This window comes from Bos javanicus, chromosome 1 (assembly GCF_032452875.1).
Source record: "Bos javanicus breed banteng chromosome 1, ARS-OSU_banteng_1.0, whole genome shotgun sequence".
In the NCBI taxonomy this organism is placed as follows: domain Eukaryota; kingdom Metazoa; phylum Chordata; class Mammalia; order Artiodactyla; family Bovidae; genus Bos; species Bos javanicus.
The window spans coordinates 115,544,808-115,688,986 of record NC_083868.1 but is presented as its reverse complement, the minus strand read 5'-3'; the positions used below and the strand labels follow the sequence as shown (position 1 = coordinate 115,688,986).

Here is a 144,179-nt window from a genome sequence, read left to right as displayed (position 1 = left end):
AATCCACTTGCCAATGCAAGAGACACAAGAGGCATGGGTTCAATCCCTGGGTTGGGAAGATTCTCTGGAAAAAGAAATGGCAACATGCTCAACCATTCTTGGCTGGAAAATTCCATGAACAGAGGAGCCTGGTGGGCTACAGTCCATGGGGTCGCAAAGAGTCAGACTCAACTGAGCACATGCAGACACACACACACACAAAGCAATGGGAGAAATGTCTCTGAACAGTTTGTGCATTGTATTTAAGAGGGAGCATACTATGGATGAACAACACTTTGGTTGGGCTTTGTGGCTTTATGTCTCACACTTTTTTGTCTCATAGTGATTTTAAAAATCTAAGTAAGATATAGCCTAGGGAGGTGAGGCATTACTAAGTTTGAAAGTTTTAAAAGCTTTCTTTTGATTTTCAATATCTTCTTTGATCTTTTATTTGAGGATATGCAGCCTATTTTGCATATAGGTGTTACAACATTATTTCATAAGTAATACAATAAATTACATTGTTACAAATAATTTCAATATATTAAATCCCCCTGATCAATTGAAATAAAGAATTTTCTTTTCTAAAATGTGATATTACTTTAAACCTGGCTGAAACAAAATATCCAGCAGCATAAATATTTGTCTTTTTAGTGAGACCAGTTATCCATTACATCCAGTATTCCATCTCAGACATAGACATTGTATTTGTTTTACAACCAACCATTTCATTGCTCTCTATGAACCATAATTCAAGGTAAAATATGTGGAGAGGGTGTTAACAATATCTCCATTCCACCTGCTCTTCTGACCATGTGACTTTGACACTCCTCCCATTAACAGGTAAGGTAGATGTGTGTCTTGAATCTGGGCAAGCTCGTGAATACAGTGGAAGCAAGGCTATATGCTTTCTGAGCTAGATTTTTAAAAACCATACAGTCTGTGCCTCTTTCTTTTGAGATACTCACTCTTGGAATGAGATTACCATACTGTGAGGAAGCCTGAGCAGCCACATCAAGAGGTCCAGCTGAGGTTTCAGCTGACATTTAGCCTCCATACACCAGTCATGTGGATAAATGAGCTCTCAGACAATTTTTACTACTCTTAAGTCATTTCCAGCCTTGGAGCTTCCTAACTGAAAACTCAGACATGTAACAAGATGAAGTCATTCCAACCCAACCCATTAAAAATGTTCCTGACCCACAGAAATCATGAGCGTAATAAAATTTTTGTTTTATGCCACTAAATTTGAAATTGTTTTTTATGTGCAGTCATAGTAATTGGAACAATATATTGTTTCTAAAATCCTAATTTCCTTTACTAACTCATGACCAATCAATCGGTATTATTGTGCATTAACACTTTTTCAATATTTGAATTTTTGGCTTATATGACATATACTAAAAGATATTGCTTTTTTTTTTTTTTTTCATTTGACCTAAATTCCTTTTCATAGTCATGGCCAATTTTGGAGTAACCCTAAGTAAGAACATTCAGAACAGAAAGAACTGCAAGTACAGAAACCTGAACTTTTGGAGAGTTTGAGGAACTGAAAACAGATATGTCTGGAGTGAGGGGAGTGAAGAAAAGAATAGCAACTTGATGTCAGAGACAACTCATCTCGGAAATCAAGATGCTGTGCATGCATGCCTGCTCAGTTGTTGTCCAACTCTTTGTGATCCCATAGTCTGTAGTCCACCAATATCCTCTGTCCATGAAATTTTCCAGGCAAGAATACTGGAGTAGGTTGCCATTTCCTCCTCCAGGAGATCTTCCCGACCAAGGGATTGAACACACATCTCTTGTGTCTCCTGAATTGGCAGGCAGATTCCTTACCACTAGTGCTACCTGGGAAGAGGATGCAAGATGAGGAGCTTGCATTTTATTCTAAACTCTAGGTTTTACATGTGCCCTGATTCACATTTTATAAGATCACGGATGCAACAGGGAGTGGCTTTTAGCCTTCAGCAGAAGCAGAGTGACCAATAAGGGAGCTGAGGCAGGAGTTCAGGCAAGAGATGAGGACCTGAGGAAGGTTAGTAGCAGCAGAGCTGGAGTAAAGGACACATGTTTGGGTAGATTTTGGAGATAGAAATGACCAGAATATTATAACCAAAAGTGGTGTTCGACCACTCACCATTCAAAAGCCATTAAAGAGGCCATGTTGGTGGAAAGGAAAGTTTGCTTTATTTTGGATGCTGGCAACATGGGGGAAGGACAGTCAAGGGCAACAGTTTTTATAGGCTGAGGGAGGGGGGCTACAAGCAGAAATAGCACAGTCAGCTCTGACCATTACCTTGAACTTGGTCATCAGTGATCTGACCAGCATCATCTTGATTGTTTTAAGGACAGTTAGTTTCAGTTCCAGAGTCAGCTTGTTCCCATTTCCTTGAAGCCAGTTCTCAGAATTGCAGCAGCTTATGTCATGACTCCAGTGTGGTCATCATGTAGTTAACATCTTCCACCTGGTGGGGGTTTCAGCAGCTGTAAGACAGCTCACAGCATATGGCTCAGAATATTATCTAGAGTCCTTGAGAAGGAACTAAAAGTCCATGACTCTGCTTAATGACTACATTATTATTATTATTTGGTTTCCTTTGACTGTTTTCCTTTGTTTCTGTATGTTCTCACTTCTCTGATTAAACTTATTCTTTGACTAAAGTATTTCCACAGACAAAGGCAGGCTGAGATCATGGAGCGGGGTGGGGGGCGGGTGGCAAGGATCATAAGTTCCTGCTCTGTCTCAATGTTGTATTTCATGACTGAGTTTGAGACAAGGAAATGAATTAAGGATTACACCTAGTTACATGGCTAGAAAAATTGAATGGACTGGGAGGAAAGAAATGAAATTTGGGAAAGCATATCACAAAGGAAGAACTTTGAGGTAGGTGTAATCAGTAGTTGTTTCAACTCTTCTTCTCAGTTCTGCATTTAAGTCCTAATGAAAAACAAGCAAGCAAACAGACAAGCTTTATGATACAAGCTAGTGGGTTGATCTGATCAAAGACCAGTCCATGAAAAAATGAAGAAAACTTACTTTTTAATCTAATAATCATTTTAGAACCTGTGGCATTTTTCCAAACAGGCTTTATTTATTTTTCTCGTTTCTCTGTCTGACATATATAGGCTTGATGAGTAGACCAAGTTTTAATTCAAAATGGTTTTGTTCCAGTATTATCTGTTTTATGGCTCAGTTTTCAACTGGACTTCCTCTCTCTACCACAAATGGTAGAATGAATAAAATGTGTATAACGTACAATATTCTTAGAAAAAATAGAAATACAAATTTGTCAAGGCTGATTACCTATCCAAAGTCTTTGACAGATTTGGAACAGTCTTGAAAAGGAGTGTTTGAAGTTGCTGAGGTCAGAAACTCTGGCCAGGTAATAAAGTTATAAACAGTGAGGAGCTATTTTTCAGTATCAGTGAATAGAATATGGGTAACTCATAAACAGGAGCCTCCCCTCTAAAGAATTTTATTCTTGGCATTCTTTGCTTGGAAAAACTAGACACTTAGGGGTGTGTCCTTAAAAATACTAAAATCTTCCATTTGTGGAAGGTTTCATAGTTTTAGCTGCAAATAATTATTGTAAGTGGAGGGGAAAATATGTGCATGTGTAGTTCTCATTGATGTTTAAAAAATAAAGCAAAATAAAACCAATTAAAACTAGTAATACTGGTGAGATCTAAGTGTTTCTTTCTCTTTCTACAAACAATATTGACACACTTTGTCTAAAAGGAAGATAATTTAAGGCTACTCTTTCCTTACATGGTTCAATTGTAAGAAAAAGAATTCACTCTTAACAGTTGATCAGGAAACAGTGCCCTCAGCTTGTTAGTGGATTAGGACTGACCAGGGTAGTCAGTTGACAAATGCATTCAAGCAAGCGATTATAGTGTTGATTGTTTTACAAACAAACTATTTCAACTTTGACCCTACGTGGTGTGTATGTGTGCATTTGTGTTTGTACTCACATATATGCAGGCAAATGCACAGGCACATAAAATTGATATGAGTTTTAGACGTCAATACAACATGGCCACATAACTATTGGGGAATTGAAAGCATTTTTCCCTAGCCTTGTCTCTCTTCCCACTTTGGATTATGCGTTTCCACCACTAGACTATAAACTGCTGCAGGCCAAAACTTACTTACCTTAACACTTAGCTTAGGTTAATACCTAACACACACTGGTAAACATTTCTCAAAATGAATGTAATTGCTTTTTCCATCCACTGCCTTTATTTTATATTCTTTCACACATCTTGCAACAACAGTCTTCTCTCATTCATTATTTATCCCTGCTTTTGGTCAACATCCTTCTCATTCTACTCAAGCTGTCTACATCTAAAAAAAAGTGAACAGTAATCATTTGTTTGCTTAATTCAATAGCTTCTTATTAGTCCTCATCCTGTTTGGCCTCTCTGCAATACTTAGCAGAGCTATCCACACCTCATATTTGAAATTCCTTTGGCTTTTACGGACCTACTTCTCCTTTTCCTCTTCCTATCTACAAAATCTCTCCCTCTGTGTTTACTATTAATTTGAGTAGTTAGGCAGTTTTTGCCATCAGGCCTATTCTCTTTTCAGTCCACCTGCTCTTTCCTGACATCTTCATCCACTCCTAGGGCTTCAGCTTCCAAATCTCTTTCGATGATGTCTAAATCTATGTGCAGTTCTTGACATTATGTTCTGAATATTTTTCTTTGCATACTGAATGACTCCATTCAGACTTAGTATAATTCAACTTTAGCTTAAAAGCAAGTAACAATGACAACAACGACAGAAATGGACTCTGGCCAGCTTAGTCAAGAACAAAGACAGGGAGGCTTACTAGAGTGATAGAATTCCAGGTGCCTAAGAGATGGAATGCATGACTGCCACAGGAGACCAAAGGCCTGAGGGGAAGTCAAGAACATTCTCCTCTCCCTTGTACCACTCTCTGAGTGTCTATTCATGGCTTCTCTCACATTGGCAACTAACTTACTGTATTTTTTTACTTGTTGGAATGTGATAACTAATAGTCACCAAATTTACATATCCTTATTTTCAGACATTCAGAGAGGGACCAACTTTGCTTTTTCTGTTTCAATTTAGTAACTGAAGGAAGGAGTCTTAGTGGCCCATTCTTGGAAGGTGTTATCCTCCAACCAGTTCATTCTAGTCACAGGAAATGCCACTTGTACAAATGATGGTGCTTCAAACCCATGTGAATGGACATGAGACAAGACTGAAGAACAGGAGTTGAGTGAAGAGAAAAGATATGCTTGGCTCGAATAAATAATGGGTTTCCATTACATTGTCCCATGGGCACATTAAACTCTTGGGCCAAACTCATGGTTATCCACCAACCCAGCCTCACTTCCTGAAAGAGAGAGACCTCCATATCCTCTCTGCCTATATTCAAGCATTTTCTAGTCTGACACCCAGCTGTCTCATGGCTTCATATTTCCCAGCATTACTATCACTGTCCTCTCACAGCTTCTCATCACCTACCTCCTCTTTGGTCTCCGTGACTCTATCATTTGCTTCTCCAATATTTTTTCCATTCTAGACTAGCAAACTATGCTATGTCACTTCCATATTTAAAAATCATCACAGCCTGTAGAATAAAACACAAATAGCCCAGATTAATGCCTGGTCCCTCTTCATTCATAGAATCCCATCACTATTCATAGGTGTCCTTTACTCAGTCTCATAAACTATGTTATTTACTCCATCTTTTAGACTTTTGTATATGACAATTTCTGACCCTGAAATTGCCTTACTTTCTTGTTTATTTGGCAAAATCTTTCTCATCCTTCTGGATTTACCTCAAGACCCAATTCAAATATCATCCTCTCTGAGAAGGCTGTATTGACATTTCACATTACCAAGGAAATAATCTTACCCACCTGAACTTAGTACAGTATTTTTAGCATCTCTTAGTTTTTCAATGATTTATTGGTTTTATGCATTAGCATTTGGACAATCTAATGTATTTTATATTTTCCTCTCTCCTTTAGAACTTCCATAGAGTCTAGTGTGGGAAAAGAATAAATGAATATTCATGAGTAAAAAATAAGAATATTTTCATTACCAACCATGCATTTTAAATGGGCTCCTCTTTGGTATGTAAATTTTTAAATTGTGAGGAATCTGTTTTCAGTAGTATATCTTATACAAAATTATTCAACTTAAAAATTGCTACTGAATTCTCCCTGTGTGATCTATGGCACTGCTGAAATAATGCCACCACCAAGCAATTTACTGTGTACAGCTGAGAATGACACTTAAAAAACAATATTACAAGTCAGATTATATGTGCTAGAGGTACAGAAAAGTGACTATAGGAAAGAAAAAGAGAAAGAAAAGATTAATTTTGGGTGGAAACTAGCTTTACAAATGAAACCAGAGGGCACATAGTCTCAAATGGCACCCAAAATAGTCAATTAAATGAACACTATGTTGTTTTTTTAAAAAATCTCCATAAATGTGGTACATAGTGTACAAATTCTCTTTTCTAACTACTAAATTATTTTTGTTAATTTACAACCACAGTCATGATTTATAATGCCCATAAAAACCAACATAAAACAAACATTCTCAAACACACAAACACTCACACATACGTGATTGCCAAAGGTGGTAATTTCATTGGCTGAGCTTTCAGCTCTACATTTGAGTTAAAGGCAAAGATTAACATGTGCTAACGTGAGGGTTTGCTAAGGCTTAACTATGGGTGTTAGATTTCCTATATAAAGCAGTAAGTCAAATACTAAGCCAAGACAAAAGTGTTTGTTCTTCACTTAAGCTTCCAACCCCAGGCATCTTGTATTTAAGAGCAAGCTTAAAGGCAAGCCTTTGGAGAATACAGCATAATGTTGGCAGGCAAGTCATTCCCAATTAAGCAAACTAAATCTTGAGAACAAAACTATAATAAATGGTCAGAGAATTTAAGGGAACAAAGCTCAATGTGTGATGATGTCTTGTTTTTCTCAGTTCATCGCTTTCTTCCCTGTCCCTCTCATTAAGAATTGGCATTAAATGCTCTGATTAGATGAGAAGTGCACAGAGGATTTAGGTCTGTTCTAAGAGCACTTGCCTCCTTGGTTTTGGTAAGAGCTGTCCGAATGAGCAGTCCTTGTGATTTTAGGAAAGATTAAGGAAAGTCTAGTGATGACTTCAACTACCCAAGGCCTAACACACATATCAATTGATGTGAATACTTCAGAATAGAGAAAATAGGATCTTCACATTTATCCCACAGGTTAGTTGGCTTGACTTGAAAATTTTTTAATTTTACTTTAAAAGAACAAAAAAATGCACCTTTTCAGGCTGTCACAATTGGCTACCAAAATAAATAATTCCACTAGATGATTGATTTTTCTCTCAAACATTTGCTAAATGCCACTTCAATTTCTTATTCAAATTCCCGATTGTTGGGGTCTATTATTTTCATTTGTATTATTTTGAAAACGCATTTTTAGTTCCTGCATAATGAATGAGTGACTAATAATATACAGATATATTCCAAAATGTTTTTATTCTCAATTATTCATGACATCTATTTCCTATGCATCTGGCGGCATAAAGAGCTCTGGGGAACAAAATGACCTTTTCATCCATGACCAGTAAAAGACAGAAAAGCATTTCTATAAGTAATCTCTCTATTGATCAGGGATCTCTCAAGGATTATCTGAGATGAATGATTGTTATTTAGCCAGTACATATTAGTACAGCATAGTGTTCAGTATCGGTTTTGATTACTCAGTGCCCCACTGGGTAATCTAATAGATCTAGATAGGTATACATTTATGCCAGTTATTTGTCTCACATTATATTGTACCTTTTCATTTTTTTAAATAAATTCAGTTTCAAGGCTAACTGAAAGAACATTTGGAAGTAATACCCTTTTCACTATGGGCACAGGAGCTTTCATATTTTGTACCTGCTTCTCTACTCTGCCCCATGGTGTCAGCCACCCTATCGTTCTGATATGCACTCTTCCCCCATCAATTCTCAGAAGCAGACTTCTATTGTCATTTGTTTTACTTAATCTGTTTAAAAACCTTAGTACACTTTTTATATTTCCCATTTGAAAAAATTATACACCTGCTACCTTCAAAGAAGAAGATCCAAGTGCCAGGCAAGGCCGTATGTTTGGTTACTTATTCAATACATGTATGTTGAGGGTCTGCTCTGAGCCAGGAGCAACTAGAAATATGATAGGTTGAAAGAAACATGTTGAGACCTACCAGCTGGATTATGGCAGAATCTTGAGTTATTAAGCTCACACTCTTCCTCTAATAGGAGATCTGACTGGCCTATTTTGGGAAATCAGGAAATGGCGACTATAATCCTGCCAGCATAATTTTCAAGTTTAAGATATATATTTTTCCCCTTCCCTTTTATATCTCTTCATAGGATGGTAAGTCTGACAGCAGCCTATTACATCATTTCTCAATGCAGTGCTTTATCTGATGCTAACCCTTACTTAGATACAAAACCATTCTGCAATTCATTAATAAAAAGCACCCATAATATGAATTCTCACAGTAGAATCATCAATATCATCCCTACTTTATAGATGAAGTCACTCACAACCCAAAGTCTTATAACCTTAACAGGATCTTACATCTGTTAGCAGCAGATGTGACTTTCCTATACTAATTCTGTCAAAGACTTGAATTCATCAGAATTAATATTCAAGCATCATTTTTCTGGTATTTTAATTCACATTAATTAAGCTTTTATTAATTGATTGATTAAAGTGACACTGATTAGTTTACCTTTTCATTGTTAGCATAAGTTTCATTCATTTGTATAAATTTATCCCATTCCTAGGACTGCATGGTCACCATGCTCTAATATTCAAGGGAATGATATTTATTTCCTTTGTATACTCCATGTTCATAATACTTCTAATCTATATATAAACAGATATGTGCACTTCTATATGATGGGGCTCAGAGAAAACAAGATTGAATGAAAACTTGATAAATAAAAATTCTGTATCCATTCTCCAAAATTTTGATCTTAATAATCTCTATTTTAAACAATGATAAGCAAAATGACTGATGTCAAATATTTAATTTTCTTCCAGAACTAGAATTTTAAAACTTGCATGCTATTTCTGGATGAATGCTGGTTCCTGTTGCTTACCTGACTACTTGAATGTATTCTTTATGCCACCTACTTTTGTTTTATTAATGACTTACTATCCTTTTGCCAGAAAATGTAATGCTTTATATTAGAGGAACAAACAGAAGAGGAACTAGTTTCAACAACCATTTATTATTGCTCAAACGTTATAATTAACCATACTCCATTTGTTCTCATACATAAACATAATAGAAAGAACAGCTAATGACACCTCAAATGAACAAATAATTCAAAACAGCACCTAATAATTTATGGGTACAAGTAGCTTAACTAAAAGGCAAACAGCATCTAGTGCTCACTCAAAAACATTTAGCCTCTGGATTGTACAGAAGGAGCGCTAACGGAAAGAGGAAATACAAGCAATTATATTGTAGGTGTCTGGTTTTGTTTTCAATAGGCTTTAATTTTTAGAGCAGTTTTTAGGTTCCTAGCAAACTTGAGCAGAAGATAGAAAGATTTCCTGTGTACTCCTTGCCTCATAACTGCATAGTCTCCCACCATCTCCTACATTTGTTACAATTAATGAACCTACATTGACATATCTTTTGCATACTAGGTTGCTTCAGTCATGACTGACTCTTTGCAACCCTATAGACCATAGCCTGCCAGTTTCCTTTGTCCATGGGATTCTCCAGGCATGAATACTGGAATGGGTTACCATGCCCTCCTCCAGGGGATCTTCCTGATCCAGGGATCGAACCTGAGTCTCTTATGTCTCCTGCATTAGCAGGCAGGTTCGTTACCACTAGCGCCACCTGGGAAGCCCACACTGACATATGATTATCCCTCAAAGTTTGTAATTTACATTAGGGCTCATTCTTTGTGTTGTACATTCTATTGGTTCAGCCTAATGTATGATGACCTGTATCTATCTTTATAGTATTATCAGAGTATTTTCACTGCCCTAAAAATCATGTTCAACCCATCTATCCCTCCCCACATAGCATGAAACTTTTCATAATGGCTTCTTTCACTTCACAAGTATGCAATTAAGTTTACTTCATGTCTTTTCATATCTTGACAGGGCATCTCTGTTTTGCACCAAATGTATTCCACTATCTGGGCGCACTATGGGTTTATTTATCCATTTACCAACTAAAGAACATCTTTGTTGCTTCCAAGAACAATTACCAATAAAGCTTCTGTGAAACATTCCCGTGCAGGTTTTTACATGGACATAAGTTTTCATAACCCTTGGGTGAATATTAAAGAGCATAATTTCTGGGTAGGATTGTTTTCTAATCAATGGGATTAAGATGCTAAGTAGGAAAAAGACTCAGTATTCAAAAGCATCCTTCTTCATTGATAATAAAATTTGGGGGGAAATGTGTTGTCTTTCAATTCTCAAGTCATCTGCCTGAAAGTCATAAGTACTGATCATAGCTAAGACTATCTGCCGGAGTTCGCCACCTGCTATTTTTCTATAGAGCTCTGCACACAGCCCACAAGTCATACTTCTGGTATGGCACTTCCTGAAAACTCTACTTGTTGAGGATTACATTCTATGTTTCTTCCCTTTCCCATGTCATCTATGTATGTAACAAGGAGACCAAAATGTGCACTTTTAGAATTACTAGAGCAGTAAACACTGTTCTTCTCCAATACAATTATCACTATGTTAAACCCCTAAAGAAATACTTTAATTTGTGTTTTAAAGATAGAAAAATAAAACTGTTCTTGCACCAAAAAAATTTAATTATATAACCTTTTAATTTATAATAAAATCAAATAATTATTAACTAAATGATTATTTAATTTATAATAAAAATAGTGACATGTTTGCAAATATAAAATTTATGTACCTACAAAATGCAGTTTTTAGTTTGTATGAGATTCTGCCTATTTGATGAAATGATTAAGGAGAAATAAAACAGGAAGTTTTAAAAAACTTCTCTAGGGTAATAGAGATGATTATATTTATATTTTGCCTTTTAATTTGAGACTATTTACATCTGAATTGGAGTTGTTGTTGTTCAGTCATTTAGTCATGTCCGACTCTTTGCCACCCCAACGGCTGTGGCATGACAGGCCTCCCTTTCCTTCACTATCTCCGGAGTTTGCTCAATTCATATCCATTGAGTCAAGGATGCCAGCCAACCATTTCATTCTCTGTCACACCCTTCGCCACCTGCCTTCAATCTGTTCCAATGAGTTGTCTCTTCATACCAGGTGCCCAAAGTATTGGGGCTTCAACTTCAGCATCAGTCCTTCCAATGAACATTCAGGATTGATTTCCCTTAGGATTTATTGGTTTGATCTCCTTGCAATCCAAGGGAATTTCAAGATTCTTCAACACAACAGTTCGAAAGCATCAATTCTTTGGCACTCAGCCTTCTTTATGGTCCAACTCTCACATCTGTACAGGACTACTGGAAAAACCATAGCTTTGACTATACAGACGTTTGTTGGAAAAATGATGCCTCTGCCTTTTAAAACCCTGCCTAGGTTTGTAATTGCTTTTCTTCCAAGGAGCAAGCATCTTTTAATTTCATGGTTGCAGTCACCATCCACAGAGATTTTGGAGCTCAAGGAAATAAAATCTGTGACTATTTCCATTTTTCCCCATCTATTTGCCATGAAGTGATGGAACCAGATGCCATGATCTTAGTTTTCTGAATGTTTAGTTTTAAGTCAGTTTTTTCACTCTTCTCTTTTACCTTCATCAAGAAGCTCTTTAGTTCCTCTTTGTTTTCAGTCATTAGGGTGGTATCATCTGCATATCTGAGGTTGCTGATATTTCTCCCAGCCATCTTAATTCCAGCTTGTGATTCATCCAGCCCAGCATTTCACATGATATACTCTGCATACAAATTAAACAAGCAGGGTGCCAATATACAGCTTTGATGTACTCATTTTCCAATTTTGAACTAGTCCCTTGTTCCATATCCAGTTCTAACTGTTGCTTCTTGACCTGCATATAGGTTTCTCAGAAGGCAGGTAAGGTGGTCTGGTATTCCCATCTCTTAAAGAATTTGTTGTGATCCACACAGAGGCTTTAGTGTAGTCAATGAAGCAGAAGTAGATGTTTTTCTGGCATTCTCTTGCTTTCTTGATGATCCAACAGATGTTGGCAATTTCATCTCTGGTACTTCTGCCTTTTCTAAACCCAGCTTGAACATCTGGATGTTCTCAGTGCATATACTGTTGAGGCCTAGCTTGAACGATTTTGAGCATTGCCTTGCTAGCTCATTAAATGAGTGCAATTGTGCACAGTCTGAACATTCTTTGTCACTGCCTTTATTTGGGATGGGAATGAAAACTGATCTTTTCCAGTCCTATGGCCTCTGCTGAGTTTTCCAAATTTGTTGACATATTGAGTGCAGCACTTAAACAGCATTGTCTTTGGGGATTTCAAATAGCTCAGCTGGAATTCTATCACCTCCACTAGCTTTGCTTGTAGTAATGCTTCTTAAAGCCCAATTAACTTCACACTCCATGATGTCTGGCTCTGGGTGAGTGACCACTCCATTATGATTATCCAGGTCATTAAAATCTGGTTTGCATAGTTCTTCTGTGTTTTATTGTCATCTGTTCTTAATCTCTTGTGCTTCTGTTAGGTCCTTGCTGTTTCTATCCTTTATTGTTCTCATCTTTGTATAAAATATTCTCTTATATCTCTAATTTTCTTGAAGAGATCTCTCATCTTTCCCATTCTATTGTTTTTATTACCTTAAAATTCAGCTGACTTTGGCTCAATGATGCAAAGTCAAAGTTAAAAACATATTTTTTTCTGAGTCATGTATTTAAAGATTACCCCAAAAGATATTTTAGTAGAAACACAATTAAATCTCATAAGGAATTAATACAAATTTATCTATTCTGACATTATAATTTAGTGGGGCAGGAGGAGAAGGAAACGACAGAGGATGAGATGGCTGGATGGCATCACCAACTCGATGGACATGAGTTTGAGTGAACTCCGGGTGTTGGTGATGGACAGGGAGGCCTGGTGTGCTGCGATTCATGGTGTCGCAAAGAGTCAGAAACGGCTGAGCAACTGAACTGAACTGAAGGTCATAAACTAACACTTCTTTAAATTATTATTTAAATTACTTAATTATCTTTTCCTTTAAGGATCTATTTAAATGTATCCTTCTCACTGCAACAGATGAAGCCACATAATTCTTATTCCCAAAAATGTTATTTCACTGCACAACAGAAGTGAAATGCCAAAAAGACTCCTCCCCCCAACACATACACATACAAATAGTTAAATATTGTACAACTTTTTAAATGTAGTTATGCATCTAATGGCAAAGTGATAGGTGATGGTGATCAAGATGACATATGTAGAAAAAGTTTAAAATTGTGAAATAACAATTAATGAGCTTTATTATTCAACTCTTGAAAGAATGTTGAAATTTTTAACAGCAAAGAGAAATCTACTTGAAAAAATCTTGTTTTCTTTTTAGCATTGACTTTGACTGTGAAAAATTGTCAATTACTTTAATGTCTTCAAGGAACACTGTTCAAAACATTAAATTATCAAATATATCATTAAATAAGAAATTTTTAGAGAGAAAAATTCTACCCATCTTGTTGCAGTCCTTTAATGGACCAGAACCTGGTGGTCTGGAGTCGACGATAAGAAAGTGAAAGAGAAAAAGAAGCTAGTATTTCCTGGTTTACAAACAGAACCAATAAAACCCTAGAACAGGGCTTGCACTGCTCACTAAGGTACAGGGCGTTCTCTCAAGGAAGTCTTGAAAGCCCAGGCAGGAGAGTGAGCTTGGCGGGTTTCCACTATCCAGAGAATTAGGCAGAGGGGGAGAGAGAGAAAGACATGGGGACCCAAGTCTCTGGTGGAGCAAGGATGCTTTAATGATCTTTCTGTGGGTATATATAGGCTGTGATACAAGGAATTTCTTTCAACAATGATAAAGATTAGAAAACCAAACGTACAGCAACTGTTATCAAGGAAACAAGGAATTAGCAATGGTCATAAGGTCAGAAGACTATCCATATCTCAAGAAAGAGGGTCATGACTAAGCAGTTTTGTCATAAGGAGAGTGTTTACTGAAGGAAATCCATGCATGTGTTTCATCCCATGACCTCAGTCCTGGGAGCAGCGTGCCACTCCACTCGTTCCTGATACCAGGAACTGAGAAGGAACAGAGTATTTATGAGAGACAGAAAACAGCACACAGGAATCCTCCTGTTAAACATTCCCTGACACGATCTAAACACTGTATATATTCAATTTCAATTTGCATAGTGAAATACACTGAAATTCTAACCTTCAGTATGATGTATTAGAAAGATGGCTTATGGAAAGTAATTAGGTCATGAGGGTAGAACTTTCATGAATGGAATAGTATCCTTATAAATGAGACATCAGAAAGTTCTTACCCCTTTTTCACTATGTGAGAATTCAACCCTCTGCAACCTTCTTAAAGAGAACCCTCACCAAAATTTGACCATGCTGGCACCTTGATCTCAGACTTCCAGCCCCAGAAATTTAAGAAATAAATTATGTTGTTTAAAAGCTACCCAGTCTACAATTATTTGTTATTGCAACCCAAATTAACTAAGACATCGTGATATGTTATTTCTACTTCATAAAAAGAAAAGCTATTGCTTATTGAAATCACCTATCCCACTAAATTCTCTTATTTTGTCTTACAGTTTACCAGGTATTTTTCTTAGAGATTCTAGCTATGTAATCATACTTCCTGCAAATAATTTTAATTATATTATATTTTCTCCTTTCCACTTTTATACTACTCTTCTCTTTTCTAATTAAGTTGAACATTCTACCAGAACAACATTAAATTTCTTGGTGATATTGATGTAAGTACCTTTTAACAATTAAGCATGACTCAATATTTCTTATACATTTTTGCTATTTTAAGAAAATAGTAATTTTTGTTAATTAAAAGTTTATACCAACAAGATGGTTGAATTTTATCAAATTCCTTTTTAGTTGCTAACTTTGATGGGAGATACTGAAGAAAATTAATCAATTTCTAAATATTCTCCCCCAGGAGCAAAGCCAACTGCCATGTTCTGCCCACCGTCTGCCACAAGAGTGGGGTGCTGCTCCAGGACCTTGCTTTGGATTTCTGTTTGCTCCAGTGTTGTGCTGAGACTTCTCCACTGAATTCCTGGATTCCTACAATGAGATCAAGCCTTGAGCCTTTGGAGTAGGAGCACTGTCTCCAAGACCCTAGATTACCAGAGAACTAACCCTCAGATCAGATCAGTCACTCAGTCATGTCCAATTCTTTGTGACCCCATAAATAGCAGCACGCCAGGTCTCCCTGTACATCACCAACTCCCGGAGTTCACTCAGACTCACATCCATCGAGTCAGTGATACCATCCAGCCATCTCATCCTCTGTCGTCCCCTCCTCTTCTTGCCCCCAATCCCTCCCAGCATCAGAGTCTTTTCCAATGAGTCAACTCTTCCCATGAGGTGGCCAAAGTACTGGAGTTTCAGCTTTAGCATCATTCCTTCCAAAGAAATCCCAGGGCTGATCTCCTTCAAAATGGACTGGTTGGATCTCCTTGCAGTCCATGGGACTCTCAAGAGTCTTGTCCAACACCACAGTTCAAAAGCATCAATTCTTCGGCGCTCAGCTTTCTTCATAGTCCAACTCTCACATCCATACATGACTACTGGAAAAACCATAGCCTTGACTAGACAAACCTTTGTTGGCAAAGTAATGTCTCTGCTTTTGAATATGCTATCTAGGTTGGTCATAACTCTCCTTCCAAGGAGTAAGCGTCTTTTAATTTCATGGCTGCAGTCACCATCTGCAGTGATTTTGGAGCCCAGAAAAATAAAGTCAGCCACTGTTTCCACTATTTCCCCATCTATTTCCCATGAAGTGATGGGACCAGATGCCATGATCTTCGTTTTCTGAATGTTGAGCTTTAAGCCAACTTTTTCATTCTCCACTTTCACTTTCATCAAGAGGCTCTTTAGTTCCTCTTCACTTTCTGCCATAATGGTGGTGTCATCTACATATCTGAGGTTATTGATATTTCTCCCGACAATCTTGATTCCAACTTGTGTTTCTTCCAGTCCAGCGTTTCTCATGATGTACTCTGCATATAAGTTAAATAAACAGGGTGGCAATATACAGCCTTGATGAACTCCTTTTCCTATTTAATGCTAGGGAGTATCAAATAGTGAGAATTCACATAAAGGAAACCACTTGAATACAAGACCCAGCACCACCTAACCACCAGTAGCACCCTGTTCAGGACGCCTCATCTAAACAACAAACAAAACAAAAATACAAACCCAATTATCAGCAGACAGGATTACCACCTCACTCAGCCTTGCCCATTAGAGGAAAAACAAACAAACTAACAGTCAGTACAAATCTCACCCTATAGGAAGCTTACACAAACCACTGGACCAACCTTAGAAGGGCAGAAACCAAAAAGAAGAAAGAATTCAACCTTGAAGCCTGGTAAATGCTATGCTATGCTATGCTATGCCATGCTAAGTCGCTTCAGTCATGTCTGACTCTGTGCGACCCCATAGACGGCAGCCCACCAGGCTCCCCCATCCCTGGGATTCTCCAGGCAAGAACACTGGAATGGGTTGCCATTTCCTTCTCCAATGCATGAAAGTGAAAAGTGGAAGTGAAGTTACTCAGTCGTGTCTGACTCCTAGCGACCCCATGGACTGCAGCCTACCAGGCTCCTCCATCCATGGGATTCTCCAGGCAAGAGTACTGGAGTGGGGTGCCATTGCGTTCTCTGTGAAGCCCGGTAAAAGGAGACCTCAAACACAATAAGTAAAAAAAAAAAGAAAAGAAAAGGCATAGAAATACTACACAAATGAAGGAACAAACTAGAAACACAGAAGTCCAAATAAATGAAGAGGAAATAGGCACACTACCTGAAAAACTACCTGAAAAAGAATTCAGAATAAAAATGGTAAAGATGATCAAAAACCTTGAAAACAAAAAGGAGAAAATGCAAGAATCAATCAACAAAGACCTAGAAGAATTAAAGAATAAATATACAGAGACAAAGAACACAATTACTGAAATTAAAAATACTCTAGAAGGAATCAATAGCAAAATATCTGAAGCAGAAGAACAAATCGGTGGGCTGGAAGATAAAATGGTGGAAATAACTTCTAAAGGGCAGAATAAAGTAAGAAGAATGAAAAGAACTGAGGATAGTCTCAGAGACCTCTGGGGCAATATCAAATGCACCAACATTTGAACTATAGGGGTCCCAGAAGAAGAGAAAAAGAAAGGACGTGAGAAATTTTTTGAAGAGATTATAGTTGAAAATTCCCCCAACATGCAAAAGGAAATAGTCAATCAAGTCCAAGAGGCACAGAGTCCCAAACAGGATAAACCCAAGGGGAAACACGCCAAGACACATAATAATCAAACTAACAAAGACTAAACACAAAGAAAGAATATTAAAAGCAGCAAGGGAGGAGCAACAAATAATATACAAGGGAAACCCCATAGGCTTAACCACTGATCTCTCAGCAGAAACTCTGCAAGCCAGAAGGGAATAGCAGGATATATTTAAAGTACTGAAAGGGAAAAAATCTACAACCAAGATTCCTGTACCTGGCAAGGATCTCATTCAAAATTGATGGAAAAATAAAAAACTTTTCATACAAGCAAAAGTTAAGATAATTCAGTACCACCAAACCAGCTTTACAACAAATGTTATAGGGACTTATATAGTCAAGAAATACAAGAGAAGAAAAAAGATCTACAAAATCAACCTCAAACAATTAAGAAAATGGCAATAGGAACATATATATCAATAATTACTTTAAATGTAACTGGATTAAATGCTCCAACCAAAAGACACAGACTGGCTGAATGGATACAAAAACAAGACCCATATATAGGCTATCCACAAGAAACCCACTTCAGGCCTAAAGACACATATAGACTGAAAATGAGAAGATGGAAAAATATATTCCCATGAATATGAGAAGCAAAAGAAAGCTGTTGTGGCAATCCTCATATCAGACAAAATAGACCTTAAAATAAAGAAGATTATAGAGATAAAAAAGGACACTACATAATGATCAAGGGATCAATCCAAGGGGAAGACTATTGTAAATATCTTTGCATGCAACACAGGAGCACCTCAATACATAAGACAAATACTAACAGACATAAAAGGAGAAATTGACAGTAACACAATAATAGTAGGAGACTTTAACACCCTAGTCACACCAATGGACAGATCCTCAAAACAGAAAATTAAAAAAGAAACACAAGTCTTAAATGATACATTAGATGAGATGAATCTCATTGATATCTTCAGGACATTCCACCCAAGTGAAGAGCAATACATCTTATCAAGTGCACATGGAAGATTCTCCATGATAGACTGCATCTTGGGTCACAAATCAAACCTCAGTAAATTTAAGAAAACTGAAATCATATCAAGCATCATCTCCAACCACAATGCTGAGACTAGTTATCAATTACAAAAAAAAAAATGTAAGAAACACAAGAGATTAAGCAACAGGTTTCTAAATAACCAATAGGTTGCTGAAGAAATCAAAAGGGAGCTCAAAAAATTTCTAGAAACAAAATGACAATGAAAACACAACAACTCAAAACCTATGGGATGCAGCAAAAGCAGTTTTAAAATTGTATTATAGCAATACAATCCTATCTCAAGAAACAAGAAAACCATCGGATAGACAATCTAACTTTACACCTAAGCCAAGTGGAAAAAGAAGAAAGAGAACAACAACAACAAAATTAGTAGAAGGAAAAAAATCATAAAGATCCAAGCAGAAATAAATGAAAAAGAAATGAAAGAAACAATAGTAAAGACAAATAAAAGTAAAAGCTGGTCCTTTGAGAAGATAAACAAAACTGACAAATCTTTAGCCAGACTCATCAAGAAAAAAAAAAAAGAAAGAAGAATCACATCAACAAAATTAGAGATGAAAAAGTAGAAGTTACAGCAGACAATGCAGAAATAAAAAGGATTATAAGAAATTATTATGAACAACTATATGGCAATAAAATGGATAACCTGGAAGAAATGGAAAAATTCTTAGAAAAGTTCAATCTTTGATCTGAACCAGAAAGAAATAGAAATTATGAACAACCCAAATATAAGCACAGAAGTTGAAGCTGTAATCAAAAAACTCCCAAAAATGAAAAGCCCAGGACCAGATGGCTTCACAGGAGAATTCTCTCAAACATTTAGAGAAGAGCTAATGCCTATCCTCCTAAAACTCTTTCAAAAAATTGCAGAGGAAGGAACACTTCTGACTCATTCTATGAGGCTATCATCACCCTGATACAAAAACCAGACAAAGACATCACAAAAAAAGAAATGTGATAGATAGAGTGGCTGAGCCAGACATTCTGGAATGTAAAGTCAACTGGGCCTTAGAAAGCATCACTATAAACAAAGCTAGTGGAGGTGATGGAATTCCAGTTGAGCTCTTCCAAATCCTGAAAGATGATGCTATGAAAGTGCTGCACTCAATAAGCCAGCAAATTTGGAAAACTCAGCAGTGGCCACAGGACTGGAAAAGGTCAGTTTTCATTCCAATCCCAAAGAAAGGCAATGCCAAAGAATGCTCAAACTACCACACAATTGCAATCATCTCACACACTAGTAAAGTAATGCTCAAAATTCTCCAAGCCAGGTTTCAGCAATATGTAAACCGTGAACTTCCTGATGTTCAAGCTGGTTTTAGAAAAGGCAGAGGAACCAGAGATCAAATTGCCAACATCTGCTGGATCATGGAAAAAGCAATTCACTAGACCACCTGACCTGCTTCTTGAGAAATTTGTATGCAGGTCAGGAGCAACTGTTAGAACTGGACATGGAACAACAGACTGGTTCCAAACAGGAAAAGGAGTACGTCAAGGCTGTATATTGCCACCCTGTTTATTTAACTTCTATGCAGAGTACATCATGAGAAACGCTGGACTGGAAGAAACACAAGCTGGAATCAAGATTGCCGGGAGAAATATCAATAACCTAAGATATGCAGATGACACCACCCTTATGGCAGAAAGTGAAGAGGAACTAAAAAGCCTCTTGATGAAAGTGAAAGTGGAGAGTGAGAAAGTTGGCTTGAGGCTCAACATTCAGAAAACGAAGATCATGGCATCCAGTCCCATCACTTCAACAAAAGCAGAGACATTACTTTGCAAACAAAGGTCCATCTAGTCAAGGCTATGGTTTTTCCAGTGGTCATGTATGGATGTGATGTTGGAGAAGATTTGAGAGTCCTTGGACTGCAAGGAATCAACCAGTCCATTCTAAAGGAGATCAGCCTGGGATTTCTTGGAAGGAATGATGCTAAAGCTGAAACTCAGTACTTTGGCCACCTCATGTGAAGAGTTGACTCATTGGAAAAGACTCTGATGCTGGGAGGATTGGGGGCAGGAGGAGAAGGGGATGACAGAGGATGAGATGGCTGGATGGCATCACTGACTCAATGGATGTGAGTCTCAGTGAACTCCGGGAGTTGGTGATGGACAGGGAGGCCTGGCATGCTGTGATTCATGGGGTCGCAGAGTCGGACACGACTGAGCGACTGATCTGATCTGATCTGATGAACTATAGACAGAGGTTCCTGACATTGTACAGGAGACAGGGTTCAAGACCATCTCCATGGAAAGAAATGCAAAAAAGCAAAATGGCTGTCTGGGGAGGCCTTACAATAGCTGACATCTGAATGCAGAGTTCCAAAGAATGGCAAGGAGAGATAAGAAAGCCTTCCTCAGTGATCAATGCAAAGAAATAGAGGAAAACAACAGAATGGGAAAGACTAGAGATGTCTTCAAGAAAATTAGAAATATCAAGGGAACATTTCATGCAAAGATGGGCTCAATAAAGGACAGAAATGGTATGGACCTAACAGAAGCAGTAGATATTAAGAAGAGGTGGCAAGAATACACAGAAGAACTGTACAAAAAAGATCTTCACAACCCAGATAATCATGATGGTGTGATCACTCACCTAGAGCCAGACATCCTGGAATGTAAGTCAAGTGGGCCTTAGAAAGCATCACTATAAACAAAGCTGGTGGAGGTGATGGAATTCCAGTGGAGCTATTTCAAATCCTGAAAGATGATGCTGTGAAAGTGCTGCCCCCAATATGCCAGCAAATCTGGAAAACTCAGCAGTGGCCACAGGACTGGAAAAGATCAGTTTTCATTTCAATCTCAAACAAAAGCAATGCAAAAGAACCCTCAAACTACCCAAAATTGCACTCATCTCACACACTAGTAAAGTAATGCTCAAAATTCTCCGAGCCAGGCTTTAGCAATATGTGAACCATGAACTTCCAGATGTTCAAGCTGGTTTTAGAAAGGTCAGAGGAACCAGAGATCAAATTGTCAACATCCACTGGATCATCAAAAAAGCAAGAGAGTTTCAAAAAACATCTATTTCTGCTTTATTGACTATGCCAAAGCCTTTGACTATGTGGATCACAATGAACTGTGGAAAATTCTGAAAGAGATGGGAATATCAGACCACCTGACCTGCCTCTTGATGAACCTATATGCAGGTCAGGAAGCAACAGTTAGAACTGGACATGGAACAACAGACTGGTCCAAATAGGAAAAGGAGTACGTCAAGGCTGTATATTGCCAGCCTGCTTATTTAACTTCTATGTAGAGTACATCATGAGAAACGCTGGGCTGGAGGAAGCACAAGCTGGAATCAAGATTGCTGGGAGAAATATCAATAACCTCAGATATGCAGATGACACCACCCTTGTGGCAGAAAGTGAAGAAGAACTAAAAAGCCTCTTGATGAAAGTGAAAGACGAGAGTGAAAAACTTGGCTTAAATCTCAACATTCAGAAAACTAAGATCATGGCATCTGGTCCCATCACTTCATGGGAAATAGATGGGGAAGAGTGGCAACAGTGACTGACTTTATTTTGGGGGGCTCATAAATCACTGCAGATGGTGATTGCAGCCATTAAATTAAAAGATGCCTACTCCTTGGAAGGAAAGTGATGACCAACCTAGATGGCATATTCAAAACCAGAGACATTACTTTGCCAACAAAGATCCGTCTAGTCAAGGTTGTGGTTTTTTCAGTGGTCATGTATGGATGTGAGAGTTGGACTGTGAAGAAAGCTGAGCCCCGAAGAACTGGCACTTTTGAACTGTGGTGTTGGAGAAGACTCTTGAGAGTCCCTTGGACTGCAAGGAGATCCAACCAGTCCATTCTGAAGGAGATCAGCCCTGGGATTTCTTTGGAAGGAATGATGCTAAAGCTGAAACTCCAGTACTTTGGCCACCTCATGTGAAGATTTGAGTCATTGGAAAAGACTCTGATGCTGGGAGGGATTGGGGGCAGGAGGAGAAGGGGACGACAGAGGATGAGATGGCTGAATGGCATCACCGACTCGATGGATGTAAGTTTGAGTGAACTCCGGGAGTTGGTGATGGACAGGGAGACCTGGCGTGCTGCAATTCATGGGGTCGCAAAGAGTCGGACAGGACTGAGTGACTGATCTGAACTGAACTGAACTGAACAGGCCAATATCACTGATGAACATAGATGCAAACATCCTTAACAACATTTTAGCAAATAGAATTCAGCAACACATCAAAAAGCTCATACACCATTATCTGTTCAGTTCAGTTCAGTCACTCAGTCATGTCCAACTCTTTACAACCCCATGGACTGCAGCACACCAGACTTCCCTGTCCATCACCAACTCCAGGAGTTTACACAAACTCATGTCCATTGAGTCGATGATGCCATCCAACCATCTCATCCTCTGTCATCCCCTTCTCTTCCCACCTTCAATCTTTTGCAGCATCAGGGTCTTTTCAAATGAGTCAGTTCTTTGCATCAGGTGGCCACAGTATTGGAGTTTCAACTTCAACATCAGTCCTTTCGTGAATATTCAATATTGATTTCCTTTAGGATGGACTGGATGAATCTCCTTGCAGTCCAAGGGACTCCATGCAGTTCAAGGGACACCATAATCAAGCTGGGTTTATTCCAGGAATGCAAGGATTTTCAATATATGCAAATAAATCAATGTGATACACCATGTTAACAAACTGAAAGATAAAAACCATATGATAATCTCAATAGATGCACAAAAAGCTTTTGACAAAACTCAAAATCCATTTATGATTAAAACTCTTCAAAAAATGGGCATAGAAGGAACCTACCTCAACTTACTAAAGGCCATGTATGATAAGCCCACAGCAAACATTATTCTTAATGGTGAAAAACTGAAAGCATTCCCCCTAAGATCAAGAACAAGACAAGGGGGTCCACTTTCACCACTGTTATTCAGCATAGATTTGGAAGTCCTAGCTGCAGCAATCAGAGAAGAAGAAGAAATAAAAGGAATCCAGATCAGAAAAGAAGAAGTAAAACTGTCAATGTTTGTAGATGACATGATACTGTACATTGAAAATCCTAAAGATAATATCAGAAAATTACTAGAGTTAATTAGTGAATTTAGCAAAGTTGCAGGATACAAAATCAACACACAGAAATTATTTGCATTTCTACATACTAACAATGAAAAATCAGAAAGAGAAATTATGGAATCAATCCCAGTCACCATTGCAACAAAAAGAATTAAATATCTAGGAATAAACTTACCTAAGGAGACAAAAGAACTATGCATAGATAATTATACGGCAGTCATGGAAAAAATCAGAGATGACATAAACAGATGGAGAGATATTCCATGTTCCTGGGTAGGAAGAATAAATATTGTGAAAATGACTATACTACCAAATGCAATCTACAGATTCAATGTGATCCCTATCAAATCACCAATAGCATTTTTCACAGAAATAGAACAAAAATTTCTCAATTAATCTGTAAACACAAAAGACCCCAAATAGCCAAAGCAGTCTTAAGAAAGAAGAATGAAGCTGGAGGAATCAACCTTTGTGACTTCAAATTATACTACAAAGCTACAGTCATCAAGACAGCATTGTACTGGTGCAAAAGCAGACATATAGACCAATGGAACAAGATAGAAAGCCCAGAAATAAACCCATGCACCTATGGGTACCTTATTTTTGAGACAGGAGGCAAGAACATACAATGAGGCAAAGACAGCCTCTTCAATAAATGGTGCTGGGAAAACTGGACAGCTACATCTGAAAGAATGAAATTAGAACACTTCCTAACACCATACACAAAGATAAACTCAACAAGGATTAAAGACCTAAATGTAAGACCAGAAACTATAAAACTCTTAGAGGAAAACATAGGCAGAACACTCGACATAAATCAAATCAAGATCCTCTATGACCCTCCTCCTAGAGTAATGGAAATACAAACAAAAGTAAACAAGTGGGACCTGATTAAATTTAAAAGCTTTTGCACAGCAAAGGAAACTATAAGCATGGTGAAAAGACAATCCTCAGAATGGGAGAAAATAATAGCAAATGAAACAACTGACAAAGGAGTAATTTCCAAAATATACAAGCAGCTCATATAACTCAATGCCAGAAAAACAAACAACCCAATCAAAAATTGGGAAAAGAACCTAAACAGACATTTCTCTGAAGCAGACCTACAGATGGTTAACACATGAAAAGATGCTCAAAATCACTCATTATTCAGTTAAGTCAGTCACTCAGTAGTGTCCGACTCTGCGAAACCATGGACTGCAGCTTGCCAGGCCTCCCTGTCCATCACCAATTCCCAGAGTTTACTCAAACTCATGTCCGTTGAGTGAGTGATGCCATTCAACCATCTCATCCTCTATTGTCCCCTTCTCCTCCTGCCCTCAATCTTTCCCAGCATCAGAGTCTTTTCAAATGAGTCAGTTATTCGTATCAGGTGGCCAAAGTATTGGAGTTTCAGCTTCAACATCAGTGCTTCCAATGAATATTCAAGACTGATTTGCTTTAGGATTGACTGGTTTGATCTCCTTACAGTCCAAGGGACTCTCAGAAGTCTTTTTCAACACCACAGTTCAAAAACATCAATTCTTTGTTGCCAGGGGCGGAGCTCCCGGCACTTCGTCACTCAGCTTTCTTTATAGTCCAACTCTCACATCCGTACATGACTCCTTGAGAAACCATAGCCTTAACCAGATGGATCTTCGTTGGCAAAGTAATGTCTCTGATTTTTAATATGGTGTCTTGGTTGGTCATAACTTTTCTTCCAAGGAGTAAGCATCTTTTAATTTCATAGCTACAGTCACAATCTGCAGTGATCTGGGGGCCCCAAAAAATAAAGTCTGCCATTATTTCCACTGTTTCTCCATCTATTTGCCATGAAGTGATGGGACTGGATGCCATCTTTGTTTTCTGAATATTGCTCATTATTAGAGAAATGCAAATCAAAACTACAAGGAGATATCACCTCACACCGATCAGAAGGATCATCAGAAAGTCTACAAACAATAAATGCTGCAGCCGGTAAGGAGAAAAGGGAACACTCTTGCAGTGTTGGTGGGAATGGAAACTGATACAGCCACTATGGAAGACGGTATGGAGATTCTTTTAAAAAACAAGGAACAAAACATATGACCCAGCAATCATATGACTCCTAGGCATATACTCTGAGGAAACCAAAATTGAAAAAGACATATGTATCCCATTGTTCATTGCAACACTATTTACAATAGCTAGAACATGGAAAGAACCTAGATGTCCATCTACAGATGAATGGATAAATAAGTTGTGGTATGTATACACAATGGAATATTACTCAGCCATAAAAAGGACTGCATTTGAGTCAGTTCTGATGAGGTGGATGAACCTAGAATCTATTATATAGAGTGAAGTGAGTCAGAAAGAGAAAGATTAATATTGTATTCTGACACATATACATGAAATCTAAAAGAATGATACTGAAGAACTGATTTACAGGGCAGCAATGGAGAAACAGACATAGAGAATAGACTTATGGACATGGGGAGAGGGGAGGAGAGGGTGAGATGTATGGAAGGAGTAACACGGAAACTTACATTACCATATGTAAAATAGATAGCCGATGGGAATTTGCTATATGGTTCAGGAAACTCAAACAGGGGCTCTGTATCAACCTAGAGGGGTGGAATGGGAAGGGAGAGGGGAGGGAGGCTCAAAAGAGAGGGAATATATGTATACCTATGGCTAACTCATGCTGAGGTTTGACAAAAAACAATAAAATTCTGTAAAGCAATTATCCTTCAATAAAAAAATGAATTAAAATAAAAAACAAAATGCAAATTAAAGTTACTAGGCAATCATAATTTTTATCAATAAAGGATTTTTAATTCTAAGAAAAAAAATTCTCAATATTAGCCATTCTTGCATTCCTGAGACCAAATACAATCTGGGATATGTAACTCAATTAATATGCTGCTGCATTCTATCTGGGATTAATTTATTTAACATTTCTGTTACTATATGTAAGAAGAACTACATTGAAATTTTTCAGTATCTAACAGAATGTTAAAATTGACATTTTTGACAGCACAATGAGATAAAGTATAATATGCCAGACATTACTCCAAAGTAACTGTTATACCTCTTGTAAGATTTACAATGAAAATGTCTCCAAACTGGCAACACAAATCCTAAAGCCCTACATCTCCTTGAAGAAATGATTGAGAGTTGGTATTAGAGAGAAGGCTCTATTAAAAGTGATTTTGAGAGCATCACCAATATGCTAGGGATCTCAGTCCCATAGCAGAGAAGTGTCTGGGCAGTGTCTGGTTCTAACTTCAAGTGTGGTGAAAGAAGTTTTGAAGGGTCTATTTAATAAGCTTTATTTGTGTTCCCCTAAAATTTGTGACTCATGCCTGAAAAAATTCAAGTGATCTTTGAATGAAGGCTGGAACTGGGAAGTTCTCTCTTTCCAAAAAGGAGTCAGATGCAGGTTAATCATGGTAACCAATTATGATTTCTAAGTAGAAATGTCATCTTGGGATTGTTTTAAATATGATCCACCCAAGGAGAGTTGTCATTTAGGTGAGGAATATCAGCTGGAAAAGGACGCAGGATATCCATGCAGAAAAAAATCTTTGTGTGGAGATAGACCTGACAAAGTAAAGACTCTGCCCAGGTCTCAGGAGTTTTGGAACAAGGCACTCCACAGAGAATTTTTCCAAAAACCCACCAAAGTGCCCAACAAGTTAAAAAGTTGGCTTTAAGTATCTGTAATATTAAAAAATCATGAAGATTTCTGAGATAAGTAGAAAAAGCCAAATATAAGCTTTTCTATTTGCCTTACCTTTTCTCTCACACTTAATTTGTCTCTCAGTGGTACCCCCCACCTCAGCTTTGATGGTGTTGGATTAAAAGATATCAAGTGGAACAAGAGGTTACAAAAAGAAGAGAAAAAGAAGTAGTATTCTATAGTTTCCTGCAAGTAGTCAGCCCAAAGAAAACTCCAGATGGAAGGAAAAGAAGAGAATTTAATTCAACTTCAAAAATTTTGATCATTACACAGGACTGGATGTTTTAAAGGCTGAGATTTAAAGGACAGAAAGTAATGGCAATTAGTTCTATTTCATCCATACGCAGAGAAATGACAATGCTCACTAAACAGGTTTAAAATGATGAGGATTATGAGAGTCAAAAATACATTTGCTTTCATAATTACATAACAAGAGTTCTTGTTCAATGTACAGCTAGATATTATTTTTGTGAGATTTTTGTATCCATAATTACCAGCTTCAAGGAAACATTTAGAAACTTCCCTTCTTTCTTACAGAATATAACAGTTTTGATAGATAACTAAACCACTTTAGTGACTGGTCATAGAAAATGACTGGTTAATTTTCGTCTCTCCTTAGAAACCAATTTTAGTATAAATCACTTTTTAAGAAAGCTCAGCACATAAGATCTATTTATATTTGGGGGTCCTCAGTCTTCTTAATTTTTATTGTAGTACTTTAATTTTGTTATTAATATTCCCAAAGACCACCAGAATAGCATAGTGGTCAAGCAAAATTAAGTTAATTATACCTTCTGTGGCAAAGGAGAATTTACCTTGACTGAGTCTTAAAACTGTCTGAAAGGGGAAGATCAAGAAAAGGATATGGTTTTAAGTCATCATCAAGATCACTGTAATTTGCACCTTAAAAAGTAAAAAAACAGATAGAGTTAGGTAAAGTTTATGACATAATGACCTTGTATTGGTGGGCACAGCAAACTGATGGAAAGAGATTTTTTAAGCATCTTGATGAGCAAGCTCTGAGTCTAATTAGTACGCTAATTTAGTTGTTTCATACTCTTGTTTATCAAGAATAATTTTTTCCTGAAGTAGTAGCTAAGCATTTTTTGCTTCCTCCTCAGTTCAGTTCAGTTCAGTTCAGTCACTCAGTAGTGTCCGACTCTTTGAGACCCTATGAACCACAGCACACCAGGCCTCCCTATCCATCATCAACTCCTGGAGTCCACCCAAACCCATGTCCATCGAGTCGGTGATGCCATCCAACCATCTCATCCTCTGTCCTCCCCTTCTCCTCCTGCCCCCAATACCTCCCAGCATCAGGGTCTTTTCCAATGAGTCAGCTGTTCACATCAGGTGGCCAAAGTATTAGAGTCTCAGCTTCAACATTAGACCTTCCAATGAACACCCAGGACTGATCTCCTTTAGGATGGACTGGTTGGATCTCCTTGCAGTCCAAGGGACTCTCAAGAGTCTTCTCCAACACCATAGTTCAAAAGCACCAATTCTTCAGTGCTCAGCTTTCTTTATAGTCCAACTGTCACATACATACATGACCACAGGAAAAACCATAGCCTTGACTAGATGGATCTTTGTTGGCAAAGTGATGTTTCTACCTTTCAATATACTGTCTAGGTTGGTCATAACTTTCCTTCCAAGGAGTAGGCGTCTTTTAATTTTGTGGCTGCAATCACCATCTGCAGTGATTTTGGAGTCCAGAAAAATAAAGTCAGCCACTGTTTCCACTGTTTCCCCATCTATTTGCCATGAAGTGATGGGAACAGATGCCATGATCTTTGTTTTCTGAATGTTGAGCTTTAAGCCAACTTTTTCACTCTCCTCTTTCACTTTCATCAAGAGGTCCTTTAGTTCTTCTTCACTTTCTGCCACAAGGGTGGTGTCATCTGCATATCTGAGGTTCTTGATATTTCTCCCGGCAATCTTGATTCCAGCTTGTGCTTCCTCCAGCCCACTTTTTCTCATGATGTACTCTGCATAGAAGTTAAATAAGCAGGGTGACAATATACAGCCTTGATGTACTCCTTTTCCTATTTGGAACCAGTCTGTTGTTCCATGTCCAGTTCTAACTGTTGCTTCCTGACCTGCATATAGGTTTCTCAAGAAGCAGGTCAGGTGGTCTGGTGTTCCCATCTCTTTCAGAATTTTCCACAGTTGATTGTGATCCACACAGTCAAAGGCTTTGGCATAGTCCATAAAACAAAAATAGATGTTTTTCTGGAACTCTCTTGCTTTTTTGATGATCTAGCAGATGTTGGCAATTTGATCTCTGGTTCCTCTGCCTTTTCTAAAACCAGCTTGAACATCTGGAAGTTCACGGTTCACATACTGCCAAAGCCTGGCTTGGGGAATTTTGAGCATTATTTTACTAGTACGTGGGATGAGTGAAATTGTGCAGTAGTTTGAGCATTCCTTGGCATTGCCTTTCTTTGTGATTGGAATGAAAACTGACCTTTTCCAGTCCTGTGGCCACTGCTGAGTTTTCCAAATTTGCTGGCATATTGAGCGCAGCACTTTCACAGCATCATCTTTCAGGATTTGAAATAGCTCAACTGGAATTCCATCACCTCCACTAGCTTTGTTCATAGTGATGTTTCCTAAGGCCCACTTGACTTCACATTCCAGGATGTCTGGCTCTAGGTGAGTGATCACATCATCATGATTATCTGGGTCATGAAGATCTTTTTTGTACACAGAATTCTTCTGTGTATTCTTGCCACCTCTTCTTAATATCTTCTGCTTCTGTTAGGTCCATACCATTTCTGTCCTTTATTGAGCCCATCTTTACATGAAATGTTCCCTTGGTATCTATAATTTCCTTGCAGAGATCTCTAGTCTTTCCAATTCTATTATTTTCCTCTATTTCTTTGCATTAATCACTGAGGAAGGCTTTCTTATCCCTCCTTGCTATTGTTTCGAACTCTGCACTCAAATGGTTCTTCTTGCTGCTGCTGCTGCTGCTGCTAAGTCGCTTCAGTCATGTCTGACTCTGTGGGACCCCATAGACGGTAGCCCACCAGGTTCCCCCATCCCTGGGATTCTCCAGGCAAGAATACTGGAGTGGGTTGCCATTTCCTTCTCCAATGCATGAAAGTGAAAAGCGAAAGTGAAGTCACTCAGTTGTGTCTGACTCCCAGTGACCCCATGGACTGCAGCCCACCAGGCAACTCCATCCATGGGATTTTCCAGGCAAGAGTACTGGAGTGGGGTGCCATTGCCTTCTCCATGGTTCTTCTTAGTATTGTTTAAGTATGACTAGGCAAGTGTGCTCAATCACAGACATTTTTAAGTTGGGTACAGAAAAATAAGTTTTGTCCCAGTGTTGTTTAATGAAGGAAAGGACTTACTTATGTTGGTTCTAGTGCTCAAATCCAGTCCCATAGATTTGAGTCATAAAAGGAAAGGGGAACTTTCAGAGTTACAAGATGGAGCTGTATACGCTTAAAGTTTATGCCTCATTGAAAGAACACACAGAAACCTAAGGTGGCTTTTGATTTGTCTGATTGACTTCAGATTCCTGGGTGTCTTAAATGACTTTAGAAATAGTTTATCACAGCCAAAGACAATACGCTAGGCCTAAATAAAATTTTTCTTTGACTGAAACTTTATCCTTCTTACAAAAAGAATTTAATTGTCAGTTGCCTCCGTTGCTTCCATGAAGGGCATTTATTGAGAACAAACTGCTGAAAATGAAAAAATAGAATTAAGAGAAAAAAATAATTCCTCAAATGCATAATGAAATCAGCTGATTAAATTATGAAATATAAATCACAATTCAGTGTTTCTGGAAAGAAATGAATAAAAATCACAAACTTTTGTATTAAGATGAAAACAGAAAGCTACCACCACTGAGTATATCACATAAACTATCACCTTTGACATTTTGGTCATACTGTGCCTATGGTACATGTCCCTATTTCTGATCCAAGTGGCTGTGGTCAAGGGAGTTCACCTATAGGGCCGAAGCTGGAGCCACAACAATTAATGAAGGGTCATTTGGCACCATTTTCTAAAGAAAGTTTCAGGGAAACTGAGGTTTCAGAACCCAATCTGTTAAGTATACAAGTTTTCAAAAGAATTTATGTATCTATTCTGGATTGCAAACATGCCATTCTGGAAATTTGCCTTGAGGTGTACAGTAAGACATTGTCCACAAAGACTGAATGAAGAGAAACATAATTTATATGAGACCCAGATGCTAAATTCTACTCAAAACTCTGCAAATTAATAATGCTGAATTATCCTACCTTTAAAAAACAGGCTTCCCTGATGGCTCAGATGGTAAGGAATCCACCTGCAATGCAGGAGACCTGGGTTTGATTCCCTGGGTTGGGAATATCCCCTGAAGGAGGGCATGGCAACCCACTCCAGTATTCTTGCCTGGAGAATCCCCATGGACAGAGGGGCCTGGTGGGCTACAGTCCATGAGGTTTCAAACACTCGGACACAACTAAGCACACAGCCCATAAAAACATAACTATTTATCCAAGCAACACGAATCAACATGAACTTACCATTCATTACTAGTATCATTTAAAGCAATTTAGAGGTATAATTTTAAGAACAATTTAATATTTGCCTCAAGTCATGTTTTTCTTCTTAATTATCTCACCCTAAATCATAAGTCATATTACAAAGATATACCTGATAATTTGTCCATTCATCCGTCACAGGATTTCATAATAGTAATGCTGACATTTGGGGTTGGGTAATTGTATGTTGTAGAGGGCTGCCCTGTGTGTTTTAGGATGTTTAGCAACCCAGTAGATGTCTATGGCAACTGACTCCCCTGTGACACACACACACACACCAGTTGTTACAGTCAAAGTTTTCTGAAGAGATTACCAGACATACTGAGGTGGAGAGTGGCTGGGGGAAGGACCACTTCCGGCTGAAACCACCTTGGTAGCAAAACATTAAGGCTTCCCAGTTTGCATGCTTGCAGCAGTTGTTATCTCAGTCCTTCTTCCCCTTAGAATCAGTTATGAGTTCTACATTATAGTTTCTTGTCAGTTTCCAATTGCAAGATCCTACTAACCAAGTGCAATCTGCATAAAACGCTATTTTCAGTGACAAGTTTCATCAGTCTAATAAGCCGTGTCTTATACAAAACAAACCACTCTGAGTACCATAAAAGCATTATTTTTGAATAGAAATTTATCTTAGTTTCGTGAGGAGGTGTTTTTGGAAAATCATGACTGCTGTTTCACTCTAGGCTGAACTGTTGGGAAGAGTCACGAATTTCCCATTTTTCATTCTCTGAGCATTTCCCTCACTCCCATGGGGGTGATTTTTACTGCTGCAGAGTGAGTCTGATTTTCCTCCTGTTTCGCCTTCAAATTGCTGCATGAATAATATTATCAGATCTTGATTGGTGGCTCATGAAATGTTTAGCTTTTTAAACAAATCTTTGCACGACTTCACATTTTCAGCTTCTTAAGTAGTACTTGTGTACATTTGGAGAGAGAGGGGAATTAGAATAGAAATAGGTAGCAACCAAACACATAAGCCTTCAATGGACTAGATGTCTCTCTGTCCACCACTAACACTAAAATCTATAGTGTAATTTCTCTGAGATATTTTTCACATAAATTAGTGTGATGTGATAGGAAGAGGAGTAACTGTGATAAACTTGGCTTCACCCCCTTAAGATATTTAGTGTCCCCTTGTTTGCTCTATTCATAAAGGTAAGTAATTTTCATTTCTATACAATAAAAATTTATTAAATACCTAAAATGTGGCAAACATTATATTTTGTGCTTAGAATACAAAGTAAATGTGAAAGACTTCTAGGTTGTCTACATTAATATTAATATGCTAATTTTTAGAAAGAATTCATTTGATAAGCAAAATATTATGCAAATAAAACTTGGAACACAGAATATAAATCAAAACATGAGAGTTTAGCAATTAATGATGATATTCCGTGAATATAAATTGTATAGGATCATGCAAATTTATGTGCCCTATTCCTACACATAAAACTTGCCAAAAGAACATAAAAGATAACCTGAATAAACAATGAGAAATATCATCTCCTTCCACAGAAAGGCTTAATATTATATAGCCCCACATCAATTTACACAACTGAAGTAAATAAAAATACCTAAGGAATTGATGAGAGGTTTCTAATGTTTTGGCTGTATTCAGGGCAATACTAATTCAAGCATATTTTAGAAATTTTTATTAAATCTAAACTGATCATATTCTTAACAATATTTTTCACTTCTGGGTATTTATCTTTGAGAAATAAGTACCAAGGTATAATAATCTGTGTGTATAAGAATATTCACTCTGCTTTGCTTTGATAGTTAAGAACTCAAGTATCCATTGATGGGGAAAAATCATAATAGACCCATTTCATGGAGTAGCATGAAGCTATTAAAAGTTAGATGCAGCTAAATTTAGCATTATGAAAAAAGGTTCGAAATACATTGCTAAATGAAAAAAGTTAAATTTCAGATCAGTATGTATCATGTGACATTTTTCTATAAAAATAGGACAATAACAGTATTAGCAAATGTACAGAAAAAAGAAAAAAAGCAGAAGGACTATGTAGCCAGCAACTAAAGCTATGGCACTACAGAGAATTTTTATTTACTTTATTCATTTCCTTAATATTTGAATTTTAATTTATTCTTACTTTTATAATTAGAAAAAATTAAGACAATATGAAAATGTATGTTAATAACATTGTCATTATCTTTGGCATTAGAAAAATTATGGATCAACTTTGCTTAGTGTTTATATCACTTAAAACTTCTAAACCGAGTAGCATTAACACTGCTAAGCATTGCTATCCCAAGTCATTCCTTAAATACTTTTTAATTAGTCTTTCCTTGGAGAAAACATGAGCTGCTACACAGAGAATTTGTCTTTAAAAAAGTGATTTAAGAACTTGCATCATAAAGCTTTCATTCAAGGAGTATTTGACATCTTTCTCTGCAAATTTACCAGGATTAACATTTTTCAGTTTCATTTTTTTAATGACTGTATTTATGTATAATTGCATTATAAATGACACTGATGAACTGCTGAAAAAATTTCCTCAGCTTCTTCTGTATTTATTTTTCCGCTGAAATTGGATCTCTTTGGATTCAATAGGTTGAGGAAAGAACCCACGAAATCCTAATCTATTGAGGTAGTTGCTCTACCAATTACAGAATGAAAAATGTGAATTGTAAGAACTTCACCTCAGAGAGTATCAGGGCTCCCCTGATAGCTCAGTTGGTAAAGAATCATCTGCAATGCAAGAGACCCTGGTTCAATTCCTAGGTCAGAAAGATCACCTGGAGAAGGGGCTACCCACTTCACTATTCTTGGGCTTCCCCTGTGGCTCAGCTGGTAAAGAATCTGCTCGCAATGCGAGAGACCTGGATTCGATCCCTGTGTTGGGAAGACTCCCTGGAGAAGAGGAAAGGCTACCCACTCCAGTATTCTGGCCTGGAAAAATTCATGGGCTGTATAGTCCATAGGGTCGCAAAGAGTCAGACATAACTGAGTGCCTTTCACTTCACCTCAGAAAGTGCTAAAAATGAGACATTCCTATAATCAGCCAAAGCAACTGGTTCAGAAATATTTTAGAAATGTTTATACATTATTGTCACCCTGCTTATTTAACTTCTATGCAGAGTACATCGTGAGAAATGCTGGGCTGGAGGAAGCACAAGCTGGAATCAAGATTGCCAGGAGAAATAGCAGTAACATCAGATATACAGATGATACCACATTTATGGCAGAAAGTGAAGAAGAACTAAAGAGCCTCTTGATGAAAGTGAAAGACGAGAGTGAAAAACTTGGCTTAAAGCTCAACATTCAGAAAACGAAGATCATGGCATCCGGTCCCATCACTTCATGGCAAATAGATGGGGAAACAGTGGAAACAATAGCTGACTTTATTTGGGGGGGCTCCAAAATCACTGCAGATGGTGACTGCAGCCATGAAATTAAAAGATGCTTCCTCCTTGGAAGGAAAGTTATGACAAACCTAGATAACATATTAAAAAGCAGAGACATTATTTTACCAACAAAGGTCTGTCTAGTCAAGGCTATGGTTTTTCCAGTGCTCATGTATGGATGTGGAGTTGGACTATAAAGAAAGCTGAGCTCTGAAGAATTGATGCTTTTGAACTGTGGTGTTGGAGAAGACTCTTGAGAGTCCCTTGGACTGCAAGGAGATCCAACCAGTCCATCCTAAAGGAGATCAGTCCTGGGTGTTCATTGGAAAGATTGATGTTGAAGCTGAAGCTCCAATACTTTGGCCACCTCATGCAAGGAGCTGATTCATTGGAAAAGACCCTGATGCTGGGAAAGATTGAGAGCAGGAAGAGAAGAGGACAACAGAGGATGAGATGGTTGGATGGCATCACCAACTCGATGGACATGGGTTTGGGTGAACTCCGGGAGTTGGTGGTGGATAGGGAGGCCTGGCGCGCTGCAGTTCATGGGGTCTCAGAGAGTCGGACACAACTAAGTGACTAAACTGAACTGACCCGATACATCTCCAAAATGTCAGCCAAGGTGTATTTCCAGATAGAATACATGGTAACATCAACATTTCTTTACCCTTTATTGCAAGTGCTTTGTTTATTTCATGTTAACATGGGACACAGACTTCAGGAAACTTGTTGTTAAAGTCTAAGACTAATAAGTTAAAATCTAAGACTACTAAGTTTCACTATAGAAAGTCACATGTAGGATTTCCTATGAATATAGTAATTTTGGTGCATTAAGCTCTAGTATAATGATATGCTGAGGAAAAAAGCACATGAAAGTCACGTTTCGAATCGACAGAGTAAATCTGAATTATGCAGGCTTAATTGAGCAAGCTCAGCAGTGCTTTGTGATGCTCTTTACAAGCTCATGCCATTATTGTCTTTAGCACCATTAATGTAAACTCCATCCTTTAGTCAGTTAAGTATTTAGGAGAAACTTAAATATTACAAGATAAACAATAAAATGTCATATAGGCAATTAGTCATTGGAATAAAATAGTTATGCATTTATAAGGAGCATCACCAATTTTACCATCATGGTGGCCAGGTCCAAATCAAAATTCAAATTTATGCACCAATGTCATTATGTCTGTCACTATATTTGTAAATAAAATAAAGGCAAAGTTGAATTTTAGTAAAATTCTACTCCTCGGCTAAAGCATGCATGGGTGCTGTCACTTCAGGCATGTCCGACTCTTTGAGATCCTATGGAGTGTAGCCTACCAGGGTCCTCTGTCCGAAGGATTCTCTAGGCGAGAATACTGGAGTGGGTTGTCATGCCCTCCTCCAAGGGATCTTCCAGACCCAGGGATCAAACCCAATCTCCCGTGACTCCTGCATTGCAGGCAGATTCTTTACTGCTGAGCCACTGGGGAAGCCCTTTTGGCTAAAGCAACCACACTTAAAAATTTAAATGCATTATTCTTAGATACCTTACCTATTCAATGGCCATTTCTTAGTTCACACATCCCTATGATAAACCAAGTTTCTTATTGAAATTTATTGGTAGCATAAACTTAGCTTTATAAGCCTGTTATTTGACCATAGAGAACATATTGCAAGCCTATAATTGGAGTTTAAAGATGGTTTTTCAGAGTAGATGTCATCGTGGCATCTCACTCCAGTACTCTTGCCTGGAAAATCCCATGGACGGAAGGGCCTGGTGGGCTGCAGTCCATGGGGTCGCGAAGAGTCAGACACGACTGAGCGACTTCACTTTCACTTTTCACTTTCATGCATTGAAGAAGGAAATGGCAACCCACTCCAGTGTTCTTGCCTGGAGAATCCCAGGGACGGGGGAGCCTGGTGGGCTGCCATCTATGGGGTTGCACAGAGTTGGACATGACTGAAGCGACGCAGCAGCAGCAGCAGCAGCAGCAGCAGGCAAAAGAAGGATAAAAAAGAAAGATAGAAGGGGATATAGTATGTACAAAGATTTAGAATGAAGAGAAAGAAGTTCAGAATGGATTGGATACAACATTCTGTTTTTAAATGATTAACTTGTTTTTCTGTAAGGTAAAAATAAAATTATAAATTTATATTTTCATTTTCTGGTCATAAGGCTCTTAATATTAAATATTTTCCCTTATGGGTTGAGCTATTATTATAATTGTTTTTAGGAAAACAGTAGCAAAATAACATGTTGATAATTAGTTTCTTTCAGGAAGGAGTCACAGAAAGCAGTGATTACATTTAAACACTGCTTCCCCTAGAGAATAGGTGGGTCCATCTAGTCAAAGCTGTGGTTTTTCCAGTAGTGCTGTATGGATGTGAGAGTTGGACTGTAAAGAAAGCTGAGCGCTGAAGAATTGATGCTTTTGAACTGTGGTGTTGGAGAGGACTCTTGAGCGTCCCTTGGACTGCAAGGAGATCAAACCAGTCAATCATAAAGGAAATCAGTCCTGAATATTCATTGGAAGGACTGATGTTGAAGCTGAAACACCAATACTTTGGCCACCTGATGCGAAGAGCTGACTCATTTGAAAAGACCCTGATGCTGGGAATGATTGAGGGCAGGAGGAGAAGGGGACAATAGAGGATGAGATGGTTGGATGGCATCACTGAGTCAATGGGCATGAGTAAATGCCCATTGAGTAAACTCTAGGAGTTGGTGATGGACAGGGAGGCCTCGTGTGCTGCAGTCTGCAGGGTTGCAAAGAGTTGGACAAGACTGAGTGACTGAACTGAACTGAACTGAACAGTTCAGTTAGAGATAAGAGTATGTATTAATTTTCTAGGGCAGCTGTAACAAACTACCATAAATTGGATAGTTTAAAACAATAACTTATTCTTTCAAATTTCTGCAGGTTGGAAGTCCAAAATCAAGATGTCTACAGGGTTGGTTTCTTCTGGGGCCTATAAGGGAAAATCTTTTCCATGCCTCTTCCCTGGTTTCTGATAATGGCCAACAATCCTTTCAGATATATCACCTCAATCCCCACATGTCTTTCTCCCTGTTTGTATCTCCATTGAGCAGTCTTCTTATAACTAAGCACATGAATCATATTGGATTAGTGGTTCACCCTGCTCCCGTATGACCTCATTTTAATTCACTATTTATACCTGCATTGACCTTATTTTAGAATAAGGTCACATTCTGAGGTACTGGGGGTTACAACTTCAAAGTATGTTTTTTGAGCAACACAGTTCAACCTATAACAGTTCAACATAAAATGGTGCATACGCTTAAATCCATTCAAGACATTTCAGTAAAATGTTGTGATTGGAATTTCAGGTGAGAGACCAGAAATGAACAAGTTAAGCAAGGCATGGGTCAGACCATTAGGGTTTGGGATACAACAATGATGGTCATGAGCTTGATGGGCTTGATGACAGGGAGTCATCAAAATTCTGCTTGTTAAAAATCAAGCAGGTTCTTTGTAGTCTGTGTTCACTTCTGCAGACATGGTCTTGGGGAAAGAGATCAGAGAAGATTCTATTTATTTTTATTTTAAGTTTCTTTAAAGTCAAGGCCTTTCTACAAGCCTCTTTTTAACTTTTTTAAGTTCTATATTTTCAATAATATTAAGCCTTCCTCAGAGATCAATGCAAAGAAATAGAGGAAAACAACAGAATGGGAAAGACTAGAGATCTCTTCAAGAAAATTGGAGATACTAAGGGAACATTTCATGCAAAGATGGGCTCAATAAAGGACAGAAATGGTAAGGACCTAACAGAAGCAGAAGATATTAAGAAGAGGTAGCAAGAACACACAGAAGAACTGTACAAAAAAGATCTTCACGACCAAGATAATCACAATAGTGTGATCACTCACCTACAGCCAGACATCCTGGAATGTGAAGACAAGTGGGCCTTAGGAAGCATCACTACAAACAAAGCTAGTGGAGGTGATGGAATTCCAGTTGAGCTATTTCAAATCCTGAAAGATGATGCTGTGAAAGTGCTGCACTCAATATGCCAGCAAATTTGGAAAACTCAGCAGTGGCCACAGGACTGGAAAAGGTCAGTTTTCATTCCAATCATAAAGAAAGGCAACACCAAAGAATGCTCAAACTACCACACAATTGTACTCATCTCACACGCTAGTAAAGTAATGCTCAAAATTCTCCAAGCCAGGCTTCAACAATACATGAACTGTGAACTTCCAGATGTTCAAGCTGGTTTTAGAAAAGGCAGAGGAACCAGAGATCAAATTGCCAACATCTGATGGATCATCGAAAAAGCAAGAGAGTTCCAAAAAACATCTATTTCTGCTTTATTGTCTATGCCAAAGCCTTTGACTGTATGGATCACAATAAACTGTGGAAAATTCTGAAAGAGATGGGAACACCAGACCACCTGACCTTTCTCTTGAGAAACCTATATGCAGTCAGGAACCAACAGTTAGAACTGGACATGGAACAACAGACTGGTTGCAAATAGGAAAAGGAGTACGTCTAGGCTGTACATTATCACCCTGCTTATTTAACTTCTATGCAGAGTACATCATGAGAAAAAGTGGGCTGGAGGAAGCACAAGCTGGAATCAAGATTGCCGGGAGAAATATCAAGAACCTCAGATATGCAGATGACACCACCCTTGTGGCAGAAAGTGAAGAAGAACTAAAGGGCCTCTTGAAGAAAGTGAAAGAGGAGAGTGAAAAAGTTGGCTTAAAGCTCAACATTCAGAAAACGAAGATCATGGTATCTGGTCCCATCATTTCATGGCAAATAGATGGGGAAACAGTGGAAACAGTGTCAGACTTTATTTTTCTGGGCTCCAAAATCAAGGCAGAAGGTGACTGCAGCCATGAAATTAAAAGATGCTTCCTCCTTGGAAGGAAAGTTATGACCAACCTAGATAGCATATTCAAAAGCAGAGATGTTACTTTGCCAACAAAGGTTCATCTAGTCAAGAATATGGTTTTTCCAGTGGTCATGTATGGATGTTAGAGTTGGACTATAAAGAAAGCTGAGCACTGAAGAATTGATGCTTTTGAACTGTGGTGTTGGAGAAGACTCTTGAGCGTCCCTTGAACTGCAAGGAGATCCAATCAGTCCATTTTGAAGAAGATCAGTCCCGGGTGTTCATTGGAAGGACTGATGTTGAAGCTGAAACACCAATATTTTGGCCATCTGGTGCAAAGAGCTGACTTACTGGGAAAGAGCTTGATGCTGGGAAAGATTGAGGGCAGGAGGAGAAGGGGACGACGGAGGATGAGATGGTTGGATGGCATCATCGACTCGATAGACATGGGTTTGGATGGACTCTGGGAGTTGGTGTTGGACAGGGACGCCTGGCGTGCTGTGATTCATGGGGTCGCAAAGGGTCGGACATGACTGAGCAAGTGAACTGAACTGAACTGAATGTTTAAACATACATATTTTTTGTACTCCTGTTTTAGAGTCCTAGATTTCTTTTTATATAAAAATAATGAAAAATGTCAGTGCTGCTTCCATGTTTCTGTTTTTATACATCAAGTTCAGCAACGCAAAGAAAGAAAAATGATACGAAAGTACTATAGCTTCTGTTGAAATTTCTGTATCTTTACTCGACTGTTTTGAATACATAGAAAATCAATATACTGATTACTTAAAATCATATATACAGTATGTAAACAAATTTAAGTCATAATGCAAATGTCATATATTATTAATAGTGCTATTTTATATTGTATTATAGCATTTTTTTACCTTTAAAGCTATAAAAGTTTTTAAAATGTAAACTTTATAATCTTGGAACAAAAGCATGAAAACTAAAAAAATAACCTAAGAAATATCCATAGAACATGTTCCTACTCCAAATTAATTTCAGTGGGTAGACATGTGGTGATTGATTCCAAGTACCTTGAGTATCCGAAGAGTGACAGTTTGTGCTCACAACTTCCTGGAAACTGGTCTGTGACTTAAAAGACAGGAAAATATGATCAAACTTGGGTTAATTGGTATCTTGGAGAGGACCCGACTCTCCTGAGCTTTGATGTCTCTCCTCTCTTAGGCTCTCCTAAGTCAGTCAGCTCAGTTGGAAAGAGGAGTGTCTGATGTCTAGGCAGGGTCTGCTTTACAAATACTAACAATAAAAGCAAAGAAATGGACTTGGTGTTCAAAAGGCTAATCCGCATGTGAGCTTGGCTTGCACAGTAAAGAAGGAGCCATTTCCATATCATCACAGGACCAGGAACAGCCAGCCTTTGACAGGGCATGGAAAATGTAGGGTGTCTTCCTGGTACCTATTCTAATCATGTTACAGACCTTGACACCAGTGGATTTGGGTAAATACAAAACTGGGCCTCATGTGGTGCTCCTCCACTATACTCGTGTCAGTATGTAGAAATTTCTGCCTAAGAGGAAATCATGAAAAATGAAAATTCTACATATGGTCAATAAGGGCTGCAAAAGCCATGGATAGGAACCGCTGCACTCCTGAGGCTTCCGGTGGCACTCTTAGGTAATTGCTTAATTGAAATTTTATTCCTTTCATTGAACCTCACAGCAGGAGTGAATCTACAATCATAAAGCAAGTTTTGATATTTCACTCCTGCCCTTTACAGCAATGTTGGTGAAGAATGAGCATTAATTAAGCAATAGCAACCAAACAAATTGCCCTGGAGGAGATGGTGTGAGAGTGTATGAATGTAATTAAAAGGGAAGAGATCAGAAGCACATAGAGCAATTTTCTTTTTCCATGGTATTGGTAACAGCAACGTAGGAAAATAATTTTACTAAAAAAGCATTTATCCTTTATGGGTAGATAAGAGGGGCAATAATTATAGTGAGAAAAATATTTTTAAAATTAATTATAATCCATATTTCATTATTTACAGGCCAAGTGACTTCAACAATTCACTGTATACCTAAGAGCCTCAAGTAGCTATAAAACAGGAATAATAACTGCAAATTGTTTATTTTATAGGACAATTGTGAGAATAAAGTGAGTTATTACATGGGAAAGTGTGTTGTAAATCGTAAAGCTCCTGTTCCCAGGAAATTGAATAATTAATTCAGAAAATGAGTTAACAATTTATTTCCTCATAGTGTAACACAGAGAAAATAAGAGCTGGAAAGCAATCGATATATTCCTTATTAATACTCTAACAGAGTTTAACTTTAAAAAAGTAGTTTGTAAGAGAAACTCATACTTTTACTACCAGTAATCAGCCACAGGAAAGAATTATAATGGAATTGAAACTTTCAGGTGCTTTTGGAGTTTATTTACATATAACCTTAGTATGAATAACTGAAATAGGAATATGAATAACTGATAGGATTGAGTGGGTAGGGTCTCATGCCAACTCTCTGGCTCTTAGACTATTGAGAACATAAATGTGTTACTTTTATTTTTGAATAATCCTATGAGATAATTGTCCAGCTCTTATTAGTCTCTTAAATGTCCAAACGCAATATCTGTAAGTAGTTCTACAAATGAAATTAAGAGTTTAAATAATTTTCCCAGTCCCATATTAAAAAGTAGGCTTTTACAGAATGTAGCAAAATAAATGTGGCTCTGCTGCTGCTGCTGCTAAGTCGTTTCAGTCGTGTCCGACTCTGTGCAACCCCATAGACGGCAGCCCACCAGGCTCCCCCGTCCCTGGGATTCTCCAGGCAAGAACACTGGAGTGGGTTGCCATTTCCTTCTCCAATGCATGAAAGTGAAAAGTGAAAGTGAAGTTGCTCAGTCGTACCTGACTCTTTGCGACCCCATGGACTGCAGCCTACCAGGCTCCTCCGTCCATGGGATTTTCCAGGCAAGAATACTGGAGTGGGTTGCCATTGCCTTTTCCAAAATGTGGCTTTAAATGAACAATAACAGATAAGGCCAGCTAGGAGAAAATAGATTTTCTCAGCCAACCTGGATCTGTTTATTTTTCACAACATTATATATAGAGCCATGGTTTGAAGACCATAAGAAGCAAATAATTATAAAATAACAAGACAACACTGGGTTAATTACAATTCCACTGACATGCTGAGTAACATTTTATTAAAATAACCATAATCATATCTTATATACATGGCAAAGCCAATTGGATCCCTAAGTACTCTCCATCTTCCCCTTCTGCTTTAGGAACAACCAAAGCAATGTTATTTGGAGCAGCGATATGCCTGATAAAAATTTCTTATTCCCCAATCTTCCTTTTAGCGGCAGGTTTCATATGACTAAGTCCTGACCTATGAGTTATGAGTGGAAGTTTTGGAAAAAGACTCCTAGAGAGATTTAAGGGTTAATAGTTCCCTTTTATTTTTTTACCCCTCCCTTTTCTTGCTCTCTGGTAATGGATGTGAAGGCTGGTGCCCCAGTAGATGTTTTGAACAGCGTTTTGCTTTGAGGATTTTGTTGTTCATTTGCTAATTGGTGTCTAACTCTTCACGACATTGACTGCATCATGCCAAGTTCCTCGGTCCATTATCTCTCAAAGTTTGCTCAAATTCATGTCCATTGAGTCAGTGATGCTATCTAACCATCTCATCCTCTTTGAAGCTATTTACTATGTGAGAATTCCATGGACAGTGGAGCCTGCCAGGCTAGAGTCTATGCGGTTGCAAAGAGTTGGACACAACTAAGCAATTACCGCTAACAAGTGATTGTGGAGAAAAAATATAGATGGAGAATGAACACAGTGATTCTGAAATCACCGTATCAGGACTAAGTTATATTCTGTTTTGTTTTATGTTTTATGTTAGAGAGGAAACTGATTTTTCTCATCTTTTTAAACATTTTTTTAATGCAGACAACCTAATCTTAATTGATATATAACTACTAGAATATAAGTTCCTTGAAAGCAGAAATTTTCTCCATTTTGTTTAGAGTCTAAGATATAGGCAGGCCCATAATAGAGGCTGACGATATTTGTTAAGTCTGAACACCTAAATCTAACTCTTTTCTTTGTAAACTGTTTAAACAACTCTCCTCTCTACCTGTTCTTCTCTTTTCTGCTTTTCCTACATAATTTTCCAAATCACTTCCTCTATTGTCTTTTTATTTACTCTTGCACAAATCTTTGTTCCTAAAATTGACCACTGTAGTTATCTTGCCCCTTCTTATTTAGGTAATGATTTGTCCAATAAGAAATGAGCAAAATATAAATCCAAAGGACATGGCAATTCTTCTTGGTTATTTTCTTTCAAATTGGTTTAAATAGAGATCAGGAGGATGAGCCCCTATATCATTTTTAAGAATGTTCTCACTCAAAAACATTATAGCTCTATCTTCCCAGAGTAAAATAATTATTCTCTAACTCTTGTAAATATTTTATAATGGAACTGTGACCTAAAAACAAAGATTCAAGTTTCATAGTCACTATGAATTGAATTTGAAAACATCAAAGTTTGTATATTGAATGGATCAGTGGGGGACATATGTGCAAGAAAGTCTGAATAGCTCATGGGAAAATGACAAATCAAGTTAGAAAATTAGTCTCAAATATTAAAATTCCCAGTAAATCAAGCAACAAAGAGTCACCTCCTAATTTCCAAGTAAAATTATAAATGGGAAAATAATTCATGCTACAAAAGGGAAATAAAACAAGTAATCTGAACAGATTTTTAAAGAAACATGATCTTCTATCATTCAAATTTCCCAGCCCTATGCATTTGTTTTTGTGTTTTACAAGTTCCTAGAATAAAGGATGATAGGATGAATTAAATTAGAGAAATACATCACTATAAAGGTGTAAGAAAATAAAAAAATGAGAATTACTTCAAGTCTGAAAACCCAATGTGTTTTTTTTTTCTTTACTTGGGCTGCTTTTAAGATTTTCTCTTAATTTTTTTACTGGTTTTAATACAGCATACCTAGATGTAATTTTTAAATTAATTTTTATTGGAGTAAGTTGCCTTATAATGTTGTGTTATTTTCTGTTGTGTAACAAGTGAAGCAGTTATACATAAACATTCCCATTTAGGTCACCACAGATCACTTGAGTAGGGTTCCCTGTGCTATGTAGTAAGTTTTCATTAGTTATCTATCTTATACATAGGAGTGTACATGTGGGCTTCCCTATGGCTCAGTGGTAAAAGAATCCACCTGCAATGCAGGAGATGTGAGTTCAATCCCTGGGTCAGGAAGATTCCCCTGGAGAAGGAAATGGGAACCCAGTTGCCTGGAATTCTTACCTGGAAAATCTTGCCTGGAAAATCCCATGGACAGATGAGCTTGGTGGGCTAACGACCAGGAGATTGCAAGAGTCAAATACAACATAGCAACTAAACCATCACTACTATGAGTGTACGTATGTCAATCCCAGTCTCCCAATTCATCCCACCACCTTACTCCCCTTGGTAACTATAAGTGAAATCAGAAAGAGGAAAACAAATATTGTATAATATTGCTTGTATGTGGAATCTAGAAAAATGGTACAGATGAACTTAATGGTAAAGCAGAAATGGAGTCACAGATGTAGAGAATAAACTTACAGACATGATATTTTTGATATTCATAATTTTAGGAAGTAATGTGTGTGTGTCCATGCTCAGTCGTTCAGTCACGTCCAACTCTTTTTGACCCCATGAATTGTAGCTCACCAGGCTCCTCTGTCCATGGGATTTCCCAGGTGAGAATACCAGAGTGGGTTTCCATTTCCTACTCCAAGGGATCTTCCTGATCCAGGGATCAAGCCTAAGTCTATTGAGTCTCCTGCATTAGCAGGCAGATTCTTTACCACTGTGCCACCTGGGAAGTAGTAAGGCTTTGCAAAGCTGTGTCGATACCTTTTTTCAGCTTTAAAAAATGTTTTGCCAGTTTCTATTCATCTACTGTTTCAATCCCATTCTCCCTCTCCTCTTTTTCTCTTCTACAAATGTTACATAATTTCCAATATCCTTTCAGTCTTCTAATCTGTTTCGTATTTTCCTTCCTTCTTTTCTCTTTGTATTTATTCTGGCTATTTTCTACTGACCTACATCTCTGTTTTCCTGTATCTAATTTGCTGGCAATTTAATCACCAAGTGCTGAATTTCAGTTATTTTATCCTTCAGTTCTAGAACTTTGATTAATATATATATATATATATATACATATATATATATTAATGTATATATATTGAATATTTGAATATATATATATACTTGAATATATTCATATTTATATGAATGAATATATATTCATTCCAGTGCTTTCTGAAACTCTCCATCTTGACATTTTATTGAACTTATTTTTTCTTGGCCATGCCATGCAGCATGTGGGATCTTAGTTCTCCAATCAGGGATCAAATCCATGCCCCCTTGATTGAAAGTATGTATTCTTAACCTCTGGACCACCAGGGAAGTCCCTAAACATTAAAAGACACTTACTCCTTGGAAGGAAAGTTATGACCAACCTAGATAGCATATTGAAAAGCAGAGACATTACTTTGCCAACAAACGTCAGTCTAGTCAAGGCTATGGATGGTTTTTCGAGTGGTCATGATGGATGTGATAGTTGGACTGTAAAGAAAGCTGAGCGCCGAAGAATTGATGCTTTTGAACTGTGGTGTTACAGAAGACTCTTGAGAGTCCCTTGGACTGCAAGGAGATCCAACCAGTCCATCCTAAAGGAGATCAGTCCTGGGTGTTCTTTGGAAGGACTAATGCTAAAGCTGAAACTCCAGTACTTTGGCCACCTCATGCGAAGAGTTGACTCATTGGAAAAGACTCTGATGCTGGGAGGGATTGGGAGCAGGAGAAGGGGACGACAGAGGATGAGATGGCTGGATGGCATCACTGCCTCGATGGACATGAGTCTGAATGAACTCCGGGAGTTGGTGATGGACAGGGAGGCCTGGCGTGGCAAAGAGCCGGACACGACTGAGCGACTGAACTGAACTGAACTGAACAGTTAAAGTCTATGTTTTGTTATGTCAATAACTAGATCATCTCTGGGTCTGTTTCTGGCACCTAGTCTTTCTCTTGTGTTTTTGATTATTTGGTACTCTTCTCTTTCAGGCTTATTTCTGTTGTTGCTATTGTTATTGTTGTTGTTGGTTTAATTGAATGTTGAGCTGCCCAGGTAAGAAGTTCTGTGTGTGTGTTAGTCGCTCAGTCATGTCTGACTCTAGGCAACCCCATGGACTGTAGCCCACCAGGCTTCTCTGTCCATGGGATTCTCCGGGCAAGAATTGCCATGCTCTCCTCCAGGGTATCTTACCAACCCAGGGATCTAACCCAGGTCTCCTGCATTGCAGGCAGACACTTTACCATCTGAGACACAATGCTATATTGTCAAGAAGCTCTGGATGATATTATCTTCCTCAAAGATGTAATTATTCTAGCCAGTAGCTAGGGTAGGGGCAGGTTCTCTGGTCTAATTAGGGATAGATACAATTTGAGAATAGGTTTCAAACTCTGTGAGAGGTAAAACATTTTCAACTTGCCTGTATTCTTGGAAATATGTAGTATTATCATTGCATCTACTCCTCAGCAGACTCTAATTTCCAATTTGTGTTCCTCCAATGTTAAGAGACTGTTAAAAGTTTTCCTTAGCCTCGTTACCTGCTCCCCTCCTAGTTTCTCAATCTCTTGCACTCTGGAAGTGTAATGTTAACAAATGCCTCAGGGATAAGAATGTTGTCCTTGCATCGCTACAAGCCCATTTTCTTGAGATCTTTGTCCTTTGGGTTTAGCCTGCTTTATATATCATTACATTTTTATCTCCTCATTCCAAGAGCTTGACAAAAATTCTGAGCAGACACTTTCTACTTAAACTCTGTGGAAAATAATATCAAATTCCTCAATAGAAAAAAAATTGCTAAGCAACTATAGCTTCTTTCAGTGTATTTTCCTTGTCTTTTGGATCCACAGTCCTTGCTGCCTTAATTGATGTCTAATGCCAAAATAAGCTAAAAACATTTTAACTGACTAGCTTTAAATTGAGGATTTGTGTAATACAAGAGTTGGAAGATATTTGGAACCAATGTTTGACCTTTGGGTTTCCCTCTAGTCCTGACTTTTTGTTATGTGGATAATGTGGTGCCAATTTGAAGGTTTTTCTTAATGTACTAAGTAACATCTTAATGTACGAAGTAACATTTTAATGTACTAAGTAACATTTTCTTATATAACATTTTAGAAATCTTGGAAATTTTATATAAAAAATGTTGACTTAGTTGCTTAATCTCTAATCAAGAAATGAAGAAGTTGGGGAGGAGGACATGAATTTATCCACAGAGGATAAATTGTTTTTATTATTTACATGCCTAGGGAGGAGTACATAAGAGAATTTGTTAAAACTGATCATTTTTGTTTTTTTTTTTTCCTTAAATAGCAATCCCAAAGGAATTAAATTATATTTTGGCCAGCTTCTTACATTTATTTGCCAGTGGACAAATCCAAATATGAAGGAATTTTCTCTTTATTTTGGACTGATATAATTAGCCTGTCTACAAATAGATTATTTATACAAGCATACCTCAGAGATATTGCGGGTTTGGTTCCAGACCACCGCAATAAAGCAAAAATCACAGTATAGTGAGTCACACAAATTCCTGTTTTCCCAGTGTATATAAAAGTTATGTTATACTACACTGTAGTCTATGGAGTGTGCAATAGCATTGCGTCTGACAAAACAGTACATATAACTTAATTTTAAAATACTTTATTGCTAAAAAAGAACGCTAACCATCATCCAAGCCTCAACGAGTCATAATCATTTTACTGGTTGAGGATCTTGTCTTAATACTGATGGCCGCTGAATGATCCCAGTGGTGGCTGCTGAAGGTTGGAATGGTGCTGGCAATTTCTTAAAATAAGACAACAATGAAGCCTGCCATATTAACTGGCTCTTCTTTACATGAAAGATTTCTCTGTAGCATGCAAAGCTGTTGGAAAGTATTTTACCCCCAGTAGAACTTCTTTCAAAATTGGAGTTCATCCTCTTAAACCCTGCTGCTTCCTTACCAACTAAGTTTATGTGATAGTCTAAATCCTTTGTTCTCATTTCAATAGTCATCACAATATCTTCATCAGGAGTAGATTCCATCTCAAGAAATCATTTTCTTTGATCATCCATAAGAAGCATCCTTATGCTCCTCATCCCTTAAAATTTGATAATGAAATTGGAGCAATGCAGTGACATGTTCAGGCTGCACTTCTAAATCTAGTTCTCATGCTAGCTCTGCACATCTGCAGTTAATTACTTCACTGAAATCTTGAACCCCTCCAAGTCATCCATGAGGGTTGGAATCAATTTCTTCCAAACTCCTTTTAATAAATTGAACTCCAATAATGACCTCTTCCTGTGAATCATGAAAGTTTGTGGCATCTAGAATAGTAATGCCTTTCCAGAAGGTTTTCAATTGACTTTACCGAGACCCATCAAAGGAATCACTATCTATGGCAGCTGTATATAGCCTTACAAATTGTATTTCTTAAATAATAAGACCGGAAAATTGAAACTATTCCTTGATCTACTGGCTGCAGAATAGATGTTGAGTTAGGAGGCATGAAAACATCATTAATCTCATTGCATATCTCCATCAGAGTTCAGTAATGTTATAAAAAGAATCTTTTTCTCTGAGCAGTAGGTCTCAACAGTGGGTTTAAAATATTCAATAAACCATGTCATAAGCAGATGTGTTATCATCCAGGCTTTGTTGTTTCATTTCTAAATCATGGGCAATGTAGATTTAGCATTCTTAAATGAATTCTTAAATGAATTCTTAAAGGGCTATGATTTTCATAATGGTAAATGAGCAACTTAGAGGTCACTGGCTGATTACCGCCTACCAATATAGCTAGCATATGTTTTGAAGCTTTGAAGCCAAGCACCGACTTTTCTCTAGCTAAGAAAGCCTTAGATGGCATCCTCTTCCAGTTTAAGACTCTCTTCTCTACATTGAAAATCTGTTGTTTAGTGTGTGTGTGAGTGTGTGTGTGTGTGTGTGTCCATGCGCTTAGTCGCTTAGTCGTATCTGACTCTTTGTGACCCTATGGACTGTAGTTTGCCAGACTTCTCTGTTCATGGAATTCTCCAGGCCAGAATACTGTAGTGGGTAGCCTTTCCCTCCTCCAGGAGATCTTCCCACCCAAGGATCAAACCCAGGTCTCCCACATTGCAGGCGGATTCTTATTTAAGCCACCAGGGAAGCCCAAGAATACTGGAGTGGGTAGCCTAACCTTTCTTCAGGGGATCTTCCCAACCCAGGAATTGAACCAGGGTCTCCTGTATTGCAGGCAGATTCTTTACCAGCTACTAGGAAAGCCCCATTGTTTAGTGTAGCCACCCTCATTATTTACCTTAACTAGAGCGTCTGGATAATTTGCTGCCACGTCTACATCAGTACATCAAGGTGTTTCTTCACCTTGCACTTTTATGTGATGAAGATGGCTTATTCTCTTAAACCTCATGAACTTCTGCTAGCTTCATATTTGCCCCCTGCAGCTTCCTCACCTGTCTCACACATCACAAAATTTAAGAGAATTAGGGCCCTGCTCTGAATTAGGCATTGTCTTAAGGGATTATTGTGGCTGGTTTGATCTTCTAATCAGACTAGTAAAACTTTCTTCATAACAGTAATAAAACTGTTTTGATTTCCTGCCATCCATTTGTTCACTGTAATAGCACTTTTAATTTTCTTTAAGACCTTTTCCTTTTCTCTGATAGCTTAGCTAATTATTGGTGCAAGAGGTCTAGTTTTCAGCTTTCAACATGCCTTCTTCACTAAGCTTAATCATTTCTAACTTTTGATTTAAAGTGAGAGACATGTGACTCTTCACTTAAGCACTTAGAGGGGATTGTAGGGTTAGTCATCGGCTCAATTTTAGTACTGTTGTGTCTCAGGGCATAGGGAGGTTCAAGGAGAGGGTGAGAGATGGGGGGAAGCTGCCAGTTGGTACAGCTGTCAGAACACACACATTTATCAATTAAGTTTGCTGTTTCGTGTGAGCACAGTTCATCATGCCCCAAACAATTACCACAATAACATCAAAGATCACTGATCACAGATTACCATAACAAACAGTCATGTCAGACTCTTTGTGACCACATAGACTATAAAGTCAATGGAACTCTCTAGGCCAGAATACTGGAGTGGGTAACCTTTCCCTTCTCCAGGAGATCTTCCTAACCCAGGGATCAAACCCAGGTCTCCTGCATTGCAGGCAGATTCTTTGCCAGCTGATCCACAAGGGAAGCCCTAATAAATATAGTAATAATGAAAAAGTTATGAGAATTACTGAACTGTGACACAGAGAGACACAAAGTGAGGAAATGCTGTTGGAAAAATGGTGCTGGTAGACTTGTCACAAACCTTAAATTTGTAAGACTTGCATTATCTTTTGAGCACAATAAAACAAAACATTAAAACATGAGTAATGATTTGTCTTATAGAAGATAAGTCCTTATTTCGAAAGGCCCAGAGTATTGAAGAGAAGACCCAAAGGAAGCAAAACTTGTTTCTGCTAAAGTAGTGCATACAATAGTAGGAAGAAGTGAGGGAGAGTAGAGAGAATGCATATACAGTGTGATCTCAGAACTGACATGCATTACCAAAAGAGTAATCATGAAACACATATTCCAACAAAAATCATTCAAAGACATAAGAGAACTATGGATGAAGAATATACAGCAAAATAAACTATTCACTAGAATTTTAGAAGTTTCATGGAGCTTTAAAATCTTGGTTGATTTTAACTTAGATATGAGAATATAGTTTCATAATGTTTATGAAACTAATGTATTGATTACTTTAGTCCTATGCAACCCAACTGAAATGACATATCTGATATTTTGTGGCTTCATTGAATAACATAATTCCCATTTTATAGTTCCTGCAGAAACCCTTTAATATTTTATGTTGTGATAACAACTCTGAGGTACTTATCTCAAAGAACTGTATTTTTATATATTTATTGACTTTCCTTCAATAATTTTAAATGGATATATATAGATATGAAAGTCTCTTCTCTGTTCTCACGTGATAACTGTTAAGGTATATTTGAAACATATGGTATTAGTGATACATGAAGAAAGTAATGCCTATCTTCATGGCAGCAATCAAATTTTAATTAAACTTGCTTTAATTAAAAATGTCATATGGAGTAGTTTGAAATAAAACATCTAGCCTTGCTACATTCTTTCAGCATTAAAAAAAATATGTTGGAGGGATTCTTTTTTTAAGCTTCAGAAAATTCTAGAGACTGTTCCCTCATAATTTACCTAAGGATACCTGAAAGGTAACTTATTCATGGTCACCTACAAGGTCAGGAATGTGGCTCAAGTTGTAATTTATAATCTACTGTCTTCTTCCTAAACTCTACACAATTTATTAATTGATAATGGAAAGCCAAACAAAACAGATTTTATCTTAAATATTCCTACTGCTGCTGCTGCTGCTGCTAAGTCACCTCAGTTGTGTCCGACTCTGTGTGACGCCATAGACAGCAGCCCACCAGGCTCCCCCATCCCTGGGATTCTCCAGGCAAGAACACTGGAGTGAGTTGCCATTTCCTTCTCCAATTCATGAAAGTGAAAAGTGAAAGTGAAGTCGCTCAGTCGTGCCCGACTCTTAGCGACCCCATGCACTGCAGCCTACCAGGCTCCTCCGGCCATGGGATTTTCCAGGCAAGAGTACTAGAATGGGGTGCCATTGCCTTCTCCGAATATTCCTACTGTTTAGTCAAAATTACTCTAAAATGAAAAGATCAATGAAAATCATAAGATTTCATTTTTGCTCATTGTCTATTGATGAATTATAGTGTGATTTGTGATCCATAAGAATATTTGTCTTGTTTTGGCTTCTGTGAACTGTAAAGCAAACTAGTGGTACAGAGTCAATGGTTATCCACTGTAATAGCAGTATCTCATCTACATAGTAGTGTTTATGTATTCTTCAAAGACTCTCTTGAGGATATATACACCTAAATGGATAAGAAACTGATTGTTAAAGGAGAAAATATGGGAAACTGCAAAATACAAAATGATGACATATGACTGAGGTAGATGTGAAAAAAATACAAAGAATGTTCCATTTCATTTTCAACCAGTCAAGAAGGCTGTATAGAACAGGTTGCATTCCCTACAGAAGAAAAATAAGTATTTTGATCATCTAGCAAAGAGAAGGCATTTTAAAAGCAATTTTGATTTATTCATCAATTTATCCTAATTTTAGACTCTCTTTGTATTTTTCAATTTGCTGGTAAAGTACATTATAATTAGAAACAAATGTAAGTTTTCTCCTCCACTTGAAGAACTTTGACATTTAGCATTTCACTTTAACAATACCTTTCTTACAGTGTCATTACAAAAAAAAATTTTTTCCACTTTCACAGAAAAAAAATTAAAAACAGTATTATAATAACTGACAACTCAAAGGCACCAAAGTGGCCTCAAGTTGAAGATAACTAAATAAACATAAAAGGAAAGTTACATATTGCTCCCAAGAAAGATTAAATTATAGCTGTAAAAATACAAACAGCTCAGTCTGTATTATCTTTTGTTGATCCAACAGCTTGTTGCTATAAAAATACTGACAATTATAAATATAGTCCTTTCCCTTCTGCCAATGAAGCTATCATATCTTCCTATGAAAGTCACAAGCAAGAGATGAATTGACATCCTGTGTAGGAAATTGAATAGAAGAAAGAAATCAAGTAGAAATTCAAATCTCTTCCCTGACTCTCCCAGGAACATATGAAAGTGACTTCCATAATGGTAAGATTTTCTGAGAACATTAAATTAGAATTTTAAGGACATGTTTATTTCAAATCAATATAACTCAAGAGATTTAAAAAAATCATGCCTTTTGAGAATAATGCATAGTGTCATTCTGAATAGGCAAGCCATACTTATGAAATGTCCTAAAGAACAAAGAATAGAACAGGGGGAAATATTAAATTTACTTTTATTATGAAATCTTCCCAGAATTTAACATAATTTAAAATTAAATTAACTTCATCTTAAAATTAAAATAACTTCATCTTCATTATATTTTTATAATCATTGCAGAATGTTTATTGAGTGCCTTCCAAATACAGAATAGAGAATTAAGTGTTGCTAGCCCAAAGACATATGATAGTCTCTACCTGCAGGGGCATACTATTTGGTTGGAAAAGAGAATGTTGAGTTTCAGTCAACAGATGTTCTCATTACTTACATGACTCTGTTGCCCTCTTTGGAGCCAAACAATCCTAATAATTCTTTGGGGTTTCATTTAACACAGACTCATTTCTTCTTCTTAGGACAAGTCAAGACAATAAAAATCTTTGGAAAATCTGCCTCAAATCTCAGTGCACCAAACCCCACTATGTCCTCAGCAAGGATTCCAGGTATGAGTAACTCTACTGAAATCAGAAATTAATGGCCAGTATGTTTTATTTAAATTTGTGCAGTAGTATTAGAAGTTCCCTATCTAGAGGCATTACAGAAAATGAGAAAACACTTTAAATAAAACATAACTTACTTTTTAAAAGCTATATCATTTGCAGAATATGAGTAACATTATGTAGTTATGTAGCAACTTTTACTTGATAAGGGATTTTAACCTAGAATGGATATTTTTCCCTTGAATAAATTCTATTTCAAGTCTATCATGTCTAACTAATTTCCACATGGATTTCCTGATAGAAATCATAATAACTTAAACTAGATCAGGCAGGAGGCAGGTTCACTCATAGCATAAACTGCAGAGGGGACCGTAGCACCAGATGCTGAATTGTACTAGCTGACTCTGGACGTGATAAAGATATTATTTCATTCTCATGTTCAGAATGAGGAGAAAATCTATGGGAAATTTTACTGGACTAGTGAGAGGAAAACTTGATATGTCTTTCTTTGTCCTTTACTTTTCTGGACACACCACTGTAATGATCTTTTGTGGTTTTTTTCCTACCCAACTGAAATGTAGACTTGTTAAGTGAGCAGTGATTGTATTATTTATCAAGAGGTAGACAAAGAGCTTAGATCATGGTAGATCTCAAAAATGCTTAAATGGGTGAATGAGATAAGAATCTAAGATAGTATGACAGCTATGAGAGAAATAATGAGTGAGTGGTAAATAATGTCACAGGATCTTGAGACCCATGATTTTATACAGCCTGGCATAATTAAGGAAGAAGTGTAGAAGCTTGGTGTTCATCTAGCACTGGAAAATTACTAGCCATGATCCTGTAATTTGTTGAATAAATATGTTATAAATGATGAAAGAATAAATGAACAATTCCCACAAAACCCTGACATTCATGATTTGGAGTTATGAAGATTTTGCTCCATCACAAATTATCTCATGTTCTGAGTAAATGGGTGAGACAATTAGCTGATGATGGAACCTAGCTTGAACATCCCAGCCAAAGCTTTGTCATAGCTGTGAGTCCTGAGATTTTGGCCCTTTCAGCTCTCAGGCTGTATAATTCGATATGCCCCCAAGACCTAAGAGAGAAAACACCAGCTTAGTCAATCATTCACTATCTACCTCTTAGAGCAACTTTGATTTTTCTCTGCACATACTTACAGGGTAACCCTTACAAAGGGATTAAAAACTTCCTTCAGTGTGAAAATTGAATTGGAGGAAAACTTTTCTTTGAAAATTTAAAAGGTTGTGAAATGATAAGAGGAAACATATCATGCTCTGGAAATGGCATTTAGGTGAAAGCTAGGAGCCTGAGCAAACATTGTGGTATACACAAGTTTCAGGTTTCAAGAAAATTTTAAGACTATATTTTTCAAGAATTTCACAAGCTTAATGTTTTTGAAAGAATACAGAAAAGAATACTTGGGAAACAGAGGAAATGCATTTGTTGAACACACATCAAAGTCTCCTGTGAAGTACTTGTCTTGCAAAGGAAGTGTAAATTTAACAAAGTTCAGAAAAATCTGACTCTTTTCCACAGGTAAAATAAGCAAGAGGTCTCTTTCAGTTGAGATAAAATCAGACAATGAAATGAAACATTGAATAAAGTGACACCACAATTTCTAAACATAGAAAAGTGAAATAAGACAAAGAAGATAAATATTCAGAGGTAAAACCAAAAGCAGTGAAAGTTTATATGGAAATTAGAATGTCTTACTTGTTAGAACTATTACACTAGTACAAATTATATCAGAAATTGTCATTGGATTTGAAGACAATACAGACCCAATCAAGTAACAAGATTATATGTAATTTCCTCAAAAATATGACCATTATACTTGTGCTGCTCATCAGTAATATTTAGAGCTCTCCTATATACTTGTCAAATTGTGCTTTATTTAAATGTATAATGACAATTTTCTCAGTAGAAAATTTCAAAAGGTGAAGACCATGCCTGACTTGTTCACTATGCCTAATACATAGTGTGACATGGAGTAAGCACTTTAAAAAATTACTTTATTGAACTTGTGATCTTGCATTGGTTCTGTGAGGATTCAAGTATAAACAGTGCCATCTTGGACTATCCTTGATTGATTGCTCAGCCATATCCAAGTCTTTGCCACCCCGTGGACTGTAGCTCCCAGGGTCCTCTGCCCATTGCATTTTCCAGGCAATAATACTGGAGTGGGGTGTCATTTCTTCCTCTGGGGGATCTTCTCTACCCAGGGATCAAGCTCTGGGTTTGATTAGTTTTGATTCGTTTGATTAGTTTTCACATATGTGCACACCATGAACCCCTGCTACAATCAAAATAATGAATATATCAGTAACTTCTAAGGGTCCTTGTAATCATTCCCATCCAGCTTTCCTTGTCCTTCTCCCATTTCCAGGCAACCAGTAGTATGTTTTCTGTCTCTATAGATTAGTTTTTAAGCTCTAGAGTTTGAGTAATTCATAACTTGAATCATACAATATATTTTCTTTTCTTGAATCTACCACTCAGCATAATGATTTTGAAATTTATCCATTTTGTTGCATGTTTCAATATTTCATTCCTTTTTATTGCTGAGAAGTTTTCCACTATGTGAACATACCCAGCTTGCTAGGCTATTTACCTAACAATAGATATTTTGGTTATTTTTAGTTTGGGATATTAAAATTGCTACTGGAATTTGTGTACAGTTCTTTGTATGGACATATACTGTCATTTTTTTGAGAAACTATCTCTTGAAGTAGCTATATCATTTAACATTCCCACAAGCAGTTTATGAAATTTCCAATTTCTCTCCTTCGTTGCCAACGTTTGGTATGGTCAATTTTTAAATTTCAGCCTTTCTAGAAGTATCTCTTTGTAGTTTTAATTTCATTTCTCTGTTGATTAAGTGATGTTGAACTTCTTTTCGAGGACTTAGTAGCTGTAAGTATATCTTATTTGGTCAAGTACCAGTTCAAATCTTTTGCCTATATTTTATTTTTACTGTTTTATCTCTTGTTATTGAATATTGAGAGTTCTTAATAAATACAGAATATAAGTCCTTTACCAGATAGGTAACTTTCTAATATTTTCATGATTTTATGGTTCATTTTTACATTCTCAGTGTCCTTTGAAGAAAAGATTTTAATTTTGATGAAGTCCAACTTATTTATGAAATACAATTTTGGTGTGATATATACTCAATATCACCTAACCAAGTTCACAAATACTTTCTTCTACATATATTTCCAGAAGCTTTATAATTTTAGGTTTTACCTTTGGTACATTGCCCAAGGGTACTAATTTTTATATAGTATGAGGTATAGATTATAGTACTTTTTTTACATATGGATATCCAATTGTTTCAGCAGCAATTTGGGTAGTTGTTGAAAAACTATCCTATCTGCATTGAATTGCCTCAGCTGTTGTCAAAACCAATGGTCCTTACACATATTAGTCTATTTCTACATTATCTATTCTATTTTATTTTATTGTATTTCTTTTAAAAAATCAATATTTATATTGATCAATGGAATAAAATAGAAAGCCCAGAGATAAATCCACGCACATATGGACACCTTATCTTTGACAAAGGAGGCAAGAATATACAATGGATTAAAGACAATCTCTTTAACAAGTGGTGCTGGGAAATCTGGTCAACCACTTGTAAAAGAATGAAACTGGACCACTTTCTAACACCATACACAAAAATAAACTCAAAATGGATTAAAGATCTCAACATAAGACCAGAAACTATAAAACTCCTAGAGGAGAACATAGGCAAAACACTCTCCGACATACATCACAGCAGGATCCTCTATGACCTACCTCCCAGAATATTGGAAATAAAAGCAAAAATAAACAAATGGGACCTAATTAACCTTAAAAGCTTCTGCACATCAAAGGAAACTATTAGCAAGGTGAAAAGACAGCCTTCAGAATGGGAGAAAATAATAGCAAATGAAGCAACCGACAAACAACTAATCTCAAAAATATACAAGCAACTCCTACAGCTCAACTCCAGAAAAATAAATAACCCAATCAAAAAATGGGCCAAAGAACTAAATAGACATTTCTCCAAAGAAGACATACAGATGGCTAACAAACACATGAAAAGATGCTCAACATCACTCATTATCAGAGAAATGCAAATCAAAACCACTATGAGGTACCATTTCACACCAGTCAGAATGGCTGCGATCCAAAAGTCTACAAATAATAAATGCTGGAGAGGGTGTGGAGAAAAGGGAACCCTCTTACACTGTTGGTGGGAATGCAAACTAGTACAGCCACTATGGAGAACAGTGTGGAGATTCCTTCAAAAACTGGAAATAGAACTGCCTTATGATCCAGCAACCCCACTGCTGGGCATACACACTGAGGAAACCAGAAGGGAAAGAGACACGTGTACCCCAATGTTCATCGCAGCACTGTTTATAATAGCCAGGGCATGGAAGCAAACTAGATGTCCATCAGCAGATGAATGGATAAGAAAGCAGTGGTACATATACACAATGGAGTATTACTCAGCCATTAAAAAGAATACATTTGAATCAGTTCTAATGAGGTGGATGAAACTGGAGCCTATTATACAGAGTGAAGTAAGCCAGAAGGAAAAACATAAATACAGTATACTAGCGCATATATATGGAATTTAGAAAGATGGTAACAATAACCCGGTGTACGAGACAGCAAAAGAGACACTGATGTATAGAACAGTCTTATGGACTCTGTGGGAGAGGGAGAGGGAGAGGGTGGGAAGATCTGGAAGAATGGCAATGAAACATGTAAAATATCATGTAGGAAACGAGTTGCCAATCCAGGTTCGATGCATGATGCTGGATGCTTGGGGCTGGTGCACTGGGACAACCCAGAGGGATGGTATGGGGAGGGAGGAGGGAGGAGGGTTCGGGATGGGGAACACATGTATACCTGTGGCGGATTCATTTTGATATTTGGCAAAACTAATACAATTATGTAAAGTTTAAAAATAAAATAAAATTAGAAAAAAAAAATCAATATTTATGACAATGACTCCCATTTTTTATTTTTAGCTTTCTAATAAATATTAAAACCAGGTAGTATTAGTTCTCCAAATTTTCTCTTCTTCAAAGTCATTTTTCTTGTTCTTGCTTCTTTGCATTTCATGATGAGTTTCAAAATTAATTTGTTAGTTTTTATTCAAGAAAATGTCTGTTGGAATTTTTATTGAGATTGCATTGAGTGACTATGTATGTCTATTAGCATATATATGCATATATGCATTCACATATGTATTAATTAGAATTGACATCTTAACAAAATCAAGGCTTTAAACCCATGAATATAGTTTATCATTTATTTACACATTCTTTCATTTCTCTCAGCAATGAACAAAGAGCTATATTCAGTATTTTATAATAACCTATGAGAGAAAAGAATCTGAAGAAATATATATATATATATATATATGTCTCTTTTTCTGCTCTTTTTTGAATTAGTTAAATGTTACTTTATGAGTCCATATTATATCCTTTCTTTGCATACTAGCTACAATTATTTTGTTATTTCAGTGATTTCTGGAGAATTTAGAGTGAACATCTTATTTATCACTAATTTCAAATTATATTAAACCTGTTCTCTTCACCTGTGATTTAAGAACTTTACAATATTTTCATTTCTCTTCCTCTTCACCTTTGTGCAATTATTGTCACGTATTTTATTTTTATAAAGCCCACAATATATAGATATTATTTTTATTTAGATAGTTATTTTTAAGTTGTAAATAATTTTTACAAATCATAAATACCCAAGAATTTACTATTTTCAAAACTTTTCATTCATTGTGTAAATTCATATTTCCATCTGATATCATTCCTTATGTTTGAGACTGTTTTTAACATTTCCTATAGTGCAGGTCTGTTTGTCATGATTTCTCTCATTTTATATATGTTAGACAGGTATTGTTTTACCTTTCTTTTGAAAGATACTTGCTGGGTATAAATTTCAGTTTGAAAGTATTTTGTTCTTTTAATATTTAAAGACAGAGTTCTCATTTGCATTGTTTTTATTGTTGTTATTGCAGAGAAATCTTTTGTCATTCTTATTTTTGTTCCTCTTTATGTAATGTGTTTTTCTCTGGCTGTTTTAAGGTTGTTATTTTCTTTATCACTGGTTTTGAACAATTTGATTGCAGTGTGCCATGGTATAGTTTTCTTCATGTTTCTTGTACTTTGGGGTTCACTGAACTGAGATTTCTGAAAAAATTTAGCCACTTTCTTCCTTAAAGAGTTGAAACTTCTTCAGAGATTCCAGTTACATTTTAGTAGACCCTCATAAATTGTCCCAAGGATCACTGACTCCTTGTAATTTATTATTATTTTTATATTTTTTCTTAGTGTCTCATTTTGAATAGTTTCTACTGCTTGTCTTCAAGTTCTATTTTTTTTTTTTTTTAATTTGTAATTTGGTTAATCTCATCCAGGGTTTTATATTTAGAAGCTCAGATTGGAAGGTGTTTATATGTTCCATATCTCTCCTAATGTCCTCATTTAGTCATTTTAATTTCTATATCAATCCTAAATCAGTTTCAGTTTATAGCTTTTCTCCTTAAAATGGCTCATGTTTCTTACCTCTTTGCAAGTCTGTAATTCTTTAGTTTTTGTTATTTTCCTCATCATTGTGAATTTTGTCCTATTGAGTTCTTGATAGTTTGGCTTTTATATAAGTATTTGTGATCTTTGTTCCATGATGCATGCAGATAAGTTACCTACAAACAGTTTGTTCCTTTCAGTTCTCACTTTTACATTTGTTAAGCAGAATCAGAGCAGTATTTAATCAAGACCAAATATTCCCAATACATAGGCAAGTTTCTTTTGCGCACTCTAATGCCCATTGAATCATGAGGCTTTTCCAATTTGGTTGGTGGTCCTCGGTGGCTCAGATGGTAAACAATCTGCCTGCAATGCAGGAGACCCTGGTTTAAACCCTAGGTTGGGAAGATCCCCTGGAGACGGGAATGGCACCCCACTCCAGTATTCTTGCCTGGAGAATTCCAGAGGAGTCTGATGGGCTACAGTCCATGGGATCGCAAAGAGTAGGACCCGACTGAGCAACTAACACACCCACACACACACACACAAAACAGGCGTTAGTCCCAGTCTCATGTGAGTGCTTGGTTGGCACTGTTACTCATAATAATTCTGTTATGTGGTTCTTTCAATCCAGGGTATAGTCTCATAGCATGCATCATGCATGTGTTAGTAGTATCCAACTGCATACTGAAAAGGAATCTTTGCCAGATTTCTGGAGCTCTCTCTTTGTACTGCTGTCTTCCTTATGATACTGAGTACTGTAGACTCTAACTGCCTCAGTCTACCCACACTCATAGCTTCATCTCCTCACACAAAGAATCTGCTCAGCTCCTACTGAGTCTTTCTCCCTTAGCTTGGGAAGTCTGATGGAAGTAGGTGGCAGTGTTCACTGGGCTCATGTTTTTTGCTTCCTATTTCTCAGGTATCACTGTCTTCCATTGTCTGATGTCTAGTGTCTTGAAAACTCTTGGCTTTTTAAATATATATTGCACTTTTGTGGGGTAAATAATTTCAGTTGGGAGGGAAGTTCAGTCCCGACTACTCTATTTTAACTGAAAATGGAAATATCTTTTCATGTATTGAAGTCACATTTGGACTACATGATTTTTAAAGATCAACCCAGCTATAAAAATCAGCAGTTGTTTCATAGGACAGGGTATCCATAACTGTGTTGATTCACTAGATTCGTTTATGCACTGCCCAATAGGCTCCTTTGATCCCCACTCTCTAGACCTCAACTACTTGCCTTTGTTCTTGGTCTGAGCAGCCCTAGCCTGACTAACACAACTTCAGGAGATTCCAACTATGGCCATGATCACTATAGATCTAGAAGTCCCCAACTGATAAGTAGAGACCCTGAGGATAACCACTGGCCAGATGGAGCTGTAAGGCTCTGACTTCTCCATCGATTGTGCGGAAGACCTGTGTGGTACAATCAGAGTGTGGGGAATTCACATCCCCTGAAGTGGACTTGACCAATGAAAGACAGTGGAACCATAAGAAGAAATACTCATTCTTTTACCCAAACTATAGCTCCCAAATAAAGTGATTGCATTAAACTTGTCCAGAGATACCCCATATAACTCAACAACTGACTGCATTTTCTTGTGAAATCACAGGCAACTGGATTCATTTCCACTCCCTTTTCTTGTCTCATTTCCCTTTTTCATTTTTTTCCTTCATTCTCACTTTGCACATAGACATCCCACCCCTGCCAAAGAATATTTGTGTATATATTTTTGTTCAGACTCTGTTTCCTAAGGTCCTCAGTCTAAGAGAGTGGGGAAATAAAAGAATATAAGAAAAAAATAATCATTCCATTATGTAATATCTACTTGTTTTCCATTTTTATACAAAAAAACTTTTAAATCTGCTCTGGATATTTTAAATGAAAAAAATAAAATATTTTCATTTAACACACAGAAAATATAACCCAAGTTTACAGAGTTGGGAGAAATATTATCAAGAACTATTGGTCTTGCTGAAGAAAAATAACAGGACATGAATCTTCAGTGCTAAACCAGCTGCCAACCAGTGTAGGAGAGAATTCCATATGCAGATGCAAATGTCACTGTGAAAGCTGGAATTTTCAGGGCTCTTATCCGGAGTATGATTTAGAGGGTTTGTGGGAGAATGATGTTGAAGCAACCGGTAGTTTGCCTGCATTTGTAAATATCAGCCTGACTTTAAATGGAAAAAAGCTTAAAATGTTTTTGTCTCAGTGCTCTGTCCTGTGTCACAGCATCGTGATTTGTTTAAACAGGTTTCTTCAGCACAGTGGAGTGATATTAAGCATGTAACACCTAACCCAAGTCCCAGACAGTATATTAGTAGAAGAAAAGATCAGCTAATAAATATGAATTCAAAAGTGAGTAAATAAATTTTAACACTTGATATATAGATAGTACATTTCTAGTAAGAAACTCTTGATGAGGAGAGATATATTCAAGAAAATCTGGATAGGCACAGTGTGTGTCCAAACCAAACTATACTTTTTTTAACCTTCCTTTTATAAATTAATCTTGTTTATTCAGAGGAATCAATAAAGTGAAATCCTGGTAGCTGGAAGAAAGTTCTCCGTGTTTTTAATGCAATTTTTGAAGAATTCTAAGACCTAGTTTTATCAGTTGAATTACGTTGCCCAACATGATATGCTGAAATTCTAGCCCAGTTCCTTATGCATGTGACCTTATTTGGAAATAGAGTCTTTGCAGATCTAATGAAGTTAAAGTGAGTTTATACTAGATTCAAGTGGGCTCCAGTCCAGTGACTTATGTCCATATAAAACAAGAGTAATTTGGATATTGTGTCCCTATATGATGAGGGAAATTTGGATGATGACATGAAGAGAGAACACCATATATGGGGTATAATAGAAGATTTTATTGTTTATAAACCCAGTGTATGGTGTTTATTTTAACAAACCAACAGATATGAGCATTAAAATGATAGTTATAATCTCTTCTGATTACAACAATATGCTCTCATTATAAAAGAAAAAATGGAAAGTACCAAAAAGGATTTCTGAAATCAATCATGCTTCTAATACTCAGAAATAGTTTATTACAATTTGATGTATGTATCTATAATCTTTCTAAAGAAATACTGCATACATTCATTGAAATATATTTGGGATTATACCAAAGATATAACAACAAAGATCTAATATACAAAGATAGAACAACAGACTGGTTCCAAATAGGCAAAGGAGTACGTCAAGGCTGTATATGGTCACCCTGCTTATATAACATATATGCAGAGTACATCATGAGAAACGCTGGGCTGGAGGAAGCACAAGCTGGAATCAAGACTGCTGGGAGAAATATCAATAACCTCAGATATGCAGATGACACCACCGTTATTGAAGAAAGTGAAGAGGAACTAAAAAGAATCTTGATGAAAGTGAAAGAAGAGAGTGAAAAAGTTGGCTTAAAGCTCAACAGTCAGAAAACTAAGATCATGGCATATGGTCCCATCACTTCATGGCAAATAGATGGGGAAACAGTGGAAACAATGGCTGACTTCATTTTTCTGGGCTCCAAAATCAAGGCAGATGGTGATTGCAGCCATGAAATTAAAAGACACTCATTGGAAGAAAAGTTATGACCAACCTAGATAGCATATTCAAAAGCAGAGACATTACTCTGCCAACAAAGGTCTGTCTAGTCAAGGCTATGATTTTTCCAGTGGTCATGTATGGATGTGAGAGTTGGACTATAAAGAAAGCTGAAGAAAGAGCAGAAGAATTGATGCTTTTGAACTGTGGTGTTGGAGAAGACTCTTGAGAGTTCCTTGGACAGAAAAGAGATCCAACCAGTCCATTCTAAAGGAGATCAGTCCTGGGTGTTCATTGGAAGGTCTGATGTTGAAGCTGAAACTCCAATATTTTGGCCACCTGATGCGAAGAGCTGACTCATTTGAAAAGACCCTAATGCTGGAAAATATAGAGGGCAGGAGGAGAAGGGGACAACAGAGTATGAGATGGTTGGATGGTATCACCAACTCAATGGACATGAGTTTGGTTGGGCTCCGGGAGTTGGTGCTGGACAGGGAGGCCTGGCATGCTGCAGCTCATGGGGTCACAAAGAGTTGGACACGATTGAGTGACTGAAATGAACTGAACTAATGGCACCCCACTCCAGTACTCTTGCCTGGAAAATCCCATGGATGGAGGAGCCTGGTAGGCTGCAGTCCATGGGGTCACTAAAAGTCAGACACAACTGAGCGACTTCACTTTCACTTTTCACTTTTATGCATTGGAGAAGGAAATGGCAACCCACTCCAGTGTTCTTGCCTGGAGAATCCCAGGGACGGGGGAGCCTGATGGGCTGCCGTCTATGGCGTCGCACAGAGTCTGACATGACTGAAGATACTTAGCAACAGCAGCAGCATACCAAAGACATAATTTTGTGTGAATACCACTTTTTTATTTAACTGTAATATAAGGTTAAAAACACAGTCTAATTTTTGGTATGTCATTAGTGTATACAAGTATATGCTGGGTACTGCAAAATTCTAAAACGTATTCACTTGGACAATGACGTTGTGTAATGTGACAGTCTATATTAAGTATTCTTAGAGAACATTTGAAATGGCCACACAATTGCTTATTCTTTATTAAATACTAGTCTACTTCTGGATTTTAACTTTTCATTCTTGCTGTTATATATAATGTTGTATGAAATTGTGCAAAAATGTTTGTATTAACTTTTCATTAATTTAAGGAATATCCTTAAAGTAGAAAAAAAAATATATATATATGTATGTCAAAGGATAGGCACATTTTAAAGGTTCTCTATACATACTGAAATGCATATCAAATGCTTTAGATTAATTTCTGTGAACACCTTCCTTTAGCTTAACCCTGCATGTCCATGACCATTCCCCTAGTTTCAAGTAAAATAAATTTATATCTATCTACAGATGTGTTTGAAAAATACAAGAAAATATCACAGAACCCAAGGCACTCATGTCTCATGAAGAAACTAGCAACTCAAAAGCCATTAGGAGATTAAGGAGTTCTGAAATCTCACCTGTCTCTGTATTTGCTTATTATTCTCCTTTCTTTCTTCCTTTCTCCTCTCCATGGTCAAAAATACTCACATCATGGCTCATTCGGTATCTCCACTCAATTGGTCAGTCTAGATCAAAGTAGCTTCTTTGACCTATGTTACATGTTTCCAGGAGGTAAACCTGACTGGCTTTTCTTAGGCTAATTGTTTCTTCTTTCAACTGACAACAATATACATTGAAGAGCCACATAGCACAAAGATGATTATGATAGCCTACCACAGGAAGGAATTCTAAAAGAAAGGCAAGCACTATGATATGAGCAGACGTTGTAAAATATGACTACACCACCAGAATGAATAATCTGATTGACAGAATTGTGGGCTCTAATCTGATAGAACACTCAGTAAAGTGGCTTCAAAGTATCTTCAATTCAGCTCTTAGGTTTCCATGGAAGAAGCATAGATGCTAATAAGCGAGAGGATAAGTGGAGACTGGCTAAATTAGCTCTGGGTCTGGAACCGTCGTTTCAGCTACAGCTATCCACTTGCATATGTCATATATTGGCCTTGCCAGCTTTCAGAGAAAGAGAGAGTGGGAGAAAGGAAAGGGCAAAGGGGAGAGAAGGAAAGGAAAGGGAATTCTGTGACTAAGACTCATATGATATAACTTACTTAGTCCATCCTCTTTGTTTTATCCAAACTGGATATTTTCCTTAAAATGTAAGTGGTTCTAGCATATGAATGTATGGATACCCAGTATTACATTTGTTTCATTATAGGGTGCCAACTCTCACAGTTTCTTGAATTTCCATTGATCTTACCTTAAAGTCTTTCTATGAAGAGTTCCTTTGGGAAACATTTTTTGGATACTCTTTCCTAAGACTAACACTCATTTATGAAATACCCAATAATAATTCTGAAACTACCTAGGAGCTCTAATGAGCGATATATTGTTGTGGCAGCTAATGTGGGAATTATTCTGCTTCTCATTGAACTATCATGGTCCCTTGTTTCAGTAACCTGATGGCCCCACCTTTTCTTTTCTTCTCTTCCTGAAGCAACTACCAACTACCTTGTAACCAGTCACCGTTAATCTCTTCTGTTGTCTTGCACATTTCACAGCACAGGCATTAAATAGCACTGGCTTACCACCTTCATGTAGGGCATAGTCCCATGTGTTTTTACCTTAGAAATTAGTGGAGTAACTGCTGGTTCCCTGGGTAGATGAAACAAGAATTAGATAGACAGTGGGATTTTCCATTTTGTGCTGTATTTAATATTCTCTTGTAATATCTAAAATCAAATATAAAATTTCTTTGAATCCATCCATCCCCAAGAAAAATATGTATTTTCCATTATCTTAATGTTGACTATTTAATGTAAGCTAATATCTGAGCTTATTAAAGATTATTTATCCATTGCTGCAATCTCTGAGTTACTTAAGAAAGTATCTTCCATTAACTTGACAATAAAAACCATTGTCAAATAAATTATTTCTCTCTAGTCTAGGAGGCTAAATATTATTTTGCTTCCTCATCCTGGGATAATTTATATGCTTAAAATAGGGATAAAACACATTTAATCAACATTGAATTGGCACCACAATTTCTTTTCTAAAAATAAAGGAAAAGATTTTGATTAGAACTTTATCTTAAAAAATGAAACCAAAATTGCAAAAATATGATAAAATATTATCAAATGTTTTACTAAATTTAATTTATAATTGCAAACCAGGTTCAATTCTCAGAGAAACTAAAACACGTTGTTTTCTTCTTGGTATCATTAACTGACAAACTTGTACTATTGCATGATACTGTATTTTGCACAAAACATTTTATATTTTCAGTGCAATAATAAGGAGGTATTTTGTAAATGTGTATGTGCTTAATCAATTTTTTCAAAGATCTATCTTAAGTCTCTGATTTTTAAATCATTCTCTTTGAAATGCTTGTCCTTATCCCCGTTAATTTTTCTTCTTATCCCATTGTTAACTACTAATTTGCCACTGGCTTTAAATGAGATCTAAGTATTTATCTAATAACCCATTATGGTTTCCATGGAATTCTGTACCTTTTGCAAAGCTTGAAGTTTCATTTTGCAGTAAATTTGCACTATATTTGCCTTGAGAATATCCAAGAATAGAGGCAGGCCAAACCACAAAGAGAGGGAAGTTGCAAGAGAGGGCTAGAAAGATTCTATACAACTATAAAAGTAAGATGGAGGTTAAAAGATTTTTTAGAGGAAACTAAATTTCCATATTGTTTGTTTATTCATGAAAATTTTTTGATTCTCTATGTAATCTAATAGTGCAAGCCCTTGGAAAACAAATACACAAATAAAAAGCTATGGTGTATATAAGAAAAATGTGGTACCATTCAATTCAATCTACCACCCAAGATTCCTTAGAGAATTAAGAAAAAACTACCAGCTCCATATTTCTTAGTTTAACTTAACTTTACAGAACTTAATAGATTTGTGTAGATTATGCAGCCAAAAGTCTAGTGAAATCATTTATAAAATGATAGTCCAAGCAGTTGAATATGTCTGAATACATCATTTGGGCTGGTTCCAGGCAAAGCTGTGATGTAAAATGAGAAGATATTGGTGCTTATCATCATCTGGTTTCCATTAAGTTATTCTCTTAGGTGTTTCAGTGCTTGCTCTCTTTCTTTCTTACCCCTCCAATCTTGCTTTTCTGATTATCAGTGTTTGCATAACAAACCACACAACAACTTAGCAGCTTAAGACAATAATGCATTATTAATATTATCTCTCATGATTCTATAGGTTTATTGGGTCCTGCTGGGTGGGTCTCCTTTCCAGTCTTATATGTGGTTAAGGGCAGAGGTCCGCTAGGGCTGCAGTCATCTAAGTCTCTACTAGCTGGACCTCCAAAGTGACTCATCACACAGTTGAGAATTAATGCTGGCTGTCAGCTGGGAGCTCAGCTAGGACTGAATAAAGCACCTACTCTTACCTTCTCTGTGTTCAGTTCAGTCAGTTCAGTTCAGTCACTCAGTCATGTTTGACTGCTTGTGACCCTCTCTGTGTTGCTTGTGCCTAAAACCATCCTTTTGTCTAGGAAACTGAAAAGTAATGTCAGTTAACCTGTTAACAGCTACTGGAGTGTTGCATAACATTGACAAAATATTTGTCTTTCAATAGCTGGGAAAGATTGAAGGCAGGAGGAGAAGGGGATGACAGAGGATGAGATGGTTGGATGGCATCAGCAACTTGATAGACATGAGTTGGAGCAAGCTCTAGGAGTTGGTGATGGACAGGGAAGCCTGGCATGCTGCAATCCATGGGGTCACAGAGAGTTAGACATGACTAAGCACCTGAAGTGAACTGAGCTTTCTCATGGCAAATGTTTTCTTTAAATATTGTATTTATGTGGCTGCATCAGGTCTTAGTTGCAGTATACAGAATCTTTTAAATTGCGGCATTTGTTGATGTTCAGTCACTAAGTTGTTTCTGATGCTTTGTGACTCCATGAACCACAGCATGCCAGGCTTCTCTGTCCATCACTATCTTCCTGAGTTTGCTCAAACTTGTGCCCATTGAGTCAGTGATGCCATCCAGCCATCTCATCCTACGTCACCCCTTCTCCTCTTGCCCTCATTTTTCCAGCATCAGGGTCTTTTTCAATGAGTTGGCTCTTTTCATCAGGTGGCCAAAGTATTGGAGCTTCAGCTTCAGCATCAGCCCTTTCAATGAATATTCAGGGTTGATTTCTTTTAGGATTTACTAGTTTGATCTCCTTGCTGTCCAAGGGACTCTCAAGAGTCTTCTCCAGCACCATGGTTCAAAAGTGTCAATTCTTCACTGCTCATCTTCTTAATGGTCCAGCTCTCACATCCATACATGACTACTGGAAAAACCATAACTTTGACTAGATGGACCTTTGTTGGCAAAGTGGTTGTCTCTGCTTTTTAAAGCACAGTCTAGGTTTGACATAGCTATTTTTCCAAGGAGCAAGAGTCTTTTAATTTTGTGGCTACAATCACCATCCGCATTGATTTTGGATTCCAAGAAAATGAAATCTGACACTGTTTCCACATTTTCCTCATCTATTTGCCATGAAGTGATAGGACCCGATGCCATGATCTTAGTTTTTTGAATGTTGACTTTTAAGCCAGCTTTTTCACTCTCTATCTTTCACCTTCATCAAGAGGTTCTTCATTTATCTTCACTTTCTGCCATTAAAGTGGCATCATCTGCATATCTGAGACTGTTGATATTTCTCCTGACAGTCTTGATTCCAACTTGTGATTCATCCATCAGGGCATTTCGGATGATGTACTCTGCATATAAGTTAAGTAAGCAGAGTGACAATATACAGCCTTGACTTACTCCTTTCCCAATTTTGAACCTGTCCAATGTTCCATCTCCGGTTCTAACTGTTGCCTCTTGTCCTGCATACAGGTTTCTCAGGAGGCAGGTAATGTGATCTTATATTCCCATCTCTTTAAGAATATTCCACAGTTTGTTGTGATTCACACAGTCAAAGGCTTTAGCATAGTCAATGAAACAGAAGTAGATGCCTTTTTGGAATTCCCTTGCTTTTTCTATGATCCAGCATATGTTGGCAATTTGATCTCTGGCTCCTCTGCCTTTTCTAAATCCACCTTGTACATCTGGAAGTTCTTGGTTCATGTACTGCTGAAGCCTAGCTTGAAGGATTTTGAGCAAACTCTTGCTGGCATGTGAGATGAGTGCAACTGGGCAGCATGAGAACTCTTAATTGCAGCATGTGGGATCTAGTTGCCTGACCAGGGATTGAACACAGCCACCTCTGCATTAGGAGCATGGAATTGCAGCCACTGGACCAACAATGAAGTCCCATGGCAAATGATTTAACTCAAAATAATAGTCCAACCAGTCCAACCTAAAGGAACTCTGTCCTGAATATTCATTGGAAGGACTGATACTGAAGCTGAAACTCCAATACTTTGGCCACCTTATGTGAAGAGCTAACTCACTTGAAAACACCCTGATGCTGGGAAAGATTGAAGGCGGGAGGAGAAGGGGACAACAGAAGATGAGATGGTTGGATGGCATCACCAACTCAATGGGCATGAGTTTGAATAAACTCCGGGAGTTGGTGATGGACAGGGAGGCCTGGCATGCTGCAGTCCATGGGGTCACAAAGAGTCGGACATGACTGAATGACTGAACTGAACTTTATGAAAAGAGAAATTTGGGGAAGTTTCAAAAAGCTACAAATAATAAATGGCTTCTTAAGAGTCATATAGTAAACTCAGTGATATACACTTAGCAATCCAATGAATTGCATATTATTTGTATATCCATTTTACAGGTAAGGAAATTAATGCTTGGAATCAGTAAAGAATTTAGCAAATATTTCATGACTACTAAGAACTTCTTGGATTTCTACCCAAATGTATATGATATACAGTAGTTGTTCTCAACCTCAAAGAATGCTGCTTCCCAGGCTTACAAAAGCTGTCTCCATTCCCAAGAGTAGAGAAACATTCTGAATTTCTTGTTCTTCTAGTGTTTCACGAGCCATTAAACTTTCATCCTTTTATGAGATTATGAAATAAAATACAAAACATAATTGACCTTAACCCTTCTTATCCCTCACCATAGACACAATGGTATGTATAAGAGTGGGATGGAAAAAAATAGTGAAGTAGGTTGATTAGATCTATTATGTGGTCAACACATGAATATATGAACAAACACACCACACATACACACACTTTCCAAAAAAAAAAAAACAAGCAGAAAGTTTAAATATGGAGTCTGTCAAATTATTCTGCTTTGGTAGAGCAGAAGTGGCTATCTCTGTTTTACTCAAATTATGTACCTAGTACATTTTGTAACCAGGGCTCAATATTAGACTCAAGTTGAACTATAAAGTGGTCCCATTTGTGATATCTTCCTGCTAAGAAGTACAAGAGAAAAATAAAAGAAATACAACCAAAGATTTCAAATATGTCCAGAGACTTCTCTTACCTTACAGGAAATTCTCTGTCTGTTGATACTGCATGTATTTATTACTGTCTGGAAATGTCTCCTGAGGTTTAGTCTCCTCTCAGTCTGTATGGCTTAGGTGCAGCTGACCCCATTTAGTTCTAGGGGTAAAACTGACCTGGAACTTTCCCAGAGAATGTTTCCATGGCTCCAGTAACCAATTCAGAGGCAAGCATGTGACAAAGCCCCAATAATCAGAGTCCTCAGAAGGATGTTTGCCAGAATGCTGAGATTGACAGCACTCCTCCTTTGCTCTGAAAAAGCTAATTATGAGAAGACGTAAGCCATGGCTTGCCCTGGGCAATCACTAAGCAGTGGCAAATTGTCTTCATTAGCTCCTCCCATCCCTGCATGCATGCCCTTTGCAGTGTGACTTTGCACTACTTCTATCAAGAAATAAAGTCTTTAAAAATTATGTAGAAATCAACCGACTCCAGTGTTCTTGCCTGGAGAATCCCAGGGATGGGGGAGCGTGGTGGGCTTCCGTCTATGGGGTCGCACAGAGTCGGACACGACTGAAGCAACTTAGCAGCAGTAGCAGCAGCAGTCTGCCTGTGAAGAAATCCATTAAGAGCAAAGCAGAAAGGGACAAGGAGGAAAGGTAGACCGAGAAAGTAAGAGAACTAACAGTTTCATTTACGGTCCTGTATATAGCCATGCATCCCTGCATTTTGTAGATTCATGAGAAGATAAAATCTATTTTCACTTCAACTATTTGAAATGAGGTATCTGTCATATGTGCCCCAATAGATCTTGGCTTGTTGTTGTTGTTCAGTCTCTAAGTTATGTCTGACTCTTTGCCACCCTATGGACTGCAGCACACAAGGTTTCCCTGTCCTTCACTATCTCCTAGAGTTTGCTCAAACTCCTGTCTGTTGGGTCAGTGATACCATCCAACCATCTCATCCTCTATCACCTCCTTTCCTCTTGCCCTCAATCTTTCCCAGCATCAGGGTCTTTTCCAGTGACTCAGCTCTTCGCATCAGGTAGTCAAAGTATTGAAACTTCAGCTTCAGCATCAGTCCTTTCAATGAATATTCAGGATTGACTTCCTTTAAGATTGATTGGTTTGAGCACCACAGTTCGAAAGCATCAGTTGTCCAATGCTCACCCTTCTTTATGGTCCAGTTCTCACATCCATACATGACTACTAAAAAAACCATAGCTTTAATTATACAGACCTTTGTTGGCAAATGATGTCTCTGCTTTTTAAGACACTGTCTAGGTTTGTCATAGCTTTAGACTTGGCTTACTCTCCAAATTGTGTTCTTAACAACCTCAACTTAAAATTGCATAAGTATGATATAGAAATAATGAAATATTTGAGATAAGCTTCAATCAGCAATTACTATTGATACATGCATTAACTATTAAATGTAATATTTAATATTTATATATAATATATGAATAACTAAAAAATTATATAGATTAATATAAATATAGAGATATGATTCTCTGTTACTTTCTCCTGATATTAGCAGATGTATTAATATACTAATAATGAAAACATCTGAAATTTGTTTTATTTATATGTATGTCGGTGGACAAAGGAGCCTGGTGGCTGCAAAGAGACAGACATGACTAAGCACACACACTATGTATATATGTATGAGTCTGTATTACTTTTCCTGATATTAGCAGATCTATTAATACACATTATAGCTTGTATCCTCAAATTGCAAACTCATATTGTTTGCGGTTACTGCCTGACTTCTTGACCGATCCTTAACTATTGAAATACACCTTAATTGTGAAAATTCATACTTTGCCTACTTCACATATATGAAATACAACTTTTTACAGTTTTTTGATTCTTCACTGCCTTCATGCAGTTTTATTCCCTCAACAAACATTTATTGAATGCATTTTTTTAATGTTTATTGAATATAAATCATGTGCCAGACACAGTTTGAGGTACTAGAAACATCTTAATGAATAAGATATATAAAGCTAATTTTCTCACAAAACAAGTTTTATTGTAGATGAGAAACAATAAGCAAATAAGTGGTTAAATGATATAATTCATACAATTTGATAGGTGTTAAGAAGAAGCACAAGCTGTAATCAAGATTGCCAGGAGAAATATCAATAACCTCAGATATGCAGATGACGCCACCCTTATGGCAGAAAGTGAAGAGGAACTAAAAAGCCTCTTGATATAAGTGAAAGAGGAGAGTGAAAAAGTTGACTTAAGCTCAACATTCAGCAAATGAAGATCATGGCATCTGGTCCCATCACTTCATGGGAAATAGATGGAGAAACAGTGGAAACAGTGTCAGACTTTATTTTTCTGGGCTCCAAAATCAAGGCAGATGGTGATTGCAGCCATGAAATTAAAAGATGCTTCCTCCTTGGAAGGAAAGTTATGACTAACCTAGATAGCATATTCAAAAGCAGAGATATTACTTTGCCAACAAATGTCCATCTAGTCAAGGCTATGGTTTTTCCTGTGGTCATGTATGGATGTGAGAGTTGGACTGTGAAGAAAGCTGAGCACTGAAGAATTGATTTTTTGAACTGTGGTGTTGGAGAAGACTCTTGAGAGTCCCTTGGACTGCAAGGAGATCCAACCAGTCCATTCTAAAGGAAATCAGTCCTGGCGTTCTTTGGAAGGACTGATGCTGAAGCTGAAACCCCAATACTTTGGCCACCTCATGCGAAGAGTTGACTCATTGGAAAAGACCTGATGCTGGGAGGGATTGGGGGCAGGAAGAGAAGGGGACAACAGAGGATGAGATGGCTGGATGGCATCACCGACTCGATGGACATGAGTTTGAGTGAACTCCAGGAGTTGGTGATGGACAGGGAGGCCTGGCGTGCTGCAATTCATGGGGTCACAAAGAGTCGGACATGACTGAGCGACTGAACTGAACTGAAGAAAAACAAGGGAATAAAGTGACAGAAAGAGAGATGGTATTCTGAGTGGCCAATAAAGACCTCTCTGAAGTGATGACAGTTAGCAACATAGACCTGAGTGAATTATGAGAAAAAACAAACAATAAAAATATCTGTTTAAAAGTGTTTCCAGAAAAGGGACAGCAAGCTGTCATTTAAATTAAAATAGAGAAAATGTACATAGAAAGATTCTGCATATAGATATACATGGATTTTTCATCATTTTTGTCTTTTTTAAAAGCTTTATTATTTTAAACATATACAATGTGGAGAATGACATAATTAGATAGCAGTCTAAGATACTACCACTAAGTTTAGCAACATTATATAGGAAGTTTCATGGCACTATGGAAATGAAAGATCTGTTTTAACAGGATTCCAAGCAGGAAGTGAGTCTTCCTATTAACAGAATTTGCATAAATCCTCCCCTTCATGATCATCACAGGAGCCATATCCATTAAGAATTCTGATGCCTCAGGGAGAAACAGGTATCAAAGGGATTGCAAGAAAAATTATGCATTTTAAAGTGAATTTCTTCCCTTTCTTCCTTTCCCTTCCTAAACAATTTTGTAGAAAATCCATTAGGTAGCCCCAGGCCAGGAGAACATAAGGCCCATAGTGTCAGAGCCCAAGAATATTTAGAAGAGCATTTATGAAGAAGGGAGAGGGTGATTCAAGCCTGACCGAGGTAAGGAGGTGTATTACTCTGCTCCGGCCCCTATACCAAAATACCCTATCAGTTCAGTTCAGTTTAGTCACTCAGTGGTATCTGACTCTTTGCGACCCCATGAATCGCAGCACGCCAGGCCTCCCTGTCCATCACCAACTCCTGGAGTTCACCCAAACTCATGTCCATTGAGTGGTGATGCCATCCAGCCATCTCATCCTCTTTTATCCCCTTCTCCTCCTGCCCCCAATCCCTCCCAGCATCAGAGTCTTTTCCAATGAGTCAACTCTTTGCATGAGGTGGCCAAAGTATTGGCGTTTCAGCCTCAGCATCAATCCTTCCAATGAAGACCCAGGACTGGTCTCTATACTGAGTGGTTTAAACAAAGGACTTTTATTGATCACAGTTCTCAAAACCAAGTAGTCTAAGATCAAGGCGTCAGACCACTTGGTTCTAATGAAGACACTATTTCTGGCTGCAGATGGCTATCTTACCACTATGTCTTCACATGGCAGAGAGAAAGTGATCTCTTTCTTCGTCTTTTTATAAAGTCACTAATATGATCCTGAGGGCCCCACCTTCATGACCTCATCTAACCATAGGCAGTCAGTTCAGTCACTCAGTCATGTTCGACTCTTTGCAACCCATGGACTGCAGTACACCAGGCTTCCCTGTCCATCACCAACTCCCAGAGCTTGTCCACCCAAACTCATGTATGCCCATCTAGTTGGTGTAACTACCTCCCAAAGGTCCCATCCCCAAATACCATCACATTGAGAGGTTAGAGCTTCAACACGGGAATTTAAAGAGGACACAATTCAGTTCATAGCAAAGGGATACCCACAAAGGGGTGAGGTTCAGGTGAGAAGGTGGCCCACCTTAGGGTAACAAAGCCCCAAAATGTTAAGCAGCATTTCCTCACATGGGTCAGGGGCCTCTATGGGCTGTTAGCATACAAGCAGAATTAGGAGTGTGCTTCCCATGGGAAGGGAGGACATCTGACTGCTGATTGTCCACGCTCAAGAAGGATGGGAAGGGTATACCATTAGGAGACAGTCCTAACAGGTATGTCTGAAGACAGTTTGAGGAGAGCATCTGTCCAAGGATGGTGGTGGCTTAATACAAAATTATTAAGCTTTATTTATCACTCTTAAAAGCCAAACTTATCATAAATGTAAACTCCCCATAATCAACCATTCATTTACAAGTAGAAATATATTCACTCTATGAACATAGATTGAAATAAAATATAAGAGTCCAGTAACCCCCCAGAAGATAGCAGCAGTTAGAATCAGTGATCAAGAAAAACATATATAGGGACAAACTACAGTCCCTAGTAAATTGTTTTAGCTAGAAATACTATATACATTGCAAAATACACCAAAATCTATCAGCTTAGCAGCATCCTCATTTTATACTTATATAATATTACTATTCCATAAATATAGATTGATACTTAATCTAAACACAGCTTATTCAAGCTCCCAAAGCTTATATCAATTAATAGAATATTCCTTTTAAATGGAATTTGTGCTTTATTTTAATTTTTTACATTTATTTGAAGACATTGAGGGAAATTATATCTACATACTAGAACGTCCAAAAATAATCTTTAAATATTGCTCCTAGGTAGTATTTTTCTTGGTCTACCATGACAATGGATAAAATTCCACTTTGAATCATGAACCATGGTTGCTTTTGGATTAGTGTTAAACACATTTGTCAAAGAAGCAGGCCAACACTATTTAAAGTAGCCATGTGATGCCTCTTATTTTATTTTAGATGTTCAGAGGACTGTGTAAACTAAATGACAATTTGTTTTATTTAAGACCAAACTGAATTCTTGGCTCCTTACAGTGGAATTACATACGATATTTGAATATATCAGCTGACTCACAAACCAGTCATACAAATGTTTATTGAATGTCTTTCATAATCTCAACTCACTGATAGATGTTGGGCAGGAGAGAAGAGAATTTTAAGCACACCATCATTTTCCAAAAAAGATTCAAAATGCTTTACACAGATACATTAAAAAGAAGCACATTAAGATGAAATAAAAATGAATAAAAATAAGAAATAGTAACAAGGTTAGAAACATAAGATGTCATATAATCAAGTGGCAAAATGTAAACTTCCTCCCCAACCTCATCCCATAGACTCATTCTCTAATTTACTCACTCCAGTCACACCAAACTCAATTCAGACTTTTCAGCTTACCAACTCTTGGAACTTGCTCTTCTCTCTACTGCGTTCCTCCCTCATGGAATGTTGACTGCCTCAACTACAACAGTGCTCTACATTTATCCTATTTATTATCCTCCATTACTGTCTTCAAAGCACCTATCACTTTAGAAAATTAACATTTGATAGCCTGTGTGTTTACTGTTTGGGGAACCCACTAAAATGTTAACTCCATAATGACAGAAACTCCCCTATTACTGTATGCTTAGCACAATGTCTAACACATCAAAGGTGCTTGGTAAATTTTGTTGAATGAATGCACTAAATATAGAACTCTGCTAGCCTGTCATTCTTCTATTCAACAGCCCTTAATATAAACAGTAACAAGTTCAAATCTCTTCAAAATTGCCACCAACAATGCCTCCATAATATGATTCCATTCCACCCTCTGTATTTACCATTTGACCTTTCTCTGCCATCATTTTTCATATTTGATCAACACCACCTTTCCCCAGGTAGTGTTGGTCAACACTTTAGTCAACACACCTTCCCAAGTGGTGCTAGTGGTAAAGAACCCTCCTGCCAATGCAGGAGACATAAAGAGATGCGAGTTCAATCCCTAGGTTGGAATAGATCCCTGGAGAAGGGAATGGCTACCCATTCCAGTATTCTTGCCTGGAGAATCCCATGGGCAAAGGAGCCTGGGAGGCTATTATAGTCCATAGGGTCACAGAGTTGGACACGACTGAAGTGACTTAGGATGCATGCACACACTTTTCCCCAGGAATATCCCACACACCCTTTATTTTCCCACAACAGGACGTTAGCCCACATTTTTCCTCTTTCCATCTCTACTCACTAATATCACAACCATTCTTCCAGGCAGGGTGACAATATGATTTTTATGAACCTAGGTCACTTTGTCTTCAGGGGTCCCTTCCACCATAAAATATCAAAAAACTATTGTGTTGGTATAAAGACATATATAATCCTGGTTAAGTTCATTTTATGTATCTGTTACTATTATATTTGATTTTCAAATTTAAAAAGAAATTAGAATTAAACATTTTGTTTACAGGCCCATGAAAAGATCATGGGTGTTAGGCACTATGCGTTATTGTGCATTTTGTGTTAGTTGACTCTTCTTCCAAGCACAACTTAAATATCAGCTCATCCTGGAAATCTTCTCCAAGGGCACTCACCAAGACACACACACACACAATGTGCATTACTCTTTTCTCTCCTCCATCTTCATAGTATTTTCTGTGGGTCCCATTAAACTTAGTAACAGGTTGGAGGTAAAACTATGACTAATTCATCTTTATGTGCCTCAACGTTTCCATCATAGAGCTTGACCCCTTCTAAGCAACAGAAAGTGTGTTTGATTTGATATTCAATTTATACACTAATAATGCAGATTCTAATAGTTAAGGCAGTTTTCAGTAAAAAGGATGGCTTTAGATATCCCCAGACACATTGATGTGTCAGGTCCTAGGCCACACACTATTAAATGTGTATGATAGAAGGACTTTATGGATCACATCTGCTAGTAGTAGTAGGTGATGAATTTGGCGAGATAAGTCGGACCAGATTACAGACAACTTTGAATTTCAGGCAGAGAATCAGGGTCTTGATGCTATAGGATATGTAGAGGTCCTGCACATCCTAAACCAGGAAGTAAAATGATAACAGCGGTATTTTTTAAAGATTTATCTCTGAGTTGGTCATTAAAGGGATCAAAGCAGATGAAGTCTGGAGATAAAGAAATCAGAGTGATTACAGAAATGGACCAGTGTGGCTGGACTTTACGCCAAGTTCTAGTTTTATTCTCTTTTTGCTTGTTTTACTCTTGACTCTTTCACAGTAAATACAGACATTCTACTCAGGATATTCATTTTTCTAAGCTACTTCTAAGTTTAAAAAAAAGATTCTAAATATGATGATCTGTATGTTTCATCAGAAATGTTAAATATTTTTTCTCACATGAAGCAAAAAATTCTTTTTATATTTCCTTTATAATAGTCAATAAACAAGCAATTTTTGACCAAACAGTGTACATAACATCAGTTTAGGTTTAGGTCATAGGAGATTCAAATGGAAAAGCACAATAAAAGGAAGTATTTCAATAAAACAATTTTTAATTGCCTTGTTTTATTTAATTATATCAACTACATTTTGGTATTACACTAACCCCATTTTATAGAAAGGGAAACTAAAAAGTTATGACTCTAAGAATGGAATCTGGGCATCCGACTCAGCCCATCTGCCTTCCATCAATCTCCTCAAGTAAAGCAAAACCCAGCTGAACTGTAAACAGAGAGACAAGAACCCCTAGAGTAATCTGTTACCAAAGAAAATGCAGGCATCAGGGAAGCCTGGGGAAATATAATCATTCTTCAGAAAACAGACATTAAAGAAAGCAATGAGTTCTATAGGGAATTTGTATGTTCAAGTATATAGGATCATGAAAAGACTAAAGGTTAAAACAGGGATACGTTGCAATCATGTAAAGATATGACGCTCAGGTTTTCTTCTCCATTCATCTTGCATAGGAAAAACGGGGCAAGATTTTAAATTTTGCTCTCAGTACTATTTATTAATATGTAATGACAGTGGGACTATAAGGAAGGCTGACCACTGAAGAATTTACACTTTAACATTGTGGTGCTGGTGAAGAGTTTTGAGGGTCCCTTGGACTGCAGGGAGATCAAACCAGTCAATCCTAAGGGAAATCAACCCAGAATATTCATTGGGAGGACAGATGCTGAAGCTGAAGCTCTAAAACTTTGGCCACCTGATGCGAAGAGCCGACTCACTGGAAAAGACTCTGATGTTGGGAAAGATTGAGGACAAGAGGAGAAGGGGACAACAGAGGATGAGGTGGTTAGATGGTATCACTGATTCAAGGTACATGACTTTGAGAAAACTCCAGGAGATAGTGAAGGACAGGGAAACGAGGAGTGCTGCAGTTCCCTGGGTTGCAAAGAATCAGACAGGACTTAGTGACTGAATGACAAACAAAATGACTATTCACACAGCAGGAAATTCTCTGCATAAATGGGTCTGGGGTAATTGGTCACCTACCATCTGCCAGGTGTAGAAACAGGCCTTTGCCATATACTACTGAATTTAATTATGAACTCAACTATGGTGTTGGAGAAGACTCTTGAGAGTCCCTTGTACTGCAAGGAGATCCAATTAGTCAATCCTAAGGCAAATCAGTCCTGAATATTCATTGGAAGGACTGATGTTGAAGCTGAAACTCTAATACTTTGGCCTCCTGATTCAAAGAGCTGACTCATTTGTAAAGAACCTGATGCTGGGAAAGATTGAAGGCAGGAGGAGAAGGGGACGACAGAGGATGAGATGGTTGGATGGCATCACTGACTCAATGGGCATGAGTTTGAGTAAACTCTGGGAGTTGGTGATGGACAGGGAGGCCTGGCGTGCTGCAGCCCATGGGGTCGCAAAGCATTGGACACGACTGAATGACTGAACTGATTGAATTTAATACCCTCAAAAAATCATGGGGTAGGTATTGTTATTATCTTCAAATTAACAGGGTTCATACTACTTGTTCACTGGACTGGAGAGCCAGGGCTCAAGACCAGATTTTCCTGACTCTAGAATATGTGCTCTTTCTTATTATTTTTCAAATTTCACTAAAATGAATGGCCTGTAGGAAAGCCTTAATGCTGGAGTACAAAATGGTAATCAAATGTGTTCCAAATTATAGATTAAACGTCACCACAAAGCAACTAAGGTAAGTTTCTTTCCAACTCTAATTACCATTGCTTAGTAACAAGGAATTAAAGGTATTTAGTATATATTAAAATAATTAAATAAACCCACCCTAATTTCAGGCTTCCCTGGTGACTCAGTGGTAAAGAATCCGCCTAAACTGCAAGAGATGCAGGAGTTATGGGTTTGATCCCTGGTTTGGGACGATCCCCTGGAGGAGGAAAGGGCAACCCACTCTAGTGTACTTGTCTGGAGAATCCCATGTACAAAGGAGCCTGGCGGGCTATGATCCCTGAGGTAGCAAAGAGCTGGACAAGAATGAGCGACTGAACTCTGCATACATGGCATGCATGAATGCACTCTAATACCATTTTTCTTTTTCTCCAAACCTTTTAAAGTATCTACACCATGCAAGGCTATGTGCCTCATCCCTAGTTCTTTTCATAAACAAGTTGAAGTGAGAAGTAAGAAATAAGTAGCAAATAAGGGATTTTATTTTTCTCTGGTTTTTCTCAGCTTCTGGTGAAACCCCATTTAAATACTTTGTGGTACACTCATTCCTTTCCTAGCTTTCAGATGGTCAGCTGTTTAGTCATCATTTTAAAAGGTCAACACATTTGTTAACTGGAGCAGTCATAGAGGGGCCAAGAGCCATAACTCTTATCATTTTATTCTGAGGGAGTGGATCTATTTTATACCATCTATGGATGCAATGTAAATCTCAGAAAGAATCAGAAGCTAGTATTTGTTTCAGTGAATTAATTTCATACTGAAGTCACCATGATAACGAGCCATTAATTAAGCTGATTTAAAAGAATTTAATAGAACATTCCAAAAGTGATTATGGAACCAAAGAAGAAACTGGGATCTTTTACTCTGAAAGGAAGCTATTTCTAATAGCATAAGCTAATAAAGTTCATAGCTTTTATTATTGGTATAGTGTACTTTAGAGCTCCTACAGTGAAAGAAAATTATGTGACCATTATTACAAAGCTGGAGTAATTAGCATACTGTAGTAATCCTCTGAAGAGCATAATAAGAACTTTTTTCCCCCTTCAAAATTTCTGTGAGAAGAACTAAGTATGATCTTTTCCCCTGAAATAACAAATAAGGAAATAATATTTTTATATTAGAAAAAAACTAAAATAACAGCACACATACTGATTTTGGGTGTTTTATCAAGGTACTGTCTCATAATTGGAATTGTATTACTCAAGTCTAATAAGTAAAAATTTTCTTATTACCTCTAACTCGGCTATACAAATATAGAAGAAATATTGATTCACAGACCTCTTAGTATGTACTTCACATACATTAACATATTTTCTTAATACAGAACCTGGGATAAATAATACTGTTAAACCTACTTGATAAAGAAACTGAGATTCAGAGGGGTCACCACTTGCTCCAGGTCATTCAGCCTGTAAGGAGCCCAGCAAGCATTTAAACCTCTTTAACCTCTTAGCAAAGTTACTGTGTTCTATTTTGTAAATTCACTTTACTTAAATATAATTTACATATGATGAATAATATGCACGTTAAGTGTACAGTTCAATATAACTTTACTCATTTATTTGCTTTTGGCTATGGTGGGTCTTCATTGCTGCTTGGGCTTTTCTCTATCTGTGGAGAATGGCGGCTACTCTCTAGTCGCGGTGCGTGGGCTTCTCATTGCAGTGGCTTCTCTTGCTGCAGAGCACAGGTTTGCAAGCTTCAGTAGTTGTGGCATGTGGGCTTAGTTGCTCCTCAGCATGGGATGTGAGGATCAGGGATCAAACTCATGTCTCCTACACTGAAGGCAGATTCTTTACCATTGACCCACCAGGGAAGCCCATTCAATGAGTTTTGACAAGTGGATGCATCATGACAAAAAAGATGTAGAACATTTCTATTACTCCCAAGAGTTCTATTTTGTGCTAGTATTCCACCATTTTTTCTTCTCTGACAATCACTTGTCGGCTCTCAATCTCTAGAAATACTTCTTTGTTTTATTGCACATGTGTTCTGTTTAACAAGACAGTTTTACACATAATGCCAAATGTACATTTCTTCTGAAGGAGAAAACAGACAGAACAGGCTCCATCTTGAAAGCAGGACTCCATCTTGGGCCGGACTGTGGACTTTGAACTATATGCCCAGTATCTATGGAAACGACATACCAACTGGAAAACCAGACCCCCCCGGATGGAAGAACCCCAGGGCTCATACCTAGACTCTCCATTGCCTAAAAGAATACCCTAATTATCTGTGTAACCAAACAGAATCATAAATTCTATTATGCTTATTGGGGTATGACCACAGGTCTATTGATAATTGTCCATTGTTAACTACCTAGGCTTAAAGCATATGAATCACAGGTTAACTTTGATTGTATCTTTCTCTTCCTTTGTTCAGACTAGTTTCAGGGAATTTGGGGAGGTGGGTTAGAGCACATATACTTAGGGTATATAAGGTCTTCACAAAAAATGGTTGGGCTCCTTGGCTAAGAGGAAACTCTGCCTTGGGCCCACTGGTGTAACAAACTGCACTTCACTATCTGCATTGTCCATCTGAGTGAGTTTGTTTCCTGGAACGCATGGCTATAACACTTCATGTTTTAGCATAGTTTGAAATGATATGATCCTTCTTTTTTTAATCCTTCTTTTAATATCTGTTAATATTACCAAATCTAAGTTTCAAACAGATGTATGGCAATTGTTGTTTAGTCGCTAAGTCGTATCCAACTCTTTGCAGCCCTACAGGCTCCTTTGTCCATGGGATTTCTCAGGCAAGAATACTGGAATGGGTTAGCATTTCCTTCTCCAGGGGATCTCCCAGATGCAGTGACTGAACCCACATCTCCTGTACTGGCAGGCAGATTCTTTACCACTGAGCCACCATGGAGTATGGCAATTAAGGCTTAATAGCAACAAGGAGGGGAAGAAAAGAGCCTATACATTTATTTTGCAAGGTTGACTAAATGAAACATTAATTCAAAAAATAGTAAATAAATTGAATATGGCTTTCTGTGTACCAGAGTAGTGGTACCTGACTTCAGGGAGTGATCACTAGGTCCAGATTATCTGGACTTCAGAGTTGTGAAATCACAAGTCTTCTTTCTACCAGACATAGCACTTCCGATCTCCTTTACTCTCCTCTCTTTCTATCAACTTCTGTACTGCCTTCCTCATGGGGCACCTGAGACTCAATGGACACCATTTATCTTAGGCCATGAATCACTAATTCTGACCTGTGATCCAGGCATCAAATTGTTGTAGGAAAGGGGACCCCTTCCAGGGCCTGAAACTGAGCTCTTGTCTAACACTCAGAAATGAATTGTCCAAGGAGACACATATGCTGACAAAGCAAGAGATTTTATTGGGAAGTGGTGCCTGGGCAGAGAGCAGGAGGGTAAGGGAACCCAGGAGAACTGCTCTGTCACATGGCTTGCAGTTTCGGGTTTTATGGTGATGGGATTAGTTTCCGGGTTGTCCTTAGCCAATCATTCTGACTAAGAGTCCTTCCTGGGAGTGCACACCTTGTTCAACCAAGATGGATGTCAAAGAGAAGGATTCTGGGAGGTGGTCAGACAGGTGGTGTCTCCTTCTGATCTTTCCTGAACTTTTTTGGTTGATGGAGGCTTATTAGTTCCCTGTTCTTTACGAGGACCTCCTGTCATAAAACAACTCATGCAAATCGTTACTGTCGTGCCTGGCCAGGGTGGGCAGTTTCAGTGTGCTTCTCCTAACAACTACCCTCTGAGAGACTTCATACTCAAGATACTTCTTGGGAATTGCGGTGGGGTGGGCGGTTTCAATCAGTGTGCTTCCCCTAACAAAGTGAGAAAACCAAGTTGCTACAAAGCTCAATCATCCAACATGAGATTGTTTTAGTCTTTTATTATATGATTAAAGTGAAAGTGAATTCGCTCAGTCGTGTCCGACTTTTGCGACTCCATGGACTGTAGCCTATCAGGCTCCTCTATCCATGGGATTTTCCAGGCAATAGTCCTGGAGTGGATTGCCATTTCCTTCTCCAGGGGATCGTCCCAACCCAGGGATCAAACCCCAGTCTACCACATTGTAGCAGAAGCTTTACCATCTGAGCCACCAGGGAAGTCCTTATTATATGATTGGTGTGGCTTAATTTAAAGAAATAAATAATAACATACATGGATAAAGCACTTTACACAGTAAATAGAAAATTACAACATTCAGATATTCAATGTAAATGTTTTATTTGCTATGCTTGATCTGATTTTCCTTTGAGAACCTAATCTCTTTGAGCAGAAAACCAAATACTCTCAATTCCTGAAATAATATTTCATGTCTTCTCCATTAAACTGTCTCTTTTGGTTGATTTTGTCTTTCTTAGGTAAGTTATTTAGAAACCCTTTCTTTTTCCATGCATTCTGGAGATGGTTCTGTCAGGTATAAATGGGTTTTCTTAGCTAGGTGGAGGTAGCAGAGAAGGACGCCCAAAGCCACAATGTTTTCAGGAAAGTGTCTCTCCGCAACAGATATTCTTTTCTCTTTGGATCAGGTTTTGTCTCCTCTTTCCACAGTATAATGGAGCACTTAGATTTGGCTCTAACTCCCTCTTCTTTCCTGCATCACATCTTGCTTCTTCCCAGAGAACTTAGCCTCAAAACAGAATGTATTGCATACTGGAAAAAGAGTGCTAAGATTTAATCAGACCACTGGCTCCAGATCCCTGTGGAAGCTATAGAAATTTGGAAATTCCTTTTGTATTGCAGCAATGCTAAAATTTTAAGGCTATTGTCTTGCTAAGAACACAAAAACACAATTTTGCAATTCAAAACTTTGTACTGAAGTTCTCTGTCTCACCCTTTTGTTGTCTTATTCTCTGATGTAGCAATACTAATCTTCCTTGAGGCAGAGAGAAGCAATCAGAGGCAATATGAAGGATTAGGGTCAGGAAACACTAAAAAGAAAAAAATAATATTAATAAACATTTAAATTTATTACCATTATTGCATCTGTAAATGCCATGGAAAAACAAGAAGAAATAATGTATCTATGGTTAATATCATTTCATAGTGCCCCTTTCCTCAGGGTTGAAACTTGCCAGCCAAGCAGTCAGAATTTTCCATAAAATTACCTATCTTATAACACATGTTGCTGGTGTTAGTCGCCCGGTCGTGTCTGACTCTTTGTGACCCCATGGGCTATAGACTGCCAGGGTCCTCTGTCCATAGGATTCTCTGGGCAAGAATACTGGAGTGGGCCACCATTCCCTTCTCCAGGGGATCTTCCCAACCCATGGATCAAACCTGGGTCTCCTGCATTTCAGACAGATTCTTTACCATCTCAATCACCAGGGAAGCCAATAACACATGTTAAACACATCCGAAACAGATAAACATGTCCAAAACACAGCAGATTAATCATTGCTTCTCTAAACAATGCCTATTCTTCTGTTTCTATGTCTCTGCTCAAGCCATCCTCACTGCTTAGAATGTCTTTTTTTGATAAAAATATTTGGAAGTCTTTATCATTCATTTGCTGCTGCTGCTGCTAAGTCGCTTCAGTCGTGTCTGATCCTGTGTGACCCCATTGACGGTAGCCTACCAGGCTCCCCCCTCCCTGGGATTCTCCAGGCAAGAACACTGGAGTGGGTTGCCATTTCCTTCTCCAATGCAGGAAAGTGAAAAGTGAAAGTGAAGTCGCTCAGTCGTGTCCGACGCTTAGCGACCCCATGGACTGCAGCCTACCAGGCTCCTCCGTCCATGGGATTTTCCAGGCAAGAGTACTGGAGTGGGGTACCATTGCCTTCTCCGATCATTCATTTGGGTCCAACTCAAATCTCATCTGTGCCAAGAAGTTAGGCAGTATGGATAAATCTCTGTCTTATATTCCTGGATAATTCTATCATATATTATACCTTCATTATAACTATTTCTCTTTTTCTGATAAGTAATAGAAATTATTAATTGGCTGTCTCCCATACTAGAGTGGCTACAGAGCAGGAACTGCAAATTCACCATGGCTTCACTCAATACCAGCAAGGTGCTTTATACCTTGTACGTGATATGTGGTATGCAATCATACATATCCGTGATGTTGGTTGAATGCGATGAAGAGGGGAAAGTCTTCTAATTATTTACTTCTTATAAATTCAAAAAAAGTATGTCTGGCCTTTTGGACTTTAAAAGAACTTAATATATTAGTTCAGTTCAGTCGCTCAGTCGTGTCCAACTCTTTGCAACCCCATGAATCACAGCACACCAGGCCTCCTTGTCCATTACCAACTCCCGGAGTTCACTCAAACTCACGTCCATCGAGTCAGTGATGCCATCCAGCCATCTCATCCTCTGTCATCCCCTTTTCCTCCTGCCCCCAATCCCTCCCAGCATCAGAGTCTTTTCCAATGAGTCAACTCTTCGCATGAGGTGGCCAAAGTATTGGAGTTTCAGCTTTAGCATCAGTCCTTCCAATGAACACCCAGGACTGATCTCCCCTACAATGGACTGGCTGGATCTCCTTGCAGTCCAAGGGACTCTCAAGAGTCTTCTCCAACATCACAGTTCAAAAGCATCAATTCTTCGGCACTCAGCTTTCTTCACAGTCCAACTCTCACATCCATACATGACTACTGGAAAAACCATAGCCTTAACTAGACAAACCTTTGTTGGTAAAGTAATGTCTCTGCTTTTCAATATGCTATCTAGGTTGGTCATAACTTTCCTTCCAAGGAGTAAGTGTCTTTTAATTTCATGGCTGCAGTCACCATCTGCAGTGATTTTGGAGTCCAGAAAAATAAAGTCTGACACTGTTTCCACTGTTTCCCTATCTATTTCCCATGAAGTGATAGGACCAGATGCCATGATCTGTTTTCTGAATGTTGAGCTTTAAGCCAACTTTTCACTCTCCGCTTTCACTTTCATCAAGAGGCTTTTTAGTTCCTCTTCACTTTCTGCCATAAGGGTGGTGTCATCTGCATATCTGAGGTTATTGATATTTCTCCTGGCAGTCTTGATTCCAGCTTGTGCTTCTTCCAGCCCAGCTTTTCTCATGATGTATTCTGCATATAAGTTAAATAAGCAGGGTGACAATATACAGCCTTGACATACTCCTTTTCCTATTTGGAACCAGTCTGTTGTTCCATGTCCAGTTCTAACCGTTGCTTCCTGACCTACATATAGTAAAGTAATACTCAAAATTCTCCAAGCCAGGCTTCAGCAGTACGTGAACCGTGAAATTCCAGATGTTCAAGCTGGTTTTAGAAAAGGCAGAGGAACCAGAGATCAAATTGCCAACATCTGCTGGATCATGGAAAAAGCAAGAGAGTTCCAGAAAAAACATCTGTTTCTGCTTTATTGACTATGCCATAGCCTTTGACTGTGTGGATCACAATAAACTGTGGAAAATTCTGAAAGAGATGGGAATACCAGACCACCTGACCTGCCTTTTGAGAAACTTAATATATAAATTATACCTATAGTCTATATGACACAGAGAGCTTCAAAAAAAGACAGAGAACTTCTTATTAAAAAGATATTTTCCTAGCAACTAATAGATTGAATGTATATTCAGAAATTTTCCTTTAAAGTCTCTACATTTTTGAAGGCAGGATCAAGATGGTGGAGCAGGAAGACTCTGAGCCCACCTCCCCACATGAACACATCAAAGCTACAACTACATATAAAGCAGCTTTGAATGAGAATGACCTAAAGACTCGCTGAACAACTGATCTACAACCAAGGCTACAAGGAAAACCACATGGAGTCTGGTAGGAGGGGAAGAAAAGCAATCTAGGTGGTACCTGCACGCAGAATGGGTGACCCAAAGGAGGGTGAGAACTCACAGGCTCCAGGGTCCTCCCTCAGAGTGAGGGGTTTGAGCAACATATTAGGCACTCTATTCCTGGGGTCTGATACCAGAAGGCAACCCCATTTATCTGATTTGAAAACCAGTGGGGCTTTCCAGATGGCTGTAGGAAACCAAGACCCCACTCTTGGAAAGCACACACAGACTTGATTGCTTCCAGTCCCAGCACAGAGGCAGCAGATTGAAAACTACCTGGTGCTCTGCCTGGTCTGGGTAGCCTAGTGGTAAAGAACTGGTCTGCCAATGCAGGAGACGTAAGAGACGCCAGTTTGATCCCTGGGTCAGAAAGATCCCTGGAGGAGGGGATGGCAACCCATTCCAGTATTCTTGCCTAGAGAATCCATGGACATAGGAGCCCCAAGGGCTACAGTCCAGGGGGTCACGAAGAGTCAGACAAGACTGAGAGACTAACACTTTCACTTTCACTTAGCGACTAAATAACAACAGGGCAATAAAAGATACATGTAGACTTTTTTTTTGTTCCAGAAAGTAAGGAAGTGCTCAAAGAATAATGAAGATATGTTAAGAAGTACACAGTAGGAGGACTTCCCTGGTTTCCAGTGGCTATGACTCCACACTCTCAATGCAGGGGGCCTGGGTTCAATCCCTGATCAGGGAAATAAGATCTCACATGCCACAACAAGAATTCACCACAACCAAGACACGGGTGCAGCCAAATAAATAAATATTAAAAACAAGCAAACAAACACAATAGGAACCTTGAAGGGTAATTACTGGCCAAACTAAGAAAAAGTTGTGCTCTTGACATAAATTTAGATATGGGTCAATGGAACAAATAAAAAGTCCAAAAATACATACACATGGTGAATTGTTTCTTGTGACAATGACACAAGATAATTCAGTGTGGAAAGTATAACCTTCTCAATCAAGATACCAGAACAATTTTATAAATGCAAAAAATAAATAAAATAAAAAGAACCTCAACCCTTACTTCACATACTGTATTAAAAAGAAAGCAATGCAAATGTACAGAGACTTAAATATAGGATCAAAACCTATCAAATTTACAGAAGAAAATATAGGACAAGTTCTTAGTGAACTTCAGTGTAATGATTTTTAAAAATGAACTGCAAAGCATAGTAATCATTTAAAATTGTTGAAAAAGTTGGACTTCATAAAACACTTATTCAACATTTTGAATAGAACTTTTATCTAGAATGTATAAAGCATTCCTACAACTTAATAAGAAGCCAACCAAATGGGAAAAAAATGTGAACAGACTTTATCAATGAAGATACATGGATGCGGAATGAACCATAAATAAAAACCACTATGAGATAACACTACACACTCACTAGAACAGCTAAAAACTTTAAATTTTAACTACTGACCATATTCAAGTATCAGTGAGGATCTGAAGAAGTCAGAACATTTATACACTTCTGGTAGAAATGCAAATTGGTACAGTTACTATGGAAATGAGATTGGTATATTTTTAAAAGTTAATGGGATTCAGCCATTTCACTCCTAGGTATTTACTGCCCCTACATAAAAGCATATGTCCATACAAAGACTTGTATACAGATTTTGTTCACAGCAGCTTTATTTGTAATTGCCTAAAACTGGGAAAAACTCAAATATCCACCAGAAAACGAACGGATAAACAAATGGGGTATAGCCATATAACAGAGCACTGTTCAGCAATAAAAAGAAATGAATTAGCAAAGTATCTACTTAAGTTCTTTTACTTGTACCATTCCTTTAAATAATTTGGTACTCCCCTCACAAAAACTAATGAATTACTGATATAGGCAACAAAATGGATAAACCTCAAAATGTTTATGGTGAGTGAAAAAGAATGCTTAGTGTATAATTTCATTCATATAAAATCCTACAAAATACAAACTTATATCAAAGGATGCAATGAGAACACAATACTATTTCAATGATATTCTTATCAAAAATGCATAATAAAATCCAATCATGAGAAACTATCAGACAAACCCAGAAAGAGATATTCTATTTAAAAAAAAAGAACAAGCTATAGTCTTCAAAAATGCCTTGAAAGGCAAAGAGAGACTTAACTGGGTATATTTTCTATAAAGGCATTATTGAGACAATTTGGATATTCGATTGGGGTATGAGGATTAGATTAGACTCAAGCATCTTGAAGTCTATTAGAAGTTGAATGGAATCTAATTAGATGTAATAATATATCAAAAAACATTTCTTGGCTTTAATCATGTATTGAAAAATGTGCTGATTTATAGGAAATGCTAAAATATTAGAGATTATGGGGCCTTCAGGTTGGCCACTTACTCTCAAATGATTCAGGAAAAATGAAATTGTTCCTTGTAACATGCTTGCAGTTTTTCTATAAATTTCAACAGATGAATAGATATATAATAATTGTTGGTTACTTCTATCTCATTCTATTGATTTTAATTATATTCAGCAATTTAAAAAGTCCTTTCACATAATTTTCAGATTCTCCTAGTAGAAATTTTCAGATTTCTACCACATTGCTCCTACTTGCTTCTTTTTTTTTTTTAATTAATTTATTTTAATTGGAGGCTAATTACTTTACAATATTGTAGTGGTTTTTGCCACACATTGACATGAGTTAGCCATGGGTGTACATGTGTCCCCCATCCTGAACTCCCCCACTTCTTTCCAAGACTGTATCTTGGTTTTTCAAAACAAGAAGACTTAGGTAGTATAACCACCAAATTAAACTGTGCCCAGACAACAGACGTTTTGAGTCATCCTGAGAAAACAAGGGAAGATGGTCAATTTAGGCTTGTGATGTTGGGGATTACATATTCTCAGTTTCATTCCAGGTCCTGTCTACCTTTTGTCCTCAAAGTTAGTGACACTGTTTAGCTTGCTGTTTTGCTGGCAGTAACAACAACATAATCTGCTCTCTCTGAATTCTTTGAGGGCCACGTGGTCTCTCCTCTATTTGGACCTGCCCCATTTTGGCTTTCACAAGTGTTACAGAAACTTCTGAGACCTGCTTGGCTATGACTCCCATTTGGACCAATCTCATGAGGTTCTTCTTGAAACTACTCAGCTCTGATATTTCCCAGACAAGTTGTCACCACAAGAGAACATGGAGTGACCCAGAAAGCTAAGTATTGTGTCCTTCTCTGTTTTCTTCCTCTCACAAAATCTCTGGACTTTTCTTACATCAGTGAAGACATAGTCTTTTTGTTTTGGACTTTAGCCTCTTGGCTAAACTTTAATAACACACATGGGTACTTTCTCAGTGTTAAAGGAGGAGATCTAAGATTTGATTTTTAGACATGGTCTGATGAACTAAAGGAATTTGGAAATTACTTTCTCTCTCTCTTAAAAAACTCCTTTTGTGATACTTCAAAATCTTGTTTTAAATACCAGATGTTGAATATTAACCCTTGCCTTCTCATTTAAATCTTTCTGTGACAATCCTAATATAACTCTTTTCTTAAGTTAGTCTGAGTAAAGCTCATTGAAGAAAGAAGAAAAAAACAAACACAGTAATATGTTTTCTAGTATTTCTTTCATGATACATTTAAGTTAAATACCTTGTCTTGTTCCATGTAACTATTGGAAGTCAATTAACCTCTTTTAACTTTCCAAGGATTCCTGCTATGTGTGAGGGCTGGATATGTACTTTTGATATTTATCTAATGTTTCTGAATTAAAATTTCTGTTATTGATTCAATCAAAGTTCTCTGACACTCTTGTCTTCTAAACATTGTACTTTCTTCACACTCCAACCCAGACATTGGTCCTGAATCATTATGCAAAACATCTAATATGATTGTTGTATAATAGACACTTTCTGGTATTTATCTGCAGTTCCATAGTTGCTCTCCTTCTAGCTTTCCAATACTTGTTGGGAAGTCCTTAGCTCTTCTAGCCCCTTCCCCACTGTATCCAAGAATTCAAAACCTTGGGGCTCTTGTTACTTTGTTATTCAAAGAAACTCCTCCCTCTTTTAGCATCAAAAATCTTCCAGTCAGGCAAGTTCTGGAGCTTTCCCTTACCTAATATGTCTTAATAAGATTTCCGCTCCCTCTACCATCCAATGTACAAATCTCCCCCTGGAGGAGCTCTGCCATTCTCCAGCAGAGGTCTACAATCTGGTAGTCCAAGACTTTAATCTGGCTGAGAGACATATTTTATTCATCTGCAGTTTCTAATCTTCATTTTCACCACTGTATTTTGGAAGCAGATAGTTTACATAGTTTTATGAGACAGAAAAAAGCTTTGCTCCATGATGCATGATACCCAGAGTCATACTCATATCTGATTTTGATGATTTAGATGATGATATTTGTGATTTATGGACTGATGAAATGTAGATGAGATTTTAAACTTGACTTGATGCTAATAGCTTGAGACTTTGGGGCATGTTGGGATGGCATAAATGTCCATGTGGGATGCATGTGAGACTTCAAGACCAGAAGGTAGACTGTGGTGGCCTGAAAAATGACCCTTCCTCCTTCAAAAATAAAAATACCTACATAACAGCCAGGAAAACTATGAATGTTAACTTATTTGGGAAAAGGGTCTTATCAGATGTAATTAAAATAAGAATCCTGAAAATGAGGAGATAATCCTGAATTTTCTTTGTGGATCCCAAATCCAGTGATTAGTTTCCTTTTGAGGGAAAGGCAGAGATATTTGAGACAGTCAGAAAGGAGGAGATACCAACACAGAGTGGAGAACGCAATGTAAGGACAGAGTCAAAGACTGGAGTGATGTGGCCACAGTCCACGAATTTCAGGATAGCCAACAGAAGCTAGAAGAGAAAAACAAGTTGTCCCTTAGAGCTCTCAGAGGAACTACAGCCCTAGAGATTCAGACTTCTAGACTCCAGAACTATGAGAAGATATAAAGATAAAAAGCAAATCCTTGTTATTCCAGTTGTAAGAATATTTCTGGAGAAAGACTTTGTATTAAGAACAGAATTAGTATATGGGGTTTTAGACTATCTTACCATACTACATAAAAATATTCCTACAAAAAGAAAAAAAAGCCATTTTTATCATAATATGGTTGAAATATAAGTAGAGTTTATTATTGGAACTGACTCTATTACTGACCAAACTAATTCTCTAAAATTTGAGCAGTCTGCTTTTTGCTTTTCATTCAATTTATTCTATAAAAGCTTTAGAAGAGGTTGTTTTGACCAAAATATTATCATATATAGCTAAAATTAATCATGTTAAATATTTGACAGTATATGTAGTTAAGAGGACTTCTTTTTTTCTTTTTTGGTTAATAGCATCTGGTTTTAAATCCTTAGTGAATACTTACTAGCTGTGTGACCTCAGAAAAATTGCCTAATCACTATATGTCTGTATAAAATATTTGATAAATAAGCAACAAAGAAAATTTGAAGCCATTGCTAGACATCTTGAACATACAAAAGTGAGTATCAGAGAGAGAACCAAACTAGTCACCTGTAACAAATATCCTCCAGGATCCACCCAGAAGACATGTGGGGCCAGTCATTGGCTTGCTTAACTAGGGTCTAAAGTATAAAAGTTTCACTGTTTTCTTGGGTAATTTCCATATCCTCTTGGGTTATTTTCACATTCTTAGAAAACTCAGCTACAAATAAAATTGAAGGAGGTTTTTTTTTCTTTTTTTACAAAATAGAAGAAAATCAGGTTCTAGGAAGCTAGTTTTTAAAGAAACACTAGGCAAAGAGATAATGCCAACAGTTAAGAATGATGCCACTTGAGATAAAAAATGGAGAATAAACTTGACATTTCCAGAAGATTTTCCAAGAAACATAAAGCTATGGAAAGGCAAGGAAATTTTGGAAACAGATAGAATGCAGAATCATAGATATAAGATATCAGAGAAGAAAACAGTGTGTACTCCACACAGCAATTAGAGCTCTCAGTGAACCATCACAGATGACAGAATACACTGAAGGAAGAAGAAGAAAGTGAATGCTTATGCCTCAAATTTTTGCATTTAAAATTTAAGGAGGTACTTTTATTTAATCCCTGTAACACTTCTTTAAATAATTAGTATTATCTCTGAAGTCATGCTAATCTGCTGCTGCTGCTGCTAGGTCGCTTCAGTCGTGTCCAACTCTGTGCGACCCCATAGACGGCAGCCCACCAGGCTCCCCCATCCCTGGGATTCTCCAGGCAAGAACACTGGAGTGGGTTGCCATTTCCTTCTCCAATGCATGAAAGTGAAAAGTGAAAGTGAAGTCGCTCAGTCGTGTCCGACTCTTAGCGACCCCGTGGACTGCAGCCTACCAGGCTCCTCCGCCCATGGGATTTTCCAGGCAAGAGTACATGCTAATCTATCTCACCTCAAAATCTGTGATCTTTCCAGGCAATTTAAAAGGAGGGCAGGTGTCCTCCAGTCCCTAAGCATGAGCTGTGAACTACACCCAGACTGTTAGGAACAAACTCTGGAAGAATTTTCAAAAAAGCATCAAGATAAGAAAAGCCTTTTAACCCTATGGTTACTAGCTCTGGTCATTTCAGTTTTTTGGAAGCAAGGAAGGAAATATCAATCACCTTAAGTCCTCTAAAATTATCTTCATGATTAGGATAACACTTCATGCATATTTGTGTGCTAAGTCGCTTCAGTCATGTCTGACTCTGTGCAACCCTATGGACTGCAGCCTGCAAGACTCCTCTGTCCATGGGATTCTCCAGGCAAGAATACTGGAATGGGTTGCCAAGCCCTCAGGGATCTTACTGACCCAGAGACTGAACCTGTGTCTCTGGCATCTCCGGCACTGACAGATGGGTTCTTTACCACTAGCGCACCTGGTAAGCCCATAAAACTTTATAATGTTCCATAAAAAAAAGAAAATGATGTCTTTCCAGATGGGTAAGTCAGTTTCGGATTCTAGAAACTGTATTAGAGAGGTCCTCTAAATAACCATGTTAGAACCCAGGTTCTCAAGAAAGGTGAAGTGGTGAAAACTTTGAAGCAAGAGATAATTTCAGAGGAAATAATGATCATGGTTTGGTTCTGTTTTGAAGTAAAAATACTTCAATAGAGAATCTAGTGTAAACCACAAAAGAAACCTTAATTTTTGAATTTAAGTAGACAGTTTGCATAATATAGATAAGCATCTTGGTTTTTTTCTTGGCTTGTTTTGCTTTTACTTTTTAGTCAAAGGTGTATTGCTGACATTTACAAATAATAGGTCTTTGGGATGTTCGATTGTTTAGAAATTTTAAAGTGACTATGTATTGTTTTTGCTGGGTTTTGGTTTTCTGGATTTTTTTGTTTGTTTATTTTTTTACTATTTTTCATCACAGATAAATGCATACAGGTATATGAGTGAGATCAAGGTCTACAGCTCCTTTGGTAAAATTTCTTCACCTGTGTCCAGTAACAGTATATTAATATCACACTGTCATAAATTTTATAAAAGAGCACTGAATGGTCCTAGAGAGGTGTGAGTAAGAGTACTCTGTGGCAATCAAGGAAAGGGAAAGCTTTTTTTTTTTTTTTTCAAAAATGAGACTAGCGCTGAAGTCTGAAAAACAAACACTAATAAATCAGGTGAAACTTTGATGGAAAGCATTCCAGGCAAAGGAAAATCCATGTCCAATATTTTGCAAGAGTATGACATTTTGGGGGAACTGAATAAGGCCAGTGAGGCTGAGGTGTCAAACTTCTGCAGGTGAGGAGAAGTGGCAACTGAGTCACAGGGGGTCTGTTCAGCCACGTGCGTTTGTGCATGCTGAGTCAAATCCAACCCTTTGTGATCCCCTGAACTATATAGCCCACCAGGCTCCTCTGTCCATGGGATTTTCCAGGCAAGAATACTGGAGTGGGTTGCTATTTCCTCTTCCAGGGAATCTTCCTAACCCAGGGATCTACCCTGCATCTCCTGAGTTTCTCCTGCATTGCAGGTGGATTCTTTACCACTGCGCCACCTGGGAAGCCTTTGTAATCTATAGGAAGCAATTATGTCAAACAATTATAGCAAGATGAGGAAGAACAATACCTGAGTTTACCTAAAGCCTTATGAAGGCTACCTAGCAATTTCTTTTGCTATTTCTGCTGCAGTTGATCTCTAGAGAATTATTTCACTGCAACTACCTATTATACAAGTTTCATCAGTTATATATTAACCAAAATTGTAAGAAATTACAAGAAACTTTTTCCTTAAATTCTTTTTCTATTTCTATAGTGTGTATATGATTTTTATTACTTCTTATATATAGGAATTAGGAGAGTTGAAACTATATAAATGACAGAATTCTAGTATAATATTTTTGTCAATAAGTCTGTCAAAGTCTTTTATATATGAACTTGATGAATTAGTCCTTGTTTTTAAAACTTGAAGAAATTTGGGGGAAAGGATGGATTATAAGTACCCAAATATTCATTATTGTATGTTGGTAATATCTACAATTTTTATGGTACTTTCTTTCCTTCCATTCACCCAAGAAATTTTAATTGAACTCTGATGATGTCCCTAACACTATGATAGGTATTGAACATCACACTGTGACTAGAAAGCAATGCCAGATAAAATGTAGGATTCCCAGTTAAATTTGAATATTAGATAAATAACATGTACATGTGTGGGTGTTAGGTTGCTTTAGTCATGTCTGACTCTTCGTGACTCTGTGGACTATAGCTCACAAGGCTCCTCTCTCCATGGAATTCTCCCAGCAAGAATATTGGAGTGGGTTGCCATTTCCTTCTCCAGGGGATTTTCCCTACCCAGGGATGGAACCCAGGTCTCCTGTATTGCAGGCAGATTCTTTACCACTGAGCCACCAGGGGAGTCCAGATAAACGACATACACCAAAAATTATTGTTTATCTGAAATTCAAATAAACAAGGATCCTGTAATCTCTTTAAATTTCATTATATTTATTTATGCTTGCATGTTAAATATGACAGCCCTGGTAAAACCAAAGACTGTTCCTGATATGTTATAATTTAAAGTCCATTGAGCGAGGCAGATACTAATCCAATAATCTTTCAGGTAAACAAAAGTTATAACTGAGATAAGTATTCCCAAGGATAGGTCTAGAGGTATAGAAGGAGAAAGTAACTGAGTAAGAAACCTGGCCAGGAAGGGGCCACCAGGGAAGACTTCAGTGCCTAAGAGACAGTGGGCCAGAGACACCGGGGAAAATGAAACAGAGATGCTCTAATACTTTCTTGACAGTTTTATATTAAAGGGGAAGTGACTCTAACTTTTATGGTATAAGTAGTAGCAAGCCTACTGCACACTCTGATGAAGAAACAAGTCCTTGTATTTTAGGGGTGACCCAGTGTCTTTCCTTTTTGGCATATGACCGATAATTAAGCCAGAGGCTCCAAGTGTTAGCCCTATAAATAAAGGTGGAACAGAAGAGTTTGATTTCTATACCCACTTCCTGAAACTCTGGGCATTTTCTGAGATCAGAGAAGAGAGGTTGCTTGTCCCATCAGGCCTCTGACTCTTGCTCCTGCCAGAAGTAGAGGGAAACATGCCTGGTTTGCAGTAGGAGGGGAAACTATTAGGCACAGGCTGGTGGGAAAGAAAAATCTGTGATGCACTCACATGGGAGCTGCCAGACAGGAGTGTTGCAAGTGACCACACCCAGCAGTGCCTCAGGCAGAATTTAGGTTCTCAGACTTTGCCAAAGGCCCAGTTTGTGATTCCTCCCTGCTTTCCAAATTTCTCTTTGCATGCAGTTACAAAAAAATGATCTTGTATAGTTTGAATTAATTATTCAGCTTTTGAATATGATCATTGTTCATCATCATAATGAGAACAATCCTGCCTCAGGTTTACATATTTATTCCCATATATTCGGGCACCTTTAATTATCTTATTTATCTTTATGATGTCTGCTAAATAAAAGGAGGAGTGACGGTTATTACACCAATTTTTATGGATACGGGAACCTAAGCATAGTCTCTCTAGGTGAGTTGCCCGATCCACAGCTGTTGGATCTTTTCCTCCTCCACTGTTGACCTCTTTTCCTCACTTTGTCTGGAGCTAGATCAAGCTAGTTAGAAGTGCAAAGCACAAATTGACTGAAAAATAATTATCTTGAACAAATATTAATAAATATGCTATGCTATGCCATGCTATGCTAAGTCACTTCAGTCGTGTCCGACTCTGTGCGACCCCATAGACGGCAGCCCACCAGGCTCCCCCATCCCTGGGATTCTCCAGGCAAGAACACTGGAGTGGGTTGCCATTTCCTTCTCCAATGCATGAAAGTGAAAAGTGAAAGTGAAGTCGCTCAGTCGTGTCAGACTCTTAGCGACCCCATGGACTGCAGCCTACCAGGCTCCTCCGTCCATGGGATTTTCCAGGCAAGAATACTGGAGTGGGGTGCCATTGCCTTCTCCGATTAATAAATATAAATAATGTTAAATCACAATGCACTTATTTGATTAGTTAAAACTTATCAATAATAAACTGGCATAGATAACAATGTCAAAAATGCTACCTGTTAAATTATAAAATGATTTGATTCCATGATTTTATTACCATCGTGAACAGCATTTTTAGTGACTGCAACATTTGAAATTTCCAAAGTAGCATATGCTCTAAATTTCTCTATTATGTGTATTAGAAAGCTGTAAATGTGGGAATATTTAAACTTTTTCCCTAAAATCATGAAGTGTTTTTGAATTATAATAGAATAGTGTATCCTTTCATAAAAACCAATGGTTATGGGGGATGGGGATTGAAGAAATCTGTGCTTTTAATATCTCAACCTCTGTATAGCACTTCATTATCTGATTAACAATATTTTTCAAAATTAGTCCATATCTTACCTTAATGTAATATACATTTGACTCTAAATGGGTATAAATATCAAACATATAAAGGATCTACAGGTTTTGTAGTTCTATAAAGCTTTTTTTTTTTAAGGCACTATTTTCCTAGGAAAGTTTTAGAAACCAGAATACATGTGTTTTTCGAAAGAGCCAGCTTTTGTTTACTCAACTTTACAAAAGCTAGAGAATGCCTGCCTATAACTAGAATCTACTGTTGAAATCCTGGCTTTGTGTCTTGTTTTCTATCTTGTTTGTGTGAAAAGTGGACAGGCAAATTTCAAAAAAGAATGATTATTTCCAGATCAGACCACAAAAATGATTTTTTTTTCAAATTGCATATGTTCTATGGCACTGCCTTGGATATTGTAGAACAGAAAGGGCTCCAGATTCTCCTTTATCCCTCTCTTCAATCAAAGCAGTCATAGGGTTGCAGAGTCAGACACGACTGAAACAGCAGGCATGCATACATGTGATTGATAAGAATGTGGTGTTTTATGGACTGAGGTTTTTTAAAGGAAGGAAGTAAAGAAAGAGAGGAAGGTAAGAAGGAAAGAAGGGTGGAAGGAAGTATATTCATCTGCATGTGTGATATGCCCACCAAAGTTTGAAATTAATTACCTGAACTTTGAGGAAGAAACGACAATCCACTCCAGTACTCTCACCTGGGAAATCCCATGGACAGAGGAGCCTGGCAGGATATAGTCCATAGGATCACAAAGAGTTGGATATGACTGAAGCTATTTAACCCAGCCCACATGCCATCTTTGCAGACAACAGAATTCCCTCCTCAATAGCACTATATGGAAGATGAAGGGCACTTCTGCCCAAACTTTGTGCCAAGCTCCAGGATGCCAGAGACTATTTCCAATGAAACCTTACCGCAGTCCTATGACAGTGGTATATTAGTTCTACTTTGCTGATGAGAAATCTAATATTCAGAGAGATACTGAAAGAAAGGGATCTTCCAACTAAGCCAAAAAAAAAAAAAAGGCTTTATAATGCTTTCCCATTGCCTACATGGGTCTGTCAGACAGATTTCATACTGAGAAACATGGAGGGGTATTTAGAAGAACAGTGAAACGTCTTTGGAAGCAAAAAATGACCTGATGGCAGCCTTCTGGGTTGAGGTGCATAGAATGACTAGATTTCAACCCTACCCCAGTACCACCACCGCACGACCTTGACAAGTAGGCTTGACAAACTATTGGTCAGTGCCTAAGCCAATATCTACCTACTTCCCAATTTCATGCGGAGCTGGTGCTGGGATACTCTTGAACCGATATTGGACCGCCCGTCTGCCACCAGTACTTGATTTCTTTACCTTCCAACCTTTGCCTAATTTCATTGCTTTCTGCTTCTTCTTTCCCTGTAAGTTCTCAGGACTCGAAAATGGTCATTTGTCTTAGCTATGTTTATTTCCATGATTGCTGCACTTGAATATTTTCTCAGTCGTAGCTAAAGTTTTGCACATTTTCTACCGCAGCGCACCAGGCTTCCCTGTCCTTCACCATCTCCCAGAGTTTGAATTTCTATTATGCTCCTTTTTGCATTGCAAGAAGGAAAGATCATTTAAATCATATTTTAGTGCAGACTCACTGTTGACTCTTTATAATAATCACATTCTCAGCAATCAACAGTGGTGTCACATTTCAAAAGCTTTGGAATTATTTTGCTTGTTATGATTCAGATTCACTTTTTTGGAATCTTATCTAAAGTTAAACCACTTCCATTATAGATGTGAGTTAGATCTCTTGGTCTTGAAGATCCCCTGGAGGAGGGCATGGCAACCCACTCCAGTATTCTTATCTGGAGAATTCCATGGACAGAGGAGTCTGGCAGGCTGCAGTCCATAGGGTCATAAAAAGTCAGACGCCACTGAGCCCTGACCACTGAAGACATCATTACCTGTGAAGAATAATATTTTAGATGTTCTTACTAGTCCCTAATGCATTATTTCTGAACAGAAGTACTGGAATAATAATGCTTACCAAATCCCAATTTTGTTTTACCTGAAGAAACTAATTTTTTCTTTTAATTTTTTAATCATCCATGATTGATGTCTGTTTTTTCCCTAATTACTCTCATTATAGCACTTACATTCAGAACATTTTAATCATGCTAGGAACCATTAGAATCTAGAGGGGGGAAATTGGCTTTTAACAGAGCATCACCTGACATTCCATAAAGATGTCTTGAAACATTAATTCCTGCAATGGAACAGAACCCATTGCAGCACAGGTGTCTGGAATAATTCTTTCCACCAGACCTGCAGATCACTAACAGTAGAGGCCTCTCTCACACACAAGTATCTATTTAGCTAGCTTAGTTTTTTACCTCCTTTTTTCAACTCAAACAAATTTTGTAGGAATTTGTTGTGTATCACACTTTATCTCATAAACAAAGTGCTATATTTTTGGACCAACAGCAAAGAGGCTATTAAAACATTTGAAACATATGCTGTAGACATCTGAACACATTCTGAAGTTGTAAGATATGCATTTCTTGTCGAGTATATGATGCTACCCTACCATATAGACACACTCTAAAAACGACCCTGTAAATCTTAATATTTTACTCTGTTGCATTGACTTTTATCATGGATGTCTTCTCTGTCTGAGAACAAAACAAATTAATGAAATAGATATTCTCATTTCACATAAAATCACAGTGTCGGGTGAGTTCTGTTCTGTCTTGTTGCAACAAAAATTTGAAGCGACAGATGGAGCAGCATTACAGCCCTTGGATGGACCAGTGTTACAGCTCTTGGATGGGCCAGCATTACAGCTCCATGATACAGTTCAGTTTTATTTAGAAAGTAAAGGAAAATACACCCTCGAGGCAGGAGGGAATGCCGACCCAAAAGACCGAAGAGAAGAGAGGTCCCCCCAGACCAATTTTGGCTCCTCCTTTTATGTTTTCTCACCTCCCCCTGGGCCTGCCCTATGTAAATTGGGCTATCCAGGAGTGCTGTTTGTTTTACCTGAGGTCTTCACTCTGGTCCTCTGACCTTTCTTTGTTCTATTTTTGCGGGCTTTTCCCTCCCTTATCTTTTAGCCACTGCAACTCTGGACTCCTTTTTCCTATTCTAACTACCTAACAATAGTGGTAAGGTGAATCATCATACAAAGATATTATTTATAAGACTTCTGATTTGTTCAGATGAATGGATTCCAAATAATAAGAGTAGTCATGAAAATAATATTAATTAATATTCTGAAGCCCAAAGAGAATTTACTTGGGTGTTTAAAAAATTAAAACAATGCTCTGTATTATACTTCTGTATCTGTTGGGTTTAGTTTTCACCAAAAGTGTCTACCACAGTCCACTCTTGTATCTTAGTTTAGTGACTTGGAATAGGAAGAAGGTGAAAGTAGTGGGAGATGAGAACAACACTGGCAAGAAATTTTTAAATCTAATAGATAGAAACCTTTTAATTTTGAAAATCATGCTCAAGATCAGAATGTTTTCACTGTGAAAAAAAGAAACAACTTCGGTCAAGCTTTGTATGGCATTCAATATATTTCCATGATGCAGTTTGTTTCAGGGCAACTTTATTGTTTGTTTTTATTTTAGTTTTTGGTTCCTGATACTTAAATTTTTGAACCTAGGATTGTATATTGAATCTCAACAGTGTTAAACCATAAGATTTGGAGAAAATGTCAAGAGTAATCCAGTTCAGGTAGTTACTAAGATGGTTGCCTCTTTGCTAATAGACTATCCAGACACTGAAGTTTAACGTAATTCCGATTGTGCAATTGCAGAAGGAAATGGCAACCCTCTCCAGTATTCTTGCCTGGAGAATCCCACAGACAGAGGAGCCTGGCAGACCACAGTCCACGGGGTCACAAAGATTTGGGCACAACTGAGCAACTGAGCGCAGGCGTGCAATTATACAACTAGAAATCATTCATTGCCTAACAATTACATCCTGATGTCATGTCATAGCAAAGGTAAGGATACAAACTACAGATTGTCAAAGAGATTGAAAAACTTTAGGTAAAAATCACCATTATACACTCCAGCATAGCAAGATAAACTTGGATATTGAAATATTCAATAGTGAAGCAGCAGCAAAAACACCTTTAATAGCCCCCTAACACAGACCATTATTTTCGATTTCTCCATTGCCCTGTCTTTGCTGCCAATATTCCACCACTTAGTCAAGGTCATAAAATAAAGGGTTAATTCCAACCTTTGCTCAGTCTCCTAAGCAAGCAGGCACCTTTCTTTTTCAGCTGTTTCCCAGTTAGTCTGATCTCTATCACTTCTTTCTACGGGCATTTGAATAGGTTAGTTGTGTTTCCTGTGTATATTCCTTTTCACCACGGGAAAAATATTACTTGCTGATGCTGCATTGATATTTCCAATGGATAGATAGATAGGTAGGTAGGTAAGTAAGAAGGTAGATAGATAGATAAATGATAGTGATGAAATTCAGAGAAGATTGCCCCAAGACATGCTGCTCTAACTTGTGGATTATTTTGAGCTGAAACAATCAAAGCCCAAAAGACTCTGGAAGAAACTTTGAACTTCCTCCTTATTGCCTAAAAGAATTTAAGATAGGAGGCCTGCCCCAGAAGGAGCTATCACTGGAGATAACTAAGTATGAATTAGGTGTGGTTTCAGGGAGGAACCTAGCAAAGCCCATCTGATCAAAGTCCTCTCTGTGCCCCATTGTCTTTAAATAGCCCTGAAAACGTTTATTTACCAAACATTAACTTTTTAATCTTCCTGTGAATTACCTTACTTCCCTTTGAAGTCTCAGAACCCTTTCCTCCTTCTTGGTCCAGAATAGCAAAGATACCTCATTTTGCCTTTATCGTCTGTGGAATTCATACTAATGTAGATTCCATGTGCACATGCAATAAATTTGATTTTCTCCTGTTAATCTGCCTTATGTCATTTTAATTGCCAGCCAAAAGAACTACAAAGAAGAAAAGTTAAGAGTGAGAGAGATGATGGAGAAGTCATAGATTGATAGATACGGAGATAGACATTGTATTTTGCACCCCAATGTAAAATGTATTTTTACTGTGAATCATAAATGTTTTTTAAAATTTACCAAAATTGCATTTATACTCATACATATGTAGAGTTATTCATTTATCCACGTTGAGTACACTGATAATTAATTGAAAAAATAGTAAAATGGTCTCTATCTTAGAGGACCTAGCATTCTCTAAAGAGAAATTGATATGTATACAATTTTAGTATGACATACATAAATTCTGGAATGTAGATTACAGATAATTTCTGGGAATGTGGAAAAAGAAGTAATAGCAGTTTTTTAAGAGTCTCTTGTTGACTCACATACTTCATTCTTCTTCTGAGAAATCAATATGCTAACATTCAATTAAAATATTTTTGAGATGCTAGTCCCATGTCTGTTTTTTTCTCTTCTTTAAATAGTGCATGTTGCTGCTGCTGCTGCTAAGTCACTCCAGTCGTGTCCGACTCTGTGCAACCCCATAGCCGGCAGCCCACCAGGCTCCACCGTCCCTGGGATTCTCCAAGTGCATAGTTACTGGCAAATAATGGTGCTACAATATGAAATACTGTGTGGTGAGGTTGTGAAAATAGTAAATTCTTTCAACAAGGTTAAACTATTTTCAAATGATATTTAGCCTCATACTTGAGAAAAATTGTATTTATTTTGAGGAAGAAATGACTGGAAAAAAATTTACCTACATAAAGTTCTCCTTTATATGAAATGAGAAAACCTGGTCACAGTAAATCATCTGTCCTAATCTTTTCTCATATTATTAAAATAATATGCAAACATACTGCAGCATAATATAAAATTTTAACAGTAATGTACATAAGAAATTTCATATTGATAAATATTGATGCCGTAAAAAATGTCAGTGAGTCAAAAGTATTTGGTAAATATAGCAGATTTAAAATAATAGGGACTAGAATTATATTTCAGAGAAAGCAGTGGCACCCCACTCCAGTACTCTTGCCTGGAAAACCCCATGGACAGAGATGCACGGTAGGCTGCAGCCCATGGGGTCGCTAAGACACGACTCAGCGACTTCACTTTCCCTTTTCACTTTCATGCATTGGAGAAGGAAATGGTAACCCACTCCAATGTTCTTGCCTGGAGAATCCCAGGGACGGGGGAGTCTGGTGGGGTGCCGTCTATGGGGTCGCAGAGAGTGGGACACGACTGAAGCGACTTAGCAGCAGCAACAGCAGAATTATATTTTAATTTTTCTTTCCCTGAAATGCAATGTACTTTGGGTTGATTGGATCTACATTAAGTGCCAAATAGAGAAATAGTTTTATAAGAGGATTTAAAAAACACTTGCGAGTCTCTTGGACATAGCAAAAATTAGAATTCCAGTCAGAGTAAAAAGAACACAGCAGAGTGTCCTGCAAATGTAACCAAAACATGCTACCAATCTTTAAATAGAGTGCTTTCTTGAAACCTCATTAAACATACCCTGAATGAGTAACCTGTCTGTCCCCTTGGATTCTTAGTACATGCTTTTTGGAGAAGTAGTATTTATTCTTTCTCCAGCTCTAATTAATTTCTGTCATTATTCTTCATTTGGAGTCCATTAGAAGTTTCTATGTGGTCTGGTTCCAATGCACAATTTTAAAGTTAAGGAGCTTTTCTGGACAGTTAAATGTACATGTACACTGTGCTTCCCTACACTGTTGCATCAACTGGAGCATGTTTGCTATGTCGTGCTGCATGGAGTTTTTGTGCAACCTATTTCCAATGGGTAATAATGTTATAAAGTCATGGGAAACAGTTTGCTTTATTTTTGAAGTCCAAAGTCCAATCCTCTAAAGTTTATGCCCATATTAGGAGGCTGACTGAATGACCAAAAAAAAAAAGGAAGGACTTTCTATTTTATTTAGCTTTCTGAAACAGCTTAAAATTTTATTACTTAACAATTTCAATATATTACATTTATATTAATAACAATTATAAACCATGGTAATAAAATCTCCAGGTCACTAGTTTTTCTAGCAAAAAGTCTAGATTTTTCTACTGAGAATCTTGGGTTTCTCATTATAAATACTGTGTGTCTGTGTGTCTGTTTGTGTGAGTGTGTGATAAACTATGAGAATTTCTATATGATCAACATAAACTGGCTTTATATATTGAAAATATCTATTTATTTCCTTGAGAATTTTTTCTTTCAAGATTATGTGGTACTTTAAAATACAATCAATTTGTCTTTATTCTTATATCTCCTCTGGTATATGATATATGGTTAATTCATCCAGAGCAAGAAATGTATATAAGGATTTATACTCACTAAGACTTATCTCATACACTAATTACATTTGATTCTCTCAATAACCATTTGAATTAAACATAGCATGAAATATTTCTGTTGTCAATTTACAGATAAGAAAACTGAAGCCTAAATCCGTGAAGCTATTTGCTTAAGAATGCTGACCTTAAAAACAAAACAGTCAATTCTTTTATTAATATCAGCAAAAATATTTTGTTTAGGAATAGCAGAGAATCACAATTCATTACAAGCAAGTTATGGCAAAAACCACAGGCAAGTCCAAGAAACAAAGATGAGGAACATTATTTTATAGAAAAAAAGGAGGAAGTTGAGAGGGATTGTTTCAAACAGAAGCTCACTGGAGAAAAGTGAGAATGCAGCATAATGACAGTTTCTCATTGGCCAAGTTGCTGGGGTAATTGATTTCTTATAGGAGATGCAATGTGCATCTGTCCCTCTTGAGACCTAAAATCAATGTTTCTTTTCTGATGATTCTTCTTTTGGGTCTGTAATTAACAATTCTTCCTATAATTGACTTCAATTGGTACTGCATGAGAGCTCCCCCTTCTGGCCTCCCAACTCTAATTAATGAGGTTTCCTTATTATAAATTTTCATAAGAGCATAGTAGTAACAGGCAGGGCATAAATGCATATATCATGACTCTAAATTCTCTGTTTTTCAAATTACCTGAATATGAGAAAAAGCAAAATTTCAACTGTGTTAGGATTCTGCAGAGACAGAATCAGTAAGAGATTCATAGATACGTATATAAGAAGATTTACTGTAAAAAAAGGTTCACGTAATTATAGAGGCTTAGAAATCCCAAGATCTGCCATTTGCAAGCTGGAGAACCAGGAGAGCTGGTGATGATGTAATTCAGTTCTTTTTGAAAGGCCTGAAAATGGGTAGCTGAGGTACAAGACCTTCTGAGTCAGAAGACCCAAGAACAAGGAGCACCAATGTTTGAGAGCAGCAGAGGGTGGTTGTTTCAGTTCAGAGAGAGAGAATTCACCCTTCTTTCACTTTGTTCTACCCAAGCCTTGAATGGATTGTAAGATGCCCATTTACATTGGTGAAGGCCATCTTTTTTATTTAGTCTTTTGATTCAAATGCTTATTTCATCCTGAAATCTGTTCACAAGCACACCCAGGAAATCCTAGCCCAGTCAAGTTGACACATAAAATTAACCATCACACCAGTATTCTTAGCATAGTCCATGACTGCTGACAATATGCAAAAATTCATTTTCTAAAAGCTTCATAACACCATATTTCTGCCCCGATAACTTAACCCTCCCTACCCCTCTACTTCTTCCCTCCACAGGCTACCTGCCTTAGTGTTTCTCTGTCCTGAGTCCAATTTCAGCAGGGTGTGGAAACATACAGTAGTGAAAAACCCTACAAAACTCAGTGGCGAGTTGAAACCTAGGGGGAATAATTTGATCAGGGAATGTTTATCTAGAAGGGCCCACTGTTGCTAGCACTGTGCCAGGTGCTTTCTATATTGTAATTCTCCTGTTACACACAACAATCTATGACTTGGGCATTTGCAACCCAACTCTAGAAAGATCTGAGATATTGAAGAGTAAAATTAATTGCTGCTAAAATTCCCTGAGGCAGGTAGGAGCCTGGGATAAATCCAACATCTATGTAGCCTGAAATCTAGGATCTTTCCTCTATACCAGTCTCTAAGGATATGCTTGCAAGGGTGTTTTTTTCTGAGATGAGTTTTCTGAAGAAAGTTTTTGAATTGTTGTTGTTATTTCGTTGACCTTTGTTCAAAGATATAGGAACAGCTATTGTTTTTTAAACAAGGAGTTTGCATCAGCTATTATTTTCACTTACCTAAGACCTGATGTATACAATGAACCTAGAACTTCCCCACTCAGATCATAGGAAAGGATTTTCTCTGAGAAGCAATGCAAAGTGTGATTATCAAACAGGACTGGATTGAAACCAAAAGCAGTTTTTATAACAATTGTCAAAGAAAGTCAAGGTTAAACTGCATAACATGATGTTGGTTTCTAGATTAGCTATACTCCATAGACAACATATTTAATTCATGACAGTTTTTGCAACCCAAGCAATAAGAAGAGAGCTTGCAAATCATGTACTGCTGGATAACGACAATCAGGAAAACAAAACAACAGTGTGAGAAGTGCTTGTTAAAATTTTAAGTAGATATCTGTCCCTTGAAAGAATTTGTTCACACACAGCCACCAAAATAACTTATTTTCTAATGTCCACACTAAGAGTTCATAAATCACTTTTTAAGAATGTAAATTATCTCTTCACTTCAGTAAAACTATTAATTCTTATATTTATTTATTTATTTGTAGCACATGATATTTCAGTTAGATACATCGAATCTAAAACAATGCAGTTAATTTAGAAATAGACTAGTGAGAAGTCAGTGAGATGGACTGGTCTGTAACCAATAGTGTTCACAAAGTAAATCAATATTCCCAAGTTTACAGGGAAATATACACAAGTAAATCTCATCTTATATATTTAGTTTATAAAATAAATCAATTATGCTTTTTTCAGTGTAGATGGACCTGTTGCAGTCCTTCTAATATAGCTGAGACAGGTTACAGTTTATCAAGACAGCAAGAATATTTATAGTCAAATTTTCTGGGTTATAATAAGTGTTAAATTTGAAGAACATTTAGACTATTAATTTCATTTTACTAATTGCTATAAAAGAATCCCCCTTCGCCCCTCTCTCCCAAAATATCATTCTCCTGTTTAAATTTCTAAGTAAATTTGAGAGATGTTTCTATACATGCAGTATTAAATTGTATACTGATAAAACAAAATATCAGAGAAAATGTTTTCTTCCACAGTGCAACTGGCTCAAAAAAAACAGACTAGATTGAGTACCAATCTTCAGAATGCTTGGAACTTTTATAGGACCCTTGAGGAATTGCCCTGGGTCAGATAATTCCTCCTGTTTAGTTAATTCCCTGGGAATTACGAACCTTCTTTTTGCTATAGAAGGAAATATTAACCCTTCAATGGGATGCTCTCAAGTCAAGGAATAAAACTGTGTTTTGTGATTAACCTTCATTTTTCAAGTGGCTGAAGGATTGAATAAATCTTTGAGATAAAGTAGTTTCCATCAAACATTTTAATCCACTAACAGATGGGAACTAAAAATAGCTCTGGCATAAAAGTTTTAGTGGAAAAGCCAAATAGAGAGGCATGTTCACCAACCACTTGAGAATCCCCCAAAGGCAATATTTGCCTGCCATAAGGGAGCAACCCTAATGTTAAAACTACTGGTGAAACAGAATTTTTCCATAAACTAAAGAAAGAGTACAAATATTTTAACAATTAACCATCAAAACATGTTTTCCAATTTAAGGTTTATAATAAATGAAGTATAATTGTAATGTTTTGGTATATAAACAAAAAAATTATTCTTATATATTTTTTAAAAAGGCATGGACTTGACAACTTCAAAAACAATGTTCGGAAAAAACAGTTAAAAGTTTGTAAAAATGTAAATTTCTACCTCACACAATACATATAAGAAAAATTGCAGATTTTAAAAGACAAAATCTTTTATAGGGGGAATAAAAGAACTAAATGTTAAACTTACATAAGAACCACATACCGGCAACCATAAAAGCAAAATGAACTAATAGGTATACATATCTATAACTTAGGGAAAATTTTTCTAAGATAACATAAATGCAAGTATTTATCATAAAAAATTAAATATTTGCTTTAAGAAATGATTCCTTAAACAAATTTAAGAGAAATTATAAATTGGACAGCAAAAGTAAAGCAAATATAAGGAAGAATTAATACTCAGACTATAAAGAGCTCTTACAATCAATATGAAAAGTCAACAACATAGAAAAATGAATGAAAAAAATACATATGGTAAATGAATGTATAAAAAAATTCTTTAATTTCTGGATGATAAGGGAGATAAATATTTTAAAAATTATTTTATATTTTTAATCCATTAGATTAGCAAAATATAATTTATAGTATTGTTAATATCCAGCATTGGAGAGAAAATGGATACATAAACTGTTTGTGGGAGTATTACTTGGGAATGCCTTTTTAGAAGGCAATTTAACTAGAATATTCTTATTTTAAACATTAATATCAGCATAGACTCCAGTGGTTATGATCACAGGAATCTATTCTAAAAATCTTTCTCATATGCATAAAAGTATATGTGTTAAGAATTAAATTATGGTATTATGCATGTATGTGTGTGTGTGTTAGTTGCTCAGTTATGTCTGACTCTTTGCGACCCCACAGACTGTAGCCTGCCAGGCTCCTCTGTCCATGGGATTCTCCAGGCAAGAAGACTGGAGTGGATTGCCATTGCCTTCTTCAGGTATTATGCATAATAGCAGACAAAATGTTGAAATATTTTAGATTCCTAGGTTCTACAGTCAGACAGCCTGTGATCCAATCAGGGTGCTTTGTGCACTAATATATGGCCTTTTATTTGATTCCTTGATTTATTCAATATTTCAGAGTTGTTATAAAGATTAAATAAGATTATTTAAGTAAAGGGTTTAGAACTCAGTAACAGAGACTATCCACTACCTATTATATCTTCATTTATTAATAGTATCAGAATCCTGGTTTTATAGGGACAGCAATATATTCAACTATAAAATGTATATATATATATACATATATGTGTGTATATATATATATATATATATATATAAATTTCCCAGCCTTCCTTACATCTAAGGATATTCAAGTGACATACTTCTAATCAGTATGATGTAAGCAAAAAAAAAAAAATCACTGAGTACATGTATTCATTTCCTAAGGTGTCGTAATAAACCACAAACTGGGAGGCTTACAACAATGCAAATTTATTTTCTCACAATTTCTAGAAGATAAAAGTCCAAGATCAAATTGTTGGTAGAGTTGGTTTCTTCTGAGGCCTCTTTCTTTGGCTTATAGATGGTCACTTTCTCCTTGGATCTTCACACGGTCTTTTTCTGTGTGTGTCTGTGTCCTAATCTTCTCTTTGTATAAAGATACCAGTCACATTAGCTTAGAGCCCATTAAAATAACCTCATTTTGACCTAATTACCTCTTCAAAGACCCTATCTCTAAATACTGTCACGTTCTGAAATACTAGGAATTAGGAATACAAAATACAAATTGGGAGGGGGTGACACAATTCAGTGCATAACAGTACAGTTTGCAAGAAAGCACTTTAACAGGGGCATAAGCTTTATTTGTGTGTTGTATTTTTTTCCTTCATTTGACCAGGAATGTGGATGAGAAGCTGCAGCTGGAATAGCCATTTTGTGATCTGGAAGGGAAAACCAGGAGAATCTCAGAATCCCTGACCCTGATCTGCTAAGAATTCAGTAACATCATCAACTAACCCCAACTCTGAGCATCTTGATAATTGTATGGTGGAAGAGGAAAGTTAGAGCTTATTATTTAGAATTTCTGCTACAGGTAACTGAACCCAAATCCACTTTGATGAGTAATGTTCAATGAATTCCAATTCCAAATAATTATAATTAAAATTCAAGAAAAAAGGAAACCTAAATGTTTACCAATAAGGGAGTGTTTTGAAAAAATAAGGTGATCTACATTATGAAATATTTTGCAATCACTGAAGAAAAATATGAAGAAGATAGATACAACTAACAAGTAAAACTTTCCAAGAGCTGTTATGAAGTGAAAAAAAAATGAAGTTGCAGAAAACAGACACATTTGGTTTTAAATTATACATAAGCATGTATGTATATAAATGCATTAAACTTCTATGGGGATACAGAACTGCATTATTTAAACCTTTAATAAGAAATATTTATTGATGCATTATAAATAAAATAAAAAGGAAAATATGCTTTGTGAAATTATTCAGATTACTACCTTTCCTTGCAAACGTGTACAGTTTACACACAATGCTTCAATTAAAATTTTTGAATTACAAAAATCAAACCATATCTTAAGTTACTAATTGATCCAAAAAAGACATAAAATTTCCTAGAAATATCCAAAACTTTGACTTTGTTGGGGAAGATGCCACACACCAATTTATAACAAGTATTTTATGAATAAATTTATAATTCAAATTGGTTTTCTGTGAAGGACAAATCTAATTTAACAAGTTATAAATGTTGTATTAAATTACGTTGAGAACTCCACTAACAGCATGACAGTGTTAAGTGCATTGCTGACACATTCGCCAAAGAACCTGGTAAAATAAAAATTTTAGAGAAACAACTATTTAGAGTCTTTGGAAATGACCCTAAGGGTATACAGCAAATGAAGAAACACTCATTCAAGAAAATCTACTAAAACTCACTAAGAACAATGAGAATCTATAGCATTTGAAACAAGATGGGTTTCCTTTTCCTATCTCAGATCAGTGAAAGAGAAATACCCTTGAGAACACAGGGTTTCCCTCTCTTCCCAGCTTCTAGTTAGAAGTTTATATTCCTAACGGGGCAAGGTGTCAGCATTCACATCCTACCTCCAGTTATCTGTTGTTGAGGCAACCCCTATCAAAACCCAATCCTTTTTTTTTTTTTTTTTTTTGCAGAAATGGGCAAATGCTAAAATTCACATTCAAGGGAACCCTGAATAGCAATAACATCTTTGAAAAAGAACAAAACTGAAAGACTCACACTTCCTGATTTCAGAATGTATTAAAAAGCTAAAGTAATCAAAATTTGTGGTTCTGGCATAGAATAGACAAATAGACAAGTAGAATTGAGAATATAAAAATAAACTCACCTCTGTGGTCAATTGATTTTTGACAAGGATGAGGAGACCATTCGACAGGGAAAGAACAGTCTTTGAAGAAAGTTTTCCGGAAAACATCAACATGTAAAAGAATGAAATTGGACCTTTGCCATGCACATATACAAAAAAAATTTTTTAAAGAAAACAGAAATTAAACTTGATTAGAAGTTCATCAAAGAGCATCAAAGGGCACTATCAAGAGAGTGAAAAGACAAGAAGTTCAACAAATGGTGCTGGAGTAACTGGACATCCACATGCAAAAAAAATGAATCTAGACAAAGGTCTTACACCCTTCACAAAACTTAACTCAAAAGGATCACAAACCTAAATGTAAAATGCAAAACTATATAAAACTGCTAGAAGATACTGTAGAAGAAAATCTAGATGACCTTTTTTATGGCAATGTTTAAGCACAACACCAGTGGCACAATCCATGAAAAAAAAATTTGACAAATCAAACTTCATTGAAACTAAAAATTTCTGCTCTTCAGAAGATGATGTCAAGTGAATAAGAAGACAAGATAAACTGAGAGAGACTATTTGCAAAAATGCACCTGATAAAGGACTGTTATCCAAAATTCACAAAACTCTTAAAACTCAACAATAATCAAATTCAATAATAAGGAAACAAACAACTTGATTTAAAAATGAACCTTAACAGACCAAAGAAGAAATGCAGATTCCATATAAGCTTGTGGAAAGATGGTCCACATTATATGCCAATGAAAGTGAAAGTGAAGTCGCTCAGTCGTGTCCGACTCTTTGCGACCCCATGGGCTGTAGCCTATCAGGCTCCTCCATCCATGGGATTTCCAGGCAAAAGTGCTGGAGTGGATTGCCATTTCCTTCTCCAGGGGATTTTCCCGACCCAGGAATCAAACTCGGGTCTCCAGCATTGCAGGCAGATGCTTTACCATCTGTGCCACCAGGGAAGCTTATATGCCAGTAGGGAAATGCAAATTAAAACAGTGATATATCACTACACATCTATTAGGATGGTCAAAATCCAGAACACTCACTATAACAAATGCTAGCAAGAATGTAGAGCATAGGAATGCTCATTCATTACTCTTGTGAAAGCAAAAATAGTACAGCCACTTTGGTAGACTATTTGGTTGTTTCTTACAGAATTACACATACTCTTACTAGATTATCCAACAATCCACTCCTAGGCATTATCCAAAGAAGTTGAAAACTTCTGTCCACACAGAACCTGCACACAGATGATTATAGTAGCCTTATTCATACCTGCCAAAATTTCAAAGCAACCATAAGTCCTTCAGTAGGTGAATGAATAGACAAACAGTGGTCCATCCAGACAGTGCAACATTATTCAGCACTGCAAATAAGTGGGCCATCAAGTCATGACAAACATGCAGGAAACTTGAAGTCAATCTGAAAAGGCTACATACTACATGATTCCAACTCTATGACACTCTGGAAAAGGCAAAACTATGGGGACAATAAAAAGATCAGTGGTTGCCAAAGGTTGTGGGGAGGGTGGGATGAATACGTAGAGCACATGGAAGTTTTAGGACAGTGAAAACGCTTTGTATGATACCATAATGGCAGATATGTGTTGTTATAGACTTGTCTAAATCCATAGAATGTATAAGGAGAACAGTGAATGGCAGAAAAAGCTATGATCTTTACGTGATGATGTAATATTAATGTAGATTTATCCATTGTCACTAATGTACCACTCTCGTGGGGGATACTGATGATGAGGGAGACTGTGTGATGTGAGGGCAGGAAATAAATGGAAAATCTCTGTACCTTCCCCTCAGTTTTACTGTCAACCTAAAACTGCTCTAAAAAAATAAAGTCTAAATTAAAAAAAAAAAAAAAAAGACAGCCCACAGAATGGGAGAAAATATTTGTAAGTCATACATCTAATACACAATTGGGGGTACAGAATCAGTGGTACAGAACCTGCTTACCAATGCAGAAGACATGGGTTCGATTCCTGATCCGGGAAGATCCCACATGCCTCAGAGCAATAAGCCTGTGCACCACAACTGCTGAGCATGGGCTCTAGAGCCCTGGAGCCACAACTACTGAGCACACGTGCCACAGCTACTGCAACCCATGTACCCCAGAGCTTGTGCTTTGCAACAAGAGAAACCACCACAGTGAGAAGCCCGCACACTGCAACTAGAAAATAGCCCCCCACTCACTGCAACTAGCGGAGGCGGCAATGGCACCCCACTCCAGTACTCTTGCCTGGAAAAATCCCATGGATGGAGGAGCCTGGTGGGCTGCAGTCCATGGGGTCGCTAGGAGTCGGACACAACTGAGCAACTTCACTTTCACTTTTCACTTTTATGCACTGGAGAAGGAAATGGCAACCCACTCCAGTGTTCTTGCCTGGAGAATTCCAGGGACAGGGGAGCCTGGTGGGCTGCCATCTATGGGGTCACACAGAGTCGGACACGACTGAAGCGACTTAGCAGCAGCAGCAGCAGCATGCTGATGTTTTGGGGTTTTTTTTCTTTTTGAATTTCTAAAGCCAAAATATATATTCTACAATTGATGTGAAGATTTAATATGGTAAAGTTTAATTTGCTTTGGTTTCCTTTCTATAAAGTGGCTGAACATTTTCTAACACCATACGCAAAAATAAACTCAAAATGGATTAAAGATCTCAACGTAAGGCCAGAAACTATAAAACTCCTAGAGGAGAACATAGGCAAAACACTCTCCGACATACATCACAGCAGGATCCTCTATGACCCACCTCCCAGAATATTGGAAATAAAAGTAAAAATAAACAAATGGGACCTAATTAAACTTAAAAGCTTCTGCACAACAAAGGAAACTATTAGCAAGGTGAAAAGGCAGCCTTCAGAATGGGAGAAAATAATAGCAAATGAAGCAACTGACAAACAACTAATCTCAAAGATATACAAGCAACTCCTACAGCTCAACTCCAGAAAAATAAATGACCCAATCAAAAAATGGGCCAAAGAACTAAATAGACATTTCTCCAAAGAAGACATACAGATGGCTAACAAACACATGAAAAGATGCTCAACATCACTCATTATCAGAGAAATGCAAATCAAAACCACTATGAGGTACCATTTCACGCCAGTCAGAATGGCTGCCATCCAAAAGTCTACAAGCAATAAATGCTGGAGAGGGTGTGGAGAAAAGGGAACTCTCTTACACTGTTGGTAGGAATGCAAACTAGTACAGCCACTATGGAGAACAGTGTGGAGATTCCTTAAAAAACTGGAAATAGAACTGCCTTATGATCCAGCAATCCCACTGCTGGGCATACACACTGAGGAAACCAGAAGGGAAAGAGACACGTGTACCCCAATGTTCATCGCAGCACTGTTTATAATAGCCAGGACATGGAAGCAACCTAGATGCCCATCAGCAGATGAATGGATAAAGAAAGCAGTGGTACATATACACAATGGAGTATTACTCAGCCATTAAAAAGAATACATTTGAATCAATTCTAATGAGGTGGATGAAACTGGAGCCTATTATACAGAGTGAAGTAAGCCAGAAAGAAAAACACCAATACAGTATATTAACGCATATATATGGAATTTAGAAAGATGGTAACAATAACCCTGTGTACGAGACAGCAAAAGAGACACTGATGTATAGAACAGTCTTATGGACTCTGTGGGAGAGGGAGAGGATGGGAAGATCTGGGAGAATGACATGGAAACATGTATAATATCATGTATGAATCGAGTCACCAGTCCAGGTTCAATGCACGATACTGGATGCTTGGGGCTGGTGCACTGGGACGACCCAGAGGGAGGGTATGGGGAGGGAGGAGGGAGGAGGGTACAGGATGGGGAACACAGGTATACCTGTGGCGGATTCATTTCGATATTTGGCAAAACTAATACAATATTGTAAAGTTTAAAAATAAAATAAAATTAAAAAAAAAAATAAATCAGTTGTGCATCTTACAAACCATGCTATTTTATAATTGAAGGGAGATGGTATATGAACTCCATACAAAAGTAAAAACTAATGTCCTTCCTGAAAGATTCTTTTGGTTCCTATTTCAGTTCATTTGACAAGCTGGCTTTTCCCCTAGAAGGAAGTTTCATTTGTCTACTTTTATAATCATAATGGTACTTTGTGAGTGCCCAGGTCAAGGTTTGCTGAACCCAGTTTTCCACTTTGTCTTTAAGTACTGTTTTACATGTATGTGCCCAAGGCTTTCTCACCAACTTGCCACCAGCCAAGTGAAGAAATTCTTCAAGCTGGTGGCAGCTGAATGCTGTATACTTTTTGGCTTCACTTCAAGCCCCTAGAGAACTGAGTGTGATATTTGGATAATATCAATACTGAAACCTGTCCCAGACCTCAGCAAAAGTGCAAAATGGGTTAAATTTGCATTAGTTGCTGCTGCTGCTGCTGCTGCGTCATTTCAGTCGTGTCCGACTCTGTGCGACCCCATAGACGGCAGCCCACCAGGCTCCCCCATCCCTGGGATTCTCCAGGCAAGAATACTGGAGTGGGTTGCCATTTCCTTCTCCAATGCATGAAAGTGAAAAGTGAAAGTGAAGTCGCTGAGTCGTGTCCAATTCTTAGCGACCCCATGAACTGCAGCCTACCAGGCTCCTCCATCCATGGGATTTTCCAGGCAAGAGTACTGGAGTGGAATGCCATTGCCTTCTCCAGCATTAGTTGCTAGGCACACTCTAACAGATAAAGGTAACTATCCATTCTTTCCTCCTTAAAGCCCTTAGCTGTCCCTGCAGCTCCTTGAAGTGGGTAGCTATCTTCTCCCCTCAGGGAAAGATTCTAATCTTCAAATTTCCTCTCAGAGTTCTCTCATCTGTAATTATTCCTTTAGAGACTCTTCCAAACTTTCAGACATTACAAAAAAGACCTCTGACAATGTGTTAACACTAATATATGAATACAGGGGTCAGCAAACTACTGCTATGGGTCAAACCAGCTTGCTGCTTGTCTTTGTAAATAAAGTTTTATTGGCATGCACCCACACCCATTTGTTTAGTATCATCCATGATTGCTTTGGGTCTGCTATGGCAAGCAGTCAGTTGAGTATTTGCTACAGAGACCACATAGCCCAAAATGTCTGAAAGATTAACTATCTGGCCTTTTATATAAAGGTTTCCTGACTAGTCTTTTAATTACCATTTGTGGTGGGATCTAGGAATAACTGAAGAGGTAATCGATGAATGGGTCCTACTGCATAACAAAGGTGGCTTCTATATTCTACCTCACTCTTGTTTACAAAGGCCTTGTAGAAACAACTCATTAAGCAAAGATTGTGATAATAATGTTGAGATAGAGCTTATGAAATAGAAAATGCTGAAAGCAAAGGCAGCCAGTCACCAAGACACCTTACCGATATGCTACACTTAGGACTGAGATTGAGAAATATTGGTCACATTGTAGCAAGATTAGGTGAATTTCATAAATGTTACTTTCTAAATAGTTTATGCATATCCAGATAATGATCATCTAGTGGTGTACTTTTTTCTTTCACTTTTTTCATTTTCAATAACTTTATTGTTTTCTTTCTAACTTTACAAAAGATACATGTTCATTGCAGACAACTAGAAATGCATAAACCTGTGAAGTAAAAATTAACAATCATCCTTTACCCGCACCCTCCAGAGATAACTGTCATTCGTGTTTTGATGTATTTCCTCCCAATGTTTACATATTTTTTAACTGAAGTGGAATTGATTTATCTAGTTACCATATATCACCATACAAAGATATTACAATATAATTGACTGTATCCCCCATGCTGTATATTTTATCCCCATGACTCCTTTATTTTGTAACTTCAAGTTTATACCAGTTAATCTCCCTCACCTATTTCAGTCATCCCACCAATTCTCTTTCCTCTGGCAACCACCTGTTCATTCTTTGCATCTATGAGTCTGTTCTGTTCTGTTCTGTTCCTTAATTTGTTTTGTTTCTCAGATTCAACATATAAATCATATGGTGTTTGTTTTTCTCTATTTGACTTATTTCACTTAGCATAATACCCTCTAAGTCTATCCATGTTGTCAAAAATGGCAAGATTTCATTCTTTTGTATGGCAGTCCATTCTATGTATACCACACCTTCTTTATTCATCCATCTACTGATGGGCACTTGGGTTGTTTCCATATCTTGGCTATTGTGAATAGTACTGCAGTGAACATAAAGGTTCATCTATCTTTTTGAATTAATGTTTTTGTTTTCTTCAAATATTTATCCAGAAATGGAACTGATGCATCATATGGTAATTCTATTTCTAATTTTTTGAGGAAACTTCATACTGATTTCCATATTGACTTCACTAATTTACATTCACAGCAACAGTGCACAAGTATTCCCTTTTCTCCACTTCCTCACCAGCATTTGCTATTCTTTGTTATTTTGATACTAGTCATTCTGACAGATGTGAAGGGTTGTCTCATTGTGGTTTTGATTTGCATTTCCCTGATAGTTATGTTGAGTATCTTTTCATGTGTCTGTTGGCCATCTGTATGACTTCTTTGGGAAAACGTCTATTCCAAAGAAGAAAAAATGAGTGGTCCTTTGCCCATTTTCTGATTCCGTTGCTCATTTTTTTTTTATGTTGAGTTGTATGACTCCTTTGTATATTTTGATTATTGACCTCTATCAGATATATCATTTGGAAATATTTTATCCCATTCAATAGGCTGCTGTTTCATCTTGCTGATAATTTCCTTCACTGTGCAAAAGCTTTTTAACTTGATATGGTCCCATTTGTTTATTTTTTATTTTGTTTCCCTTGCCTAGTGAGACACATCTTAAAAAATATCGCTAAGACCAATGTCAAAGAACCTACTGCCTGTTTTCTTCTATAAGTTTTATGATTTTAGATCTTACATCTAGATTTTAATCCATCTTAAGTTTATTTTTATATATGATAGGATGATATACTTTAGAATTCCACCTTAGTTTTATCAAAGACTACCGTAAGGCTTTGATGCCTGCTGATTAAACCTACAGATGAAAATTTCGATATCAACAGATAATATTCTGACTGAAAATAGAGTGATTTTAACAAGGGGTTGAAAAAAGGGGTTAACTCTATCCAGATGTCATCAAATAAGAATTTAATGAAAAGTTCTAACTGTGATACACAAAACCATTTGCACAGCTATACAATATGGCTTAGCTGTTTGGGTAGGAAATGAATTAGGTTTTAGCTGACAGTAGGGAAAATACCATGGACGGAGGAGCCTGGTATGCTGCAGTCCACGGGGTCGCTAAGAGTCGGACATGACTGAGCGACTTCACTTTCACTTTTCACTTTCATGCATTGGAGAAGGAAATGGCAACCCACTCCAGTGTTCTTGCCTGGAGAATCCCAGGGACGGGGGAGCCTGGTGGGCTGCCGTCTATGGGGTCGCACAGAGTCGGACACAACTGAAGCGACTTAGCAGCAGCAGCAGCAGCAGGCGATTCATGGGGTCGCCAAGAGCCGGACACGACTGAGCGACTGGACTGAACTGAACTGAACTGAACTGAAACTCGATATGATTTTGCTTTGTATAGCGATTGCCAAGGAGATTCAATTATATTATTATACATTAATCAGAAAACATGTCTAGAAGAAGGGTGGATACCTGTATACAACATACATATAGTGTGTTGTGCTATGTTGTGTTGAACACTAAACTTTCAGAGAAACTCAAAAATTGGAGTATGTCTAAAGGAAACCAGCTAGAATGATGAGAAGCCTGAAACTGTCACAAAATTAAGAGACAATTTAATCAAGTGTCTTCAAATGTTTGAGGGATGACCTAAAGTTTAACCTTGCCTGTAGCACTGATCTTTGGTTCAAGACTAAATAAACACACAAGCAACTAAAAGAATAAAGAAACAAACCATTATTTTGGACTCAAAAGAGAATTAGCTGAATTAGGTGTACCTTTGGTGGCTCAGAGGTTAAAGCATCTGCCTGCAATGCGGGAGACCTGGGTTCAGTCCCTGGGTCAGGAAGACCCCCTGGAGAAGGAAATGGCAACCCACTCCAGTATTCTTGCCTGGAGAATCCCATGGATGGAGGAGCCTGGTGGGCTACAGTCCATGGGGTTGCAAAGAGTTTAGACACGACTGAGTGACTTCAATTTCACTTTCACTTGTTATCATCAGGATGATAAAAGCAAGTCAGTGAACAGTCGTTTGGGGGTTGGAAGTTAAACTAAGTTTTACCTAAGATCCCTTCCCTAGAAAATTCTAAGATTCATAATTTTTTAGATTTCAGATGCTGTGCTGTCGTTGAGGTTTAAAGGAAATGCCTCACTATAAACACCTTGCCATGACATTTCCAACTCCTTCATAAACTGGCTCCCACCCACCTATCCACCCTTGTCTTCCAGTATGCCAGACCTGTGGGCTTCCTCAGTGGCTCAGTGATGCCTGCAATGCAGAAGATGCAGATTCAATCCCCGGGTCTGGAAGATCCACTCCCGTATTCTTACCTGGAAAAGCCCATGGACAGAGGACCCTGGCAGGCTACAGTCCACAGAGTCACAAAGAGTCAAAAACAACTGAAGTGCCTGAGCACACACGCATGCCAGACCTGCATCTTACAAAACTGAGGATACTTGATCATTTCTTACTTACAAAACCAGCAATTTCATATTGTTAAATCTAGTAATATAAATTTTCTTCAAGCATGCTTTAAATATTGCAGCATCTAGGCCTATATGGTTCCATTTCTTGAACACGAGATAACTTTCTAAGATACCTCTTCTACTTCTGCTTATCTAAAGACTACCTTTCTTTTAAAGTTCCATTTGTCCATTCACCCATGAAACCTTCTTTAGTGCTTCCAATAATCTGATTTTACCTAATTCTTCACATCTGTAGGGTTTTTTCACCCAAGACAAATGATACTGTTTTATATGGCTATTTGCCTTCTCATGTATAAGCCTTTGTTCTTATAAATGTCATACCCAGCTTACTCCTAGCTACTGTGTACTTTCCTACACATTAGCTCAACAGATAGCTGCTGCTAAAACCCCAGAAAGTCCCAACCACAATGCTTCTGTATCGAACTGCTTCTGAATGAAACAACATAATGAGTTAATTCGTCACAGATTCTCTGACCCATGACTCACTATGAGATGTGATTATTATACAGTTCTCATACTTTGCAGTTACCAGAGACAAAGCTGAGCATTTGTAGGTACATGCATATTAGGAAGGCTTTTGGCAGGTCTGTTACTAGGATTGTTTGTGCAGAATTATGAATTAAGCAGTCTGCCAAGGCAGATCTAATATTCTTTTCTGCTCAATGAAGTAAATCTTCAGTTTCTAAATTTACTTCCTTTTTCATCCCTTTCTCTCTCTGAAATTTGTTTCACAGGAACATTTTAATGCATTTATCTTTTTCCTTCAGCTTGTGAAATTACTCATCCCTGGGATGCGTAATTGAGAAGTGTCCTATTACACCCATGGGATTATAGGCTTTATGAATCACTCTGACATGAGAAAAATGTTTGTATAAGAAGTACTAGATTTATGTGAAAAGGGCACAAAGACTTTTAATAACCCTGGCTCTTGGTTTGGGCAGGTCTTCAATGGAGCATTTCTATACATGCAGCTTGCAAATTACACATGACTGGCAACATTTAAATGTGAAAACGCTTTTGTGTGGGCAGGTGCTTTTTAACTGAGAATTTATAGTGTACATTTTCATTGATTTCTCCTCCTCAGAAACCTAAGATTTTGACATGTTGGAAGGGAATGTCTTTAAAGCTCAGATCAGTGCATGGAAGAACTTTAAAACTGGAATTATGATTTGTGCAAGCATAGGGACATATGTGGTGTAGGAAAGAAATAATTTTATTTAAAGAAAAACTACTAGGAAGAGTTGCCTGAGAGTGAATGTGAAGTGCTCTGAACATCTTTCAGAAAGTCACAGCAACTTTTTAAAACTTGTACAGTTAGCTATATTCTGCTTGAAATCAGGGGTTTTATTAGGCAGAAGTTCTAGAGTCCTAAACTCATTTTGGTCAAGACATTGAGTATGTGTGTTTGTCTGTGTGTGTGGTCTTCATAATTTAATTTATATTCACTAAAATTAGTTTTAGGCTATTAAGAAAAATTTCTGAGAACACTGGTGGACTCTCATTAGTCAGGAACCACAGGAATTTCACTAAATGATTTGTAGTCTAGTGTACTTTCTTAAATGATATGGCTAATACTGGTGACTTGGAGCTTGGGGCCTAAGCAAAGTGTGGTTTGTGGTTAAAAACCCTAAGACTTCTAGTTTTCTAAAAGGTCTTCCTTTTTCTCTCTATCTTGTTTTTGAAGTGTTCCGACATATTGTATTTACTTTTCTTGAAAATATTTGTGTTTTCATGAAAATATCTGAAGTTCTTTCACATAAATGGAAAGGAACCATTGAATAAAATATCTGAGCTGCCACAGGGACTTGAGTCCCATTAACTCCAACTCCTTTATAATTCTAGAGAAATGAGACATAGTCCAAAGAAGTTGCGTCCAACCAAATTATTGAAAAGCTAGGCTCATGAAAAGTATGTCCATGCCTTCTCACCACTGCCCTTTTCCGTCTGTTATATCAAATACTTCTTTCCTGTTCTGGGATGAAGTCTTAGGCTGAAAGTATTGCTTTTCCAGCTACTGTTAGATATTAATGAATAGTGTCAATGCTTCCCAAGTGGTACTAGTGGTAAAGAGCTTGCCTGCCAATACAGGAGATATAGGAGACACGATTTCAATCCCTGGGTCAGGAAGTTCCCCGGAGGAAGGCATGGCAACCCACTCCAGCATTCTTGCCTGGGAAATCCCATGGACAGAGGAGCCTGGCTGGCTACAGTCTATGGGGTCACACAGAGTCGTACACAATTGGAGAGACTCAGCATGCATGCATTGTCTAATTTTTCATGGGCAGAGGAGCATGGCGGGCTACAGTCCATGGGGTCACACAGAATCGGACATGACTGGAGAGACTCAGCTTGCATACATGGTCTAATTTTTCAGCCATAGAAAGCTTAATATTAGGATTAGTCATTTTGGGCTGCCACAATAAAATGCCATAGATTGCATGGCTTAAACAATAGAAATTTGTTTCTCATAGTTCTAGAGACTGGAAAGTCTAGAATCAGGGTTCTGGGCAACTTGGCTCCTAGGTAGGTTCTCTTCCTGGATTACAGGTCGTCATCTTCTTGATGTGTACACAAGGCAGAGAGAAAGAAAGAGACCTCTTGCTCTCTTCTTCTAAGATCACCAACCCTATTGAATTAAGGCCCCCCCTTATGACCGCATTTAACCTGAATTATCTCCTAAAAGTCCTATCCTCCAATAAGCCACATTGTCACTTTGAGGGTTACAGCTCCAACAGGTAAATTTGCAGGCACAGTGGGAATGGGAGGCATAATGTTCATATCAATCCCGAAGCTTCACTCTTTTTGTCTAATTCATAGCTAAAGTTTTGGGAAGGGATCAGCTTTTCTCAGGTCTATTTGATTATTCTTCCTGGCTTTTGCATTCCTCTCCCATCACAAAACTGCTCCTCTTATCTGGGGAAGTGGGCACAGATAGGGGAAAAAAAAAAAAAAGAAGGGGAAGTGATATCATGCAATTCTCACTTAGCTGTTCATGCCCATGGGCAAATCTTTAAAATTTTATTTTTAGGGTGTCTTTGAGGGTTCTTCAAAGATATCTTCCATTATCACGGATCCCAGCACAGACTCCACATGGCATGATGTCTCCTCTACTGGACTATGTATGACACCTTTCTCAGTCCCGCTTCCACATGTCCCAGACAGACTCTCCCTGCTGTGTCACTTGCCCCTCTGATGACTTTCTTATTCCTGCTCCCTCTTCAGATAACTCAAACCCAATTTTCTCTGTGGATCCTTGGAAATACGTGAGAAAGAAATAATAATCCCATTCCAGTTCAGTTCAGTTCAGTCGCTCAGTCGTGTCCAACTCTTTGCAACCCCGTGAATCTCAGCACGCCAGGCCTCCCTGTTCATCACCAACTCCCGGAGTTCACTCAGACTCACATCCATCGAGTCAGTGATGCCATCCAGCCATCTCATCCTCTGTCGTCCCCTTCTCCTCCTGCCCCCAATCCCTCCCAGCATCAGAGTCTTTTCCAAAGAGTCAACTCTTCACATGAGGTGGCCAAATTACTGGAGTTTCAGCTTTAGCATCATTCCTTCCAAAGAAATCCCAGGGCTGATCTCCTTCAGAATGGACTGGTTGGATCTCCTTGCAGTCCAAGGGACTCTCAAGAGTCTTCTCCAACACCACAGTTCAAAAGCATCAATTCTTCGGCGCTCAGCCTTTTTCACAGTCCAACTCTCACATCCATACATGTCCACAAGAAAAACCATAGCCTGAACTAGACGGACCTTTGTTGGCAAAGTAATGTCTCTGCTTTTGAATATGCTATCTAGGTTGGTCATAACTTTCCTTCCAAGGAGTAAGCATCTTTTAATTTCATGGCTACAGTCACTATCTGCAGTGATTTTGGAGCCTAAAAAAATAAAGTCTGGCACTGTTTCCACTGTTTCCCCATCTATTTGCCATGAAGTGACGGGACCAGATGCCATGATCTTCGTTTTCTGAATGTTGAGCTTTAAGCCAACTTTTTCACTCTCCACTTTCACTTTCATCAAGATTCTTGTTAGTTCCTCTTCACTTTCTGCCATAAGGGTGGTGTCATCTGCATATCTAAGGTTATTGATATTTCTCCTGGCAATCTTGATTCCAGCTTGTGTTTCTTCCAGTCCAGCATTTCTCATAATGTACTCTGCATAGAAGTTAAATAAGCAGGGTGACAATATACAGCCTTGACGTATTCCTTTTCCCATTCCAAGCCCTTAATGAACTTCAATTTATTTTATCCTCACAACACTTTTTTGAATTATTTCCACAGAAGTACAGAAAAAAATAGTTACACAACCATGAACACTCAGTAAGTGGTAGAAGTGAGATTTGAACTAAAGCAGAAGCATCTTCAGGATCTACATACCTCACTACTATGCCCCACTGAGGGAAACACCAGGGGATTTTCTTTCCCTCTTAAGTCTGTGTCTTCACTCTGTCATCTGAGGCAGCCCTAGTCCCAGTTACCTTTCCAGGCATAAGTCAGGAAACCCAACCCCGGGAGCAGGTGCTAGGCTCTGTAATGATTCCCTAGGCACCTGCTTTACCATATTTATGTGGAAAATACCACTTGCTCTCCCCTATGAGAAATAGGAGAAACCCAGGATCCTAGTGTCTCTTAAGGAATTCTCCTCGATGAACTCTCATAGGGCTCACATGGTTTTGCTTGGCTAAAGATCAAGGAACAAATCTGGGGACCTCTTACTTGTAAATCCTATTTGGATGGCCTAAAACCTGCCATTTGAACATAGGGGTCCTTGGTACCTGGCGCTTTCAGTTTTGAGATCTCAGCTGAAACTGCCAAGAAAGAAAACATCGCATTTTAACAGTCTATTAGCAAATTGCTCAGTATCATACAAACAGCTATTGCAAAGCCAGGAAGCTATTATCTGGCTTGAAAGCAATTAAATTATTAAATCTTTTTTTAATAGAAAAAATATATATTTTTTAGAGATCAAACTTAATGGGTAAAATGGCAATGAATGTGACTATATTTCTGTGGGGTGTGTATATTTGATTAGTGTCTGTTATCCTTTCTTCCTTCTTCTAACAACAACAACATGATTTTCTTCTAAGGAATTTCTCTGCACATACCTTGGGCTATGTGATTCAGGCAAGGTTTTCCCAGTTCCCATAGTCCAATGGAAAGGCATATGAACTCAATCCAGCCAATCATCAAATTTTATTCTGGGCTTACTAAACTGATTAAATCTAAATGGTAGTCAATTTTGCACCAATAGCTGATACCTACCTAAGTAAGAAGCCAAAACATAGAAAGTACAAAAAGAGAGAATGAATCATGATGGCATAATCAGAAACACAGAATCAAGTCATGTCAGATGACAAAGACCTGAAATTTTCACTTGTATTGAATTAACACATTTAGCAATCCCCATGGACTGTAGCCCATCAGGCTCCTCTGTTCATGGAATTCTCCAGGTAAGAATATTGGAGTGGGTTGCCATCCCCTTCACCAAAGGATCTTCCTGACCCATGAATCAAACCCAGATTTCCTGTACTGCAGGCAGATTCTTTACCATCTGGGCCACCAGGAAGCCTACTCAGTTTCAGTTCAGTCGCTCAGTCATGTCCAACTCTTTGTGATCCCATGAACCGCAGCATGCCAGGCCTCCCTATCCATCACCAACACCCTCAGTCCACCCAAACCCACATCCATTGAGTCGGTGATGCCATCCAACCATCTCATCCTCTGTCATCCCCTTCTCCTCCTGCCCTCAATCTTTCCCAGCATCAGGGTCTTTTCCAATGAGTCAGCTCTTCGCAGGAGGTGGCCAAAGTATTGGAGTTTCAGCTTCAACATCAGTTCTTCCAATGAACACCCAGGGCTGATCTCCTTTAAGGTGGACTGGTTGGATCTGCTTGTAATCCAAGGGACCCTCAAGAGTCTTCTCCAACAACACAGTTCAAAAGCATCAATTCTTTGGTGCTCAACTTTCTTTATAGTCCAACTCTCACATCCATACATGGCCACTGGAAAAACCATAGCCTTGACTAGACAGACCTTTCTTGGCAAAGTAATGTCTCTGCTTTTAATATACTGTCTAGGTTGGTCATAACTTTCCTTCCAAGGAGTAAGCGTCTTAATTTCATGGCTGCAGTCACCATCTCAGTGATTTTGGAGCCCAGAAAAGAAAGTCAGCCACTGTTTCCCCATCTATTTGCCATGAAGTAATGGGACCAGATGCCATGATCTTAGTTTTCTGAATGTTGAGCTTTAAGCCAACTTTTTTGCTCTCCTCTTTCACTTTAATCAAGAGGCTTTTCAGTTCCTCTTCACTTTCTGCCATAAAGGTGGTGTCATCTGCATATCTGAGGTTATTGCTGTTTCCCCCGGCAATCTTGATTCCAGCTTGTGCTTATTCCAGCCCAGTGTTTCTCTTGCTGTACTCTGCATAGAAGTTAAATAAGCAGGGTGACAATATACAGCCTTGATGTACTCCTTTTCCTATTTGGAACCAGTCTGTTCTTCCATGCCAGTTCTAACTGTTGATTCCTGACCTGCATAGAGGTTTCTCAAGAGGCAGGTCAGGTGGTCTGGTATTCCCATCTCTTTCAGAATTTTCCACAGTTTATTGTGATCCACACAGTCAAAGGCTTTGGCATAATCAATAAAGCAGAAATAGATATTTTTCTGCAACTCTCTTGCTTTTTCAATGATCCAGAGGATGTCAGCAATTTGACCTCTGGTTCCTCTGCTTTTTCTAAAACCAGCTTGAACATCTGGAAGTTCACAGTTCACATATTCCTGAAGTCTGGCTTGGAGAATTTTGAGCATTACTTTACTAGCGTGTGAGATGAGTTCAGTTGTGTGGTAGTTTGAACATTCTTTGGCATTGCCTTTCTTTGGGATTGGAATGAAAACTGACCTTTTCCAGTCCTGTGGCTACTGCTGAGTTTTCCAGATTTGCTGGCATATTGAGTGCAGCACTTTCACAGCATCATCTTTCAGGATTTGAAATAACTCAACTGGAATTCCATCACTTCCACTAGCTTTGTTCGTAGTGATGCTTCCTAAGGCCCACCTGACTTCACATTCCAGCATGTCTGGCTCTAGGTGAGTGATCACACCATCATGATTATCTGGTCCTGAAGATCATTCTTTGTACAGTTCTTCTGTGTTTAGGTCCATACCGTTTCTGTGCTTTATCGAGCCCATCTTTGCATGAAATGTTCCTTTGGTATATCTAATTTTCTTGAAGACATCTCTAGTTTTTCCCATTCTATTGTTTTCCTCTATTTCTTTGCATTGATCGCTGAGGAAGGCTTTCTTATCTCTCCTTGCTATTCTTTGGAACTCTGCATTCAATTGGGTATATCTTTCTTTTTCTCCTTTGCTTTTCTCTTCCCTTCTTTTCATAGCTATTTGTAAGGCCTCCTCAGACAGCCATTTTGCTTTTTTGCATTTCTTTTTCTTGGGGATGGTCTTGATTCCTGTCTCCTGTACAATGTCATGAACCTCCATCCATAGTTCATCAGACACTCTGTCTATCAGATCTAGTCCTTTAAATCTATTTCTTTCTCACTTCCACTGTATAGTCATAAAGGATTTGATTTAGGTCATACCTGAACGGTCTAGTAGTTTTCTCCACTTTCTTCAATCAGTCTGAATTTGGCAATAAGGAGTTTATGATCCAAGCCATAGTCAGCTCCTGATCTTGTTTTTGCTGACTGTATAGAGCTTCTCCATCTTTGGCTGCAAAGAATATAATCAATCTGATTTCGGTGTCAACCATCTGATGATGTCCATGTGTAGAGTCTTCTCTTGCGCTGTTGGAAGGGGGTGTTTGCTATGACCAGTGTGTTCTCTTGGCGAAACTCTATTAGCCTTTTCCCTGCTTCATTCTGTACTCCAAGGCCAAATTTGCCTGTTACTCCAGGTGTTTCTTGACTTCCTACTTTTGCATTCCAGACCCCCCAAAAGGACATCTTTTTTTTGAGTATTAGTTCTAGAAGGTTCTGTAGGTCTTCGTAGAACTGTTCAATTTCAGCTTCTTCAGCATTACTGTTCAGGGCATAGACTTGGATTACCATGATATTGAATGGTTTGCCTTGGAAAAGAACAGAGATCATTCTGTCGTTTTTGAGAGTGCATCCAAGTACTGCATTTATGACTCTTTTGTTGACTATGATTGCTACTTGATTTCTTCTAGGGGATTCCTGCCCACAGTAGTAGATATAATGGTCATCTGAGTTAAATTCACTCCTTCCAGTCCATCTTAGTTCACTGATTCCTAGAATGTCAATGTTCACTCTGGTCATCTCCTGTTTGACCACTTCCAAGCCAACTTTTTCACTCTCCTCTTTCACTTCCATCAAGAGGCTTTTTAGTTCCTCTTCACTTTCTGCCATAAGGGTGGTGTCATCTGCATATCTGAGGTTATTGATATATTTCTCCCAGCAATCTTCATTTTAGCTTTTGCTTCTCCCAGCCCAGCATTTCTCATGATGTACTCTGCATATAAGTTAAATAAGCAGGATGACAAAATACAGCCTTGATGTACTCCTTTCCCTATTTGGAACCAGTCTGTTGTTCCATGTCCAGTTCTAACTGTTGCTTCCTGACCTGCATATAGGTTTCTTAAGAGGCAGGTCAGGTGATCTGGTATTCCCATCTCTTTCAGAATGAAAAAGTTGGCTTAAAGCTCAACATTCAGAAAACAAAAATCATGGCATTTGGTCCCATCACTTCATGGGAAATAGATGGGGAAACAGTGGAAACAGTGTCAGTCTTTATTTTTTGGGGCTCCAAAATCATTGTAGATGGTGATTGCAGCCATGAAATTAAAAGACGCTTACTCCTTGGAAGGAAAGTTATGACTAACCTAGATAGCATATTCAAAAGCAGAGACATTACTTTGCCAACAAAGGTCCGTCTAGTCCAGGCTATGGCTTTTCCAGTGGTCATGTATGGATGTGAGAGTTGGACTATAAAGAAAGCTGAGCGCCAAAGAATTGATGCTTTTGAACTGTGGTGTTGGAGAAGACTCTTGAGAGTCCCTTGGACTGCAAGGAGATCCAATCAGTCCATCCTAAAGGAGATCAGTCCTGGGTGTTCATTGGAAGGACTGATGTTGAAGCTGAAACTCCAATACTTTGGCCACCTTGTGCAAAGAGTTGACTCATTGTTAAAAAAAAAAAAAAACAAAAAACCCTAATGCTGGGAGGGATTGGGGGCAGGAGGAGAAGGGGAAGACAGAGGATGAGATGACTGGATGGCATCACTGACTCGATGAACATGAATTTGGGTAACTCTGGGAGTTGTTGATGAACAGGGAGGCCTGGCCTGTTGCAATCACTGGGTCGCTAAGAGTCAGACACGACTGAGTGACTGAACTGAACTGAACTGAACTGAATTTGCCTTGATTCATGGACCTAACATTCCAGGTTCCTATGCAATATTGCTCTTTACAGCATTGAACCCTGCTTCCATTACCAGGCCCATTCACAACTGGGTGTTGTTTTTGCTTTGGATCCATCCCTTCATTCTGTTTGGAGTTATTTCTCCTCTGATCTCCACTAGCATATTGGGCACCTACCGACCTGGGGAGTTCATCTTTCAGTGTCCTATCTTTTTGCCTTTTCATACTGTTCATGGGATTCTCAAGGCAAGAATACTGAAGTGGTTTGCCATTTCCTTCTCCAGTGGACCACATTCTGTCAGACCTCTCCGCCATGACCCAGCCATCTTGGGTGACCCCACACGGCATGGCTTAGTTTCACTGAGTTAGACAAGGCTGTGGTCCGTGTGATCAGATTGGCTAGTTGTCTGTGACTGTAGTTTCAGTCTGTTTGCCCTCTGATCTAGGAAGCCTATCTACCGCTAAACTTGCAACTAAGAGATTAGAATCAAGTACTGTTTTCAATATTAGTGAAAGATAAACAGCTTTCACAGGGGCTGTCATAGAGTGTTGATTGATCTATCTGACCCTCCTGAAATCATATTTCACATGCAGTTGATTTCCCTGTGCCTATGCCCCAGATACCATCAATGTCGTATCTACATCTCTTTGGGAATTACATTTGTACCAAATACTGGCTTCCATCTTCAAGGACCTGAGACCCTTTGCTTGATTCAGACCATGGAAGATGTTTCTGCCCATTTGCTGATAGGTCAGAATTTCTTGGTTGTTTATGCCTCCTGGGAGCAGTCTATTTCAAATGACCATCAGGAGTTAGAAGATAAATATCCTAGTTCTTCCACAACTTATTTGAAATGATACACAACCTACCAGAGGTCCCTAGCTAGACTGAGCCACTATACTCACAGAGGTAGCCCACTCAATAATAGACTATTATCATTGGCTTCCTTTTTTATCATAACTCACCAGTTTCCACGTCCCTATTGGTTTCTTGAGATTGAAAGTGAAAGTGAAAGTCGCTCAGTCATGTCCAACTCTTTGTGACCCCGTGGACTGTACAGTCCATGGAATTCTTCAAGCCAGAAAACTGGATTGGGTAGCCTTTCCCTTCTTCAGGGGATATTCCCAACCTAGGAATTGACCCGGGGTCTCCAGCATTGCAGGCAGATTCTTTACAAACTGAGCTATCAGGGAAGCCCTTCTTGAGATTACTTCCCAAATAAACTACTTCCACTTGGGGTCTGCTTGGAGGAAATTCAGTGTAAGATATTTTGTCTTGATATATTGTCCTCCAACACACATGCATGTAAGGTAGTTGTGATTGTTCATACTATCACTCTACATAGATGGCTATCACTATCCTTGGGCCCTTAAAAACACCTCAAGTACCACCTCACCCCTGATCTATCTCACTGGGGCAGGTAAAAGGCAGAGAGGCCCTCTTTAGCTGTATTCTTTTCATTTTGGAGGCTCTTAACTACGCTATGCATTGCTGTTGTTCAGTCTTTAAGTTGTATCCGACTCTTTGCAACTCCATGGACTGCAGTGCACTAAACTCCTCTGTCCTCCACTGTCTCCCAGAGTTTACTCAAACTCATGACCATTGAGACAGTGTAGATAAAAGGACCTTATCCCAAAACAAGATCTTGTCCTAACCTAGAAAGACATCAAGACAGAGAAGTAAGACAAGTATCCCTCTTAAAGAAAGAAATCACAGACTCATCCTGAATCTCTGAAAATCGGGAAGAGACTTTCCATAAAATTTATCGTGCATTCCGGGACTATTTTTTCTAATTCTCCGGTTCTTTTTTACCTGAAATAGAACTGATGTGCAACACTATACATTTAAGATACGCAGTGTATGAATTTGGTGCATTTATATATTGTAATATGATTACCACCATAGTGTTAGTTAACACATGTCTCACATCACATAATCATCATTTCCTTTTCATGGAGAGAACAATTAAAATCTATACTCCAAGGCATTTTGAAATTTGTAATTCAGTGTTGTTGACTATAATCACCATGCTGTGCATTAGATCTCCAGGACTTATTCATCTACTAATTGCAAGTATGTATCTTTTAGATTTTTTAAGCTTTATCCTACTATTTAATTACCAGAAAGCAAGTTATCTAAGTCCTGACTAGATCCTATGATTTAGGACAATTATGAAACTCTGGGACAATTTTGAAAGTTTAAAAGAATTGTTCCAGGACAGCTGATATAAGCTGGGACTGTTTCATGTAGCCCGTGATGTATACTTACTGCAGGTAAGATCCGAGATGAAAAACAAGGAAGCAGACCTCTCCACACGTGCAAAGGTCTCAGGAGTTTCCCCAAATACCTCTGCTAATCAGGACTTGAATGTATCCCATATGACCTGGCCCTTCTTTGCCAGGTCTTACTTTCCAGAATTTTTCCGATACCAACATGATTCCCATACTGCTATCTCTTTTCTATTTTCTTCAAACAAAATGTATGTTCCCTAAGAACATAACCATGTTACCTGCCCTCAAGAACATTTTCATTTTAAAGATAATGTTTGTTCAATTATAGAATTACTAGTTAAAAAAAATACAGGTAATATGGCCAGTAAAAATTTTTAAATAATATGGAACCAATATGTGGGGACAGAGAAATTTATAGATGTTCTGCTAAAGGAAAAATTGAGCTTATAGGTTTGGGTTTCAGATATAGAAATTTTCAGTGGAGTTTCAGAGAGCTCCCTCCCCTCCTATGTGAAGGGTACTTCCTGGAGCTTCACGAGAAGTGCCTGCCCAGGATCCTCACCTCCAGCACTCAGAGGGCAGACATATGTACAGTCTGTCTACAAAGATAGTTAATATGCTGGGACTAGGCAACCCATTCCTCCCCACATTATTGTCTATGTTCTAAAATGGTCATGTTTCAGACTCATGGAGTGCCTTTCTTTTTTCCTTGACCATGATGCTGCTATCTGAGCATTCTTCACAAATTATATGCAGTAATTCTATCTCTGGGCTTCCCAAGTGACTCAAATAGTAAAGAGTCCTCTTGCCAAGCAGGAGACGTGAGTTCAATCCCTGGAGTGGGAACATTCCCTGGAGAAGGAAATGGCAACCCACTGCAGTATTCTTGCCTGAGGAATCCCATGTAGAGAGGAGCCTGATGGGTTATAGTCCATGGGGTCGCAAAGACTCAGACACCACTGAGCATGCACATACATGCTCCACACTCATGATATTGCTATAATCTCCCCTAGTTTTTTTTTTTTTTTTCTATTCAGCCAAGAAAACAGAAGCACATATCAATGTATACATACACACCTGATCTTTATGCCCTTTAGGCATAGGTTTTAAAAAACAAAGACAAATAACTTTGGCTTTCAGTCCTGCGCAATCACTCAGGTAACATTTTGAAAATTCCTAATGTGTTCTTTTGTATCTCTGAAAAAAATAACCTTTGTCCTGTGTACACAATGTATGTCTTGGGGGAAATGATACATTCTTAGCAGACGAAATTCAAAGAGGAAAAAACATGCTAATTGTTTCAGCCAGGAATTGAGTTCTGCTGGCTGCTAGTGATTGAGAACTGACTCTAGTGATATAAATCTGGGAATTTTATTCTTTGATTAAAACAAGTGCAGAAGAGGATGCTCCAGGATAGATATGGCAGCTTCATGAAATCATTAAGAGCCCAGGCTCTTATCTTTTTCCTCCACCATATGGCTTAAATTTTCCCAGGTGGCTCAGACAATAAAGAACCTGCCTTCGATGCAGGAGACCCAGATTCAATCCCTGGGTCAGGAAGATCCCCTGCAGAAGGGACTGACAACCCACTCCAGATATTCTTGCCTGGAGAATCCCCATGGATAGAGGAGCCTGGCAGGCTACAGTCCATGGGTTCACAAAGAGTCAGACAAAACTGAGCCACTAACACTTTCACTCTAAATTCTCGGGGTCAAAAGACGACTCGTGGAAAGCCACCATCTTGTTGGCATTCAAGGATGAACTAAAAGGTGGGGCCTTTTTTGAGTCTGAGATTCTTCTGATGAGCAGAGCGTGATATGGTTAAGTAAACAACCCATCTCTCTTAAGCCTTTGTCTAACATGACTGGTTTCATAGTGGGCTTCTGCTGACATTCATAGGTCTCCCATGCCCAGTCCCTGATGTCCTGCTACTTAGATGCCTAGCTGGATCCCAGGGCCAAAGCTTGTAGCTTCTGAACTCATGTGCAGGGTTTTTTTTAGCTACAGTGAGGTGCCTTCTTGATTCAGTTTCCCCTCAGCTGCTACCAGATACAGAACCTTTCCATCTTAAACATAGCCGCCTCCTTGGCAACCCACCAATCACCTGTGCTCTCAACTCACTGTCCACCCTGCAGGGAGAATGAAAGAGGCTCTGGAATTCTATGAGTCTGACCATGCCACTCTCACCTCCCAAAGGAACCAGGCAGCACCCACGGTGGTGTGGATATCCCACAGAGCAACCTCTTCTTGGATACACAACTACCAAGAAGCAGGGTAAGGCAAAAAAACACTGCCTTTGGTATTACCATCATTTACCAAACATACTGCCTTTCTCTGGGTCAAAGCTAGAAGAGGAAAGTCTGGAAATACCATCTGACTTCTTGGAAATATTAATATATTTTCCATTTTCACCTTTCTAAATACATGAACTCATAAACTTGGCACAGGTAAACCTAAAGTATCTATCTGCTGAAGGAAGATTAAAATTTATTACAAAAGGAAATCACTTATTACATTGAGAGTAAAAGAAGAAAGGAGATATTCTGCTTCTCACATGTAAATCAGATAATGCAGCAGGGAAAGTGCCTTATAAGCCAAGACATTTTCTTGAAAAATGATCTCCTAAACTTTTTTTCATCTGTTTTCTTCACACTTTTGCATTTCAGTAACCAAACTTGAAGGATCAGAGTTTTCATTCGGTGTAGAGAAAATACTCTCTGTCTCTACTAATATTTGAGAGGAGCTCAGACACACAAGAAAGGGTGAGGCACAGGGGAGACCTCATGGCTGATGGCAGAAGAAGGGGAGGTGGAGAGATAACAGAAGAGGAGAGAGAAGAGATACTGATGGACTAGAGAGCAAGGCTGTCAGACATGTTCCCAAGCCTTTTTCAAGTCCTGAGCCTTGACCATCCATACCAACCCCTGGTCTTACCAGGCAGAGGGGGCCCTGAGATTAAGCTGTACACACCACCTTGGTTTCTCTGGGGCATAAAGAGGACTTGGACAAGATTGAGAATCTGATGTGTAGTTTGGCAGTAGCTATGGCTTAGACAGAGACAGATGGCTTTATAGAAAGAGCTACAGAACAGACCACCAGATGGAGCCCAAGTGAGCATCACAACTTGGTATCAGAGGGGTCTATAGTACCATCAGGGACTGAAGTGGGCTGGGCCCCCCTTTCTTTATCCCACCTACTGGACTTTTTCCAAGTTCTCAGAAAGATAAGAGTGTGTACCACCCCTCCCCAGCCACAACTGGTACAGATTGATAAGTGGACAAGTAGCAACAGAACAGAAAGACAGCACAGCCCCAGAGAAAGGGTATGGACGTGAGGACGATGGGAGCTGAGGTAGCTGTGTCCAAGGATAGCAGTGCCTCCCTGTCTCACCCTTTATCCCAGATACTTAATCATCACCTCAGAAAAAAAGCAAAGGAGAAGAGGGGGACTTCCCTGCTAGTCCAGTGACTAAGCTCCACACTCCTAATGCAGGAGCCCAGGTTTGAATCCTGGTCAGGGAACTAGATTCCATATGTTGCAGCTAAGAGTTCACATGCTGCAACTCAAGAAGGGAAAAAAAAGAAAGAGATGACTCAAATTGAGCTTTTCTTTTTTCCAGAAAAAATTGAGTATTAATTACCTAAAGGGAGTATATATATTATATAATTGGGATAAGCTTTTAATTGGATTGGATATTTAGTCAGTTCTTTTCCCAGTCGGGGTTATCTTTGCCCATCTGAATTAAAATTTTGAATCCTATTACATTAGGATTCTCTCTCATATATATTAGACTCAAAATCCCATCCAGTCACTTGCTCCTTCAGTTCAACATCCTAGATATAAAGCAGGACTTATGCTATAATAATTCTTATTGGGCTGATTTTTAGGGAAAAAAAATGCAGGGGCTCAGGTTTGATCCCTGGTCAGGGAACTAGACCCCAAACACAACTGGTTCACATGCCTCAATTGAAAAAAATTCTGCCTCCAAATCCTCATGAGTTGCTTGATGAGATGAAGCAAGCAACAAGGAAATCCTCACAGTTAGACATTTAGCCTGAGGCTCTCCAAGCCAAGTCCTTCTTCCGTCCTTTTGTCCTGATAGCATACTCTTCTCCTAACGTATTGACATTCCTCAGTAGCAGGCTATATATGACTTAATAAGATGCATAGAACAAGCCAATCCCTGTGTTAGAGGAAAGCATAGAGAGGTACTCATATATAAATGTGCTAAGTTGCTCAGTCGTGTCCAACCCTTTGCGACCCTATGGACTGTAGTCCACCAGGCTCCTCTGTCCATGGGATTCTCCAGGCAAGAATACTAGAGTGAGTTGCCATGCCCTTCTTCAGGGGATCTTCCCAATCCAGGAAGAATTGAACCCATGTCTCTCACATCTCCTACAATCTCTTTATTGCTCTTACTAAAAACTCAGTCGATTTTGGCCCCCAAGTCCTTACAAGAGAGTGAGGGCATGACCTGTACACTAGATGGCAGTGGCTCCACCCCCTTCCTCTACTTCTAACCTTTTCTTTAAGACATAACCAGGAACCTTCCCTGAAGATTTTCATTGCTAGAGCAGCGTGGCAACACAATCCTCTGCTCACTGCCTAAAAATATTTGCCGGAAATTTGCATAAAAGTTGGGTATTGCATGTGATTTTTCTTCAATCATGAAAGACTTTCCATGAAGCAAACTTGGTGTGCACTTTTTTCCACACTTCTCAGTTGGGGTATGAGTGTTTGCATATGTGGGAGTGGGCCAGCAAGTGTGAGAAATCACTGGCTAACATTTTCCCAAAGAATCAATTATACTTAAAGACTTGAATAAAAATGTTTATTAAATTCACACAAATTTATGCTGAAGCAGGACTTCAAAGTAATGTTAATACTTGAAGTGGGCAACTTCAAGCTCAAGTCCCAAACTAGCCCACACTCTCTCCCACTGCTTCTTCCCCACCACAGCCCTCCATTCCTTAGAGACACATGCCAAGTCCATCCACTGTCGAACTTCCTCATATCTTTATATCGTAGAGATTAAAAGTTTTAGATTTCTTTGAATAGGCCCATGATCAAGCGTGAACATATTTTAAAGTGGAGATGATTTAGGGAAATTTTCTACTACTATAGTCAAATGAAGCTGAGTCAGAATTTGGGAGAGCATAAAGGCAGAGAAGGCAATGGCACCTCACTCCAGTACTCTTGCCTGGAAAATCCCATGGACCGAGGAGCCTGGTGGGCTGCCATCTATGGGGTCGCACAGAGTCGGACATGACTGAAGCGACTTAGCAGCAGCAGCATTATTATACTATACATTCAAGACAATCTGACATGCAAGTTCATGATACAAATGCTCAGAGGCAGACTTCTTGAATATTCAGATATAAATTATCCATATTTAGTGAGCTAAGTAATACCAATTAGGTTTTGAAAGAAAGATTAGAAATTATACTCAAATAAATTATGTTATTATTTGTACTTGATTGTATATATGGGTGGGTATGTGTGTGTCCACTTTCTACTCCAGAATAGAGTTTGTTCTGCAGGCTACCAGCTTGGTTAAAAAGTTTTGGAAACATGAGTGCAGTTCCAGTCATAACATTTAGACCTTCATTTCAATCCCGTAATAGTTAGCTTAAGTAACGTCTAAATATTTCTTTAAGCCACAATATCCTATTTTCAGCAATGGACTGTAAATCATACTACACTATATTTGCTTCTTTCTGCCTTGGAATAAATCCCTATGTGGAATGGTTGTGAGCTCCTTTGAGATCTGTCAGCTCCACCAAGGTATAAAGAAAGACTGGCAAAAGGAAATATGTTTGAATCCCTTTTCTGATGGAACAATTTAGAAAAAAAGAATGTTATCCATATGCTCTGCATCTGATCTCTCTTCATTCTGCTTCACACTGAGCGGAAGCACCTCTGTGCCTATTTAAAAGGCCAAGAGCTGTCTTTGAGATTCCAGTGATGTGCAATTAAGGAGAAGTTATTTCAGTTATCAACATCCAGTAACTCAACTGGCCATAGTGAAGAAAGTATAAATTCCAAAGACATTCAAAACATCTGGCTTTGGATGCTTCTCCCTTCCCATAATTGATGTGTTAGCTGTTCATGGGTGAAAGTACATACAGCTCATCTTCATGACATCTGTTTCAAGTTAGGTTAATTGATTTCCATTTGTGTGTGTGTGTGTGTGTGTGGTCTTTATTTTTTACAAAAAATATTAGAAGATACAGATCAGGGGGAAAAAGCATATTTGCAGGCAAGATTTTTAATTCCTTTTCATGCTTTGAAAGAGAGATATACAATTAATATGAAACTTTCTGGAATTTTTCACTATCAGTTCAGTTCAGTTCAGTCACTCAGTCGTGTCCGACTCTTTGCAACCCCATGAATCGCAGCACGCCAGGCCTCCCTGTCCATCACCAACTCCCGGAGTTCACTCAAACTTAGGTCCATCGAGTCAGTGATGCCATCCAGCCATCTCACCCTCTGTCATCCCCTTCTCCTCCTGCCCCCAATCCTTCCCAGCATCAGAGTCTTTTCCAATGAGTCAACTCTTCACATGAGGTGGCCAAAGTACTGGAGTTTCAGCTTTAGCATCATTCCTTCCAAAGAAATCCCAGGGCTGATCTCCTTCAGAATGGACTTGTTCGATACAGTTTATCAATTGTGAAAATTGTCTCTGAATTCATAACTGAGACTTATTGAGTGATTAGTGTGTTCTAATCACTCTGTTAAGTAATTTATACTCATTTATCTTTTTTAATCACAACAACAACCCCATAGGGTAAGCCTTTTCATAGATGTGATTTTCAAATGTGAAAATAACTTGCCTGAGGGCACAACTCTCATCTAAAGAATAGCCAGGATTCTCATGTAAGTGGTTGATACACCAATACAGTATACTAACGCATATATATGGAATTTAGAAAGATGGTAATGATAACCTTGTATACGAGACAGCAAAAGAGACACAAATGTATAGAACAGTCTTTTGGATTCTGTGGGAGAGGGAGAGGGTGGGATGATTTGGGAGAATGGCATTGAAACATGTATAATATCATATATGAAATGAATCACCAGTCCAGGTTCGATACACGATACTGGATGCTTGGGGCTGGTGCACTGGGATGACCCAGAGGGATGGTACAGGGAGGGAGGAGGGAGGGGGTTCGGGATGGGGAACACGTGTATACCTGTGATGGATTCATGTTGATGTATGGCAAAACCAATAGAATATTGTAAAGTAATTAACCTCCAATTAAAATAAATAAATTTATATTAAAAAAAAAAAAGGCTTCCTTGTATAATTGTACTCATGGACTATAAAATGCCACAGTGCCCAAGTTATCATGTGGCATTGACATTGCTGTGTGAAGGGTCTTACATGAGGTAGTTACAGAATTAGAGAAAACTTTAAAAAAACTGGCCACTACACAGTCCAAACACTGTCTCACAACTTTGAACAATTTACTGGAACTGAATTTTTATTCCAGTAGTCTATGTGACTTTTCACAAGTCTCTAAATCTCTCTGAATCTCGGTGTCCTAAGGTAAACTGGTTATATCTGGCTGATGTATCCAGTAGGACTGTTACAAAGGTCCAGGGAGTTAATCTGTATTGAAGTGTTTTGCATACTCTAAAGAATAACTTTGCAAAGTGTTAAGTCAAAAATTTGCTTCCCAGAAATGGTAACAGATGTTCCGAGTGGAAATGGTTCCCAGGCAAATTAATTTGGGAAACTCTGCATACTGCTCCAAGTATCCCCTGTGTAGAAGACATGTGTTGTCTTATTTAGAATCTTTGCCATTCTTTGCTGGTAATGGGACCTATGCTACTGGGGCATTACTCCCTTCTCACATTCCACATGGTACTGGTGGAGTTACTATTCACCCGGGGAAAACAGCAGAGCACGCAACCTTCTGCTCTGGAAACATTTTAGTCTCTGCAAGGATTGTGGCATTGCAAGGTCTTAAGGATGGGAACCCAGAGCTGGCAGGCATGCGCTGTATGGTAGAATCAACCTACTATACAGACAACACCATTCAGCTGCCTTTTAAGCTGCATCTATTTGGAATGCTGTTTAAAATACTGTTCATAGAGATTCACTACGAGAAATACTAGAAAATACAAGCAGATTTCAATGAAGCATGGCTTGAAAAATCAAAATATGGAATGGATTTTTCTATTTTTATCAAGTCATAGTCAACAAGAAGCCACAAAAATTCCACTTACATACTAATAAATTGTGATACTAAATAGGAGAATTACTGGACTGGAATTACTTACAGTGATATTGAGAAGAATTAAGCATCAATAAGTAAACTGACAAAGTAGAATATTTCTTTTAATTTTGATACTTTCTCCAAAATGCCCTAGCCATGAGTTCTTTTGTTGGTTCTCATGGCGATACTCTCAGAAAAGTATTGGTATGTGACTACCAACTGCATTTTCTGAATATTCAGGACCTAATAAAATGATCAGAATTGTGTAAAGTTCCCTAAAAGTCTATGCCTTGTTGATAAATTTTTCAGTTGTCACATCTTGATGATTTTGATGTCTCAGTATAATAATGGATCAAAATATTTCAAATTCACTTTATAATAATCTATTGGGTAAAAGCAAACAGGGAGAGGAAGAGAATGGAAGTTTTCAAAATGTAAATGTCATTCTAAAGGCAAGACTACAGCAGCTTAATTCTGCACCTATATAGTTTAAATGTCAAAATGTTTTTTAAAATATAGATATTTGGAACTACAGAATTTTAGCTTAAGCTTAACTTCGTCTTCATCTAATATCTTAAGAATCAAATTATAGACCTTAATTGGCTGAGTTTGCACATTCAATAAAAAATATTGAATTCAGTGACAAGTTCTGGTATGAAATCATAGCCCCACTCTCAGTGGAAGCCATGAGTCTCCAAAAACAGTGCTGTATCTGTTAACATTTTTCAAGGAATAAAAGAGGATGCAACTTAAATTGTCTTAAAACATAAGACAATTTATTAACTCACAAAGATTTTTAAATTGATTCATGATCTGTTCATCTTGTCTTTCTAATTCCTTAGCTTTGCCCCACAGGCACCCTTATCTCTTCCACATAACTCTAAGTTGGCTGCAGTAGTTGCAAATATTGCATTATCACCCAAAAAATATTACAAGAGGCCATATATTTTCTTTGTGCCTCTTATTAATGAAACTAACAATTTTCCTAGTTGCTTCCAGCAGGCCTTCCCCTGGCATGAATTACATCATGTGATCATGTCCATTACATTATTGCAAAGATGAATAGTTGTCTTAAGCTAACCAATATTTCCTTCCTAAGGTGGAAGGCATGGTCTTCTGATACTTCAAAAAAAAAATTAAAAATAAAAATCATGCTTCTGTGTGAGCATAGAAGGGTTGGGAAGAGGGACAGTAGTGTTTACAGAAGTCCCTTGAGAGTAAAATTTTCTTGTAGACAATTTAAAAAAAGAAAATAACAATTAAAAAGAAAAAATTTACATTTAAATTGATTTGGGGAAAATTAAAATGGATATTGCTTGCCTTTTAAATTGTCAATAAATAATAGTGCATTTTATGCTGTAATTGGAAATTATGTTGAGAAAAAAATTAGTGGAGCCAAAAATCAAAAGGGAAAACTTACTTGGAAAAAAATATCTTTCTACAACCAAATTAGGGGGAAAGAGAGCTATAAAAACTATTACAGTTTTGTTAACATTCTTTTATCCTGTCCTATGAAATGGGTCTCCCATAAGCATCTAGAGAATATTCTTAGTCAGATTGACAGATTAAAGTTTTCTACTACAATTAGTTTGACTGCTTTATAAGCAGGCTTTTTAATATACGTGAATATATACTTTATTTTTAAGAATTGATACTAGTTCTGTAGAAGG

The 144,179-nt window shown here is 37.9% G+C and overlaps 1 long non-coding RNA gene across 2 annotated transcripts; it reads left to right on the top strand.

The window, feature by feature from the left end:
* The first annotated feature begins 53,674 nt into the window (after window positions 1-53,674).
* LOC133248398 (uncharacterized) lies at window positions 53,675-116,997 on the top strand. Of its 2 annotated transcripts, XR_009736699.1 has the most exons (5): window positions 53,675-53,790; window positions 54,318-54,404; window positions 111,573-111,651; window positions 112,554-112,748; window positions 113,845-116,997. It is a non-coding gene; the product is annotated as an uncharacterized LOC133248398 (long non-coding RNA). The 2 variants fall into 2 exon arrangements; XR_009736697.1 differs by lacking the exon at window positions 113,845-116,997 and having other exon boundaries at window positions 112,554-112,973.
* Window positions 116,998-144,179: the final 27,182 nt, after the last annotated feature.